Source organism: Antechinus flavipes, chromosome 2, assembly GCF_016432865.1.
Source record: "Antechinus flavipes isolate AdamAnt ecotype Samford, QLD, Australia chromosome 2, AdamAnt_v2, whole genome shotgun sequence".
Taxonomy (NCBI): domain Eukaryota; kingdom Metazoa; phylum Chordata; class Mammalia; order Dasyuromorphia; family Dasyuridae; genus Antechinus; species Antechinus flavipes.
The window spans coordinates 499,345,244-499,469,423 of NC_067399.1; the positions used below are offsets into that span (position 1 = coordinate 499,345,244).

Consider the following 124,180-nt stretch of genomic DNA (forward strand, 5'->3'; position numbering starts at 1 on the left):
ATCAGGGAGGATTAGAAATATGTAACAAGAAATTTCCAGTTCAAAAAAGTATATATAATAATAGAAGACATTATATTCATGAGTATTCATCTTTTCTTTGCTTCCTTGTAGGTTATTCTTTTGTTTTCTGCTTTGCACTTTTTACTTTATCCTTTTTTCCGCTTTCATACTCCCCACCTCCTCCATAGCCTAAACAAGGATATATTTATGAATACATATATGCATACACACACCTACATGTATATGTATATATACACATTCATATACCTACATATATACATACATAGATATGCATCTAAAATATCAATATGGTTGACACATAATGTAGATTTCTTGATTAAATCTTTAAGTTTCATTTTGAGATTAATGATTACTATTCCTATTTTTTCCTAAGTTCTACTTCCGACCCTTGTTACATATATATATTTGTATATATCTCATTTCCTATCCCTGCTAACTTTTCTACTTTAGTTTTACTCCTTAACTTGCCTTGCTATTACTTAATCTCCCCCTACCCAGGGATCCCTCCCTTGTGGTCACCCTCTAACTTTTTCCTCCCTCTTTATCCCATTCCCATTAATCTGCACATTTTATCCCACTCCCATTAATCTACACACCCTTTTTGTATTCTACCTTATCCTATGCCACCTTTCCTTCCCTTTATCCCATTCCCATTAGTCTACACACCCTTCTATACCCCATTTTATCCTATTCTCTCTCCTGCTTATTTCTTTATAGATTTTGGAAGGTGCTATACCCTTCAACAACATAGTATTTTCACCTTTTGTTGTTGTTATTTGCTTGTTTTTTCATTCTCATTTCCCCCCCTTTTGATCTGATTTTTCTTGTGCAGAATGACAAATGTGGAAATAGGTTTAGAAGAATTGCACATGTTTATCTTATATTGGATTACTTGTTGTCTAGGAGAGAAAGATAAGGGAAAGGAAGGAGAAAAATTTGGAACAGAAGGTTTTTGCAAGGATGAATATTGAAAACTATCTTTACATGTATTTTGAAAAAATAAAAAAAAACTATTATTATTTTTAAAAATCTTTACATCAAATCTTTCTGATAACGGTCCCATATACAAGACACTTAGGCAGTATTACACTGGCGTCAGCTCTAACCAGTTTCTGAGAGAAAATTGTTAAAATTTCAGTGTTAACCTTTGAAATAGACAAACTACAAATCAGAGCCAGATGCATTGTTATAGTGGTTGTCTGGAGTTAAGAAAGACATGGAGAAAGTGTTAATAATGGAGATTTAATTTTTAAAATGCATTGTACTTATTTTTTTTCTGGTTACCAACACATCCCCTGAATATCATATTGACACTGGGATATGGAAAGTGAGGGGAAGGGTCTCTCTCTCCTCCAAGAAATGACAGTCCTCCCCATGCCTCCTATTTTGGACTTCCACTAACCAGTTTTTCCATCTGGAACAACCTCGTTGTTCCCGGGGAGCCCTTTGTTGTCCTGAGTCATGATAGGGGGCAGGGAGGAAGCCGGCCACTAGTGGTTGAGCAGCTTTCTGTGTGTGCTCCTTCTGCTGCTGCCCCCGCCCCTACCTATTCTTGCCTTAGGTAACAACAGTCCTAGCTGCAATCTAGCAGCCAGAAGCCCAAGAGATTGCACGCTATAGTCTGCTCGTGTGGGTGCCTTTTAATTGGTGCAGTTCCAATTTTGGCCACACGAGAGCAGACGAATACGTAATGATTCTCTCATCTATTTGAATAGGAAGGAGGACAGTCCTTTAGACTCATGGATGACTCAAGATTTAAAACTACCTTATGTGGAGCGGATCATGGATTCAAATTTTAGGCAATCCATCTAGGGAAGGGGGTGGGATAAAGTGAAGGAGGGGAAAATTTGGAACACAAGGTTTTGTAAGGGTCAATGTTGAAAAATTATCCATGAATATGTATGGATATACATCCATGTATTTGAAACTAAAATAAATAGCTTTGAAAATAAAAAGCTTTAATTTAAAAAAAATGAAAAAGAAGATTAAGCAAATTTTAAAAAGTAATAAAATAATAAAAGATAAAAAACAAATTTTAGGTGATCACCTCAGAACAAAGGGAAACAACAGAACATCTTAGCAGAAGAAGGATAAGATAGAGAGTCTGGGAGAGGATTTTACATTCCCACATAGCCTGGTCTCCAGTCCTTTCCACCTACCCTTCAAATGTCCTTCTTTTATTCTTCCCATTTTTTACCTGGGGGTGGGGCTGAGGGGACAGATCAGGGGTGGGAGGGGAGCAGGGATCCTACCAGAACTTAAGTTCAGAGTCTCTTTCCTGCTCAGTCTCTTAAAAACAGCTGGCGTTTAATCCAGCATTATACACATGGAACCATGATTAATATGAGAAACTTAACAATAGTATTGTTTGGGACAAAAAGACCTACCCAAATTGACTACTCAGGGATCACTCATAGAAAGCAGATTTATTAGAACCCTGAGAAGCAGACCCCATCCTGGTCTGCGAGCCAAATTTCACAGCAGGCTAGGGCCAGAACCTTGAAAATGCTTTCAGCTTTTATACATTTCAGACAAAGAACCTCCAAAATCTCGCCCTCTATATGTGGTGATTGGTCACATAAGTCTACTGTTTCCCTAGGTGGTCAGTGGAATGTAGACAAGGTGATGTACAGCTTTTTCGGCCACACTGGACAATGGAATGTAGTCCAGGCCTTATCTGACCCGAGCCTATAGGCTTGATCTATTTTAGCTAACAGTCTCTGATCAATATGTGCTTAATCTGTAAGTTCTTCACCTTTCCCCACACAGTATCATTGTACTCTTTTGGAAACATAACAGATTCATTTCTAGCTTTTATTATCTATGTATTTTGGTTTCCTTTCAACCAATCCATTAATCAATGAGTATTTATTAAGCACCTACCATCAGTCAGGCACTGTGCTAGACACTGGGATATGGGGTGGGGATTATAAAGAATGAAACATTATCTTATTTTAAAGAATTTATATTCCAAAGGGGAGATGACATATATAAAATATATACAACATAGATATACCATATACATATATGTGTGTGTGTGTGTGTGTGTGTGTGTGTGTGTGTGTGTGTGTGTGTATTTCATAGTATAGCTAGATAGAGTACTGAGCCTAGAGTTAGGAAAACCGGAATTCAAATCTGACCTCAGACAATAGCTGTGTGACCCTGGACAAGTCATTTAATCCTGTTTGCCTCAGTTTATTTATCTGCAAAGGAAATATAAATCACTCTAGTATCTTTGCCAAAAAAAATCTCAAATAGGATTATGAAAAGTCAGACACAACTGAAAAACAACTGAATTGCAGAACATATGCCAAAGAAATCAAATACCACATATTTAGGAAAGAGCACTAGCAAATGGAAGGGGATCAAGAAAGGATTTATGCAGATTATGCTTGAGCTACATCTTTTAAAAAATAAATAAATAAATAAAAATAATATTAAAAATTTTTTTGTATAAAATAATATGCTAGCAAAACCAAGAATTGAAAGGTAATGGTTATCTCCAAAATGGAAAATACCTAAATTAGAACAGGAAATAAAGCTCTTAACCAAAATTAAGAAAATAAAAAAAATTTTAAAAAAATTAAAATTAAAACTATAAAACAACTACTGTATTCCCAGTCCCCAAATAAGTCCAGACAGATTTACAAGTGAATCCCATCAAACTTTTTTTTTAAATTTCCTTGTTTGTGATATTGCACAAGAAAAAAATTAGTCTAAAAGGAAAAAAAACCATAAAAAAGAAAGAAGCAATGAAACAAAAAATGAAAAATACTATATTTTGATCCATATTTAAAGTCTTCATAGTTCTATCTCTGGATGTGGGTAACATTTTCCATCCCAAATCTATTGGAATTGCCTTGAATCACAGCATTTTTGAGAAGAGCCAAGTCCATCACATTTGATCATCTCATAATCTTGTAACTGTGCATAATGTTCTCTTGGTTCTGCTCAGTTGAGCTGCATTTTAAAGGTAAGCTGAGTCAGAGGTAGGTAGGAAATATATTCCAGGTATGGGAGAGGGCTTTTTAAAAGTCATTTAGATAGGGGAAGGAATGTTATGAGGGAGGAACTGAAAGAAGGCCTGCACCAAGGCATGGGGCCCAGAGCTGGTTTATTCTAGGAAAGAGATAACACATCAGGGACTTGTGTGCCTTATAAGGGTCATAAACCCTGCATAATCAAAAGAACTTCATCTCTGGCAACACACACATGGGCTTTAGCCTTCTCAGTCACTGTGGATTTATTGTGCCCCCTGGGGTTGAGGCTTCCCTAAGCAGGAAAAGTCTTGGGGGTTTCTAGGGAGCCAACTAATTTTCCCTTCTGGTAGGCTATACCTCCCTTTGGACCTGACAAGCTCTGTACAACTTTCAGAAGCAGGATTGCTGCAGTGTTTCCATGCCTCCTAGCTCTTCTGCTTTGCCCCTGTCTCCTATGCTCGGGCCTTGTACTCCTGCATACAAATTACCTAGAGGTACAAACAAGCTTTGAGAAGGCCCTATAAATCCTGGAGGGGGAGGGACAAAGCTGGCAGCTGGATTAGATCCTCTCCCTGACCCTCCTCTCTCCTCTCTCAAAGGAAAGGGAGGAAATGGGAATCCCAAGCTGTCCAGCTTTTAATGCAGTTTCTAGTCTCCTAGCTCTGGGCTCTGCTTGCTCCAGATCTCTGGAAAACAAAGTTAAACAAGATCCAATTCAATTCAACAAAAGCATTATGAAGTATGCAGGCACTGTCGGTTAATAAATGTTTAAGTACCTACTATGTCCCAGGTTGTGTGCCCGGGGATACAAAAAAAGAAGCAAATCCCAATCCCTGCCCACAAGAAGCTCACAAGAAAACAAATACATATAGACAAACTATATACTGGAAAAATAGGACACCATTAAAAGAGAGGCACTAGAATTAAGGGAGGTTGGGAGAGCCTTTCTATAGAGGATGTAGAAGCACTGTGCTACATATATTAGCAACATAAAGACAAAATTTCAATAGATTCTTTTCTCCAGGAACTCTTCTCATTTTTTTTTTTTTTTTGGTGGAAACAACATGTACACAGATAAGGAAGTTCTAGGTATGTTAGTAATGTGAGACTAAAGTGTATATATTATATATAAAATTGGAGTTCCCCAAGGGGTAACCCAGTCCTCATATATGGAAATTAAGGTTCGAGGGGATTAGTTATTGGTCACATTGATATCTTCTATGTTTTCCTTTCCTGTACTGACATTGTAGCTGGACAGTGGAGAAAGTGCTCCTACTGTTTCCCGCATCCCCTTATCTTGAACCTAGGGTTCTAGGGTTGGTCTGGGGTTTAGAATGTACAATCATTTACATGCAACTTTTTTTTTTTTTTTTTTTTTTTAGCTGAGGCAATTGCAGTTAAGTGACTTGCCCAGGGTCACACAGTTAGGAAGTATTAAGTATCTGAGATCAAATTTGAACTCAGGTCCTCCTGACTTCAGGGCTGGTGCTCCATCCACTGCGCCACCTACATGCAACATATTAAAAATGAATTACAAGTGCCTTGTACTTTTACATCTCCCTTAACCCCCATTAGTACTAGGAAAACCTCTAGATTGAACTTTTCTCATTTAACATATTCACATTCACAATATTCATAATACTATCACCATTTGGGATCATTGGATTGAAAATTGAGAGCTCAAAATTTTTTTTAAAAAGAAAGAAAGAAAACTGAGAGTTCTCAGAAGTCTGAGTCCAAGATTTATATTTTACAGATGGGGAGACTGAGACCTGGAACCTCATTTTACAGAGGGGAAAATTGAGACCTAGAAAGTTTAAATGACTTGCTCAGGATCACAAATAGTAGCAGAAAGGAGTTTGGAGTCTAAGTCCTTTTAATTCAGAGCTAGTGTTTTTCCCATAATATAATACCGAGCCAGGATGATATGGTAGTCCTGAGAAGCCTGAGATTGGGGTGAGAATGGGGGTTTGGGCTTGAAACTGGGACTGTACTCTATGGGAAGCCAGTTAAACCATGAAACAAATAATCTCCTTCCATTTCTCAGAGAATGAAATGATTTAGGATGGGGCAGAGGATTCCCACATATGCTTGGATATTGTGATTGCACGTTTTGAAGTAAATATTTCTTTGTAAAAAATCCTGAGTTACATGTTAATAAGCTCTATTTAGGATAAATTGGAGATAATCAACAGAGAGAAAGCTCTAGAATTAAGGGGGATCCCAAAGGTTTCACGGAGGAGGTGAGGTTTTTAGTTGAGACATAAAGGAAATTGAAGAAGCTAGAAGGAGGTACTTGGAAGTCTCTTTTCTTTCTTTTTTTTCATAATTATAACTTTTTATTGACAGAACCCACGCCTGGGTAATTTTTTACAACATTATCCCTTGCACTCACTTCTGTTCCAACTTTTCCCCTCCCTCCCTTCACCCCCTCCCCCAGATGGCAAGCAGTCCTTTACATGTTAAATATATCACAGTATATCCTAGATACAATATATGTCTGCAGAACCAAACAGTTTTCTTGTTGCACAGGGAAAGTTGGATTCAGAAGGTAAAAATAATCCGGGAAGAAAAACAAAAATATAGACAGTTTACATTTAGAAGTCTCTTTTCAAGAAAAATGAATAGCTGCCATTTAATGGGGTTAAGGAGAACTACAGGAGGCTTAAAGCTTAGAGTCTAGTGAAGCAGAATGGAAAAAGGATGATGAGAGATTATTAAAAGTTTAGTAACCTATGAAATCTGCCAAGAACATTTGGAGGCATGATCTACAGTACTTTACCTTAAAGCTTAAGTACTTCAGTAATTGTGATATTCTTGAAGAGCCATACTCCCACCAAAGATGCAGATTACAAGACTTTCTTGACCCCAGGTTCAGGGCTTCATCCACTTTGTCATGTAGTTGAACAGTGGAAAAAAAAATACTTCCCTTCTTTCACTGAGTAAATATTGAACTATGGGAGTGAAATATGGCATGTGATTTCTGATGTTGGTGCTGCATTGGTTGGTTTTCTGAACCAATTTATTTGGGTTTTTAAACTTTGTTGGTAGCTATCTGTTACAAGGTGCACCTGGCCTGCTTATGAACAAGGAAAGTGGAATTTGGCCCACTCTCTCTAAGAATGTACTACCTACCTTTGTGGAAGATCAGGGAACAGCCATTTTGACAGCAGCAGCAACTCTGAGAGAGAGGAAGATCAAGGAGGATCAGTCTTCTATCTTCAGGAGAGCTAGTAGACTAGGATAATATCTATCTACCTATAAAAAATATCTTTAGTATAATAATAAGAGATTCAGAATGAAAACCAATTTCCATGGACACTCAAGGAGAAGGTAATACTTAGCTCATTTACACTAATTTAACTCCCTCCTACCAAATACTGGTTTCAGGAAAGGTAAGATCATAATCTTGTTTTAAGTGTGACAATGTAATATGAAGGGCCATTGTGGTCTCCCTCCAACTGTCTGCAAGGGTAGTTGAGCTAGATTTCACCTTTCCCTCAAGGTTCTCCAGTACTCTAAAGGAAAACTAGGATATCTAGGCTCTCGGCCAATGGCTCAAGTTCCTACAAATAGTGTTTCACCATTTGTAAGATGTGGGTCCCCTATTCCCCAGTTCAATCTATCTTCTGATATTCAGATTAAAGCATTAAAGGAATATTTACTTAGAAACTTCCCCAGATCACTATCTTGTGAAGCATAGACAACCATATCTATGACCTAAATAGCATATAGGTATGACCTAAATAGCATCTCTTATGAATATTAAATGGAAGTGATGAATAGATTTAAGGTATTAGTTTAGGTATATCATTATATAATATGCATAACTATGTTTTTCTTATTTTTTCAAATAGAATTTTATTCTTCCAAATACATGCAAAGATAGTTTTCAGCATTCACCTCTGGAAAACCCTGTGTTCCAAATTTTTTTAACTTGGAAGGTCAGCAGAAAAGGTATGTGGCAACAGGGTGGAAATCCAGCATGTAATCTTAGTACAAATTATGCTCATATAGCCCAGGACCCAGTGCCAGAAAAGCATAACCGTTAAATCAGCAGCAGCACTAGCAGTTTCTAGACCTCTCAGCCCAGAGACACAAAAGATGACATGGAAGGTCAGCAGAAAAGATTTGTCAGTGAAGGTGAAACCAGCAAACCAGGCGTAGGAATGGGCAATGGTGGCATTTGCAGGTTCTGGAGGCCTCATCTCACAGGATTTTCTTTTATTAACCTGAAAAAGGACTCTATTGCTTTTGCACACTAGATCTTACAGCTACACTTCTAACAGTTCCAGGGCAGAAAAGAGGGCTTGTGGTCAGATCCCCAGAAAGATCTCTGAAAACAACTGTACAAAACTCTTAAAGCTTGAGACATTACATCCTTCACTCTGGAAACAGAGTCCTAGTTTAACTAATTTAAAAGTCAAGTTATAGGTTAGGAAAATAAGCAGACAACAGAAAAAGTTTCTGAAAAAGTTACTATGATGAAAAGGAAGATCAAAACACACATTTAAAAGAAGATAACAAAGTCAAATCTCCTACCTCCAAGAAAAATAAGAATTGATCTTAGGCTATGGAAGAGCTCAAAAGGGATTTTGAAAATCAAATAAGAAGGGCAGCTAGGTGGCACAGTAGTTGGAGCACCGGCCCTTAAGTCAGGAGGACCTGAATTCAAATTTGACCTCAGACACTTAACACTTCCTAGCTGTGTGACTCTGGGCAAGTCACTTAATCCCAATTGTCTCAGCAAAAAAAAAAAAAAGAAGAAGAAGAAAGAAAGAAAGAAAAAAGGAAAAAAAAGAAAATCAAGTAAGAGAAATAGAGGAAAAATTAGGAAAAGAATTGAGTGGTGCAAAAGGAAATAGAAAAAAGCTAGAAAGGAGAATAATGCCTTAAAAAGCAAGATTGGGCAAATAAGAAAGGATGTACAAAAACTCACTGAAGAAAATAATTCTTTAAAAATGAGAGGAAAGTAAGGAATTGCAGGAAAAAAACATCATTTCTGTTTTACTGACTATACTAAATCCTTTGTGTGAATCACAACAAAATATGACAAGGTCTCAAAAAGATAGGAGTATCAAATCATCTTACTTATCTCCTGAGGAACCTATATTTGGGTCAAGAAGCAACAGTTAGGACTAACGATGAAACAACTATTTGGTTTAATTAAAAAAGTAGGAAAATAAAGCTGAATATTGTCACCTTATTTATTTAACTTACATGCAAATTATATCATGAAAAGTGCCAGGGTGGGTGAATTAAAAGCTGGAATTAAGATTGCAAGGAGAAATATCAACTATCTCAGATATGCAGGTGATAGTAAAAGAGAAAAGAAAGTGAAGAGATATTAAGATTTGATGAGGATGAAAGAGGAGAGTACAAAATCTGGTTTGAAGCTTAACATTAAAAAAAAGAGAGAGAGAGAGAGAGAGAAACTCTTAACAAATGGTCCCATTGCTTCCTGGAAAATGAAGGGAAAGGAAATGGAAGTCATGTTAGATTTCATATTCTTGGGCTCAGAGATTTACCGCATTGCAGACAGTGACTGCAGCCTTAAAATTAAAAGATGCTTTCTCCTTGGAAGGAAAACAGTGGCACATCTGGATAGCACACTAAAAATCTGAGACATCACCGTGCGGACAAAGGTCCATATAATCAAAGCTACGGTTTTGTCAGTGACAGTATATGGTTGTAAAAGTTGGACTCTAAGGAAAGCTGATCACCACCGAAACAATGCTTTCAAATTGTGGTGCTGAAAAAGACTTCTGGGAGTTCCTTGAATAGCAAGAAGATCAAATTAGTCAATACTTAAAGAAATTAATTCAGACTATTCACTGGAAGGTCAAACAGTGAAGCCAAAACTTAAATGTCATCTGCGGTGAGCTTTGAGCCCAAGAATGTAAAATCTAATGCTGCTTCCATTTCTTCTTCTATTTGCCTGGAAGGAAAGGAACCATTTGCTAAGATCTTGGCTTTCTTTAATGTTAAGCTTCAAACCAGATTTTGTACTCTCCTCTTTCACTCTCATCAAGAGGCTTCTTAATCCTTCATTTTATGCAATCAGAGTAGCATCATTTGCATTGAGGTAATATGATCCCCATTTCCAGATGGAATAAACTGAGGTAGCACAGAAAAGTGAAGTGATCTATCCAGGGTCACACAGTGAAGAAGTAACCGAGGCTGTCTTTGGACTCAGATCTTTCTGCATTCTATCCACAGTAGTGTGTGTGTGTGTGTGTGTGTGTGTGTGTGTGAAGAATGACTTTGACAAATTACTAAAGCTTTTCCTCCATTTACATGCTAACATTTTTTTGAAGTCAGCACTTTAAAACCTTTCATAAAGACGTTAGCCAATTTGTGATATCCCTGAAGAGCACACTCTCTCCAAAGACATAGATCATAAGACCTCCTCCAGTGTGACTCTTGTACAATCACTCTTACAAATCCTTCACAGGAAACCAACCATCAACCTGGGAGACTTCTAGTTTCCTGATCATTATCATATGGGTACCAGTGCAACATATAGGATATCCATCTGTTGTTCCTCACTCTTGATCCATGACTCACTCATCTCCTCTTCAACTCATGCATCTGTTGGATGGTATATTTTGGTGAGCTTCTTGCACAGGTAAAAGTTGCAACCTTTTAATATCCACTATTCATCTTTTCATTGTCGTTTGGATGTGACACAGTTCTGTTGTGGTTTGAATGAGAATGGGATTTGGATCTCTGGATCATAGCTTTCTTCAGAGTTCAGCTGAAATTTTGCTTTCTGTAAAAAGCCCTTTTTATTTTTCCTTAATACTAGTACCTTCCCTCCAAGATTATTTCCAATTTATCTCATATATATCTTTTTTCTATGGTCTCCCCATTTGGAATGTGAGCTCCTTAAGTGCAGGACTGTTTTTGCTTTTCTTTTTATTCTCAGCACTTAGCCCTGTCTAATATATAAGTAACCATTTAATAAATACTTGTTGACTGGCTGACAGGTTTAAAATATAGGGATAACAAACTCTGGGCTAAGAATGGAGTGCACCTAACAGAAGTTGGCAAGAATATATGAGCTATCTTGCAGTCTAATCAAAAGGACTTTAAAATGTCTATCTGCTAAATTAGATGCCATACGAGACTTACATGAACTGATGCTGAGTGAAATGAGCAGAACCAGGAGATCATTATATACCTCAACAACGATACTGTTTGAGGATGTATTCTGATGGAAGTGGATCTCTTCAATAAAGAGAGCCTTAATTGATCAAAGATGGACAGAAGCAGCTACACCCAGAGAAAGAACACTGGGAAATGAATATAAACTGCTTGCATTTTTGTTTTTCTTCCCAGGTCATTTGTACCTTCTGAATTCAATTCTCCCTGTGCAACAAGAAAACTGTCCGGTTCTGCACAAATATATTGTATCCAGGATATACTGTAACCTATTCAACATGTAAAGGACTGCTTGCCATCTGGGGGAAGGGGTGGAGGGAGGGAGGGGAAAAATCGGAACAGAAATGAATGCAAGGGATAATGCTGTAAAAAATTACCCTGGCATGCGTTCTATCAATAAAAAGATATTAAAATTAGCAAAAAAAAAAGGAAAAAAAATTAGATGCCATAGATAATAACAACAGGGAAAGGAGAAAAATAGCCAGGATACCCATAGCTTTACAGGAGGCAAAATTCTAGAAAGGAGGCAATAGTAAAATATATGCATATAAATGCACAAAGTATAAGTAATAAGTAAGAGAAACCAGAGGTCCTAATACAAAAAGGTAAATTTCTTCAGCTATTCCTGAAGTTTAGTGGGATGAAAGACACGAGTGGAATATGGCTCTGTGTGGGTATATCTTTTTCAAAAGAAAGTGAATAAGGCATGAAATGGGATTTCAATTATCCAGAAAACTAAAAGAGTTTATCTTTTGGAAAGTGTGAACTAGATGATAATATAATCAGATGGATTTAGAACAGTTGAATGACTGGATTCTTAAGGTAGTCTTTTATTAGTGGTTCAATGTCACCTTGACAAAATGTTGCCAGTGGAGTGCCTCTGGGATTTGGTCGACCCTATGCTATTTAACATTTTTATTATGACTTGGATAAAGGCATAGATGGTAAGCTCATCAAACTTGCAGATGACATAAAGCTCCGAGGGATGACTAACATACTGGATGACAGAGTCGTGACCCAAAAAGATCTTGACAGGCTAGAGAATGGGGCTGAATCTAATTAAATGAAATTCAATAAGGGCAAAGGTAAAGTCTTATACAAGTTCAAATCAATCAACCTCAACAATACGAGTTAGAGGAGTACTGGTTAGACTGCAGTTTGTCAGAAAAAGATCTAGGGATTTTTATATTTTTAAATTTTTATTTATTTTATTTTTCATTTATGGAATAATACAAACATTTCTATATCATCATATAAGCACAATAATAAAAGATGATTGTACATGAAACTGCAAATCTATTGTATACAACCTGCCATTCCTTTTAAATATGTGGTTGGCTCAGAATAAATGTAAATAATAATTTCTGTTTTGGCCAGAAACCCTGAAGGGCCTCTCCTCCCAGATTTGTTGTTATTGTTTAGGTAAAAGAGGCCAGCTTTGGCCTTATTTCTTATCTAGCCTTAATCACTGATTCGGTGTTGCCTCAATAAAATCCAGATCTGTTAAAGACCTTAGCTTTAAAAGGCCAAAGTCTACGGCTGCATAGAGGCCATTTCTAGTCAATCTAATTTATATCTTGCCACTGGATCCAGATGGCTCTGAGATGAGAGTGAGTTTGGTGACTTTGCCCAGCCTCCCTCACTTAAATCCAATTTACTTGCATGTCACAGCATCACCTCCCTGATGTCATGGTTCTCTTTGAGAAAGAATAAACAACAACAAAAAAGCTATCATATAAATTTTTTTCTTCTCTCTTCCCACCCTAGAAATGGCTGCCATTACACACAAATGTGTCATGAATGTGTATATGTATATGTATACATATATACATGCACACACATGTGTGTGTGTGTGTGTGTGTAAAAATCCTTCTATACATACTTCTATTTATCAGTTCTTTCTCTGGATGCAGAAAGCATCTTCCTTCATATGTTCTTTGTGGTTAATTTGTGGTATTTATAATCGTCAAAATGACTTTTTTACTCAAAATGGTTCTTTTAAAAATGTTGCTTTACTATTTCACTCTTCATTATTTTGTGCAAGTCTATCCATGTTTTTTCTAAGATTCCTGAGCTCATCATTTCTTATAGTATGGTAGTATTTCCTCACAATCATACGCCACAACTTGTTCAGCCATTCTTTTTTTTTTTTTTTTTTTAATTTTATTTTATTTAATAATAACTTTGTATTGTATCCATGCCAGGGTAATTTTTTACAACATTATCCCTTGCACTCGCTTATGTTTCGTTTTTTTCCCTCCCTCCCTCCACCTCCCCCCCCAAGATGGCAAGCAGTCCTATATATGTTAAATATGTTGCAGTATATCCTAGATATAATACATATTTGCAGAACCAAACAGTTCTCCTGTTGCACAGGGAGAATTGGATTCAGAAGGTAAAAATAACTCGGGAAGAAAATCAAAAATGCAAATAGTTCACATTCGTTTCCCAGTGTTCCTTCTTTGGGTGTAGCTGTTTCTGTCCATCATTTATCCATTGAAACTCAGTTAGGTCTCTTTGTCATAGAAATCCACTTCCATCAGAATACATCCTCATACAATATCGTTGTCGAAGTGTATAATGATCTCCTGGTTATGCTCATCTCACTTAGCATCGTCCATGTAAGTCTCTCCAAGCCTCTCTGTATTCATCCTGTTGGTCATTTCTTACAGAACAATAATATTCCATAACATTCATATACCACAATTTACCCAGCCATTCTCCAATTGATGGGCATCCATTCAATTTCCAATTTCTAGCCACTACAAACAGGGCTGCTACCAACATTTTGGCACATACAGGTCCCTTTCCTTTTTTTAGTATCTCTTTGGGGTATAAGCCCAATAGAAACACTGCTGGATCAAAGGATATGCACAGTTTGATAACTTTTTGGGCATAATTCCAGATTGCTCTCCAGAATGGTTGGATTCGTTCACAACTCCACCAACAATGCATCAGTGTCCCCGTTTTCCCGCATCCCTAGCCATTCTTTAATTGATGGGCATGCCCATAATTTCTAGTCTTTGATACCATAAAGAAAGCTGTTATAAACCTTTTAGAACAAATAGGTTATTTTCCTTTTCCCCTAAATTTTCAAATTTAGTATTGTAGTGGTATTGATGGGTCAAATAGTATAAGTAATTTAAGAACTCTCTGGGCATAATTCCAGATTGTACTCCAAAATGATTATATCAGTTCACAATTCTACTAATAATGAACTAAAGTCCCAATTTTTCCACATCCTCTCCACATTTATCACTTTTCCCTTCAGTCATTTTAGCCAGCTTGATAAGTGTAAAATATCTCAAGATTATTTTAATTTGCATTTCTGTAGTCAATAATGATTTATAGCATTTCTCATATATGATTATAAGTTGTTTTTATTTCTTTATCTAAAAATTATCTGTTCATAACTTTTGAACATTTATCAATTAGGCAATGATTCATATTCTTATAGATTTTACAAAGTTCTTTATATGTTTGGGATATAAGATTTTGATCTGAGAAACTGTCTATAAAATTTCCCGTCCAATTTTCTGCTTTCTTTCTGATCTTGGCTACATTTATATTATTTGTACAAAACCTTTTAAAATTTAATGTAATTAAAATTATCCATTTTGTACCTGACTATTCTCTAAATCTTGCTTGTTCATAAATTGTTTACCAATCCGTAAGTCTAATAAGTTAGATATTCCATGTTCTTCAAATTTTCTTGTAATATCTCTCTATCTAGATCATATATCCATTTTGACCTTATCTTGGCAAATCGTGTAAGACATTGGTCCACACCCAATTTCTGCCACAGTGCTTTCTAGTTTTCCCAACAATTTTTACCAAGTATTAAATTTTTATTCCAAAAATCTTAAGTCCTTACTTTTGTCAAATACAAGATCATTTTACTTATTTACTACTGTAAATTGTATATATATTCTGTTTCACTTATGTACCTCTATATTTCTTAGCCAATACTAGATAGTTTTGATAATTACTTCCTCATAATGTAGTTTAAGATTTGGTACTCCTAAACCTCCTTTCTTCACTTTTTTTTTTCATCAGTTTCCTTGATATTTTTGATTTTTTATTCTTCCATATGGATTTTGTTATTTTTTTCCTAGCTCAGTAAAATAATTTTTTAGTAATTTAACTAGGATGGCATTGAATATATAAATTAGTTGAGGTAAAATTGTCATTTTTATTATGTTGGCTACATCTACCCATAAATAATTAATATTTCTCCAATTATTTAAATCTAATTTTGTGTATAAAAAGTATTTTTCCCCACTAAGATCAGATTTGAAACAAAGATACCCACTGTCAACAAATTATTATTTAATATTGTATTGGAAATTCTAGCAATAGCAATAAGAAGAAAAAGAAATAGAAGGAATCAAAATAGAAAATGAAGTAATAAAACTCTTTTTGCAGATGACACAATAATATAATTGCAAAATTTCAGGGATTAAACTAAAAAATTAGGTGAAACAATTTTAGCAAAGTAACAGAAAGAAAAAGTAAATTCACGCAAATCATCACATTTCAATATTTCACAAACAAAACCCTGCAAGAAAAAAAATAGTAAGAAATAACCAATATAATCAATAACTATAAAATAATTATAGAGAGTATAAAATACCTAGGAGTACAGTCACCCACAAAATGCAGAAACTATATAAAGAAAATTATTTAAAAAAAAACTTTTATATAAATAAAAAGCTTGCTGATAGTTTTAGGTAAATGCTTTATAGGAAGAATACATATTCTTCCTGTAAAGAATATATATCTACACTTTCAAATGTTTTTTAATAAAAATGAGTGTTTTATTTTATAAAAATATTTTTCTGCATCTATTGATTATAATCACATGATTAAAAAAACTTTTATTATTGATACAGTAAATTCTGCTAATAGCTTTCTTTATGTCAAACCATTTCTACATTCCTGGAATAAGTTTTACTTGGTGACAATATATAACTTTTGTAATATTTTGTTGTACTCTTTTAGCTGTTATTTTATTTAGGACTTTTACATTCATATTCATTAATAAAACTGGTCTATAATTTTCTTTGTTTTTACTCTTTTTGGTTTAAGTATCTATATCACATTTATTTTGTAAAAGAAGTTTGGCAGGATCCCTTCTTTGCCTATTATTCCAAATGATTTATTTAATATTGGAATTATTTGATCTTATAATTGTCTGACAGAATTCACTTGTAATTCTGTCTAGTCCTGGTGCTTTTTTCTTAGGAAACTCATTTATGGTCTGTTTAATTTCTTTTTCTAAAAAAGATCTAGATATTCTTTTCCCTCTTCTGCTAGCCTAAGTAATTTTTTTTTGGTAAATATTATTCCATTTCATTTAAATTGTTAAATTTATTTTCATATAATTGGGCAAAATGGCTCCTTATAATTGCTTTAATTTCATTTTTACTAGTTGCATGTTTACCTTCTGTTTCTTTTTTTTCCTACTAGTGATTTGTTTTTTTTAATCAAATTAAGCAATGCTTTATTAGTTTTATTGATTTTTTTCATAAAACCAACTCCAAGTTTTACTTATTTCAATAATTTCTTACACTGAATTTTATTTATCTTATCTTGAATTTTTAGGATTTCTAATTTAGTGTTTAATGGAGATTTTTATTTTTTTTTTTTGGTTTTTTAAAATTTCATATGTAATAATTGATTTGTTCTTTTTCCATTTTATTGGTATAAGCATTTAGAGATATAAATTTCCCTCTGATCACTGTTTTTGCTGTATTCCATAGGTTTTGATATGTTGTCTCATTGTGATTCTCTTTAATAAAATTGATTGTTTCCATGACTTGTTCCACTCATTCTTTAAGATTGGATTGTTTAATCTCAAATTAGTTTTTAATCTGTTTTCTTGGTCCCTTATTAATAGTTTTTATTGTAGTATAATCTGAAAAGGATACTTTTTTCTCTTTACATTTTCATTTTATTTTAATAGTATATTAATTTTCCTATATGTAAAAATAGTTTTCAATATTGATTTTTGTAAGATTTTGAGTTCCAAATTTGTTTTTTTTCCCTCCTTCCTTTACCTCCTGCTTCCTAAAACAATAAGCAATCTGATATAAGTAATATATCTATGGACATTTTAAACGTATTTCCTTATGAGTCATGTTAGGAAAGCAAAATCAGAACAAACAGGGAAAACTGCAAGAAAGAGAAAAAGACCAAAACACATTTTTTAAAAAAGGGTGAAAAGTACATGCTTCAATTCACATTCAGTGTCCATAGCTCTTCCTTTGGAGGTAAATAGCATTTTCCATCCAAAATCTATTGGAATTGTCTTGGATCAAGGTATTGTTGAAAAGAGCTAAGTCTGTTCTAGTTAATTATCACACAGTCTTGCTGTTACTATGTACAATAGTCTTTCCAGGCTTTTTTGAAATCAGCCTTTTCATCATTTCTTACAGAACAACATTATTCCAATACTTTCATAACTCCATAACTGATTCTGCCATAGCAGCCACTCAATTTCCAATTCCTTGCCACAACAAAATAGAGCTGCTACAAAAATGTTTTCCCTCATTTATGATCTCTTTTGATACAGACCCAGTAGTGAGACTGCTGAATTAAAGGGTATGCACAATTTTATAGCCCTTTTGGCTAAGTTCCAAATTGCTCTCCAGAATGCTGGATCAGTTCATAATTCCACCAACAATGCATCAGTGTCCCCGTTTTCCCACATCCCCTTCAAAATTCATCATTATCTTTTTCTGTCATCTTAACCAATCTGATAAGTGTGAAATGGCACCTTAATGTTGTTTTAATTTGCATGAAAAAGATATTTTTAATTTTTCTGCCTTTGACTATAAAATTTTTATGTTCGAATATGTGGTCAGTCTTTGTAAAGTTACCAAAAATTACTGAGAAAAAGATATATTCCTTTCTAATTTCATTCACTTCTTTCTAGATATCAATCATATCTAACATCCAAAATTCTATTCATTTCCTTGACTTTTTTCTTGTTTATTTTTTGGCTAGACTTATCTAGTTCTAAGAGGGAAAGATTAAAAGCTTCCACTATTATAGTCATATTATCTCTATTTAACTTTCCTTTTAAAAATTTAGATTCAGGGACAGCTAAGTGATGCAGTGGATAGAGCATCAGCCCTGAAGCCAGGAGGATCTGAGTTCAAATCTAGTCTCAGACACTTAACATTTTCTAGTTGTGTGACCTTGGGCAAGTCACTTAATCCTAATTGCCTCAGGCAAAAAAAAGAAATAGATAGATAGATAGATAGTAGTGCTTTCTTATGAAAATATAGTTGCCCTGTTTATCTCTTAATTAAATCTGTTTTAGCCATAACTTTGAGATCCCTTACTTTTTTTGCATTAGCTGAAGCACAATAAATTTTATTCCAACAATTCATTTTAATTGTATGTATCTCTTATTTTTAAATGTGTTTGTTTTGTTCTTTTTGTAAACAACATATTGTTGGATTCTGATAGCTTCCAAGAATAAAGCAGTACCAATCTTTTGGTCATTTGTCACTGTCAGTAGATCACATCTGATGTACTGTACTCAGTCTTGAGTTTCACAGGATAAAAAAGACATTAATAAGCAAGAAAGTGTCCAGAGAAGAGCAACTGGGATGACTAAGGGCCTTGAATCCATGTTACATAAGATATAGTTGAAATGAAATTGGAGTTGAGTTTGAAGAATAAAAGACTATGGACATGTTATAACTGTTTTAAGGAATGTCATGTGAAAAAATAATTGGATTTGTAATTCAAAGAGGTCAAAGAAAGAGAAAAAGGAACCATACATACAAAATATTTACTGCAACTTTTTGGGAAGGCAGGGGTATATGTGTCAACAGGAAAATGGCTGAACCAATTATAGTATATGAATGATGGAATATTATTGTTGTAAGAAATAATAAAAGGCATGCTTTCAGTCAAATCTGGGAAGTCTTGTATGAAAACTAATTCAGAGTGAAGGGAGCAGAGCCAGGAGAACAATTTATATAAGGACAACAGTTTTGTTTGTAAAGACAAACAGTGTTGGAAGCCTTAGGAACATTAATCAACACAAAGACTAACCAGAAGACATGTTGAAAAGCATGCTACCCATTCCTTATAGAGAAATTATGAAATAAGGGTGTATTTTAGACTTTTTAAAAAATATAGCCAATGCAGAAATGTTTTGCTTAAATATATATATATGTTTTCTTCCTTTCTCAGATGAATGCAGAGAGAGAATGAAAAGTAGAAGAGATAAAATGTAAATTTCCATTCGAAAAAAAATTATAATTTTTTAAAAGGAGGCTTAAGATTTGCCCAGTTTGGTCCCTAGAGGAGAACCCAGAGCAAGAATATAAACTGCCAAGGAGCAAAATTACTCTTGCTGTGGGGAAAAAAAATTTAACAAAGATGTCTAAAAGTGGCAAGTGGACTGAATGGACTGAAGTGGAATTGGGAGACAGGTACTTCTTTCAACTAGAGATGTTCAAATGGATATCTACCTATTGGACATGTTATAGAATATGTGTTGGAACAAATTACTGTTGAGGTTCCTTGGACCTCTAAAGTCTGAGATTCTCTGATTCTAAGGCTATGGCATGCCATGTGGTATTTCTATTTAAAGTTCCTTGTCTTCATTCTCTATTTTTTCTTTCTTTCTTTTTTTTTTACCAGTTTTTCATAATGAAATCTTTTCTTTTTCTTTCTTTCTTTCTTTCTTTCTTTCTTTCTTTCTTTCTTTCTTTCTTTCTTTCTTTCTTTCTTTCTTTCTGTGCCTAGGACAAGCCCTTTGCCTGTGCCCTACGAATTTGCCCTTTTTATTGGCTGAATCTCTCTCCTCCATCCCCACTCACTCTACCTAATCTCTGTTTACTGACTCCTTTCCAGCCCAAATCTCTCACTTCCTTAATAAAAAATTTTGGTCCTACCTTTTTCTCAAACTATCATACTATGCCATTCTTCCCTTTCATACTCAAACTTCTAAAAAAAAAAAAAACTTTCTTAACTAATTATCTTCACTTTTCTCATTCATTTCTCAATCTCTTTAACTTGGCCTCACTTTTTTTCTACCAGGAGAGGGATAGCATGCTTCATCATGAGTCCTCTGGAATTATGGTTGCTCATTATGTTGATCAGAGTTCCTAAAACTTTCAAAGTTGTTTGTCTCTACAATATTATTGTCATTGTAGGAACTGAAACACTCTTTAATTACTAAAATCAATGATCCTGGGGCAGTTAGGTGATGCAGTGGACAGAGCAGCAGCCCTGAAATCAGGAGGACGTGAGTTCAAATCTGATCTCAGACATTTAACAGTTCCTGGCTGTGTGACCCTGGGCAAGTTACTTAACCCCAGTTGGCTCAGCAAAAAACCAAACCAAACAAAAAAAAAAAACCGATCTTTTCTCAATCCTTATGTGTTTTCACATCTCTGTGACATTTGTTGACTATCCTCTGTTGACCATCCTTTTCTCCTAGTCAATTTCTCTCCAGTAAGCTTTTGTGACACTGTACTCTCTTGATTCTTCCCCTACTTGTCTGGACGTCTGTCTACTTTGATGGATTATCATTTTAGATTCTCCTGTAACCATAGAAGTTTTCTAAAACTTTAATCTGAGCAGTCTTCTCTCTATAGCTCTTCCCTCAATAACCTCAGCAGTTGCTATGCATTTGCTTATCATTTCCATGCAAATGAACTTCAGATATCTCTCTCTTTCTCTGAATTTAGATTATATATACATAGATATCAATAGGAATATACATATGTACACATATGCATACATACACACATATATACATATATAGCTTTACTCTCTTTATATTTTTATATCTATATCTATCTATCTATATCCAGCTTTTCTTTTCTATCTTGAACTCCAGTCCAGTGGATATTTCTAATTAGAAGTTCCATAGGCATTTCATATTTAACATGTCCAGAAGATTGTCTTTCCTTTTAAACCCATCCTTCTTAACCTTTGTTATAATCTTGCTAGCCACCTGAGTTTGCAACTTCGAAGTCAGGGATAATAATGTCACTCTCCTTTACCCACCATATCCAATGAACTCTTACTGATTCTACCTTCACAGCAGCTCTTTTATTTGTCCCCTTGTGTCTACTCACTACTACTGTAGCAGAAGTAGCATTACTTCAATGATCTTTCAAGCAGCTCCCCTTTACATTTCATCCTGCACATAGCTACCAAGATGATATTTTAAAAGCATACAGGTCTGACCATGTCACTCTCCTACTCAAAACACTCTAATATCTCCCTATTAACTCTAGGATAAAATGCTACTTTCTCCATTTGTCCCTTAAAGCCCTCACACAGTCTTCAAAGTTCCTTCCTGTCTTTCCAGGCTTGCATATTATATCTTTTCATATACTAGTAATGTTTTAGCCAAACTGGTATACTGGGCTATTCTCCATTCTCAACATTTCATCTTCTTCATATGACCCTTTACACGAGCTGTCCACCATTCCTAGAATATACTTCCTTAGTATTGATCCCCACCCTCCAACTTTATAAGTACTTGTTAAATAAGTGGCCTCCATCCATGACAAAAAGTCTGCTATGATGCTTGATGGCTTAGGAAAATGCAAGATTATAAACTGGTGGCAAGCCACATCATTACCAAATAACTGAGAAATTAGGCAGTCTACCTGTCTGCCCAACAACTCCCTAGAATGGCTAAGACCTTCTAAAGATGATAAATTGCAGCAACTTGTTGACAGGTAGGGAGTTTGTTGGATATTTTGGCAGTACAAAGACAATTATATGGGAGAGTTAAGACATTGGTTACCAAGGAATAGCTTCAATGATAATTGGCATCAAAATATGGTCTCTACAGCAAGGCTCTAACTCAAAATATGAATGAGCAGTTTAAATATAGTATTGGGGAAAGGGGAATGGGATAGCACAAACTTCATAATCTGGCTCCAGTTTATCTTTTGAGGCTTATTATTTACCATTCTATATCATGGTCCAATTAAATTGGTTGCCTTGTTCTTGTTCACCCATAACATCTCATCTCCACTTTCTGGGACTTTGTGCAATTTGTCCCCCTGGGGCCTTAACTGACACCTCTTATAACTCCTTCAAATCTTCCTTTATCAAATGCCTCTAAAAGAAGAATCTTTAAATTCCTTATCTCCTTAGCTACTGTTTCCTCCAATCCTGAAATTGCCTTTTTATTTACTTTGTATATATTTTGTATCTATTTTTGTCAAGTACATGTTTTTCCTGATAAAATATAAGTTCTTTGAGGGTAGGAACGTTTCATTACTGGTACTTGTATTTCTAGCACAGTGCCTGGCACATTAATAGGAACTTAATGTTTATTGATTTTTTCCTATACAAAGATATTACATAACATATACTGTTAGATTATATGGAATTGCCAAGAATAATTTCCAGGGATTGCAAATTTAATTGGCAGGTATACACTGCTGAGAGTAGAATAAGATCTTCCACCCCATATGCAAGTCTCCCAGGTTGTACTGCAGGTTGGAAACTTCTCCCACATAAGAGGCTCTCTAATGCCTTCAGGGATATTTAAAGTAAATGACATCATTTAGAGCTGAAGAAGAACCAGAGAGAAAGATGAAAATATTGAATGCTACATTTATACAAATCCTAGCAGGAAGGAGCTAGTGCCAGAGTGGAATGTCGAGTCACCTGTACACCTAGAGAGAAGCCTATGCTGAACAGGCTGTGAATCTACACAAGTGTTTCTCCCCCATCATTCCTCTCCCTTCTTCTCCCAAATGACCTTAAAGTGTTTGAATGTTGAAATAGGAAAGATCAATCAGACAAGGGATCATGGACCTGAGGATCTAAGGAAGGGCCCATACTGGGAAGCAGAGTCCCAGAAGTGGGATAGAGTGGAATTAACATGACCTTGCCCTTCACTAGTGAAGGGAATTGTTTGGACTTTGTAGTTCCAGGGCTTTGAAGGGTGGGAGTTGGAGGAGAGTGAGTGGAGAAAGTTGGTAACTTCTTGGGGCCAGCTAAGTGGTACAGTGGACAGTGCTGAACCTGGAGCCAAGAAGACTCATCTGAGTTCAATCTGGCCTCAGATATTTACTAACTGAGTGATCTTGGACAAGCCAATTAACCAATTTGCCTCAATTTTCTCGATTGTAAAATGCAGGTAATAGAACCTACCTTGCAGGGTTGTTGGGGGAATCAAATGAGAGCAAGTGTTAACTCTGTTTGCCTTAGTTTCCTTATCTGTCAAATGAGTTGGAGAAGCCACTCCAGTATCTTTGCCAAGAAAATCGCAGATGGGATGAAGAGTTGGACACAACGAACAACAAAGAGTGCTTTAGCAAGACCAAAAAGAAAAAGAAAAAAGGGTACTACATTAGGAAAAATAGGAAAATGGGGAAAGTTTATCTTGATTGTCCATAATTTCAGGGAGAGTCTCCCTTTGTTTTTATTGTTTAAATAAAAGACTCCTACCTAACTTTAACTCTTGTTAGCTCAAGTGCTTTAAGGACCCTTTGGTAGAGACAAATGAGTTGTTTACAGTGTTTCCCAACTGGGGAGCTCCTCCTTTAGGGTAATTTTTCCTGGCAGGATCTGTCTTTATCACTGTGCAAATTTCTTCAGTGAAATAAGTTTATCTTTCTCTGTTCCACATGTAACAGGGTCTCTTTCATACTTAGAAAGCTTCTGATGGTGTTTCTTTTCTTTTCTTTCTTTCTTTCTTTCTTTTTTTTTTTTTTTGGTTTGAACTTTGGCTTCTTAATTTTTTTTTAAATTATAGCTTTTTATTTATAAGATATATGCATGGGTAATTTTTCAGCATTGACCCTTGCATAACCTTCTGTTCCAACTTTTCCTCTCCTTCCCTCCACTCCCTCCCCTAGATGGCAGGTAGAACAATACAAGTTAAATATGTTAAAGTATATGTTAAATACTATATATATATATATATATATATATACACACACACACACACATACATACACACACACACACATATACATACAGTTATTTTGCTGCACAAAAAAAAATCGGACTTAGAAATAAGGTAAAAATAACCTGAGAAGGAAATCAAAAATGCAAGCAGACAAAAACAGAGGGAGTGGAAATGCTATGTTGTGGTTTATACTCATTTCCCATAGTTATTTCGCTGGGTATAGCTGATTCTCTTCATTATTGGACACATGGAACTGATTTGGTTCATCTCATTGTTGAAGAGAACAACGTCCATTAGAATTGTGGTTTGTTTATTTATTTATTCATTTTTTTTCTGTTTGTTTTTGCTGAAGCAATTGAGGTTAAATGACTTGTCCAAGGTTATAAAACTAGGAAGTGTTAATTGTCTGAGATCAGATTTGAATTCAGGTCCTCCTGACTTCAGGACTTTTCTAAGGGAAAAGGCTGGATAGCTCACTTCAAGGAGAGTCCTGAATAGTAATGGAAATGCCTTGATGCATTTGTAGACATGAAGGTCTGCAAATTGTATGGTGAACGATAGACACTGTGGCTGTGGAACTTTCAAAAGTCACTAATGAACAGTCCTTGGTAGGACACTTATCTTCTTCAGTTTTTCTTTCTTCATTTGACTCCTTTGTTAATGATGTCTGATGAGAGAAAACAATGCTGTAGGAGGAGAGACTTTTTCCTACTGGGGTTAACATGAGACTGTATAAAAAGAAGAGTAGGTCTTTTGCTTTGCCATTTGTTCTTTTCAGTTTTAGGTGAAACAGATTAGTCTGGAAGCTCTAACCTTGTGAGTTTTGAAAGGTCAGGAGAGCCTCTGAGATTCTGAGACTTAAATTCCATACCCAGTTTTACAGCCAAACCAGCATCTATGTCCCTAAGGAGTATAAAGTTGCAGGAATATAGGACTCAGACTATTTATAGTAGAGACAAAGGATCATCTGCATTTAGTGCTGAATTTAGATGTGAACATAGCAAGACCAAGGCCATATAGAAGCTGTGCTAAACTTAAGCCCACTCTCCCCAGAGATGAAGGTGGTATAAAGGTGAGTGCACCATCCAGGTGCTTGGAGGGTGGAGGCATTTTTTTTTTGTTGTTGTTGCTATATCTGTTTGTTTGTTTTTAAAAGCTAATTGGTGTTAAAGTGGTCGAATGGAATTGGGCCTGGCATCACTGATACCTCCCAGTAGGAGGAAACATAACTTGTGATGGCTCAAGTTGATAGCTTTAGAGAAGCTATTCCCCTCCACCACTCCTCATGGTATCTCTAGTACCCTAAAAGAGAGATGGAAGTACCCTGACCCTGGTATTGGCCAGGTATTGGGGAAGGGAGAAAGGAAAAGATATATTCTAGAATTTAGTACACATGTAATATTAGGCAGCTGGTGGTACAATTTGGTCTGGAGTCAAGAAGACCTGAATTCAAATCCAGCCTCAGATACTTACCAGTTGAGTGATCTTGGACAAGTCAATTAATTTGTTTGCCTTAGTTTCCTCAATTGTAAAATGTGGATAACAAAAGCACCTATCTTGCAGGGTTGTTGGGTGAATCAAATGAGACACTAATTGTAAAAAGCACAATGCCTGACACATGGTAGGCAGTATATGCATAGTACAGATAATGTGTATTTAATTTTAGCCTTCTTTTCCTCTTTGTATGATGTTCAAGCAGTTCCTCCTCAGCATGGTATAGCTTTTCTGGTTTTTTCTTTCTGGTTCATGGTATGGATTTTTCCAGAGCTGTGAATCTACATTCAATCTGTCTTCGTTTCTTTTCTTTCATTCTTTTTTTTTTTTTTTTTTTTTTTTTGCTGAGGCAATTGGGGCTAAGTGACTTGCCCAGGGTCACACAGCTAGGAAGTGTTAAGTGTCCAAGCCAGATTTGAACTCAGATCTTCCTGACTTCAAGGCTGGTACTCTATCCTCACCACCTAGTTGCCCCTGTCTTTGGTTCTTAATAAAATGTTTGCAGGTGCTATCTAAAGGTGGGAGGACAATGTTTAGGATTCCCACGGTATAATGGAAAATCCAAAATCTTCCAGACTCTTGGACACTCACAAGGTCTTCCTGTCAATGGGGAAGGGTGAAGGAGACCTAGATGAGGCCAAAGCCAAAACTAGTCCCTGTACTACCACTCTAAAGTAGTTCTTCCTGACGATGGGGATTGAATGTGGATCACAACACGGTATTTTCAACATTTCTTGTTGTTGTTTGCTTGCATCTTGTTTTCTTTCTCATTTTTTCCCTTTTTGATCTGATTTTTCTTGTGTAACATGATAATTGTGGAAATATGTATATAAGAACTGCATATGTTTAACATATATTGGATTACTTGCTATCCAGGAGAGGGGATAGGAAAGAAGGGAGGGAGAAAGGTTTTGCAAAGATGAATGTTAAAAATTATCTATGCATATGTTATGTTTTAAAAATAAACAACTTTAATAATGAGGAATGCTGGAGGGGATGTAGGAAAACTGGGACACTGATACATTGTTGGTGGAATTGTGAATATGTCCATTCTGGAGAGCAATTTGGAACTATGCTCAAAAAGCTATCAAACTTTGCATACCCTTTGATTCAACAGTGTTACTACTGGGCTTATATCCCAAAGAGATCTTAAAGAAGGGAAAGGGACCTCTATGTGCAAGAATGTTTATGGCTGCCCTCTTTGTAGTGGCCAGAAATTGGAAACTGAATGGATGCCCATCAATTGGAGAATGGCTGAATAAGTTGTGGTATAAAAATACTATATTATTGTTCTGTAAGAAATGGCCAGCAGGATGATGTCAGAAAGGCCTGAAGAGACTTACACGAACTGATGTTGAGTGAAATGAGCAGAACCAGGAGATCATTATATACTTCAACAACAATACTATATGATGATCAATTCTGATGGACCTGACCATAGTATACCATACCATTAGTAGATGGACCTGACCATCTTCAGCAATGAGATGAACCAAATCAGTTCCAATAGAGCAGTAATGAACTGAACCAGCTACACCCAGGGAAAGAACTCTGGGAGATGACTATGAACCACTACATAGAATTCCCAATCCCTCTATTTTTGTCTGAAGGGAACCCCCTTCTGGTAGTGCAGAGGTCCTTTGTAAAGAAATTTATGAATCCAAAAAGCTAGACTGGTAAACGAAATTTATTATTGGCATTGGGAAGTCCCTCTATTGGGAAATCCCTCTATTTTTGTCTGAAGGGAACCCCCTTCTGGTAGTGCAGAGGTCCTTTGTAAAGAAATTTATGAATCCAAAAAGCTAGACTGGTAAACGAAATTTATTATTGGCATTGGGAAGTCAGCCTCTGCTATGCATGAATAGAAAGATTGAATTCCTTGATGGCAAGGTCTTGATGGAGAAGTAAAGTTTCTAGTGTAGAAGTCCTGGCATAGAAGTAAAGTAGCAGAGAAATCCCTACAGAGAGGTATAAAGTCTTGTTAGGGAAATAGGTGAGAAAAATAAAGAGAGGATAACATTGAAAGAGAATGTCATTTCAGTTGGCAGAGGTTGCTGCTATGCCAGGGTGAGGTTCCTTGATATGTTAGGTCCTCCTCATCATGACCAAATCTCTTCAGCCTGTCCTAATATGATTCTTGTGGAACTTCTTTTCAGTTTCAAGAACTTATCATACTTAGACTAAAACTTCCATAACTGATCAATTAAAACTGAAGCCTATTGAACTGATCCTAAGTGAAATGAACAGGAAGGAAACAAGACAACTATATGATGATCAATTCTGATGGACGTGGCTCTCTTCAACAGTGAGATGATTCAAACCAGTTCCAATTGTTCAGTGATGAAGAGAGCCATATATACCCAGAGAGAGGACTGTGGGAGCTGACTGTGGACCACAACATAGCATACTCACTCTTTCTGTTGTTGTTTGATTGCATTTTGTTTTCTTTCCCAGTTGTTTTTTTTCCTTCTTGATCAATTTTTCTTGTGCAGCAAGGTAACTGTATAAATAAACAAATATATATATATGTAGGATTTAACATATATTTTGACTTATTTAACATGTATTGGACTACCTGCCATCTAGGGGAAGGGGTGGAGGAAGGAGGGAATAATTTGGAACAGAAGGCATTGCAAGAGTCAATGTTGAAAAATTACCCATGTATATGTTTTGTAAATAAAAAGCTTTAATTAAAAAAAAAAACTGAAACCTTTGATGGAAATTTAATATTGTTTTCACCTAGTTAATATACTAAATCATTTATTTTAATACTTTAAGTAACTTGATTTAGTCATGATTATGTTAAAAAAAAGTTTATTAAGTACATTTTTGGTACTTTTTGTCTTTATACCACAGTTATTTTCCAGACTGATTTGTATTTAAAGCAAAACAAGCCATACAAAACAGAGATTTGCAATTTATGTATCGTCCTCTTTTTTTTGTATTGTCCTACTATGCATGAGAAAATGCACATTTAATTTGGTATTAAGTTCAAAACAAAATACAATTTTTAAAAAAGAACAAAGCACAGAATACATTTATATTAATTGTAAAACACATTTGCTTTCTCATGCCAAAGTACTTTGAAAGATATTTGAACTAGAAGTTTTTGTTTTTGTTCTTAGTGACAATAATAAAGATGAAAGAAATTAACTTTATAACTATTTCTTTTAACATTTATATTTGTGCAAAGTTTAATACTCTATTTGCTTACAATTCTTCAAATTCAAACTCTGATCTAGAAAATTAAAGTAGTGACATTTCTGAAAAGAAGCTATGGCTAATAAGTTTACAAAATTATATTTTGAAATATTTTCCTCTTTTAAAAATACTTATCTGGAAAATGATGTAGACAAAATAACTGCTTATTAATCATTTGACACATTTACATCAGCACATATTATGTATTTTAAAATACATATATTTTTAAATACAACTAGAAAAGGAGCTCTTTTTGCCATGGATGAGGAGTCATTGAATCTTACTTCATCTGAACAAGAAGGATTAATGGATTTGTCTTGTGATGAGATATTGAAATAAACATTCAAATCTATAAGTCTTAGTGTCACTACATAGGAATAAAGTATTTTTAAAAAATAATCAAGTAATACATATTTTATTACTATTAATAGCATCTTATTTGTGTAAAGGGAGGTTTTTTCCAGGAGCTATTGTAAAAACAAAAATACTAATCTTGACTAAAGTAAAAAAAATTACTGTACTATAATTAATTATATTATATTTATATGTAATATAAAAACTATAATAATGCTATGTTTTGAGAAATCTTGGAAAAACACAAATCTATTTACTACATTAAAAATAGTATGATTGTGGCTATATCATTAAAATGGTATATAAACAGTATAATTTACAAATTATAAATATAAAATCTTGAAAGGAATGTAACATCAGTATATTTTACATTATTTTTTATTATAAAATAAAGATTTCACAGAATCATAGAATTTGCAAGTTGGAACTTCAGAAGCCATCTAATCCAAACTGAAAGAAATGTCCCCATAACATACCTGACAAGTAGTCATCCAGCTTTGGCTTAAAGACTGTCAAAGAAGAGAGCGCTCACTATCTCTTGAGGCAGGCCATTCCACTTTTGGATAGTTCTAATTGTTAGCAAGTTCTTCCTAGACATGAAGCCTAAAATTTCTTCTTAGCAATTCCTACTCATTACTTCTGGTTTGACACTCTGACCAAATACAATAAATTCTAATACTTTTTCCATCTTTCAAATTTATGGTTTTATGACCCTCTCATTGTTATCTTTGCAGCTCAAATTCTTTGATGCCTCAGGGAATAAAAACAAAATTTTGTGAGGTGAGGGGAGTGGGAAGTATGTCCATCTCTCCAGAAGTCTTTACATGGGACTATAAATGAGTTGAAGGGCTTTTTTGTTTGTTTTTGTCTCTTGTGGGTTAATAGTTGCCTATTAGATTATTTAATTTAGTATTTTTCCTTTTTAATATTTTTTTTCCTGTTATATTCTGAAGTAGGAAATCGACCTTAGTGTATTGAGGAAGTACTCCTAAGTTCTAGGAGTGTATGTGATTCTTAGTTTCCTGGGTGGAAGCCAATAGAGAAAAAAAATTCTTCAAAGAATATCTTGACTTCTTTGTGTCATGAGTCTCTGATTTAAGGGTTACATATAATAAATACACTAGATCAATGTGAAACAAAGTACTATGTGAGATCCATATGAGTGGGCTATTAAAGATGAGCTTGAGATAGAGATGATACTTGATATTGGTTTAAAAGAATGGGGAGGAATGCAACACCAAAGAAGATAAAAGGGTGGTTGAGAAATAAGGCTCAATAAAGCCTTCTGGGGTTGTAAAGTTTTCTGCATTCTAGATCTTCATTTTATTTTTTTACCTTCCCAAGCAGCCACTTTGGGAAATGTCCTCAAAGAACTTCTACCATGAGTTTGCAATATCACAAAACAAATGGTACTACAGCTACAATTAAAAAGTGCAAATTCATGGTGCTGAGTGAAGTGAGCAGAATTAGGACTACATTGTACAATGTACAGCAAAATTATGTGATCAACTATGATAGGCTCGGCTCTTTTCAGCATTACATAGATCCAAGACAATTCCAATAGACTTAGCATGGAAAATGCCATTTACATACAGAGAGAGAACTCTCAAATGTGGATAGAAGCATATTATTTTCACCTTTTTTTGTTTTGTTTTGTTTGTGTGCTTTTTCTTTCTTCTAATGAATTTTTCCTTTTGTTCTGATTTTTCTTTCACAAAATGACTAATATGGAAATACGTCTAAAATGATTATATACATATAACCTATATCAGATTGTTTACTCTCTTAGAGAGGGGGAGGTGAAGGAGAGAAGGAAAAAAATTTGGAAATCAAAATCTTACAAAAATGAATGTTGAAAACTATCTTTATATGCAATTGAAATAACAAAATTTACATTTTTAAAAAAGTATAAGTTTACTCGCTTTCATTTGAAGTGGTCAAAAGAGGGAAGAATACCCACCCACACAGAAATACATTTCACTGAATAAGGAGAGTAGAGAAAAGAGAGAAGGAAAAGGAGAGTTAGAGAGGGGAGGGATTAATGAGGGATTCATTTTAAATAAAAACAAACTCTAATATGGATTTCCAAAGCCATAGTCAATGAAAGAATCAGGCAAAAAAAATGTGACCTCTTTTTCTTATCAAAAAAAAAACAAAAAACCCATAATCTTCCAGGTAACATTCAGGCAGAAGCAGATAGACCCTACTTCCAATCCTGGGGCCAAATCCTAGGCAAATGAGGACAATGTGCAATAGTTAATTTTTTCAGACCAGATCTGTGATTCCATCTGTATAAACAACTCCTGGCTCTGTATAATCTCAGAGAGGGGTCACTTCCTTAAGGTCTCAGTATAGGTTAGAACTTGAACCAAGGTCTTATCTCTAAGTTCAGTTTTCTAACAATTGGGGCATAGTTGCCTCTCATTTAACCTTGTAAGACTAAGATCTTTTAGGGTCAGCCTGTTTGATTTAGTGTGTTTGCATGCCTAGTACAATGCCTGGGACATATTTCATAAATAAATGTTTGTTGACTGATTGAATATATGGAAAATATTTAAAAGAGGAGATAATTTGGGAACTATGAAAATGCTATATATAAAAGGTGAGAGACATTAATACAATTATTATCATTTTTAGTATAGCTTATCCCTCCATCCTCAGATGGATACGGGGGAAGGGGAGGCTATGGGTAAACCTACAAAATCAATAACATTTCTATATAAAAACAACAAAATTCAAAAAGGTTAAGTAATATAAAGGGAAATTCCATTAAAATAACTAAAATTTGCATAAAATAATTGGGAATCAACCTATCAAAGCACATTTAATCACAACTTAATTACAAAATGTCCCTTAAATAAATAAAAAGCAACTTAATTGGGAGGAATATTCAGTACTCATGGTTGGGTCAATTTAACAAAAAATGGCAATATCACCAAAGTTATTTGATAGTTCTAATGAAATATCAAACTTCCAAAGTGATATCTTACAGAACTTGAAATAAAAATTTATTCAGAGAAATAGAAAACCTAGAATATCAAGGGAAATCATGAAAAAGGTAGGCACAAAAAAGGAACATTTCCAAACTTCAAATTATCACAAAGCAACAAACATCAAAACGATTTGGTATTGGTTAAAAAATAGAAAAGATCAATGGAACATTATAGGCAAGGGAGAATCAGAAGTGATAAAAGTTCAATAATCCAGTATTTGATAAACCCCAAAACATAAATTACTCAGGAAAGAATTCCTTATTTGATAAGAACTAATGGTAAAGCTAGAAAGCAGCCTGGCAGAAATCAGGTTTAAACTATCATCATATTATGTAACACAGAAAATTCGAAATGTACATATGTGATTTAATTATTAAAGATAGTACCATTTTTTAAAAAAAATAGAAGAGAAGCAAATTAATCTTATTCTTAATGGGATTCCAGTTCTGTCTCCTAAACCCTATCCTGTCATTCTTTGTCAGGGGGAAAAGCCCCTCCCCCTTTGTGACTAGGTTGGAATGGTCATAGAGGAGGCTCAGCACCTCCTAGTAGAAAAATAAAGGCTTGCTTCTCATTCCTGCTTCCCCATAAATACCTGGACCAAATTTGCTTCATCAAGATTGTTGGGAAAAAATAATCTAGGAGTTATGAAAAATGCAGCTTCACAGATGTGTAGGGTTAGTATAACTATTGTTATTAGTAGTATTCATCCAAGTGGGCATTTTGATGTCTCTGTTGGGGAATAAACTAAGATATGAAAATTTCCGTAAAATTGAAGCTCACATGCCAAAATATATTATGTTAACAATGATGCTCAGAAATTTTTCTCAACTAGATGGCATTCTTTTCTGTCTTCTTAAACAGAGCAAAGGAAATGAAATTTTTACTTTTTCTTGGTGACCTAGGATCATCATTATGATCCTAAGTGTATTATGCTATGACAGCATACTCTATGATATAGTGATGTACTCAGAGTCTATTGAGGTTATATACAGGGTTGTTTGATCCTGCCCTAAATAGCCCCAGATTGTTGTACCTTTCAAGTTTTTGTGTTGTCTTGTAGTTTTCTTTATCCTACATCACTGTAAGGACAGTTAACAACTGTTAATTTGTTGCTGATATCAATGTGTTAATCTCTAGCATACCCTTTCTTCTCCCCTTTCTAATTTTCTGCTTCTAATTGGCTATTGGTGGGTATTGTTGTTCAGTCAATTATATCCAATTCTTTGTGACCCTGTGGACCACACCAAATACTGTCCATAGGATTGATTTTCTTGGCAAAGATATTGAGGGGGTTTGCCATTTCCTTCTCTAGTGGATTAAGACAAACAGTAAAGTGAGTTGCCCAGGATTACCATTTCATACTAGTTGATACCAATTCAAATCTGAAGCTGGATTTGAATTCAAATCTTCTTGACTTCTAGTCAAGCACTCTATCTACACAGCCATTAGCTGCCTCATGCTATTGGCATAGGAATAAGAAAATCAAGGTTGTTAAAATTGTATAATTTGAGAGTAAATAGACTAAAGGGGGCAGTGTATTATTATGTATAAAGTACATAGATCTTAACACTTGTCAATGGTTTTGGTGCTCTCTGGCTTGTCAACTTCCTTCTTGAAGGATTTAACTGTTTAATAGATAGTTGAGTTTGCCAAGTGATTTCTGATTTCTATATGGCTGAAGTGTTGAAGTTGTTTGATTATCTGTTATAATTCTAGTTGCCATATCACAGGAAAGACATAAGAGAATTAGCCTAAGAGAGCCAAGAAGAGCAACTAAAGTGAGCAGAGGGTAGTGGAGAGGATACTGAGGAGTTTTTTTTTTTTTTTTAAGTGATTATTGAGTCAGGGGAAAAGCTGAAGGAGGGACAATATGGAAGACTTTAAAATTATGATGGCAATGAGAGAAATACAGATTGTTCATCAAGTTCAGAAATTATAGAATTTTACACCAACTCCATTTTGAAAATAAGTGAAGTCAAATACAGAAGATAAACAAAAAGTAGGTTTACACAGTGAGGATAAAGAGGACAGTTCCCTGCCCTAAAAGGCAGTAATAGGCTGAAAGTTGGTTCAAAAAAAATAAGAAAAATTATTAATGGAAATAATAATAGATCCATCAAAGCTTATGAAGAGATGGGTGACAATATGGAATGATAAAGAATATAAGTTTAGTTTTAAAGCTAGAACTAGATAATAACTGAGTGTGGGAATTTGGGCGTCAGTTTCTACCTCCAAAAGATGAATGGGATTAGACTACTATAAATTTGCCCTCAGAGAATCTGGGTTCAAATCCTGACTACTTATTATCAGTGTGAAGTTGGGCAAGTTAACTTCTGGGATATTTATGAAGTGAAGAAGGTTGAATTATATGGTTTCTAGTTCTTTCCAATATTTTATGTCTATGGAGCAAGGATGTAAGGGAAAAAGAGTCTAGCCTTGGCTGTCCCACGTTGAAATTAGAATAAAAAAGACTTTCCCATAAGCTAGCCTTTAGTGATCCCTGTCACCCATCAGAGAAAAGTGCTAATCTGGAGGAACTATACAGATGACACAGGAAGGCAATTCCAATGCTCATTATATGTTTACATGTACACATCATTCAGCTATTTGCTCTGAGTTCAAACGGAAATATGGTCGGGGGAAAGGAAACACCTAAATAAAAAATCCTGCTTTCCCACAAGACCTATTATATGGGCCTACTGAAGGGGATAGGAAACACTATTCTCCAATCAGACAAATACTTCCCTGGTCTGGGAACTAAATGGACTAATCCAACCCTTAGTAAGAGGATTGCCTCAATTGGAAAGTGAAGTAAAAAGCAAGGGATGGAACATCCCAGTGAAGTAGTGATGTTGAGAAGGAGTCAGTGATACCTTGTTCTCTCACTTCTGTTCACCTTCACTTTTTTTTTTTAACCTTCTAGCCAACTAAGATCCAAACTCATTTTACTTGATATATTACCCCCTAGAAATTTTGTCATATTGCATCAAGATGATAGTTTTCAGGGGCAGAGAAGTTGAAAAATGAAAATGAATTGTAATTAAGATTTGTTAAGTAGAATACCCCTGTTCTAGGCAGAACTGGATAAAACACAGATTTTCCCTTCTCATGTTCCTTTCAGACACACCCCACTTCTACCCCCATTTTCTAGAAAGTATCACCTATATAAGATCTGGGATTTAAGGAGTGGAGCTATTGGACTCAAACATGATCTTTCCCTTTACATTGGGAATTTCAGAATAAATAGCAGTGGTTTCTGGGGGCAACAGTGCAGCATCAGAGGGGATTGTGAGCCAGTTCTGTTGGGCATACAAATGACTGAAACTTCCTATAGGAACAAACTGATGAACCCAAACCTGACTCGATGTAATAATAATAATAGATCAATGCCCTCTTTATAAATATATAGTATTTAATGATTTGGAAGGCTCTTCCACATTATCATCTAATTACTCCACAACTACTATGTGATATATATCGTATGGGAAAATAATTGCTTTAGGCAAATATGGGAACTTCAATGAGGTAAACTGACTTACACTATTAGTAAACTAGAACCTAGGTCTAATTTCTAAGTCCAAGTTTTCAAAGGAAGAATGAAAATATCCATAGCTAGTTTTGAAATGTTTTCAATCCTTTCAAATGTTCCATCAGGTTTAGAGTTGTTGCTAAATGTACTTAGTATAGAAATTGAAGGGATTCCATCAATTGGGATAAAGTTGAATAAGTTGTGTTATATGATTATGGTGGAATACTACTGTGCTATAAGGCATGAGAAAGTTGGTTTTAGAAAAACATGGAAAAACTTGCATGAAATAACAGAGTGAAATGAGAAAAACCAGGAAAACATATTCTAACAGCAATATTGCTTAAGGAGTTAACTATGACTGTCTAACCAATCTAACTAATATGATCAATCGAATTGACTACAAAGGACTTATGAGAGAAAATGCCATCTACCTCTAGAAAAAGCACTGATATGTGGAAATATATATTAAATGGTTCCACATATATATCCTTATTGATTGATGGTCTTTTCTAATGTGAGTGTGTGGGAGTAGGAGACAGAACTCAGAACTCAAAATGTAGTAGTCACACCCCCAAAAAGGAAATAAGAAATTTAAAAAGATGCTAATTGAGACTACATTGTGGGATGGAGGCAAGATATAACATATCAGAATGCTTCCACACACACACAAATCTCTCCTCCCCCGCCCCGGACAAAAAACAAAAACATAAGAACAACCAGTGCACACATCAGACTGAATTCTGATCAGGAAAGCCAAATAAAAAGCACTATGAATCATTTTTTCAGTCCAGGGAAGCTCTGGTAGATAAAAAGGCATATGGACACTAGAGATGAGCCTTGGGTCAGAAGCCTGTGTAGTAGGGAATCTTCCAGAGCTGCTTAGGGAGCACTGAAAGTTTTCAGAGTTTGGTCAGAGCAGAAGGATGCGAGGGGCTAGAAGGTTAGGCCAGATATCCCACTCCAAAAGTGTGCAGAGTGTAGTACTAATAAAGACTGAAATCAAGAAGTAGTATGGAAAAATGAGCAAAAATACCAACTATAAAGAAATAAGTTGATAGGGAAGCTCCAAATCCAAACCCAAAAGAATACCCCAAAATTTACAAGCAGAGCCTCAAAGATAAATGCAACTTGGGACACACTAATTCCTAAATCAAGTATTAGAAAGCTAGATATCTATATCTATATAAGAGAGAACTTAAATGATTTTTAAAAACCAAACGAGAGCAGAGAATTAACAATTTGGAAAAGGGACAAAATTTTACTGGAAAAAATAATTCCTTAAAAAATAGAATTGGCCAAATTGGAGTTAACAATGCCATGAAACATCAAGACACAATAAAACAAAATCAAAAGATTGAAAAAAAATGGAAGAAAATGTGAAGTTTCTCATAGTAAAACATATCAAGGAAAGAGAATTTATGAATCAATGGACTTTCTGAAAACTATGAACCTTAAAAAAAATCCTAGACATTATATTTTGAGAAATAAAAATACCCAATTATCTGAGAATCAAAGGGCAAAGCAGAATTGAAAGAATTCACCAAAAGAAACTCCCAAATGAGATTGCATGTGACTTATTGAGTCAACAAGCATTAATTAATCATTTATCAAATCCATATTTTGTGTCAGGCATTTTTTGCTAAACATTAAAAGTATGTAAAGAAATGGGAAAAAAATTCTCTTCCCTCAAGGAGTTCATATCTAAAAAAGAACCAATATGTAAATTACTAGGTACAGATAAGAAATATACAGAAAATAGAAAGTAATGACAAAGGATAAAGCTCCAAGAATAGGTGAGGAGAATGAGAAAAGATTTTATAGAAAGTGGAAATTAAAATGGATCTTAAAGCCAGAGTAGCTAAGAGGAGAATGTGAAAAGGAAGAGCAATCCAACAATGGAATACAGTCAGTACAAAGGCATGGAGATTAGAGATGGAATGTCCAATGTGAGATACTGCAATATAGGCTAGTATGACTGGATTGTGGTAGAGTACATAGAGGGAAATAAAATTTAAGAAGATGAAACATAGGAAGAGTCCAGGTTTTGAAGAGCTTTAAATGTCAACATATATTTTATATTTGATCTTTTTAAGATGGAGTCGAAGTTTAAATAGGGAGGGTGAGAGTGACACGGTTTATGCTTTAGGAAAAATAACTTGAGCAACTGAATGGAATATGGATTGAAGGTAGAAAAAGACACAATGCATAAAGAATTCTTGCAATAATAGTCTAGGCAAGAAGTAATGAGGATCTGAACTAAGATACTATTTAAATGTAGAGAAAGGAAGGGATATAAAAAATGTTGTGAAGATAGTTAATGTTGATACACACATGCATTTAGGAAGTGTCTGGCGACTGCTGCACAATTCTTGAGTGGTAGTTGATTATGATATCAGGCCCAAAGTATTGGAGAACTCTGATTCCTCAGGTGTGTACTCTCTTTCTTTCCTCATCTCTTTGTCTTCTCTATCTTTGTCTCTCCATGGCTCTATTTGATTCTTGGTTTCACTAATTTTAGCTGTTAGTGGTTTTCTGCCACAACATGAGGCAGCTAGGTGGTGCAGGGGATAAGAGTACCAGGCATTAGGAAGATGAGTTCAAATCCAGTCTTACTAGCTGTGTGACTCTGGACAAGTCACTTACTGTCTCAGTTTCCTAATCTGTAAAATGAGTTAGAGAAGAAAATGGCAAAACATTCTAGTATCTCTGCCAAGAAAACTGCAAATTAGGTCACAAAGAGTCAGATAAAAAACAATTAACATGCCCATTATTTTCCTTCTTTAAAAGCAGTGGATAAATGATCCTTAAGTCAGGAAGAGCTGAGCTTTTAAATTTAATATCAAATATTAGCTGTGAAATGCTGGGCAAGTCATTTAACCTCAGTTTCTTCATCTATAAAATGGATATAATAATAGCATTTACCTCCTAGGGTTGTTATGAGGATAAAATGAGATACCTGCATAGTTATATTATTATTTAAGATTCTGGATGAGCTGTGATCAGTCAGTCCCTAAGGACTATATCCCAGTAAGCTGGGGTAAATGTGTCCAATTCCTGGCCAGATAGGAGCTAATGGGAGGGACAACAACTTATTATCTTTCCTTATTGGTGTCCTATAGTCTAAACTTTTATTTGTCTTTGAGTGCAGAATGCTAACGAAGATGAGAAGACAGTGAAGTCTTCTTTGGGAAAGCATATAGTTTTATGATTTTATATCATCTGTTGCTAAGCTCTGCCCTTGAGGGGAAAAAAAAAGGAATCAAGTGTAAAGAGTACTCTACAAGGAGACAGAGGAACAGGTCTCTGAGATAGCGACTAGTATAGCAAAAACAACGCTTTAACTTCAAATCTGTTTACTTCTCATCACAGATTCTCCACCACAGTCTGTTTACTTCTCATCACAGATTCATAGAATATCATAATTGGAAGAGGCATCTGAAGGGTTATCTAGTCAACCCATACCTAAACAGAAATTGTTCTCTTCAATATTCCTGACAGGTCCTTCACTGGAAGAACCTTCAGGCATGGAAATCTGCCATTTTAGGGACAGCCCATTATACTTTTGAATAGATTTAAATGTTAAGAAAAATGTTTGCTCTTTTTAGTCTCTGCATTTATCCATAGCAATTCCCCTTTCTATAATGTAGTACTATTCCCTCACTTCTTTTTTTTCCCCTTCCAAAGGTAACCTCCCCAAGAAAATCCTCTTGAATTAAGTCCTCTTGAATTATCTATCTCCCATACCATTCCTTTATCCCTAAGCACTTAAGTCTTTCATTTGGAATCTTTTTTTTTTAATTGACAATTTGCTTCTGCAGTCCCTGGTACTCATTCCTAAACTGATTTAGGATACATAAGTAAGTGTTCAATAAATGTTCATGAACTGACACTGAATATATAGTTGTATCTCTTTGGCAAAGAGGCTGAAATGGATACTTAAAGCTCCAGAAGTAGCTCTTCCTCTTTTGTAGAGAATGGACCCTGTCTCACTCAGGGCCTCTAGCCCCCAATAACTGATGAACACACAACAACCTAGGGGGAGACATGGTATAATGGAAAAACTATCAGACTTAAAAATCAGGTGACCTGAGGCTGATTTGCCTTGCTGCTTAGCTACCTGTGTGACCTCAGGCAAGTCCCTTAAACTCCTTTGGCTTCATCTTCTCCATCAGTAAAATGAGAGGGTAGGACTAGCAACTAGTTACTACTTGAACTCTAAGGTAGCTTTTAGATACAATGATCTTCTGCTGTATCAGGAGGAATAAAAAGCCTCCTTTATTATTCTGTATCTGCCTGCTACCCTGGCTTGGTTCTGGACAGAGTTTCTTAGAATTAGTCATCAGTTCTTTTTAATTATAGGAATTCTCTCCTGACCCTTCCTCCATTTTTTCCTCCCATCAATTGGTTAAATACTTTTAACTTTAAAATTACTGTGATATTTTAATGCTTTTAATACTTCAGAGTTAAACATACTATTCTGCTTCCAACTTGTTATAATTGACAGAATAACTATAATCAATCAGTATCACTAATTTTTCATGGCTCTGAGATATCTCTAGTGAAAAATTTTTTTCTTTTCAAACTCTTTGAAAACCGTGTTCTCCTTTGGACATATCTTCAGTATGTCATTTGGATTAGATGATCTCTAAGGTTCCTTTCAAGTCTGAACTTCTACAATTTTATCTTTCCAACATCTAAAATGATTTGGGGATGAAATAGAAGTGCTAAGAAATACACTCAAGTATTTGAAGTGTGATTATAAAGTAAGGAAATTAAATTTTAAACAATTATCCCAGACCTTAAGCTCAAATGTTTAAAGTCAAGTCTTTGAACAAGGCTGGCTTCTTGTGTACTTAGTACAGTAGCAGGAGATTCCTCCTGACCCTGTTGCTCTGAAAACCTGTTGACTTACAAAGGATAATGGGGAATCATAGTAGAGCAGGAAGGGACCTTAGAGGTCATTTTTCTCCAAACCCCACATTTACAAATGAAGAGACTGAGTGTCATAGAAATTAAGTGATTTCCTCAGGGTCCAATGTCAGAGACAGGATTTGAAACAGGTCTTCCTTATTCCAAATATAATATTCAATCTACTACACTATGCTTGCCCATGGTACCCTACAATGACCTACAATGACCACAAATCAATACTATGTTCTTGAGAACTCATTCTAAAAGCAAAAAATTTTTGGATTATCCTTTACAGGGAATTACCTGAATCATTGGTTCATTTTACCTTTCTGGCTAAGTCAAGTATAATTAATTATGAATGGGCTATAAGAAATTGACATAACTATAAATATTCAATTCAACAAATATTACTAAGTGCTTATTCATATGTATGTGTCAGGCACTAATTCAAGATGATATTGATACCAAAACAAACAAACAAACAAAAAAAAAGCCTTACTATCCTCTCAAAAAAAATGCTAATCAGGAATTTCTGCATTTAATGCCTTTAATATTGACTATGGCATTTACTATCTTAGAAAAAGATATCACCAGAAGTTACAAATATATATTCAAGGGAATGCTTTGTCCTAATGCTTTGTCCTTCAACATTTTACCCTTGGATGAATAATGCAATTATAATAACTCATCTACAAGATGCTGACATTGCCTGAAATAACTTCAGAATGGCTTTTGGGTCTATATTATATTCTTTTGAATGTCTTGAGGGGGCAAATCTTTTTCTTCAGAGAGTGAATGTGATTTAGGTAAAATGCCATCAGTCATTCCCAGAAAAGTCTGATAAAAAGATGGACAATCAGATAGGTCTGTATCATTGGTATCAAAAGTGGACATGTGATTCTAAAGTTATGAAACTACCTTTATTGCATGTCTCTGAAGTGTATTCCCTAAAAATATTTTTTCAATGGCAGCCTCAAGGGCATAAATGTAAGATCTCTAAATATAAGATCTCTACGGAGATTACTTTAGAGAAGGACAATTATCTTTTGGATATATAGTGTCATTTTAAAAATAACTTTTCTTATTGTATTATCAGGCAGCTAAGTGGCACAGTGGATAGAATGCTGAGCCTGGAGTCAGGAAGACTCATCTTCCTGAATTCAAATCTGGTCTTAGACATTTTACTAGCTGTGTGACCCTGGAAAAGTCATTTAATCCTGTTGGCTTTAGTTTCCTCATCTGTAAAATGAGCTGGAGAAGGAAATGGCAAATCACTCCAGAATCTTTGCCAAGAAAACCCTAAATAGGGTCACAAAGAATTGGACATGACTGAAAAACCGGCAAAATTGTGCTGTCACTTCAAATTAATTAAACCAGGGATATCTTCATCCCTCCCATCCCATTCAACAAATTTGGCACCTACTAGTTCCGAGCAGCATATTTAGTGCCATAGCAGATGTAAAAATATATAAACCCATGTTCTTCATGGAATTTACAAACTAGTAGGAGACAGTGCATGTAAATAATTATAATGGAAAATTTAATGTATAAAAGAAGTAATACTAGCTCATGTTTTACAATGCTTTAAGGTTTACAAAAGCATGATCTCAGGACAATCCTAAATAGCAAATTCTATAAGCCTTATATATCCTTATCTTACATATGGGAAAACTGAGGCTCAAAGTGGTTAAATGAATTGCTTAGGATCACTGAACTACTTTCCAGGGTTGTTGTAAGGGGAAAAAAATTAAAACCTTAAATATAAATGTTTCTATTATTAGTAGCCATGGCTGACCCTTGAGGGACTCTTTCCTTTATGCCCCTCTGAGCCTTAAAAATAAAAATGAAATACCAACTATGCAAGATATGAGAAAAGTTTTGTCTTTTCTGAACTGGAAAATCAGGGAAAGTTTCAGGGAAACCTCAGCATTTGAGTGGAGTGTGAAAAGATGGATAAAAATTTCAGTAGGTGAATAGAAGTGGGGATGCCTTCTAAGAAAAAAAGTGATATGAAAATGTGTCATTTTGTAGATATGGCGAGTAATAGTTTAATGAGAGTACAGAATATGAGATGGGGATTAGCTGTATAATTTAGGCTGCAAAATTAGGGTGGTAGAAAACTTCAAGTGTCAGGCTTAGTGCCTGGCATGTAGGTCTTTGATAAATGATTGTGTATTGATTCTGACAAGAAGTAGTAGTAATTCATTAAAGAATGTTGTGCTGAGCAAAATGTTCATCAAATCTGTGCATATAAGGATGATTTTTCTGGAAGTGGAATTTTTTAAAATAGTATTTTATTTTTTCCAAATACATGCAAAAAGTTTTCAACATTCACTTTTGTAAAACCTTGTGTTTCAAATTTTTCTCCTCTTCCCCCTTCCCTCCCCTAGACAGCAAGCAATTCTATATAGATTAAACATGTTCAGTTCTTCTAAACATGTTTCCATATTCATCATGCTGCACAAGAAAAAAATTTTTAAAAAGCAAGAGAAAGAAAAACAAGCAAACAAAAAACAAAAAGTTGAAAACACTATGCTTTGAAGCATGTTCAGTCTCCATAGTTTTCTTTCTGTATTCGGATGGCTCTTTCCATCACAACTCTATCAGAATTGCCCTGAATCTTATTGTTGCGAGAGTCAAGTCCATCACAGTTGATCATCACATAATCTTGTTGTTGCTGTGTACAATGTTCTCTTGGTTTTGCTCACTCTGGAAGTGGTATTGAAGGAAAGGTTAGAAAGGGAAAGAGAATGATAGAAGAGATACTTGGTGAGGAAGTTATCATTGTAGACCAGGTGAGTAGTAGTAATAAAGATCTGAATGACAGTGCTGGCTATGGGAATAAAAAGAAGGGGACACAATGAAAGAGATATTTCAAAGGAGTTTAGATAGGAGTTAATTGATAACTTTATTACATATGGGGAGGAGAGAGAAGAAAAAAGCAAAGATAATACCCCAAGGCTTTGTACCTGGGTGACTGGACAGAATGGGAGTACCATTGACAGAAAAAGGAAATCAGAAGAACAAGTTTTGAGAGGAAGGTTCTGGACATGTAAGAATTAAACAGGACATCCAAGTAGAGATGTCCATTGTGTTGTTGGAGACTTTTATAACTGGAAATCAGAAGAGATAGAAAGGCTGAAGATAAAAGAATAGGTGATAAGATGCTTGGACATTGTACTTAAAATTGAGCAAAGACACATGATTCTTAGGAAGACATTTCTGAGAACCAGGAGAGAGTTTGTCTGGGGAGACATCTCAAGGAAGATTTTTGCTAGGGCTGTTGGAAAAGCAGATTTGGAGTTCAGAAAAGAGTAAGAAGCTGGAGATACATGTTTATGAATCATCTGCATAGAGATGAAAGTGGTAGGAATAAATTAGGCTGTTCAAAGAACATATATTAGAATATAGAAACAACACATACTTTTAAGTAATCAGGAAGATATAAAGGAGCCAGGGATAGAAACTTATCATAAGACTCCATAAGAGAACCAGGTGAGAATTATCTACTAGAAGGGTGTGGTCAACAGTGTCATAAGCAGCAGAGGTCAAGGAGTTTCAGGATTGAAAAAAAGGTTAATTGCATCCAGGGATTGGGAAGGCTTCCAACTCATGAACTTGGAGGGAGCTGTTTCAATACATTGACAAGAATGGAAACCTTATGGTATGATGTTCACATTAGGAACTCATTTGGCACATTTCCCTATTGAATGGTGATCATCAAATTAGGTTATACTGGGTTCTCTCTTTCATGAAACACCTACAGCATTTACTGTGACAAGGAGTTAATTCATAATAGAGTTCTAGAATTAGAAGTGACCTCAGAGTTCTCAAGGATTATTAGTGGAAAGAGAAAAGAACTTGGTGTGGAGTGTGGAAAACCTGGATTCAAATCCTGGCTCAGCCACATGTGGCCTTAGCCAAGTTTCTCAACCCCTCTTTGTCTTGATTTTTCCTTCTGTAAAATGAAGATGTTGGATTAGATGATCTCTAATGACCCTTCCATGATCCTAAATAATCCTAAAATGAGGGAGAAAAGTATTTGGCAGTATTCTAATGCAGTTTATGTCCTCTTGCTCCAAATCTGAACAACTCACCCCCAACCAGGCTCTAAACATCAGTCCGTGGCTCAGCTGGGAATCTGTCCTGATACCCTTCCCTGCCTCCCTTTCTCCTTCATTTTCTTTCCCTTTCCCTTATTTCCTAGAGTCTTCCATCTGTTTCCTTCTCTTCCTGCCTTTTTTCACTTTTTCCTACTCCTACTTCTACCACTTTCTTTTGCCTTCCCCAACTTCTTCCTTTTCTTCCCTTCCCCCCTTTCCATCCCTTCTCCCTCCTTTTTTGTAACTCCTTTACTTTCCTCCCTCATCCCCCCTTTCCCACCTCTCCTCTCCCATTTCCCTTTTTTCTTTTCCTAATAAGCCTCTTTTCCCTACTTGTCTTATCCATTTCCTCCTTCTACTTTTTTTCCTCAGTTCCTCTCTTCCTTTCCCTTGTTTCTCCATTTCCTTTTCCCTTCTCCACCTTCCCTCTCCCTTTCTCTCTTCTCCCTCTTTCTCTCCGCCCTCTTCCCCCTCCCATTCCTCCTTCCCCTCCCATCTCCTTCTCCTCCCTCTCATCTCCTCCCCCCTTCGTTTCCACGGCGACAGGCCCAGCTCCGTGCAGGAAGTGGGCGGGGGAGGGGGCGGGGCGTCTCTGTGACGCCAGGGGCGGTAGTTAAATGGCGAAGCTGGAGGGGCTCCAGGTGGGGTTTGAACTGGCCAATGGGCGAGCTGCCGACCGGGTGTCGGAAAAGGAGGCGGAAGAAGGGAGGAGTCGCTGGGGGAGGTGCACTGCATCCTCCCCGGCGTCTCCATGGCACTACCCTGGCCTCCGATTTCAACGACTTCATAAGAAGGCGTTTCTGGGCACAGCCGTGCCGTTCCTGGTGAGAGGAGAGGGCTGGGGGCGGGGGGGGAACCCAGCCCGGCCGGCCCCCGAAGTCTCCCCCGCGCCGCGTTCGAAGGTCTGCCCGGGGCCAGCCCCGCCCTGTGGATCCCCCCCCTCCCCTCTGTCTCGAGGGACGTCACACTTCAGAACCCCAGCCGAGGGGGAGGAGGGGTTATCATCCTGGGGGATTACAACTCCTCGCGCGCCCATCCGGGTATTAACTCCATCCGATGATCTCTCCAAGAATAGTCCCGGATGGCGCCGGCTCAGCCTACTCGTGCTTTCTGGATCTCCTGACCCGCCAGGCGATCGGGGATGCCCGCTCCCTGAGGTCCCGCTCCCCGCGGGCACGGCTGGGGCGGGCCCCCACCCGTACCTACTCCCGCTTCTCCGGCCTCCGGCGGTCCTTGAGCCGGGCCTCTCCCGGGTGAGGGCTGTGGGGGGTGGGGCGGCCCCGACGGGCTGACCCCGTGAATGAAGGGAGACGGTTTCTTCCCCCACACTCCAAGGGACACTCCTCGCTGTCCCCGGTGGCTCTTTTCTGTTTCTGCCTCCCCTGGACCTCCTCGGCGCTTGCAGTTGCGGCGTTAACCCTTGGCAGGGGAATGCTCACACCGAGTTCTGAGGAAGACAACTCACGCTGCCCCGTATCCCGCCTGGGCACCCCCAGTTACTGGGTGAAGGGCAAAGTGGGCCCTTTAGAGTTCTGCCACCGAGCGCCCCTCCCCAGGTTCCCTTTTTTCCCTTCCCGACTATCAGATGAGTGGCCCCTGACAGTCTGTGGAGGAGCCCAGGCTTGTCCCATTCTACTTAGATTTTGTCATCTCACCTCTGTTAAATGGGACTGAAGCCTGTATACAACCCTGGTTTTTTAAGTTAGGAGCCATGTGATGAGATTTAGTGATGACCGATGTGATATTCTCTCATTCAAAGGAAGCTAAGCCTCAGTGGGCTTTCAGTTTCCTCTTTTTGACACGGGCATTTTTGTCTTGTGAAATTTTCAACCCCAGCTTTTAAAAATACACAAATCCAAATCTAAACCACCTTGCCAGACTTAATAGTTCTAAATACTTATTAGCTATGATAGATTAGCCCAAGAGTTTAGGCCTCAGTATATTTGTGATAGGATGATCCCAGGAAAAGACAGAAAAAGGAGAGACAAAGGAACTTTGAAGAGCAAAGTCTTCTTATTTGCTTTGATTTGACAAATTAGGGAAAAAGTAATGTTATTTGTGGGGAAACCTAAGTATTCTAATACTGGTTGATGTACTTAAATTGGATGTCCCTCAGTTTATATTGATAAAAATTTGTTGGTCAGAACAAAATAGGTAGCTCAGTGGATAGACCATGGGCCCTGGAATCTGGAGGATCTGATCCTAAATTGGACTCCAGATACTTGACACTGTGTGATCTTGGGCAGATCATTTAACCCTGATTGCCTAAAACTTTCCTCACACCAAATTGTTGATTCCATTGTCTAGGGCCTAATACAATACCTTTAATGTAGAGAGTGCTTAATGTTTGTTAATCTGTCAGGAACATGTTAGATTTGATGCTATGTAAAAGTAGTGATGACTTCTTTTAAAGATGGCCAAAAGTAATTTTTCAGTTTCTTCCTACCCCAGAATTCTTTCAGGTGAAAAATTAAATATATTGTAAAACCCCTTTTGAATTTTTTTTAAATTTCATGAAAAGATGGCAGAATTACTTGTCCAGCCTCTCCCCCTAAAATCTCATGACAGTTTTTTGCTTTAAGTACTTAAGACATAAAATAGAAATTAAGATTATTTCTCCATACTTCCTAGATCTTCTATCAAACTTCTAAATTGAATACACTCAGTTTACATTTTTACAAGGTTAACCTGGGTGGCCTATTTTCTTTATGAATAAAATTTAGAATAAATTGCTCTTTGCCATATTCATCTTTCATATGCTACTCTTAAGTTTGTACTACACTACTTCCTGTTCCACTGCTCAGTGTTGATTTTATTTGAGGTGTGATAACTGTACACAGTAAGATCATAATAAAAGTAATGATGTATCAGTTCAAAAAGTCTCCCACAAATTAGGATATATTTGTTATATAATAATGGTAATTTGTTGCTTGTATAAAAGTTAATTTTCCAAATTGAGAAATGTTACCCAATCAATGTTATATAATTGTGAGAAAGCAAAAAATGGAAGATATTTATAATTTAATTCTTATGTCCATGAGCAGGTTTCCACCTTGCGGGAAAAGCGGCATAACGACTGTCACACAGAAAAAGGTCTTACGAACACCTTGTGGAGCTCCCAGCGTAACAGTTACGGTATGTGAAAAGGGGACAATGGGACAAGGGCTTCAACTTTCTGGCAGCTTTTGCTTTAGTGCAGCTTGCAAGCCTTTGATCCTTGATGAAGTATACGTTAGTGTCATATTCCTGTATCTGTTTTAGCTTGGCCTTGCTTTGCATATGGTGATTTTGTTTGTTGCCTAGAATGATATTGTACTTAGGAGCTAGTTCAGATTGCTTTTGGTCAGCTTTGCAAAAATATTCTCAAAGTTAAAACTCAATATTTTCATTTATCTGCAGAATTCATGCAGACCTCATCTTTAACTAGTGCCAGAAATCTGATTAACTTAAAAACAGAAAATTTATAATCTTAGGAATTATAGTACTAGTATTATGGGACATACTGTCCATTTCTAGAAGTTTTTATTTGCCTGTTAGCTTGCTGCTTTTGGACCTTGGCCCAGATTTTTAGCCCGAGGGGCTCTAAACCACTTCGAATCAGCATGAATATTTTAAAGTAGCCAGAGGAAAACAGTGATATTTGCAGATATCTCTCTCTGCTGAACCAGCACTTACTTTGTCTACAGTGGGACTCATCTGAAGTGAACTTAATCATCAGCCGCATGGGAATTCAAATCTTGGTTCATGACATTTGAATGGTGGTCTACACAGTTGTATGTGCATGTTGATGGTGGTTTGCTCTGTGCCCAGTGGCTAAGCTTTCAGCAGATCCTCAAAGCAGTGAGCTCACTTTTTCATGCCCAGTTTACTTATCCGCAGATCTACCTTTTATTGTGTTGCCCTCCCCTGCCCGCCAGAAGAGAATGATGAAGAACCGCTCTTCAACTCCCCCCTTACATGTTCACGTGGATGAGAACACTCCTGTCCACGTCCACATAAAAAAGATCCCGAAACCAACACCTGCCAAGAGCCAGGTAGGAGCATGCCAATTGGGGCGTGGTGAATGAAGGCTTCGGACCAGGGCCAGCACCAGGGCCTAGACATATCACCCAGGTCTCTTGTTTAGTTTTGACTTAATCTTTATTCCAAATGGCCAGGAAAAGAAAGTTATCTTCATCCAGAACTCAGCAGCATCGTCATGGAAGGTTGTTTCTCAGCAAAGCACCGTGATAAGTGTTTTGGTGGAGTTGCTGCCTGTATGATTATTTTATGATCTATTTGTGTGTGTGTTCACTTTTCACAGAAGTCGCACAAACGTGGCATGAGAGGGGACACGGTGAATGTCCGGAGGAGTGTTCGAGTGAAAACTAAAGTCCCTTGGATGCCCCCTGGCAAAGCATCTGTCCGGCACTTAGGCTGCAAATGGGAGGTATTAGCATTCCATTTTCCTTTAGGTTTCATTATGCTCCCAAATTAATTTTTGAACAAACTTGGCATAAATTTAACTTGAAAAACTTTTGAGTTTATGTATCCCAATGATCTCTCCTTTGTACTGGATTTAAGCAGGCCTTACAGAGTTTATTTTCCCATCAAAAATTCTATATAGCTGTTCTACTTTATAAAATATCATGAGAATTGATTTTATTTAAGCAAATGAGAACTTAATAGACACTTATTCCAAAGATGCTTCAATTCTCAGACTCTATTTTCTGAACTCTTAATTTGGCAGTGACCTTCAGAAGCAGATTGCAAACAAGGCTAAAAACTTTAATTCATCTCACTATTTTGTAGCTGCAACTAGTTTTTGATTTTTAAAAAAATCATATTTGATTCATTTGACAGCCCTAATTCCAAATGATTTTTGACTTTATAAAAAAAAATCAGACTCCTTAAAGTGTAAAGATTGCTCCCACTGAGGGCTGAAGAATTTCCAGAATTTTTTGAGTAATGCTTATTCATTAAAATAAATTTCTTCCCAATGTGACTACATTAAAGTCTGATTAGTAAAAGCTCAATCTCATTACTTTGTAATCATGTGTACTATATTTTAATTTCTCTGATATAGGAAGCCAGTTTTTCTCTAGTAGCATGGTTTTATTCTGTGTGTGTGAGAGAGAGAGAGAGAGAGAGAGAGAGAGAATAAAGAATTCTGGATAATAAAATGAAGCAGTGAATTGAGAATTGAGTATATGTAAAATACCATGCCTAAATTTAATGACTTTTAAGAGACATGCAAACATTAAAATGAATCTCCCTTTTTGTGCATATTCAGGATCCATATCAACAAGCCTATCAGACTAGCTGCTTTTTTAGTCTCTTATACATACAGTATTGTGAGCAGTGGATGACTGACCAGTCAGGGGACTGGGGTATGAGTCCCCAGCTCTGCTAGCTATAATCAGCTGTGTAACCTTGGGAAAGTAATTTAGTCCCTTTGGGCCTCACTTCCCTCATTTGTAAAATAAAGTAGTATTAATTGATTCTCTAAGGGGTCTTAACATTTCTCAAGTTTTGTGTGCTTGCTTAATGGGTTTTTCAATTTTGACCACCTGGTCTAGTTAATACTACTTTATATATCTTTGAAGAATGTATCTCACAGTGTGTATCTATATCCCTATGAGACTTTGGGCCAAATTTATTCTCTCCATTTTATAAAGCAGAAAATAAAGAACCAAAGAGGGGGAAGAGATTGCTTTTAGATGCTTTCTGTATTGTTTAGAGAATGGGGGGCAGGGTGGAGATGTAAATAGAATCCCAGATGGCTCACAATATGTATTCTATAATTGATTACCCTTTATCCTACCTCCAATGTGCTATGCCACTTTTTGACTTAGAGATTTTGTAAATTCTTGCCTATTGCTAATGTTATCTTTATCACCTTTGTGTCAGAATCCACCTCATTGTCTAGATATAACTCCACCATCTTCAGAAAAACTAGTTTCAGTGATGCGATTAAGTGACCTTTCCACAGAGGATGAAGACTCTGGTCACTGCAAGACGAATCATTATGACAAGAAGATGGACAGTTTATTAAATTCAGTTGGATGTCTTAAATCGGAGGTATGCCTATAGTGAACTAGAAAGGGTGGTAAGGATTTGGCAGCCAGATGAATTTGGAGTGGCTTTTGCAGCAGGTTTTTTCCCCTTGGTGCCCACAAAACATTTGGTTCTAGGAATAGAATATTATCTTCTATACTAGCAGAAATTAGGTAATCTAATCTGGATAGGTTGATTTGGAACATTCAGACTAGGAGAATAGGTGAGAGAGCTATGGTTTCTACCACAAACATAAAGCTAAGAAAGCCCATTGAAGAAAATAGACCCTTTCCTCCTCCACCTCCCAATTCTTAGCAGAACTCTCTTGTTGTATGACAAACTGGGGTGATTACCTGTGGTTCTGTGTAATTTTTTGGGGGGGAGGTAGTTGGGTTTCTGTGCTGTGGAAGCAGCCAGGTCACTAGACTACCAGGGAAACATTGGAGGAAAGGAATATCTTCGTCAGCTGGTGATAATAAATACTTCTGAATGCACTGATATACATATAAGCATGTAACTCCCTTAGTGTCCCCACCCCTACTCTACCCCACCCCACCCCAGCTGGCTGCCTGGCAACAGTCCCACTCCCTGTCTCCATACACACCCCTCAGGTTGCATTTTGCCCTTTTGTGACATCTCCTCCCCCTCCACCTCTTCTTGAAAGCTGCCCTTGTTGTTCATTTTAATCAGATTTTACCTGTGTAAAAATGTTAAGGGGGCCACTCCACACAATATGATTTGATTTGCCTTGGGCTCTGTATCCCCCCAGACACAGCCTTACTCCTTGGCATCTCCAGTCTAGAGAAAGTCCTTGCTAATCTCTCCTTATCACTGCCTTCTTTATCAACCCCCTATGCTCACCTACCTCTGAGTAGGGGGTCCCACGGATGAAAAATCTTTGTGCTTCTTTGGCCATTTGGACTATACTTGTGATCCCTTCTTTAGGTAAAGATGCAGAAAGGGGAGCGCCAGATGGCGAAACGGTTCCTAGAGGAGCGGAAGGAAGAACTGGAGGAGGTGGCCCACGAGCTGGCAGAGACTGAGCATGAGAACACCATGCTTCGACAAAATATTGAGCGTATCAAGGAGGAAAAGGATTTTACAGTGTAAAGCAGTTTTTCTTCCCTTCTTATCCTGCCCTAATACTCAACTCCCTGCTATATTGAGGTATCTGTAGGATTTTATTTTTTGTTATCAGAAATGTCTTACCTGAAGGTGTTGTTTATTATAGCACATTTTCCACTGAGTGGCCTTTCAATTTTGTACTTTTTCCAAGGATTAAGCCCTTTAAGAATATGTACTTTGAGTACCCACCCTTTCTCCCTTTTCCTATACTCCCTTCACCCTAATCCCACTGTACTTTTCTGGAAGTTCAAGTGACCAGGCAAGAGAAAATAGTCATAAAGGCAAAGAAGGATGGCATGAAATTTCCTTTTCCTGACCCTTCTTCTCTCTACCAATTTACTCTTCACCTACTTATCCCCCACCCTAGCCAAGAAAACCACATGGCTTTCTGAGACCTCAATTTTTCCCATCTTCTAAGGTTTGTCTAATGATCCCTGACTCTTGAGGTTAGAAAGCACTTTAGTAATTGGGGAAGCCCTTAAATTTTGTAGAAAAGAGAGAAGGCCCTTCGTGTTGAAGTAGGCTTGATGGGTGAGGACTCAAAAAACCAAACTCTATTTACAGGCTACAAAAAAGGCATTTGCAACAGGAAAAAGAATGTCTCATGTCTAAGCTCGTGGAAGCAGAAATGGATGGAGCAGCCGCTGCCAAGCAAGTAATGGCATTGAAGGACACAATCGGGAAACTGAAATCGGTGAGTGGTACAGGAGTGGCTAGTACTTCACGGTTCTGAAGGTGACTTTGATGCTTTGATATCAGTTGGTATCAGTTGGTACCTTAGAATTCCTTTCAACTAGCTAGAGAATCCTAGAGCTCTTAAGTTTTGCCAATTCATCCTATGGGAGAGTGTACCAACATACATGTTTTTCCCTACTCCCTCCTATTCTCAATTATCTGGAAGATTTGGTTTCTTACTGGTGAGTCCAAAGAAAACCAGTAACAGATCACCAAGAATCACAGGATATCAAGCTGTGTTGTAGATGTCCAAGGAATGAAAGGCTACAAATGGTTATACTTTTCTCTCTGTCCATTCAAATCCTGCTTTTGTATTTCAAGGCCCAGTTTAAGTCCCATCTGCTTTGTGAGCCCTCCCTTGAGCACTCCAACCCAAACTCATCTTTTAATTCCTGTATAACACTTATTGCCTGAATACTTATTTAGCCATTATCACATACTATACTGTCTTGCCTTGTTAATTAGTTTTTGATTAATTGTAACATTCCCCATCTAAAATGTATGTTCCTTAAAACTAGGGGAATTCTTATCTTTTCATTTCTTTGAATCACCTATAACATTGAGCACTAGGTATCTATCTATCTATCTATCTATCTATATATAATGGACATTCAATAACAAATTCCTGTTGGTTATTTTGATTGATTTCTAGGAGAAGCACATGACTTGCACTGACATCAATACACTGACCCGGCAAAAGGAACTTCTCCTCCAGAAGTTGAGTACTTTTGAAGAGACCAATCGTACTCTGAGAGATTTGCTGAAGGAACAACATTCTAAAGAGGTAATGCTGGGCTATCCTCACCAAGCCACTGTCTTTGTTACCTTCCTTTGTTTTTGTGGGAAACCCAGCCCCCTATGTATAACTTACTTCTAACAGAGGATACATTCTTTTCTACCTTTTTACTTTCATAACTTCTATTCATATTTAGAGATTTTAAGACAGGAAATTATAGAATTTCAGAATTTAAAGAAATCTTAAGTATTACCTAATCTAACTTCCTAAAAGATTCAGCAAAGGGGGGAGCATATTGCATTTTGAAGGCCCCCTTGTTTCCATTGTTGGACCAGCTGTAATTGTTTTGTTTTTTAAAAAGCAAAGCCAATAATTACTTGCTGCTGGGAGGGGAAGTTGGGGGAAGAAAGGGGAAAACATTTGGAATGCAAGATTTTGTAAGAGTGAAAGTTGAAAATTGTCTATGCATATGTTTTGAAAATAAAAAGCCTTAATTTAAAAAATATCAAATTCAATATCTAATAGAGGCTGACTATAATATATTTGAGTATATTATAGAGGAAAGAGCACTTGAAAGGATTAGATATGACCTCTGAGGTTTCTACAACTCTATCCCTGTCAGTAACTTTTTTCTTGCTCTCTACCTTAATTACTGTTTGTTTATTTGCTGCTATATTAATTTGCTACTCATTGTAAAAATGAGAGGATTAGACTAGATCCAAGGTTCACATTTGCTTAATATTCTGTGATTCTATGATTTTTGTCTTTTCTGACTGAATGAGAAAAGGGGGAAAGACTCACTGAGTTGAGTAGTTAAAACATTTAATTATTTCAAATATATTCCTAGGGAAAAGAGTTGAGTTAAGTTTTAAAAAGTTAAGTTTTTTCCCCCTTTCAAGCCATATTAAAGTTTTATTTGATAACTTTTTGGGTGGTTTTTTTTTTTTTTAATCAAAAGTAATTTCCTAGTGTTATTCCCTTTCTTCCTTTCAAATGAATTTTTATTATAACAGAAAAAACAGTTAAGCAAAACCAACTGATACATGGTGACTGTGTTTTACAGTATCTGAAGTATTCTTCCCCTGTATTTTTATATCTCTTCTTCTTTCTGAAAGGAAAGAAGTGTGTTTCATCATTTTTCCTGCCAGGATCAAAATTGGTCATGGCATTTAATTTGAGTTTAGCTTCTTTGGGGATTTTTATTTGCATTATTGTTTATTGTATTCATTGTGTTCTTCTATATCTGCTTTTATCATGCACTAGTTTGTGTAAACTTTCCTATATTCAAATTCATCCTCTATCTATTTAGTGTGTATTTTAAGTTCTTGCTTTGTCGACTAAAGCATATCAAAGGGAATCATTGTATTCTTCCATACTTTTGGCCTCAAATCAAAGAACAGAATAGTAGTGAAGAAAAAAATTTGTATTTTTGATATCTGGCTCTTTGACCTTGATGTCATTCTTTGGCTTTACTTGAAAAAGAGGAAGTCACTGTGTTGAATTATGTCATCCAGAGCATTAGAAGCTTTAGTAAAAAACAAAAACAAAACTACCCTTCCCTTTCGTTTTCTAGCAATGCCATCTTCCATGGGGGAGAAATACATGGGGACAGGAATATAATATGAGGCTTTTTTCTTTAAGATCAATATCACTCAGGGAATAGAGGCTGTGGGGCCAGGTGGTGGGTGGGTGGGGGGGGAGGTTGGTTTTATGATATCCTTGATAGTTTGATTGTCTCTGAAGGATTCAGAAAAGCTGATGGAGCAACAAGGAAACCTATTAAAACGACTAGCCGAAGCCGACTCAGAAAAAGCGGTAATGTGAAGTCACCTTCTTGATCTTGTTCAAATGGTAAAAGGGTTTTCTTGGGGGAATTCAGGGCATTGAGTTCCATGCAGATAGAATCCTGGGCAGGGGACAATCCCTCAGTATTAGAAAATGTAGATTTTTCTTAGTTTTTCTGGATCAGTATGTATCGGTAACGGATTTATTTAGGGCAATGTTAGAAGGGTTAATTTTGACATAATGTTGCCATGGATCCCATTTTTGGGGAGCTCAAAAACACAATGCCTCTTTCCTAGAATCAGCCATATTTTATTCAGAATATTTCTTCATAATCTCCAGAAAGAAGGCACATGCCTCATTACTTTTAACTGTATGGATTGTGTTTTGGACTATGTGGCATGGGTCAGCCTAACTCTGCTGGGCCGCAATGACTAAGTGATGAATTACAAACTTTGCACGTGAGGGTACTCTCCCTTATGGCCAGAAGAAAGTGCAGAGCCTAACCTGACCTGGAACTTACATGTTATCCCTTCCCCAAGGAAACTGAGATGTGTGTTGTTTTTCAGCGCCTGCTGCTATTGCTACAAGATAAAGACAAGGAAGTAGAAGAGCTGCTACAAGAAATTCAGTGTGAGAAGGTAGTTTCTTTCTCTTGTCTATTTTTTTTCCTGTGATAGAGTTTGAAATAGAAAATGGTTCTAAGGTAGTCCTCCAGATTCTGTTATTGCTTATCTCCCCTTGAGCTATTCTCTCTAGATTCCCAATCCTTCCATTGTGTTTACCAGTGAATATTCTTAATGCCTTTCCCATATTAAAGTTCTCTCAGGATTTCCTTTAGCTCTAGTCCTGAAGCAAACTATATTTAAAATACAGAGAGGATCCCTCAGATACCCTCTCTCATTCTCTTGTAGTCAGTATGTTTTGGCAGCGTCATAAAATTTGAGTATTCCTCTTGAGTAGGACCCAGGCATGCAGCTTGCGGCTATCTCAGGTATAGGGTACCTGTGTGCCTAACAAGGGAAAGGAACTCTTCTGACATGATCCCTCTGCAGGCTCAAGCTAAGACAGCATCTGAACTCTCCAAGACTATGGAATCCATGCGGGGACATTTGCAGACACAGCTGCGGTCCAAAGAAGCAGAAAATAGTCGTCTTGTTATCCAGATCAAGGTACTAGCCCTTCAGAGTTCTGGATTTCATGAAATTAATTATATTCTTTATGATACCATATCTAGGCTTCTCTAGTAGGAATGGATAAAGAGACTAACTTCTAAGGGATGTACAGTTGGTGTACATGGCTGTGAATCTTACATTGCATTATGGCTATGACTATATAGTGCATTATGGCTTGTGATTATATGTTGTATCTTTTACATATCCAGGGAGTGGGGTGTTTATAAGGTACAGTAAATACAAAGCATACTTGTTCTGGTGCCAGAAAACCTGGGTTCAAATCTTAATTTGACCATAAATCATGTGGCCATGAGCTCTTATCTTCCTCGGGCCTCAATTTTGACATCTGCAAAATAAGTGGATTGCTTCTGTTGACTTTCAGTGTCCTTTATAACTTTAAAGTTCTTGTTATCCTGAGATCTAGAGCATTCTAACTAGAAATCTAAAGCAACTACTAAATGGACAATTGTAATTGTATCCCTAGCAACTTTGCCTGACCATTCTCTTGATGTTTTATTTTTACCTTTCAGACTAGTTGTCATTTATGTACTTTTGACTTAATGTCTTTTCTTGCTTCTAAAATAAGTTTGAGATTAAAAAGTTTAAGTAGTTGAAAATATATACACTAGGCAGTTTCAAATAAACATTTCAGTAATCTATAGGGTATTTTAGTGTGTTCATTCTACCAATGCAATTTGCAGCTCTTTTACCAGTTAGATGGTCTTTGAAAATTGTTATAGCAGAAATAAAATCACTGCTAACTTGGCAGTAGGCCTTTCTAAACTTGTGTATCCTGGTTCTGTACCGTAAGGAAGACCTGGTACTAAGCCAATACTTAAATTCTTCCCAGCATGGCATGGTTTAGAGTTTCCACATTGCTGACAAAGTTTTTGAGAACCCAAGTCCCTACTACATTATGATGAAGAATTTGAATAGGACTTTAGTGAATAGGAACCAAATTAAAATGAAAACAAAGCAGAATCCCAGTAAAAGAAGCAAGAAAATAGTTGATATCAAGGTTCTAAGGTAAAATCATTGCAGCAATTCAATATTGAATATAGTCCTGAACATCCTTGTATAAAAGGCTGAATGAGCAACATATGATAATTCTTATCTAATAAAAGGAAATAGATAAATTTTCCCTGACAGGGAATTTTGAGAGGAATTTATCACACCTTTAGGGTCATTGGGTAATACAATAGATCTTATGAAGATGCATGATAGCAGTTTCCTTCAGAGTTACCCTTTTCTGGATCCCCATTGGTCTAGTTGTCACAGAGCATTTCATAACATTCTGGGGCTCTGAAGGAAACTTAGTGTGAAACCTCTTTAGGGAGTGATAAGGTATTGTTCCTGCAACAATGACATTGAGCTGCCTTAGCGCTCAGTAAATCATTCTTCATTCCTATTCCCAGAATTTGGAGCGCAGTGGTTCTCAGCATAAGGCTGAAATGGAGGCCATCATGGAGCAGCTGAAGGACCTCAAGCAGAAAGGAGACCGGGACAAAGAAGCCTTGAAGAAAGCCATTCGAGCACAACAAGAGAGGGCAGAGCGGAGTGAAGAGTATGCTGAACAACTGCATGTCCAGCTTGCGGACAAGGTAACAGTTAAGGGAGGGATGGCTGAAGATAATTCACATTCATATCAGTGGCATTTTTCACAGAATGCCTTTACAAAGGTATTTCCCTTTGAGAAGGGAGGTGATAGTGTCCTTTTTGCAGGTGAGCAAATTCCACCTCTGAGAATCTAAGTGATGTATACTTAATGTCACTCAGTAACTAGTCAGGCTCTGCAATAGTATATCAACAGGTCTCTTTATTTTGAGACCAGAGCTTTAGCTATTGTCCTGCCTAGCTTCTCATGCAGCCCTGACCTGTGGGAGGGCAGCTTGCTCCCTGTTGGCCGCCTAAGTAGGGCAGTCTGTTGTATTAGATTGATAGATCCAGGCACATTGGACTTAGGGTAGATAAAAATTGCCTGCCAAGAAGGTAATTAAGAATAGTTTATAAAACAGGAAAACTGTAGGAAATAGTGAAAGTATAATAATCAAAACTGAGAAAGATGCCTTATAAAGATTAAAAAGAACACGAGGCTTCTGAAACAATGTTTCCAAACAGGCTATCAATTTAACCACTTTTAGGTTCTTGTCCCATCTTAGTTTACTGTCTGTAATGTAATGACTCTAAGACTGTGAAAGAAAGGGCTTCTAAAGCAAAACTATAATTTTAATAAATACTAGAAACCTTGACATCTCAGCTTTCCTATTTGTAATTCCTGCCCCTTTCCAACTTGATAATGATAAAAGTGATCATCAACTTTTGAGCATTTTGTGAGAGAGTTGAATAAATGGTTCAGGGTGCTGTGTAAGAAGGGTTTATAAGCAAGCTAATTATTACTGTAGTCATTTGAAATTTGGAACTCATTGTAGGGAGACTCATCACCAGAACGTTGGTTATAGTACATGACCAACTTGGGGTGGGGAGAGGGGGAAATAGCTATCCATGAAACATAAAATATAAATACATGACCAACTTGGAGTGGGGGAGAGGGGGAAATATGGCTATCCGTGAAACATAAAATATAAAATAATCCTTTGGCTGTGTACAGTTCCTTCTCACCTTTGCAATTTGGTTGACCAGAACTACAGATGTTTCAGAGTTGATTATCTATACAATATTGCTATAACTATGTAAATTGTTCTCCTAATTCTCAAGTTTTAGGCAATTTTAGATTTTAGGATCTAACACCATGCCGAGCCTAGCCTCATAGATTGAAAAGGCTCTGCATGGAAGATCTCTTTTGCTCTTGGACCTGTGCCAAGGCCAGGATCTCTTATACTTGGAGTTGATGAGTCTTGTTTTGTCTCTTTCCTGGTGTTCCCAGGATCTGTATGTTGCTGAAGCCCTCTCCACCCTGGAATCCTGGAGGAGCCGCTACAACCAGGTGGTGAAAGACAAGGGAGATCTAGAGCTGGAGATCATTGTGTTAAATGAGTAAGGTCTTGGGATTGGGCAGAGGCCTTGGTGGGGGGGAGAAAGGGAGCGTTGGGGGGTGCTGAACATGGGAAAATTTTTAGATATGGTTCAACCTTAATTCTTCTTTTCACTGTTATGTATAGGTAGACAACAGTTAAGAGATCATGAATGGTGGTCTGGGGAGGAGTGGGATTTTGTATGGCCTCATGAATTTTAATATTGGTTGGTTTGACTGGATTCCTTAGAATGGCTCTTTTATTAAGATTCCATTAAGTGTCCTGTTTCATTAGATCCTATAAGGCTCAGCTGAGAAAAACTGAGCTTTTTGGTATTTCTTGTTATTTGATTCTGACAATATTATCTAGCCAAGTAGATGGCGGTAGGAACAATAAACAATAGTCCACTTGGGCCTGAAAAACTGAGGCATGGGCTATATAATAAAATATCAGTTGGAACACAGTGCACAGTAAAAAATTTCCAGGGTTTTTCTGCAGCTGCCAAAATGTTCTTTAATGGATTTTTACCTGAGATAGGAGTGTGCATCAAGCATCTCTAGGTCTTATCTAGGCAGGATCTCAAGTTTCTAGTTCTGGATGGGCAATAATATGAGATTGTGCCTATAGCCAGTTAGTTCTCTGACTTTTGGATGCAGAATGTTGATGCAAAGAGACATATGAAAAGATGGCATGTACAATAATTTTGAAGGGTATATAGGCTATTTTAGTCATATAGTCTGCATAACGTGTATGTTGTTTTGCTTATATTGAGAGCAATATTTAATTTTTAAGTTGATTCATTTAACTTTTTCTTTGTACTTCCAATTCCTAGCATAATTCTGACAACTTGGTAGCTCTTTAATAATTGCTTTGTTTATTTGATTAAAAATAAACATATTTACAAACATTAAGAACAACTCATGATGTAACCTCTCACTGTCCTTATACTCATCTGATTGCATATATAGTTTTATTGTTTCATATAGATTCAGTATGGAGCTTTGTATTTTTAATTGTCATGGCAGTTGTAGTTGTCTATTGAATCAGTTATGTCACAATCTGTTCAGTTATTCCTTATCCATCCAGCATTAATTCCAGTTTGTTTCTCTTCTAACCATCATAGCCATTTATTCAGCAAGTATTTATTTATTTATTTGTTTGTTTAAAAATTTAATTTTATTTAATAATAACTTTGTATTGACAGAATCCATGCCAGGATAATTTTTACACAGCATTATCCCTTGCAATCACTTATGTTTCGTTTTTTCCCCTCCCTCCCTCCTCCCCCCCCCCAAGATGGCAAGTAGTCCTATATATGTTAAATATGTTGCAGTATATCCTAGATACAATACATATTTGCAGAACCGAACAGTTCTCCCGCTGCACAGGGAGAATTGGATTCAGAAGGTAAAAATAACTCGGGAAGAAAATCAAAAATCAAATAGTTCACATTCATTTCCCAGTATTCCTTCTTTGGGTGTAGCTGTTTCTGTCCATCATTTATCCAATGAAACTCAGTTAAGTCTCTTTGTCAGAGAAATCCACTTCCATCAGAATACATCCTCATACAATATCATTGTCGAAGTGTATAATGATCTCCTGGTTCTGCTCATCTCACTTAGCATCAGTCCATGTAGGTCTCTCCAAGCCTCTCTGTATTCATCCTTCAGCAAGTATTTATTAAGAATCTAATTAGGCCGGGCTTTCTAAGTATTAGGTGCTGGCAATACAAAGATAAAAATAAAATCATACTAGCACTTGAGGAGTTCATGTTCTATCAGAAGAAATAAACTGAATAGGACATGAATTAGAGTAATTCCTTGGACATTAGAAAAACTAGCAGTTGAGCGGGAAAGGTGCAAGAAGGATTAGTGTGAACTCTCTTTAAGGAAGTAACATTTGAGTTGAACATTTGAAGGGGGGGGGGGTTAATTTCCAGAAAAAGAGAGCTGATGGAGTGAATCCCATGCATGGAGACAGCATGTTCAAAAATTTAGAGATGCACAATAGGTTATGTTTAGGGAATACCAAGTAGACCAGTTTGCATGGAATATAGAGTTTGTGAAAGAAAGGAAATTATAATGTGCAATAAACTGGTAGCTGTAGACTGGAGGAATCTGCCCTGGAATGAAAAGAACTAAGTAACAATGTGTGTTTTATTCTGAAGGCAAAAGGGAAACTTCAATAGTTTCTTGAGTTAGGGTCATTATAGTCAGAGACTTGTACATCAGGAATATTGATATAGCAGATGTATAAAGGCTAAATAGCAGGGAGACTCTATCTATTATAATCAATATTATTTAGGTGAGAGCTAAATAAAGGCCTGAGCCAAAATTGTGTGGATGAAGAGAAAGGGATAAATTCAAGAGATTTAAACCAACAAAATTTAACAAATGATAAAGAGTTGAGGTTGATTCTGAGGTTGACTCCATGGTTATAAACCTGGGTGACTAAAAGGATGGATGTATACTCTGGCCAAAATCTGAGACAATTGGGAGAAGGGGATATTGTTTAGGGGAGGAAAATAATGAATTCTCTTTTGGACATGTTAAATTATAGGTGCTTATGGGACAATTAGTTGGAGATACCCAGTGGGCAGTTGATGATGAGAGACTGGAAATCAGGAGAGAAACTGGGGCTGGATTATATAAATCTATAAGTCATCTATGTGGAAAGTGATAGTTGAAAACAAGGGAACTAGTGACATCATCTGTGTGGAAGTTATAGTTGAATACAAGGGAAATGATGACATCAACATGTATAGAGAAGAAATGAGGGCCTAGTACAGAACCCAGAGGACAACTGTGTAAAAGGAGCAAAAAAAGGATGCTATGATCCATTAAAGAAGACTGGGAAGGAACAATTAGAAATATAGGGAGAGAGCCAGGAAAGGTCATGAAAACTCTGTAAAGACAATGTTTAGGAAGAGAAGTGTGAATCAAATCAAATGCTATGAGGGAAGTTAAGGATATAAACTGAGAAAAAAGCATTGGATTTGACAGTTTATAATAGATCATTGGTAACTTTGGAGAGAGCAGTTTAATTGAGTGATGAAGTTAGAAGCCAATAATCTACTTAATACTAGAACCACCATAAGACGTCTATAGCCTTTCCATTCCTTTCCCATCCCCCTACTGCCTTTACAACTAGCAATACATTAGAACTTTGACCATTAGTTAGACCACCACACATCTGCCTTGCCATGATTTTGAGTAACCATAGAGTAATAAATAGCTTGTTATCACACCTTTTGCAATAGTTATGGGCCTATTGATTTGGTTATTCCCTGAATAAAAGCTAAAGAGTTAAAGGAGTGAGACAGTGGGTGAATTAACCATGGCAAGGCAGATGTGTGGTGGTCTAACTAATGGTCAAAGTTCTAATGTATTGCTAGTTGTAAAGGCAGTAGGGGGATGGGAAAGGAATGGAAAGGCTATAGACGTCTTATGGTGGTTCTAGTATTAAGTAGATTATTTAGAATAAGTTAAATATTACCCCTTTGTTTGGGGGTAAGGCCCAGGTTCTGGAGAGTCTTTGGTTCTTGACTGATAGCTGTTGACAGTTTTTTACAAATAGATATTTATGTCCTTTTAAATATGTGGTATAGTCTTAGAATCAAATAGTATGACCAGTTTCATTGTCTTGTGACAATTTTGTTACATTTCTTTCTAGAAAGATTGTTCAATTTGTAATGCCACTATCAATGCAATAATAGCTAAAAGAAAAATTTTAAATATAGGTCTTGTTTATAGGACCTATACAGTATCAAAAAAAAGTATTGGGTGTTTATCTGGTGAGGAATATAAATGACCTATCCAAAGAGAATGTTGACTTTAGTGAAGGAAAAAAAGACCTGGAGAAATGAAGGTAATTTTTTTTATACAGGGCCAAGAATTTTAAACATCCTATGTATCATAGTAACCATATATACATTGATATTGGATATGTCCTAATGATGTGGAGGGAGATGACCAGGATCTTAAAAGTTATGCAAATGAAGTTAAAACTACTAAGCTGAGTTGGAAAAGTTTTCAGTTTTGTCCCAGCAGTGATTGTGTCTGCTATTCAAGGAACTCATTGTAGGGAGACTCATCACCAGAACGTTGGTTAGTGCATGACCAACTTGGGGTGGGGAGAGGGGGAAAATGGCTATCCATGAAACATAAAATATAAAATAATCCTTTGGCTGTACAATTCCTTCTCACCTTTGCAGTTTAGTTGACCAGAACTACAGATGTTTCAGAGTTGATTATCTATACAATATTGCTATAACTATGTAAATTGTTCTCCTAATTCTGCTCACCTCACTCTATATCAGTTCAAAAAAGTTTTCCTAGGTTTTTTTGAAACCATCTCCATTACTTCTTAAAGCACAATTTCAGTCATTTTCCAATTGATAGATATCTTCTCAGTTCTAATCCTTTGCTACCAAAAACATTTGCTATAAATATTTTTGAATATATGAGTTTTTTTCCTCCTTATTATATTTCTTTGAGATAGAGATCTAATAGTGGTATTACTGAGTCTCAATAGATATGGCTTAATCATTTTTTTTTGGGGGGGGGCAGTAATTCCAAATTGTTTTTCAAGAATGGTTGGACTAGTTCACAGCTATTGCAAAACATCAAGTATTTTTCTTTTCTGTAATGTTAACCAGTCTGATGGGTGTTAAGTGATTACATCAGAGTTATTTAAATGTGCATTTATTATTTAGAGTTTTTCATATGACTATATTGACAGTTTGGATTTCTTCCTCTGAAAACTGCTTATTAATATCCTTTGACCATTTATCATTAAGAAATGACTGTTGATCCTGTAAATTTGACTTAGGTTCCTCTGTACTTTAAAAAATAGACTTTTATCAGAGAAACTTGCTGTAAATTTTCCCCCAATTTTCCGCTTTTCTTCTAATTTTTGCTGCTACAATTGATTTTGTGTAAAAATCTTTTTAACTGTAGTAATCAAAATTAGCTATTTTAGCTCTGCAAACTTGTTTAATCATGAACCTTTGCCTATCCATAGATCTAATGGGTAGTTTTTTTCTATGTTCCAATAATTTGCTTAGGATATCACCTGTTATGAATCAGCTACCCTTTTTGATATAACATGCTAGTCTGTTTCTAGTTTTTGCTTGACTCATTTTCAGTTTTCCTACTAGTTTTTGTCAAAGAATAAATTTTTGATTCAATAGCTTATATCTTGAGATTTACCAAATACTAGATTATTAGGCTTTTATTTGCTCCTGTTTATGTTGTGGTGTTACTTAGTGTGTTTCTGATTAGTGTCACTGATTAACCTCTCTCTTACCCTAATACCAAATGATTACAGATTTGTAGTATTTTAATCAATCGATAGTTTGAGGTATGATGTTGCTAGTCTCCTTTACTTCCTAGTAGTTGTTTTTTTATTGATTCCTTTGATATTCTTGACCTTTCTTCAGATGAATTTTTCAGTTTTTTTCGAGTTCTATAAAGTAATTCTTTAGCAATTTAATTGTATGGCGCTGAATTAATTTAAGTAGTATCGCTAATCTTATTTTATTGACAAAGCCTACCCATGAGTAATTAATATTTTTCCAATTATTTAAATCTCTTTTTGTGGGAAGTATTTTGTTATATATTCATAAAGTTCCTGTGTATGTCTTGGCAAGACAAACTCCCAAGCATATTATATTGTTTATAATTATTTTAAATAGAATTTCTCTTTTTATCTTTTCCTGTGGGATTTGTTGGGTAGCTATAGGAATGCTAATTTGTGTGGATTTATTTATATCTTTTAATTTTAGTGTTTCAATTAGTTTTTTAGTTGCCTCTCCAAGGTTTTTTCTAGGTGAACCATCAACTCACCTGCAAAAAGTCAGTTTTCCTCATCACTTATTTATTCCTTCAATTTCTTTTGCTATAGCTAGAATTTCTAGTATAATATTTAATGGTGGTAGACATTTTTATTTCACTTGCTCTAATTGTAAATATTGTAAAATCTTTTAGCTTATGCCCATTAAAAATAATGCTTGCATTATTTTTGTTTTGATAATTAGTATTTAACATTTTAATGAAAGCTCCATCTATTTCTGGCTTTTAGTATTTTAAACTGAAATGTGTGTGTTTTACCAAAAACTTTTTCTGTACCTATTGAATAATCACATAATTTTTGGGGTTATTTGTTAATATGGACACTTAAGCTTAGTTTTCCTAATATTGAACCAGTTCTGTTTTCCTGATATGATATAAATTCTACTTGGTTTATAGTATATGATCTTTGTAACATATTCCTGTAATCTTCTTGATAGTGTTTTATTTAAAATTTTTATATCAATATTCATTAGGGGAACATTAGTCTTTATTTTTCTTTCTCTGTTTTGATTCTCCCTGGTTTAGGTATCAAGACTATATTTGTGTGAGAGAAGGAATTTGGGTAGGACTCTTTTACCTATTTTGAAGGGCAAAACAACATAGTTATGTAGTATTGACATTTGTTTTTTAAATGTTAGAATTTGTCTACAAATCTAATTGTGGAGACGGGTTTTTCCCCCTTAGGGATTTAATTTATGACTTGTTCAGTTTCTTTTTCTAAAATAAGAGAATTTAACTATTTTATTTTCTGTTCTATTAATCTGAGAAATTTATATTTTTGTAAATATTCATTTCACTCTGAACAGTACTTTTAATGGTTGTTGAGTCCAGGATAAGGACTAGTTTTGAATCTTATCTATCTGATTTTGGACAAATCAATTACCCTCTCCAAACCTATTTCCAATATAGTATTTAAGAGAATTGTATGGATCCAGTGAGAATAATAATATATGAAACACTTTGCAAACCCTAACACATTTTTATATACTAGTTAAAACTTCTCTCTATTTTGAAAGTGTATATTTCTAACATCTTCCCTGTAATGCATGCTATGTTTGTGAATGGCAGAATTATCTCGAAAAGTCCATCTGTATCCAGTAAATAAGGAAAAAATAAACAGGATACACCTAGTACATTACCAGTGCTGATTTGCATGTGAGAACTGACATATCTTCAGGGATATGATGTGTATGATCAGAAAAAAACAATTATATGACAATAGTGAGGAACAGCTAGAAAATAGTCCAGGTATCTACAAAATTGTAGAAGAATGAGAAGACCTCATGTATATACTAACTGACATTTTTGTGGAGGATTTCTTCTTCTTTCATGAATAAGAAATGTATGAGAATGATAAAGGCATAGATTTTTCAAAATTGATGAAAATGCCTATATCCTTTGATTTCAAAATCTTACTGGTAGGCAAGACAAAATCAAATCCCATATATATCAAAGTGTTCATAGCAATAGTTTTTGTAGTAGTTTTGTAGAACTGGAAATGAGAGCATATGTCCATTTTGGAAGAATCAAAACCTAAACAAATTGTGATATGTAAATATAATGGAATATTACTGTGATTGATATACTGAGTGCTTGTAAGAAGCATTGGAAGACTTACTTTGCAGTGATGCAGAGTTGATGGTAAGCTGAACCAGATAACAATATCCATGCTAACTATAACATTGTAAATGTAAAAAACAGAACTTTCCAAACTGGACAATGTTATTTTCATGACTGGATTTAATCCTTGAGAAGAGTTGAAAATATATCTGTCTTCCTTGTAAAAATGAAGGACTATGGACAATAGTACCCTTCAATCTATCATTGCATTTGGTATTGTGTGGGTCAGTTTTGCTAGAGAACTTTTTTTCTCTTTTTACATTTTTTTTTCCTTACAACAAAGGTTGGCTCATAATTTTGGGAGATGAGGGTGAAAAGGAAAGGATATATATATTCAGAAAGTTTTGTGATTAAAAAGTCATCAATGAAATATAAGAATTTTTAACAGGCATAGATAGATTTAGATAGGGAGAGATCATAGATCCATTGACTTATATTGAAGTGTAAGAATATAGTTGATTTATGTGGGTTTGTCCCCACTTGCTCCTTTCTCTGAGCTCCCTTTTTCTCTTGAATGATAATGATAATAGGAGATCATCCTAAATCTTTTAATTTCACATGGTATATTGTTTTTTGTTCATGGCAATCTGCCATTGAACATCTCCCTTCTTCCAGAGAAGATGCTGCATCCTTAGTCGATCTCTTTCCTTCTTTCATTCCCCCCTGATATGACCAGAGGGAGAAGTAGAATATATGCCTTGATTTTCATTGCCACTTCTGGACTATTTGTCTAGACTACTAAGTAACCTCTTCTCCTTTGAGGTCCATTTTACAATGATTTGTCCAGATACTTGTCAGTTATTTATGAAGGCTCCATGTCATTCTCTCCTTTATCAAGGGTGCACCTTATATCCTCCTCATGCAATTTTTACCCTTAGACTGAAAGATTTTGGGGTAGACTTATTATTTTCATTATCCTTTCATCCCTTGGCCTATCATTTCCACAAGTGCCTCAATTCCCATGAACTACATTTTTACTTTATCTCAGCCATTCATATCTTAGATATTACTATTACTGTGATAAAGCTTCATGATTTTAAATATAGCAAGGGAGTCTCTGATTATTATTTCCTATCTCATTTCATTCTCCCTTTGCTACTTCAACAATCCAAACCTAATTTTTGTTCTTACTCTTCTCTTTAGTAGGTATCAAGACCTACTTTTCCTTTTCATCCATCTTTCTGCTCAGGGGTTACTTCAAATTCTGGCCTACTTAATATTATCCATACTGAACATTCTTTTCCCTGTATAGATTTGCCCAGGCTGATGTACTTGACTTTGGAATACACTTCTTACTTTCTTTTCCATTCTACTGTTAGTTTCCTACCAGAAGGCCTTGCTTTTCCTCTCCACCTCTCCTCTAGCAGTTAGTACTTTTATTTTTGATTTATTAGCATTTATATTTTATTTCCTCAGTAGAACTGTAAGTTTCTTAAGGGCAAGCCCAGTTTCATTTTTATCTTAATGAGAATCTCCACCACTGAACACAGTGTTGGATAATAATAGGTATTTATTGAATTGATGTGTAATTTTTTCTTTTTTTCTTTCCCTTTGGATTTTCAAGTTAGAATCACCTTATCTCAAAATAGGGCTATATGATCATCTCTTACCAAAATTTTCTCCTTTTTTTTTTTTTTTTGTGCCTTATAATAAATATTAAACATTACCAATATTGGGATAAATGGATTATGAGTGGATATAGTGAGTTTTTTTTTTAATAGGAATGCTTATATTTCTTCATTGAAGATAATATTGGTTCCTGGTTTTGAATAAAAATTCTTTATCAATTTAAGAATAAGCCTCTTTACTTTTACTCCATTTAGGATTTTGTGATGGTGTTTGATATTTTAATATCAGTTAAATGTATTGTATTCCTTTTTAGCCTCAAGCCAGTAGATGCTGTTTTTATTTTATTTTTTCTGTCAATGTGAATTGACTTTTTTCTTATATTGCTTTTTATGTTTCTCGCATCAATCTTTCATGGATGTTGGTGAATAATTTAATTCATCATCATATATTATTTAATCTGAGGGGGCATAATTTCTGATGATTTTGTTTAGAATAAGCACTTAGGAATTAGATGGTTTTTTAAGTCCAAAGTTTACTGTGTTATAAATCTCTAAAGGACTCTTTCTGGAATCTTTTAGGATTTGGAAGGCTCCTGTAATTGAATTTGAGCAGAATTTGACTAGGTGACAGATAAAACCTAAATTAGAGTGATATAGATCAGAAAATGTTTGGTTTTGGTTAGTTTGGATTGTATTAGTGGTAGATCTCAAAAGAGAATCTACTGCCTTTTCCTTTTAGTTATTCAGTTTCTAATCTGGTTGATTACAAAATCCAGTGTGTGGTATATAGCAATCTATAACCTCCATTTCATCAACATTTTTAGTGGGGAGAAGTTATGTGTATGTATTGGGGAAATGATTGCCTAACATGCTCTCTTCCCTAATACCACTCTCAACACTTGATTTGACCAGGCTCCAGGTTTCAGGAGTTTCTCTTTTCATGCCCTCCCTACCCTGGCTACCTCCTCCCCATATATCCATCATGAATCATCAATTGAGAAAAATGAGTTACTTCTTCATAGTTAAACTGAGGAAACTACCATTCTAGGATTGTTAGCCTTTGGCATGTTCATTGCCAGGACTTCTGGATCATAAGGAACCACTTCATTCCAAAAACTTTGGGTACTTTGAAATCTGATGTTTGCTGTTTTCTCCTCTTTTCTTTTTCTTATATATCAGCCGAGTGACGGATCTGGTATCACAGCAGCATGCCTTGGAGGAGAAGATGCGAGAAGACCGGGATAATCTGGTGGAAAGATTACACCGACAGACAGCAGAATATTCTGCATTCAAACTTGAGAATGAGAGGCTAAAGGTCAGCTGCTAAGCATCCATGAACTAAAGCTCATGCTCTTAAGGAAAATCTGCTGTTTTGTGTGGCCAGCGGATGGGAAAAGAGTTGTTTTTTGAGTCAATTTTAAGTATTGCCATTCCTCTTTGGCAACTAGATTGAAGTTAGGGATCTTTGCCCAAGGATTTTGTGTATGTTTTGAGGAGTTTGAAATGGAACAATAGGATTTAATTCTGTGTCCCAATTTCAAGACCTAGAGGTCTTTTAATGACCTTTTGATAACATGTTCATGAATACTATCCCAAAAGACAGATTAATGACTCAATAAGATTGTTCTCCTACCCTTTACCTGATAGATACAAGTTATATAGTGGGCCTGGGACAAAACTACATAGTTCTATTCTGGGTAGGAGGAAAAGAACAAGCAAGAGTCCTTGAACCTTGTCTTCTATTCCACTGGGACTTCGGAGAAGTCATTTCTATTTTCAGAGCTTATTTTTCCCCATTTTTATAATTTGGAGAAATGGTAGAGAATAGTTTACCTCTTAGCAGCTGAGATAAAACCTTTTAGAGTCAGGAATAGTTTATTTCTCAAAAATACTAATTCATATTTCCTTTAATTTTTAGAGGAAGGGAACTGTACAGGCTAACTTTTTGAGAGAGAGGGAAGGGCGGGTAGTTTGGTGGCATGGTGAATAGAATACTGCCCCTGAAGTCAGTTAGTTCGACCTGAGTTCATATCCAGCCTCAGAGTCTTGATATTTACTAGCTGTGTAGCCCTGGGAAAGTCACTTAACCCCCTATTGCCTTGATGGGAAAAAAAGAGAGAGGGAGAAAACAAGGCTGGTAAAGTTGGAAGACTGTGCTATTTTTATCTTTATTGCTTTTCTGAGAAAATAGCTTTTTTCCTTGCTTGACAGAGAGATATCTTTCACCACATTTTTTTACATTAGTTCAGAGTTAATGTCACAGTGTTTTGCTTAGAGGCAAGCTCTCCATATTGCTTAATATCCCCCTATAGGCTAGTATCACCCCTGTGGAAGACAGGCTAAGTCAAGCCCAAATTGAGGTCCAACAGCTGAAGGTGTCAGTCAAGAACTATGAAGGGATGATCGACAACTACAAGAGTCAGGTACTTTTCTAATTTGAGCTTTTTCTCAGCAGATGGGGATCACCTCCCCATTTTGTTCATGCCTAATTTCCCATCTGTTTGTTTTCCCCATTCTGGAACCCCCTTTATTCTCAACAATTGAGTTATGAGAAATTGTTGTTTCTCACCAAATCTGGATCCCCTTTGCCCTTAGGTGATGAAGACCCGGATGGAAGCTGATGAGGTAGCCACTCAACTGGAACGCTGCGACAAAGAAAACAAGATCCTCAAAGATGAAATGAACAAAGAAATTGAATCGGTAATTGTTCATGTCTATTGAGACTTTCCCCCATCCCCTTTTGAATTAAACAGGCAGGTAACTGTGCCACCTTCCATATTTTGAGCTAGGAAGAAGAAAAAAGTGGTCTTCTGAAAAACTAGCACCTTTTTTGTTGTCCTCTCCTTTTCTTTTCCTTGCTGTCTACCTCTGCCCTTCTTTCATTTAAGAAAAATAATTGAAGCTAAAAGCATTTAAAATATTTTTATGGGAACAAATAATGGTTGAACTCTCCCAGATACCTGCTTGATTAAGTGGTAGTATGGTTCCAATTGCTACTAGGATTCTAGTAGCAACAATTCCGTACGCCCCAAAAAACCTGCAGCAACACGCAAAAAGTTGTTCAGTCATTTCAGTTATGTCTAACTCTTCATGACCTCATTTGGGGTTTTGGAGCAAATATACTAGAGTGGTATGCCATTTCCTTCTCCAGGTCATTTTACAGATGAGGAAACTGAGCCAAACAGGATTAAGTTATTTGCCCAGGATCAGATTTGAGGCCAGAATTAAACTCTGTTCTTCCTTACTCTAGGCCTGGCACTTTATCTGTTTTGACATTTAGTTTTCTGAACACCCTAGATTTTACCTAATTTACTTGATGACAGAGAAAGGTGCCTTTACAAGTAAATCTGGATTTGGGATTGGTCTATTAATAGGAGAAAAATACTCTGTTAGACAACCAGAGATCCAGGTAATGCTTCATAACTTGAAGATGGGATGGGTCATTCAGAAATGAAAAGGAACTAGTAGGCTGGTATTTAAATCAGACCTCTACCCTAAAGGATAGTTGAGTATTTTACAGTGAGTAATCCTAGGGTGTTTACCCTAAGAGATTTATTGGCAAACTTGATCAATACATAGTTTAACCTTGCTATCAGAGTACTTCAAGAGTTAAAAAAATGTGGGTTATCTTTACCAAAAAAATGTCATTCTTTCCCTCTTTTAAGGCTCGTAAGCAGTTCCAGGCACAGCTGACTGACCTTCAACAACTGCCTGAGATCCTCAAAATTACTGAGGCTAAGCTGGCTGAATGTCAGGATCAGCTACAAGGCTATGAGAGGAAAAATGTGGACCTCACAGCTATCATAGCAGATCTGCGCACCCGGGTAAGGGACTGGCAGAAAGGGTCTCACGACCTGACCCGAACAGCCAGCCGGATACCAAGATGAGACGCATGCCCCCAAAGGAAGATCACTTCCTTTTTCTTTGGCTGCCACTTTTCGAAACGAATTAATTCTCATCAACACTGTGAAATAAAAGTCTGGTGTGCCAAATGTTCTTGTGTTTGCAAATAGTGATTCTAGTGATAGGAGGCGTCACTTTTGAGCTGCTTCTATCAATTCTGATGGCTTGATTTTCTCTTTTTTCTACAGCCTTCATATTGGTCTGAGATTTAGCTTAACTCTTGCACTTTTGAGTTCTTTCATTGTTCTCAAATAGTTATGTAATCCCCAGGGCCTGAGCATCAGACATTGTGGCACTGAATGCTTGTCTGGCTTTTCTTCATACTTCAACTGCTCTCCCTTTCATTCTTTTGTTTGTAGTTACAGTATCTGACATTCTTTTCTGATGCAGTCATGCCTGATGTTTCCTATCTTGCACACTGATAACTTATTTATTTTACTTTGGGACAAACATTATTTGAAATCTTGGGCAGGTTCTATAACTTATTTTCCTTATCTTGAAAATGAGAGGGTTGGATTAAGGAGATCTGTAAAATCCCTTATATCTCTTGTATTCAAGGTAAAGATTTCAGACAGTTACCCATAGGCTAATTCGCATTTATTTGGTCATTAACATCCTTTGTATATCATGACAACCTGGTTGTACCTTTGGCTTTTAGGCTATTGGAGAAGCCTTGGCTCCTCCTGGTCAAGAAGGCATAATTGTTTTCCTAGGAGCAGATATTTCTTCTTTGGGGAAGATGGTGGGGAAGCCTTCATTCTTATTAGATCTAAACTTCAAGTCCTGCATGGGTAGGGAAGGTATGACTTTGCAATGGATGCCGAAGGTAACAATCTCACCAAGGAATACCATCTCCAGATGTACCATTCATATGGATGCCAGATTACTGGGAGAAGGGAGAACCAGGACTATGTATCACCTTCTATGTAAAATGGTCTCTTTTCCTGTCATTTTAGATTGAACACCAGGGGGAGAAGCTGGAGGTGGTGAGAGAGAGACATCAATATTCTCAGGAGGAAAACAAACAGCTAAGCCTGAAAGTGGAAGAACTAGAGAGGTTAGAGTCACAGTGTCCTATTTCTGTCCTCATCATTTTTCTAGGACCTGAACTCTTCAGTTTCCACTTTATGCTTACCCACTAAACAGTTTGGGTGACTGACCCTGGAATGACGGTGGTGGGCTAACTTCAGAGGGAAGAACAAACAGAAATCCTTTAGGAAAAGTTGCTTCCATTTCACCTGCAACCATCTGTACAGTCAAAGTACAACTTCTCTGCAGATCTCTCAGCCTTGGAACACCCAAGAACCAAGATACAGCCACCTCCAGTAGACTGAGAACTTAACCCAGTCCCTGGAGAAAGGCCTATTTCTTTTAGGCAGGGGGCCTGCTTTAAAAATGGGACAATTAGTACCTATTGGTGGTGGGTAGTTTCTCCTCATTCTTTTTTCTGATCTTTGTCTTCCCATCTTATGACTTATCTAACCAATGAAGTGTTGAGTCTTTCCTTGTTGAATGGCTCTCTTTAAGCTCCCTGAACTCATGACTCCCATCAGTAGAAGGTAGTTTTCACTGTGACTGCCAGATCAAACAGAAGGAACAGAGCCCCCTATGCCTCACTATTGATAGAAAAGGGCAAGACACACCCATCTGATTTATGAGAGTGGTAAAGTTCTGCTAAGGTTTTTGACATCTCTGAGATGCTAGCAATCTCTCTCCATCCCATTATGATTTCATGATGTGTTTCCTTACCTTGCCTCTCCCCATTCCTAATTTATTTCATATGCCATTTTCTCTGGTGGCATGATGAAAATGTTTAGATTTGAGTGCCACTCTGGTGTGGCAGACAGGTCTCACAATGTCCGATGGGGATGAGTGACGGGAGAAGTGGATGAGGGAAGAATTAACTCAGTGCTTTTATGCAGGAAACTTGAGTGCACTAGTGCCCAGAACATTGAGTTCCTCCAGGTGATTGCAAAGAGAGAGGAGGCAATCCATCAATCCCAGCTTCGGTTGGAAGAGAAAACCCGGGAATGTGGTTCTCTAGCACGACAGCTGGAAAATGCCATTGAAGATGCCAAAAGACAGGTCAGTGGTGCCAGCCCAATCCTGGCATGGCTCCCTCCTAGAGCCCTTTTGTTGTGACACAGTGCAGAGGAGGCTTGGCAGAGGTTTGCCTTCCCTTCTTTATTACTTTTCCTTCATACCTCTGCCTTGTTAGTAGTACTATACTCTTGGGAAAATGGAGTCCCCAGATATGAGGTAAGGTATTAAGGGTATTCTGTCAAGGGAAAAAGACATCACACAGTCTATTTTTGAGAAGGTGGTGGCTGCTATGTTTTGGGAAAGCAACACACACAGCTTTGGACCCTTTCTGCAGGTGGAACAAACAAAGGAGCGTGCAGTCTCCAAGGAACGAACAGCTCAGAACAAAATCTTGGATCTGGAAACACAGCTGAGTCGGACCAAAACAGAGCTAAACCAGCTAAGACGGAGCCGAGATGATGTGAGTTGAGGGTGGGTGGAGGTGAGAGTATAAACAAAACAGAAAGCAGTCTGAATTTGTGCTAGATGGTGGCTAGAATTCCTCAACCATTCCTAAGGCCAAAGGACAGAAAGTACTAGATAATATTGTCCTGGCAGGTAAGGTTTTCCCTGAGATGTTCAGAAACCTATAAAATTTTCAGTTTCCAAAAAAAATATTATTTCAAGGAAAAGTCATTATTGTAAGTATATGTGAATCATCTATGGTTTTACACAGTCCCAACAGGTTTAATATTTGTTACAACATAGGACAAGTTTTTCAGTGCTGGACAAGTAAATTGTAAGTTCCTTAGGGTGAATTTGTGGGATTTACAGGTTAACAGAATTTTAAATGTAGTCTGGACTATGCCAGTCTCTTACTTGTGAATAGCCAGAGATGAAAACAGTAGATTAGGCATGATGTGTCAGGAATCAAGTAGTTGTTTAATTTCAGAGTAAGAAAGTAATATGCAGACTTTTAAAGTTCCTCTTAATAAGAGAGCTCCCTGTGCTTGTAATGAAAGCACAATTTATATACATAAATTACAAGTGGCAAGGAAGGGAGAAGATGGATTACAACACAATCATTTCCAGGACTTGGGTCATTTCTCACAACAAATCTTGAAGTATGCAAGGGCAATTACAGGTATTTTCAAGTCCAGTGGAAACAATTCTTAAGTGATTGTTTTAAATCTTGGGGGTTATTACTTGGATGGGACAGAGGACCAGAGTTCTGTTGACAGGAACAGTTTCTGCAGATTTTGATTTGTTTCACAATGTACACAGTCATGGAAATGTAGTGATTGTGAGAGCATTTTCAAGAATTAATAACTTCAAGATGCATTGTGAGTTTCTCTCAAGCCAGAATCTGTTGGCAAAATGGCAGCTTTGAAAAAATCTAAATTATTGGGTATATTCATTACATATATTGTAACAGTATGAAAATTGAAATTCCCTTCAATATAAATCATTCCCTTCCATACAAATCACCACTAAAGTGCTGTCTTTCTCTAACTTTATCAGAGGGTTATAATTTCTTGACTAGAAAAATCTCTAAAATTTCAATAGATTAGAGGCAATGAATGTTTATCTTATTTTTGCATTATAAACTCAAGTCTATAAACTTGATCTGAAAACCATATGTCTAGAATAGTCATTTTTAAGAAATTATAACAAGTGTCATTGCTGTAGACTCTCTTTCTGTGTGTCTATTTCTCTTTCACACACCCTCTCCCCCACGTACATGCATATGTGGGCTTCACTTAGTCTTAAAAATTACCTCTGTGCATAATAGCTCAGCAATCAACCTTGTAAACCTACTTTTAAAAAAATTCTAATATTCCAATGAGATCTCACCTGCCATTTGGTTCCTCTGCACATGTAGGCCTAACCTAGGATGAACTTGTTGAAATTCCAGTTGCAATTAGTTATGTGCTGTAGCTTTGTACTGGAAATGTTTCATTGTTAACAGCTTATCTCATCCTTTCTTGGGCCCTAAATTCTGTCTATTTTCCTCTTAGGCTGATCGCAGATACCAAAGCCGCCTTCAGGACCTAAAAGATCGTCTTGAGCAATCAGAGAGTACCAACCGCAGCATGCAGAATTATGTCCAGTTCCTCAAATCATCCTATGCCAATGTGTTTGGGGACAATGCCTTAACTACGTATTTAACAAGCTCTCCCATACGTTCTCGATCACCTCCCATATGAAGTTATATTGACCCTTCCAAGGAGCCTGACTGTAGGGAAGAGGTGTATCTGGAGGTCCTTTGGACTATGTGTCTTTAGGTGAGACAGGTGTAGCTATCTTGTCCAGGCCTCTTGATCTGGGGAAAGTCCATGCCAAATCATCTTTAAGACAGAGTTGGATAATGGATATTTTTATAGCTTCCCTTTTTTCCCCCTTATCTTAACTAGGGTAACAATGTAGATGTTTTTATAATATATCTCTTTGATATACATCTTTCTTTCAGATTCAAGCCCATTGTTTGGTCTCCCACTTCCTTCTTAACAGATATATTTATTCTTTTGAGGCACCTCATCTCCAACTCCTCCTAATCTTTATAAGAAACTATTTGATGTGGTTTTCTCTTTTTTCTCTCTTAGGGAAAAAAGAAGCTCTTAATTTAGGCTGATCCCTCTTCCCAAAGTGTGAGCATTTCTCACTTTTAAAAAATAACTTCTAACCTAACTGCAATGCCTGTTGACAAACTTTCCTTCAAAGCTTCAAAAATTCCTCTGAATAGTTCAGAGAAAATCTAAAGCCTCACTTCTTTGCCTCCCCCCCCTCACTCTCACCCCAAATGCACTTCAGGATAAGATGATGTAAGAATTTTGTTTTGATGTTTCTTAACTGCTTGGCTTGTAAAGCATTGTTTTTGTATTTGTGTTTTTCAAGATTCTTTTATAATTTTTATCAGGCTCTATTGGATGATCCCGTCCCTCTACCCCTTCCCCAAACAAAACATTATTTTATGGTGCTCTGGGCAGCAAATTATTATTAAAAGATTTTCAAATAACTTTGCTTCTGGGGTGTTAGGCTTTTCTTTAAATTGCAAAATTTGGTCTTATTTTTTTTTTCTCTTGTGCTCTTTATTTGCTTATGAGCAACACAATTTATTTCCATAGAGGAATTGAAGAATCAAAAATAAAAAAATGGTTTAGAAAAAGCAGAGTTCTTTTATAAGGCAGCTCTATTATAACCTTTAAAATAGAGGGCAGATAAATTTTAATCCCTTTGTTCTAATCAAGGTACTTCATGAGCAATAAAAGTAGACTGTTCCTCCTATCCTTTGTCTTTATAAGAGTTAATCGGATGACATTTTTAAAGTGTATTGAATTGCTAGGAGTTCTTGTATAAATGAGGATTCCTTTAATGAAATACCATATCATGACATTACAAGACAGACCGGAAATCAGAACCTGAATGTAACCAGGGAACATGCAAAAAAATAAAAATTTTTAATAAAAATTCTAAAATATCCCTAATTTAAGGACATCGATTAGCGTCTTTAACTTATTCATATCGGTGGCAAGTGACATACCTGGAGAACTCCCTAATAAATTTGCCCTTTTAATTGTAACGGGCACTTTAAAATAGCCCGGTTCTTTTTAGCTACCGAGGCCTTTGGGGCGTGACCCATCATTCCGTGGTGGGTGGGGTTTCGGCCTGGTTCGTCATATGGGCGTGATCGACCTAGAGATTGACTTGGAAGAGGTTCCGGGGTTCGGGAGCCGGCACCGGAAGCGGAAATAGGAGGCGGTTCGGTGGGCGACGGCGGCGGATTCGAGAGCTCGACTTGTCACAAGTGGTTCTTCTGTGAGCTGCTAGTCGGAGTGGGCGTGGGGCCTGCGGCCGGGGTGGGGGTGTGATGCCGTCAGAGGGCCGCTGTTGGGAGACTCTGCAGGCTCTGAGGAGTTCCGACAAAGGGCGCTTGTCCTACCACCGTGACTGGCTTCTGAGGGGCGAGGTGAGCTAGCCGTCCACCTCCCACCTCCACCCTGTTAGGTCCCCGCGTCCGATCGAGGGCCCCGAAGGGGAATGGGGTGCGAGCATGGGCTTTGGAGCATCATTTCTGCTTCTTTCCGTAGTAGGTTACTGCCTCCTTTGTTCTCATTCTCCTTTTTTCGCGAATTTTACCCACTCACTTCTTTTTTCTCCCGACTGGAAATGGAAAGCCCTAACCTTTTTCTTGACGTCCCAGTCCTGATACCCTCCTACAGAAAACAATTTCTACCAGTCCATTCCTTCTCCCTCTAAAAGAGACTTTTTCCTTCTCAAGTTTTCTGTGCCACATTTCCTTTGTATTTTCTTCACTCTCCCTTTTTAGTAGTTTCATGTATCCTTTTTCCCATTGTAAGGGCCTTCAGAGCAGCGCGCGCTGCTCGATGTAATGTGTCTGGTGAGCGCTTAAAATTTTCTTAAAAGTCTCCAAAGGATGAGACGGCATTTAATTTGGGCTTTGATAGATGATCAAGAAGATTTCAAGTGGAAAAGCAGAAATAGGAAGCAAGGGGCAGAATGGGGATGAGGGACAAGAGATGTTTCCTAGCACTCTAGAATTTTAGAATTATCCTTGACCCTTTCTTCCACATATAGATTCTATTTAACATCTTTCACATCATCCCTTTCTTAGTTCCTATTTTAATTTAAGGTATCTTAAAACTGTATTGGGGCACCTAGGACCTTACTTGGAGTTCTTCCCTACCTATCCTAAGGCCTACTCTTATAAGCCAGTCAGATAAATATATCTAGCTCACATAAAATTTGATCATGCTGCATCTCCTCACCCCATCCCAGACATATTTTTACAAAGCTCTCCATTTTTCAGCACATAAAATCAGTTGATAAAGAAGTCTTTAGAGAAAATAAGATAGATTAAAGACAGATATGGTGGGGGAGTAGTTGATCTTAAAAAGAAGGAATGCTTCCTCTGAAAATAGAAATGGAGAACAGTAAAAACAAATTCTGAGGTAGAGAGGAAAGAAAGTTTTGAGCAAGTTTGAGTTTCTTCTTGGTAATGTAGAAGACATGGTTAGAATTGAGGATCTGAGCTTTGATGGAATGGTAGAAGAGTTTAGAATAGGTTGCAGGCTTTTCCATAAATTTTCAATAACTCCCCCCTCCCTCACCACCCCCCCCCGGGCAAAATGCTGAGTACTAATGTGTGTCCAGCTAAATTTTAATAGCAATTGAATATGTGTGGTCTGGCAATTCTTAAAAAAAAAAAAAAAGTGATTTAGTCCTTAAATAATGGAATTTGAGAGGGTAAATAATGCATTTTCTTCTGATGAAATTATTATATGAATGTATTCAAAGAATATTCTTAATAGATTTGGACTTTTTAAAAAGTTCTTTTCTTCATCTCTGATTTGGAATAGGATTCAAGGAAAAATTTAAGTGAAATTTTTTGCTAATTTGGGCTTCTCAGAGAAGACTTAATTTATCTTCTGTAAAATGCATGGAAAATTGTGTGAACAAAATTAGTTCTCTGTGACATTGAGCCTTTGATATGGAAAATGAATGCATAACTATATTGTTTTCTTCCTAGGAGATTTTGGAAGAATGTATGTCCCTTCCAGAATTGTCTACTTACTCTGGATGGGTAGTAGACCACATCTTGCCTCACTCTCACCAGAATCAACTTCTCTCTGAGAATTCAACACTATCTTCTGCTCCTGACCAAGTATTATCTACTCCCAAATCTCCTGCCAGACATGCAGAGATATCCTCACCAGTTTCCCCTAGAGCACCAAGTGGAACTCAGGTAACAATTTAGCTTAAACTAAAAGGATTGGTTACACCAAAGTCACATTGTTTTAGTTCTCCAGTAATATGGGAGGATGATCCTCTTAGTAGTTTAGTTGGGAGAAAATAGTAATTTCAGTATATGGGTATGTAAAAATAAGGGCTTTTTAATTTCAAGGTCACATAGTAAATTAAAATTAATATTTTTAGGCAGAATTCTTGAGAATCTTTAAATTACTAGTGCCGATATGTGGACATTTCAGGGCAGAAATACACATTTCAATGTTGTCTTGTCTGTTTTACAAAAGTGTGCTATGTAAGAGAGCCTTTAAATTATCTAGTTGCTATGTTGGAATAAATGTGGAATCAGGGTTGCTCATATTCAAAGACAAATGGCAGTGGTCTAGGTATGTCGTTGTTGTTCTACCCAAGCTTCAAATATATCACATTACTTCCTAAATACTCTGATTTCTATACCTTATGTGTATAATTTAAGCTGAATGATTTGTGAACTATTCTAAGGTTCATTATGGATTTTATTGTTTTAAATATTGTATCTTCTGAACAAGAGGCACCCAGATATTCAGCTTGCTTCATTTATTTAATTTTTTGTTTGTTTGGTGAAGAGAAGCTACTTTTCATTTCTTTTTTGTTTAAAGATAATAGGGGATAGAAAAGAGGATGCAGACAATGAGGTCATTATTTAGATTGAATTTTGACAGTCTCTTATTAGTATTTGGGAAAGTATTATGGAAACAGATCTCAAATAGATGCTTAATAGGGTAAACTAACTAGAAGAACCTTCAGGTGGCCTGACATATTGGTGGAGAACTCCTGTTCCAGAAGACATAAGATTCTTTACTGTGATCTGTAGGAAGTGAACTTAAGGAATTTGTCATCCCAAGAGGTAGTCTAAACTGAAATATAGATTTCCAGTCCAGAATAATTTGATTAAATTTAAAGGAATACTTTTCAAGTTAATGTTGTGAAGGACAGAACATTATTAAAATTATTTGTTTTTTAATCGTTTGTGTCACAGAGTCAGGATGAATACCATCAGGCAAAATTTGTGGTACTTCGTCCCTCCCGGGGAATGGAAGTGGAGGGATGCATTCGAATGTATGAGGAGGTACATAGGATGAAAGGAACTGTAAGTATATCAAAGAGCAGTGGATGCTGACTCTGGCTAAACTTAACTTTAGCTAAAATGTTGAGCTGGAGAAGTGTATGTCTCCCATAAATTTAAAAACATAAAATTCAATCTTATTTTTGCATATGATTTGAGTATTTCCAGCTTATTAAGGACTTGTGCTTTGGGCTGAGTTCTAGGGAAATAGCTTTAAAGTCTAAAAGGGATTTTTTAAAAAATTTTTATTTAATAATAACTTTGTATTGACAGAATCCATGCCAGGGTAATTTTTTACAACATTATCCCTTGCACTCGCTTATGTTTCGATTTTTTTCCCCTCCCTTCTTCCACCCCCCCCCCCTCCCCAAGATGGCAAGCAGTCCTATATATGTTAAATATGTTGCAGTATATCCTAGATACAATACATATTTGCAGAACCGAACAGTTCTCCTGTTGCACAAGGAGAATTGGATTCAGAAGGTAAAAATAACTCGGGAAGAAAATCAAAAATGCAGATAGTTCACATTCGTTTCCCAGTGTTCCTTCTTTGGGTGTAGCTGTTTCTGTCCATCATTTATCCATTGAATCTCAGTTAGGTCTCTTTGTCATAGAAATCATCTTCCATCAGAATACATCCTCATACAGTATCGTTGTCGAAGTGTATAATGATCTCCTGGTTCTGCTCATCTCACTTAGCATCAGTCCATGTAGGTCTCTCCAAGCCTCTCTGTATTCATCCTGCTGGTCATTCCTTACAGAGCAATAATATTCCATAACATTCATATACCACAATTTACCCAGCCATTCTCCAATTGATGGGCATCCATTCATTTTCCAGTTTCTAGCCACTACAAACAGGGCTACTACAAACATTTTGGCACATATAGGTCCCTTTCCTTTTTTTAGTATCTCTTTGGGGCATAAGCCCAATAGAAACACTGCTGGATCAAAGGGTATGTCCATTTTGATAACTTTTTGGGCATAATTCCAGATTGCTCTCCCGAATGGTTGGGTTCGTTCACAACTCCACCAACAATGCATCAGTGTCCCCGTTTTCCTGCATCCCCTCCAACATTCATCATTATTAAAAGGGATTTTAGTAATTATTTAGATCCCCTTTTATTTTATAGAAGAGGAAACTGAAGTCCAAGGTCACATAATAAATGGCAGAACTGGGATTAAAATCTAGACTTTTTGACTGTAAAGTAGCATCTTTCTGATTGCATCAATTTAAAGTAAAGGACATTTTAAAAAAAATGAAATAAAGGACAAAAATGTGTCCCCTGGATTAGGAGTGTGAGAAGTGTTTTTATTTGTCAAACATTAAAAGAGAAAAATAACAAAAACCACCTTGTGATTCCTGTATTATAAAAAATGGTAAAAATGAGACCAGTTTTTGTCATTGTGAAATATTAATGAATACTTACTACATTGAATAGACTAGGAATACTATTCTCTCCTGGTTCACTTTTTGCCTTCTCAGACTCCTTTGCTAAATCATTATTTATTACCACACCTCCTTCTGGAGGATATCCTCCAGAATAATATATTCCCCAAAGCATTATTGTCCTAGGTCCCCTCTTTCCTCCCTACAGTCTCTCATTAGTGTCTCAAACCTCCCATGCAGTTTCTGCTTATATTTATATAGAATGTTTCTAGTTTTTATATCCAATCTCAATTTCTTAAGCTTCAGTTACATATTACCACTTGCCTATTAAACATTTCTGGCTGGGTACACTAGAGAATCTTAGACTGATCATGTCTTAACATAGAACTTGTTGCCTTTCCCTTTAAACCTACCTCTCTTCGAAACTGAGTTATTTCTATCAAAGGCACTACCATTTTTCTAGTCTCCTAGATTCACAACTTCTGACTCTGCACTGCATTTATACTCCATATTTCAATCCATATCCTTATGTCAGGTGCCAAATCTTGAGCTTTTTCTATATCAGTGACATTTTTGTTATATAGTCCTTTATCTTAACATCAAATATGGCCTTGTCATACTCTTACTCAGTAAACTCCAGTGAGACTCTTTTGCTTCTATTACAGGATTTAACCTCTTGTGTCATAGACTCTTTTGGCAATCTAGTCGACCTCTTCTCAGTTTAAATGCATAAAATAATATAAGAAGTTTTTTTTTTATTGTTACCAAAATAATTTTCAAATTTATCATAAATTTTAGCATTAATTTTTTAAAAATTAGTTCTGAATTCTTTCCTTCCCCCATTGTGAAAAATCAATTATAAGTGTAAAATCATATAAAACATTTCCATATTAGCCATATTGAAAAAATCAAGAAAAATAAAGTGAAAATGATTTAGTCTGCACTTAGTTCTTTCCCTGGAGGTGCATTTTTCATTTAAACCTTTTAGAATTATCTTAAATCATTGTGCTGCTAAGAATAGCTTAAGTCATTCACAGTTGATAATTGTACAATATTGCTGTTACTGCGTACATAGGTCTCCTGGTTCTGCTTACTTCACTTTGCATCAGTTCATGTAAATCATTCCAAGTTTTTCTGAAAGTAATCCTATTCAGCATTTAAAAAAAAATTAAATTTATTTTTATTTAAACAAAACAGAAAACATTGTCATGTGCCCAACAGAACATCAGAGGGGATTCAAAATATACAACTGCAAATTACCAGTTTAAGAAAGTTACATATATTAGTAGAAGAAATAATATTCATGATTGACCCATCTTTTCTTTATTTCCTTGTAAATTATTCTTTTGTGCTCTGCTGTGCACCTTTTTCACTTTATTTTTTCCTTCCCTTTTTTCTTCTCCCCCCTCCTCCCCAAGCAGGCTATAATTAAGAAAGGATATATTTATGTGTACATATGAAGATACACACACACACACATACACACACACACATATATATATATATATATATATATATATATATATATATATATATATATGTATATATATATATACCTTCCCCAATATACACATATCTTTCTTATCCCTGCTAACTCTTTGCTTTAATTCTGCTTCTAACTTGCTATTATTACTTAACCTCCTGCAACCCATGGATTCCCTCTCTACCTACATATTTCTTTATAGAATTTGGAGGGTGCTATATCCTTTATGCTATATATATTTTTGACATTTCTTATAACAGTAGTATTCCATCACAGTTATATATCCCAACTTATTCTACTATTCCCCAGTGAATAGGCATCCCCTCATTACCAATCTCTGCCATCACAAAAATTGCTGCTATTAATCTTTTTGTATATGAGTCCTCTATTCCTCTGCCTTTAAAAAAAAAATCTCTTTGGAAAATAGCCTTAGTAGTAGTATTGTATCAAATGGTATACATAGTTCCAAAATTCTCTCCAGAGTGATTACATCAGTTCACAACCCTAGCAACAATGCATTAGTGTCCCACTTTTTCCAATCCTCTACAGTATTTCTCATTTTCCTTTTCTGTCATATTAGCCATTCTGATAGGTATGGCTTGGTACCTCAAAGTTGTTTCAATTTACATGTTTTAAATCAGTAATGATTTAGAATAATTTATCATATGGTCATATATAGCATTTCTGAAAACTGCCCTTTCAAATCCTATAACTTTATCAATTGAGAAATGACTTCCATTCTTACAAATTTAACGGATTTCACTATTCTGTATTATGATTTGAGAAATGAAGATTTTGTACAAACCTTTTTTAATTTAATATAATCAAAATTACTGATTTTACATTCTGTAATGTTCTCTTTGATTCGCATTTGATCATAAATTCTTCTATCTATAGATCTGTCAGGTAAAATGTTCCATGTTCCTCTGTATTTGTAATGTTACCCTTTATGTCTAAAGCATACACTTATTTGTATCTTTTTTTGGGTATATAATATTAGTCTAGACCTAGTTTCTGTCAAATTGCTTTTTAGTTTTCTTAGACATTTCTGTCAGACAATTCTTGTTCCAAAAGCCTTGGATGTTTGGGTATATCAAACTCTTAAACAAAGCTTCTTAAACTGTAGGTCATGAACCTTATATAGGGTCACATAATTGAACATGGGGTTGTAAAAAATTTGGCAGTTAGTAACACGTATCAGATAATTCTGCCAGGATTTAATTGTGTAAAAATAGACAAAACACATTCATCTTAGTGGCATGCAAATTTTCTTTCATCTTTAATAAATGGTAAAATTATATGTATACCAAGGAATTGTTTTAAAATAAAATTTTTTACGATTTATTGTCAGTAAATGTTTGATTTGTATACCTATTTTATCTTTCTCTACATACTTAGAGTCACATAAAAGTTTCTCAGGTTAAAAGGGATTGTGAGTAGAAAATTTTTAAGGATCCCTGTTCCAGATTTTACTATTGTCAGAAAATTTTTAAGGATCCCTGTTCCAGATTACTATTGTCATTTACTACTGTATATTGTGTTTCTTAATCTATTCTCCTGGTCAGCCTACTCTATTTCTTAGCTAATAATGGATTGTTTTGATAATTACCACTTTGGTAATTACCATTTAATATCTGGTACTGCTAAAATGATCACCTTTCACAATATTTTTCATTGATTTCCTTGATATTGTGGTTTTTTTTTTATTTTTATTTTCCCAGTTACATGTAAAACTTTTTTTTCTTGGTTATATATGTACATTCATTTTAAAATATATTTCCATATGGATTATGTTGTTAGGAAAGAAACATCAGAAAAGGAAACCAGAAAAAAAAAAAGGGAACATAGCATATGTTGATTTATATTCGGTCTCTATAGTTCTCTTTTTTGGATGCAGATAGGATTTTCTATCCAAAATCCAGTGAGATTGCTTTGGATTGCTGAATTGCTAAGGATAGAATTTATCATAGTTGATCATCACATAGTATTTTTGCTGTGTACAATGTTTTTCTAGTTCTATCTGTTTTGCTCAACATCTTTCCAGGCCTCTCTGAAGTTAGCCTGTTCATTTTTTATAGAAAAATAATATTCCATCACTTTTATATACTATAACTTATTCAGCCATTTGCCAATTGATAAATATCTCCTCATTTTCCTATTCTTTGTCACCATAAAAAGAACTGCTACAAACGTTTTTGCATATGTGGGTCCTTTTCCCTCTTTTATGATCTCTTTGGTATATAGACTCTTTAATGAGATTGCTAGATCAAAGAGTGTACACAGTTTGGTAATTCTTTGGGCATAATTCCAAATTGCTCTTCAGAATGGTTAGATCATTTTACCACTCAACCAACAATGCCTAAGTATCCCAGATTTCCCACTTCCCCTCCGACATTTATCATATTTTCCTGTCATTTTCACCAATTTAATAGGAGTAAGATAATACCTCATAGTTGTTTTAATGGGCATATCTCTAATCAATAGTGATTTGGAACATATTTTTCATGTGATTAATAGATGGTTTCAGTTTCTTTATCTGAAAATTCTGTTCATATCCTTTGATCATTTATCCTTTGGGGGATGACTTGTATTCTCCTAAATTTGACTCGTTCTTTATGTATTTTAGAAATATGAGGTCTTTATCAGGAATACTGGCTGTAAAAATTTTTTTTCCCAGCTTTCTGCTTCCCTTCTAATCTTGATTGCATTGGTTTTATTTGTGTAAAAACTTTTAAATTTAATGTAATCAGTATTATCCATTTTGCATTTTATAATGTTCTCTAGGTTTTCTTTGGCCATAAATTCCTCCTCTCTCCAAAGATCTGATAGGGAAATTATCCCTGGCTGTCCCAAGACTACTCTTTATGCCTAAATCATATACCCATTTTGAACTTATTTTGGTAAGAAGTGTGAGATGTATGCCAAGTTTCTGACATAATGTTTTCCCAGAAATTTTTGTCAAATAGTGAATTCTTATCCCAGAAGCTGGGGTCTTTGGATTTATCAAACAGTAAGTTATTATTCATTGATTATGATGTTATATGCATCTAATTATGTTTCACTGATCCATCACTTTATTTCATAGCCAGTACCATATGGTTTTGATGACTGTTGCTTTATAATAGAATTTTAGGTCTAGTACTGCTAGGCCACTATCCTTTGTACTTTTTTTTTTTTTTTTTGCATTAATTCCCTTGACATTCTTTACCTTTTTCCTAATGAATTTTGTTATTTTTTCCTAGCTTTATAAAATAATTTTTGGTAGTTTGATATGTATGGCACTGAATACATACATAATTTAGGTAGACTTGTAATTTTTATTATATTGGCTTGACCTATTCACAAATGATAACTATTTCTCCAGTTGTTTAGGTCAAACTTTATTAGTGGGAAAAGTGTTTTATAATTGTGTTCTTATAGTTCATGGATTTGTTTTAACAGGAAGACTTCCCAGTGTTTTATATTTTTTATAAAGATTTTAAATAGAATATATCTTTCTTCTGGACCATGTTGGTAATATGTAAAAATACTGATGATTTTTTTTATTTTTTATATCTTGCAGCTAGTTTTAAAGTTGATTTTCTAAGCATATTATAAATATTGTCTGCAAAGAAAGTTTTATTTCCCTATTGCCTGTTCTAATTAATTTCTTTTTCTTGTCTTATTGCTATAACTGGCATTTCTTGAATAGTGTTGAATGATAGTGGTGATGATGGGCATCATTACATCACTCCTGATTTTACTGGAGAGACTTTTTTCTTTTTCCTATTATAGATAATGCTTGCTAATAGTATGGCATTAAAAGTCCATTAAAAGGTCCTTTTCTTTCTAATATTTTTAATAGGAATAAGTGTTGTATTTTGTCATGTTTTTTTACTATCTGTTGAGGTAATTATGTGATTTTTGTTGTTTTTGTTGTTGATATCACCAATTTTTCTGATAGTTTTTCTAATATTGAATCATCACTCCTGTACTCATATGAATCCCACCTGACCATATTGTATGCCTGTGTGATATATTTTCTAAATTTTTGCATCAATATTTATTAGGGAAATTGGTCTATAGTTTTCTTTCTCTATTTTTGCTTTTCTTGGTTTTAGGTGTCAACAAATTTGTGTCATAAAAGGAATTTGGTTTAGGATGCTTTCTTTGCCTATTTTTCCAAATAATTTATACAGTATTGGAATTAGTAGTTCCTTTAATGTTTGATGGAATTTCATTTGTGAATTTATCTATTTCTGTGGTTTTTTCCTTAAGGAGCTCAATGGTGGCTTCATAAGATTACTTAAATATTTTTTTCCTCCTCTGTTAATCCCAGAAAATTTTTTGAAAATATTCATCCATTTCATTTCTATTTTTAGATTTGTTTTCATGTTTTAGTTTAATCATTGGTGATGAATTTACCCTTTTCATTTTTGATGGCTAATTTAGGATTGTTTTTAAAAAATTCATCACTAGTTTGTTTTTTTAAGTTTTTTCCCTCATAAAGCCAGCTCTTAATTTTATTAGTTAAGGGTTTGTTATTGTTTTTTGTTTTGTTTTTACTTTCAGTTATATTCATCTCTTGATTTTCAGGATTTCCAATTTGGTGTTTAATTGGTGATTTTTAACTTGTTCTTTTTTGAGGGTTTTTTTTTTTTTTTTTTTTTTTGGTTGCATGCAGAATTCATTGATCATCTCTTTCTTTTATTGATGAAAGCATTTAGAGATAAATGTTCCCCTAAGTACTACTTTAACTTCCATAAATTTTGATATATTAACTGATTGTTGTCATTCTTTTTAATTAAATTATTTATTGTTTTTATGATTTGTTCTTTGACCCACTTGTTTTTTAGGATTAGATTGTTTAGTTTCTAAATAATTGTTCATCTACATTTCTATAGCTATTGAATATGATTTTATTGTATTATAGTCTAGAAAAGATGTATTTAATATTTCTGCTTTTATGCCTTTGGTTGTGAGGTTTAGGCTTAATACATGGTCAGTTTTTGTGACCATGGATAGCTGAGAAAAAGGTATACTCCTCTCTATTCTTAATTAGTTTCTTTCAGAAATTTATAATATCTAACTTTTCTAAAATTCTATTCATCTCCTTAATTTTTGTTGTTTATTTTATGGTTAGATTAATCTAGTTCTGAGAGGAGAAATTTAAGGGCCCCTACTAATATGATTTTATTGCTTCTTTCCCCCTGTAACTCATTTAATTTTCCTTTAAGAATTTGGATGCTATGCCATTTGTTGCAAATATGTTTGGCAATATTACTTCATTTTCTATGATATTACTTAGCTTATCTCTTTTAATTGGGTGTATTTTTGCTCTGTCTGAAATCGTTTACAACTCAACCAATAATGTATTAGTGTCCCAGTTTTCCCACATCCCCTCTGGCATTTATCATTATCTTTTCCTGTCATCTTAGCCCATCTGAAAGGTTGTAGTGGTACCTCAGTGTTGTCTTGATTTGCATTTCTCTCAATAGTGATTTAGAGCATTTTTTCATGACTAGAAATGGTTTTTAATTTCCTCACTTGAAAATATGAAATTACTAAATGCCTTAGTATGATAGTTTTTAGGATTCAGCAAGGAATATATAAACAATTAAACCTTATGTTAATCCCCTGTTATTTCTTTTTGTGTTTACCTTTTTATGCTACTTTCAAGTCTTTATTTGAAAGTCAGATTTTATATTCATTTCTAGTCTTTTTATCAGAATTGTTTGTAACTCTTATTTCATTAAATGTATATTTTTTCATCTGAAGGATTATACTCAGTTTTATTGGGTAAATTATTCTTGGTTGTACTCTTAGTTCCTTTGCCTTCTGGAATATGGATTCCAAATTTATGGCTATATTTCTGGAAGTTTTCATTTTGAGTTCTCTATCAGGAGGTAATTGGTGAATTCTTTCCATTTCAATTTTAACTTCTGTTTCTAGGATGTCAGGACAGTTTTCCTTCATAACATTTTTAAAATAGTATTTTATTTTTTCCAATTACATATAAAGACAGTTTTTAATATTCATTTTTTAGAAATTTTGAGTTCCAGATTTTTCCTTCTCTCCCCTTTCTTTTCCCTAAAGAGATAAGAATTTTTAATTAAGTTGTGTATGTGCAATCATGTAAAACATATTTCCATATTAGGCATGTTGTGAAAAAAGAAGCTTCTAAAGGAAAAAAAGTACAAATAAGATAAAGTGAAAATAGTATGCTTCAATCTGCATTCAGTCTTCATTTGTTCTTTCTCTGTATGTGGATAGTATTTTCCATCATGCTTCATAAATTTTTGAAATGTTATGCCTAACAACTCTGAGGTACCACTTCACATCTTTCAGATTGGCTAAGAAAAGATAATGATGAATGCTGGAAGGGATGTGGGAAAACTGGGACATTAATTAATTTTTGGTTTGGTTGTGAACTGATCCAACCATTCTGGAGAGCAATTTGGAACTGTGGCCAAAGAACTATCAAACTGTGTATACCCGTGATCCAGCAGTGTTTCTCTCTACTGGGTCTGTATCCCAAGGAAATCATAAAAGAGGGAAAAGTTCATGCAAGAATGTTTATGGCAGCCCTTTTTGTAGTGGTAAGAACCTGGAAATTGAGTGGATGCCCATCAATTGGAGAATGGCTGAATAAGTTATAATTTATGAATGTAATGGCATATTATTGTTCTATAAGAAATGATGCCAATTTCAGAAAGGCCTGGAAAGATTTAAATGAACCGATGCTTCAATGAGCAGAACCAAGCAAACATTGTATACAGTAACATCAAGATTGTGTGATGATCGATGGTGATGGACTTGTTGTTGTTTGGTTTTTTTTTTTTTTAATAACTTTTTATTGACATAACCCATGCCAGGGTAATTTTTTACAGCATTATCCCTTGCACTCACTTCTGTTCTGATTTTTCCCCTCCCTCTCTCCACCCACTCCCCCAGATGGCAAGCAGTCCTTTACATGTTAAATAGGTTACAGTATATCCTAGATACAATATATGTGTGCAGAACCGAATTCTTTGCACAGGGAGAATTGGATTCAGAAGGTATAAATAACCCGGGAAGAAAAACAAAAATGCAAGCAGTTTACATTCATTTCCCAGTGTTCTTTCTTTGGGTGTAGCTGCTTCTGTCCATCCTGGATCAATTGTAACTGAATTAGCTCTCTTTATCAAAGAGATCTACTTCCATCAGAATACATCCTCAAAGAGTATCGTTGTTCAGGTATATAATGATCTCCTGGTTCTGCTCATTTCACTTAGCATCAGTTCATGTAAGTCTTGCCAGTCCTCTCTGTATTCATCCTGCTGGTCGTTCCTTACAGAACAATAATATTCCATAACATTCATATTTTTCTTCTCTCTCATTTTCCCTTTCCTTCTCCCCCTCACCTAGACAGCAAGTAATCCAATATATTAAACATGTACAGTTCTTCTATATATATTTCCACAATAATGCTGCACAAGAAAAATCAGTATAAAAAGGGAAAAAAATAAGAAAACAAAATGCAAGCAAATAACCACCAAAAAAAAAGTGAAAAACACTATGTTGTGTTCCAACTTAGTCCCTACAGTCCGCTGAATGCACGTGGCTTTCTTCATCAAAAGATCATTGCAACTGGCATGAATCACCTCATTATTGAAAAAAGAGCCTTGTCCATCAGAATTGATCATCATATAATCTTCTTTCCATGTACAATGGTCTCCTGGTTCTGCTCACTTCACTCAGAATCAGTTCATGTAAGTCTCTCCAACCCTCTCTAAAATCATTCTGCTGATCGTTTCTTACAAAACAATATTCCATAACATTCATATACCATAACTTATTCAGCCATTCTCCAATTGATGGGCATCCACTCAGTTTCCAGTTTCTTGCCACTACAAAAAGGGCTGCCACAAACATTTTTGCACATGTGGGTCCCTTTCTCTCCTTTTTGATCTCTTGGTGAGGATACAAGCCCAGTAGAAACATTGCTGGGTTAAAGGGTATGCACAAGTTGATAACCCTTTGGCATAGTTTGAAATTATTCTCTAGAATGGTTGGATCCATTCACAATTCCACCAACAATGTATCAGTATCCCAGTTTTTCCACATCCCCTTCAACATTCATCATTATCTTTTCCTGTCATCTTAGCCAATCTGAAAGGTGTGTAGTGGCATCTCAGAGTTGTCTTAATTTGCATTTTTAAATTATTTTTGGTGCCTCTTTTAACCAAACTATTGGCTCTCTGTTCATAATTTTCTGGCATCATATTTCTTTTCCCAAATTTTCTTCCCCCTCTTATTTTGTTTTTAAAATCCTTTTTGATCTGTTCCAGGAATTATTGCTTGGTTTGTGTCCAATTCACAGTTTTTTTCTTTGAAACTTTTCTTGTATCTGTGTAACATTGTTTTTTTTTTTTTTTAACTTTTTAGTAACAAAATGGTTTTTTTTTAATAGCTTTTTATTTACAAGATATATGCATGGGTAATTTTTCAGCATTGACAATTGCCAAACCTTTTGTTCCAATTTTTCTCCTCCTTCCCCCCATCTCCTCCCCCTGATGGCAGGTTGACCATTACATGTTAAGTATGTTAAAGTATAAATTAAATACAATATAAACATATATATCTAACAGTTATTTTGCTGTACAGAAAGAATCGGAGTTTGAAATAGTGTACAGTTAGCCTGTGAAGGAAATCAAAAATGCAGGCAGATAAAAATAGAGGAATTGGGAATTCTACGTAGTGGTTCATAGTCATCTCCCAGAGTTCTTTCGCTGGGTATAGCTGGTTCAGTTCATTATTGCTCTATTGGAACTGATTTGGTTCATCTCATTGTTGAATAGGGCCACGTCCATCAGAATTGATCATCATATAGTATTGTTGTTGAAGTATCTGATGATCTTCTGGTCCTTCTCATTTCACTCAACATTACTTTATGTAAGTCTCTCCAGGCCTTTCTGAAATCATCCTGCTGATCATTTCTTACAGAACAATACTATTCCATAATTTTCATATACCACAATTTATTCAGCCATTCTCCAGTTGATGGGCATCCACTCAATTTCCAGCTTCTGATCACTACAAAGAGACCTGCCACAAACATTCTTGCACATAGAGGTCCCTTTCCCTTCTTTAAAATCTCTTTGGGATATTAGCCCAATAGTAACACTGCTGGATCAAAGGGTAATGCACAGTTTGATAACTTTTTGAGCATAATTCCAAATTGCTCTCCAGAATGGCTGAATGTATTCACAATTCCACCAACAATGTATCAGTGTCCCAGTTTTCCCACATCCCCTCCAACATTCCGCATTACCTTTCCCTGTCATTCTAGCCAATCTGACAGGTGTGTAGTGGTAGTTGTCTTAATTTGCATTTATCTAATTAATAATGACTTGGAGCATCTTTTCATATAGCTAGAAATCGTTTCAATTTCTTCATCTGAGAATTGTCTGTCTATATCCTTTGACCGTTGTTTTCTTCTTCATCTCTGTCTTGATCTTCCCTGTCAGCACAGTAGCTTTTTGTGGTTAGGTTCTTTTTTTGTTGTTGTTCATTTTCCCAGCCTATTTCTTGACTTTTAACTTTGTTAAAATTGGGATTTCTTACCAGAGTAAAGGAGGCACTCTCCCAAGTTTCAGGGTTTTTGTGCTGTTTTCATAAGTAGTACTTAGAATCTACAAGTTTTCAGTGTTTCAAAATAGTAGGATCTAGAGAGTGGTTGGTCACTGCTTTCCTGGCCTGTGTCCTGGTATTTGTCCAGGAAGGGACTTTGTTTCCCTGCTGCCGTAAGTACAAGTGCTCCTTTTTGAGCTGTGACTAGGGTCTCTGCTCACCTGTGATTACAAGTGCTAGTGTTCCTTTTTATCTCAGAACTGAGACCAGGACCTCTTTCTCTTGTGAGTCACCACAAGCACTCTTCTCTGCCCTGCAGTTTTGACTAGGTCCCCTTCATTCCTGAATTTGCAAGCACTAATGCCCCTCTTCACCTTGGAACTGCAGCCCAGAAACTGCAAAGCCTCCTACTGCTATTGCTGAGTTGTGCACTGTGCTCTGGATCAATTACCACTCTGCTGTCTCAGATCTTTTCTGCTAATCTTCTAATTTTTTTTTTTTTTATTAACTTTTTATTGATAGAACCCATGCTAGGGTAATTTTTTACAACATTATCCCTTGCATTCACTTCTGTTCCGATTTTTCTCCTCCCTCCCTCCACCCCCTCCCCAAGATGGCAAGCAGTCCTTTACATGTTGAATAGGTTACAATATATCCTAGATACAATATATGTGTGCAGAACCGAACAGTTTTCTTGTTGCACAGGGAGAATTGGATTCAGAAGGTCTAAATAACCCGGGAAGAAAAACAAAATGCAAGCAGTTTATATTCATTTCCCAGTGTTCTTTCTTTGGGTGTAGCTGCTTCTGTCCATCTTTGATCAATTGTAACTGAATTAGCTCTCTTTATCGAAGAGATCCACTTCCATCAGAATACATCCTCAAACAGTATCATTATTGAGGTGTATAATGATCCCTTGTTCTGTTCATTTCACTTAGCATCAGTTCATGTAAGTCTCGCCAGTCCTCTCTGTATTCATCCTATTGGTCATTCCTTACAGAACAATAATCTAATCCGCTAATTTCTATTGGTCTGGAAAAAATCTTATTCCACCTTTTTGTTAGATCTGCTACTCCAGATTCCAATTTGAGGTATTATTTTAAAGTTTTTTGAAGAGGAATATTGGGAGAATTCCATCAATTTGCTGCCTGTATGCTTTCATCTTGACTTTGCTTACTTATCAAAAAAATTTTTTTACCTAGATTAAAAATACTTGTTCCACATAGGATAGTTTATCTCTCAGACTTGTGGAGGAGAAAGAAATTTGTGACCAAAGATGAACTAGAGACCATTACCGATCACAAAATAGAAAATTTTGATTATATCAAATTAAAAAGCCTTTGTACAAACAGAACGAATGCAAACAAGATTAGTAGGGAAGCAACAAACTGCGAAAACATCTTTACAATTAAAGGTTCTGATAAAGGCCTCATTTCCAAAATATATAGAGAACTGACTCAAATTTATAAGAAATCAAGCCATTCTCCAATTGATAAATGGTCAAAGGATATGAACAGACAATTTTCAGAGGATGAAATTGAAACTATTACCACTCACATGAAAGAGTGTTCCAAATCACTATTGATCAGAGAAATGCAAATTAAGACAACTCTGAGATATCACTACACACCTGTCAGATTGGCTAAGATGACAGGAAAAAATAATGATGAATGTTGGAGGGGATGCGGGAAAATGGGGACACTGATGCATTGTTGGTGGAGTTGTGAACGAATCCAGCCATTCTGGAGAGCAATCTGGAATTATGCCCAAAAAGTTATCAAACTGTGCATACCCTTTGATCCAGCAGTGTTTCTATTGGGCTTATACCCCAAAGAGATACTAAAAAAGGGAAAGGGACTTGTATGTGCCAAAATGTTTGTAGCAGCCCTGTTTGTAGTGGCTAGAAACTGGAAAATGAATGGATGCCCATCAATTGGAGAATGGCTGGGTAAATTGTGGTATATGAATGTTATGGAATATTATTGCTCTGTAAGGAATGACCAGCAGGATGAATACAGAGAGGCTTGGAGAGACCTACATGGACTGATGCTAAGTGAGATGAGCAGAACCAGGAGATCATTATACACTTCGACAACGATATTGTATGAGGATGTATTCTGATGGAAGTGGATTTCTCTGACAAAGAGACTTAACTGAGTTTCATTGGATAAATGATGGACAGAAACAGCTACACCCAAAGAAGGAATACTGGGAAATTAATGTGAACTATTTGCATTTTTGATTTTCTTCCCGAGTTACCTTCTGAATACAATTCTCCCTGTGCAGCGGGAGAACTGTTCGGTTCTGCAAATATGTATTGTATCTAGGATATACTGCAACATATTTAACATATATAGGACTGCTTGCCATCTTGGGGGCGGGGGGAGGGAGGGGAAAAAACGAAACATAAGTGATTGCAAGGGATAATGTTGTGTAAAAATTATCCTGGCATGGATTCTGTCAATACAAAGTTATTATTAAATAAAATTAAATTAAAAAAAAAAAAGAATACTTGTTCCAGTATGACATATAAATTCCTTTATACTTTTTAAAGTCATTTATAACCTGGTGCGAGTATTGTGAGATCTGAACCACACTGATTCCATCTTTTTATTCAGTTTTAGATCTAGGTCAGTTCCTTTTCTATTCATTTATAGATCTAGTCCAATTTCTGACTGGTGAGAAAACTTTTATTCAATTAATGGGAATTTTGAGAAAACTTTATTGTATTGTTAACTTAGCCTTTTGTGTCTGGGAAGCTGAATCCCCCTCCATCTTTTGCTTAGAGATCCTTATAACTAAGGACTTTAGGTTATGTTGACCAGAAACTCAGTCAGATCTGAAAATTGAGTCAATATTTTCCCTCACTTATCCCTCTCAAGCAACTCATATATCTTATCTGGAAACTGGCTTTTGTTTCTTTGTTCCTTTGTTCCTTTAACTGAATATGGATTTGGGGGATGAAGGACACCTTATTTTTTTTTTTTTCTTGATTTCAGGGAATTGTTGTCTTTACTGTCGCTTCTCCCAACTCACAAAATTTACTCATCCTAAATTGAAACTATTACCACTCATATGAAAGAGTGTTCCAAATCACTAGTGATCAGAGAAATGCAAATTAAGACAACTCTGAGATACTACTACACACCTGTCAGATTGGCTAAGATGACAGGAAAAAATAATGATGAATGTTGGAGGGGATGCGGGAAAACTGGGACACTGATGCATTGTTGGTGGAGTTGTGAACGAATCCAACCATTCTGGAGAGCAATCTGGAATTATGCCCAAAAAGTTATCAAATTGTGCATACCCTTTGACTCAGCAGTGTTTCTATTGGGCTTATATCCCAAAGAAATACTAAAGAAGGGAAAGGGACCTGTATGTCCCAAAATGTTTGTAGCAGCCCTATTTGTAGTGTCTAGAACCTGGAAAATGAATGGATGCCCATCAATTGGAGAATGGCTGGGTAAATTGTGGTATATGAATGTTATGGAATATTATTGTTCTGTAAGAAATGACCAGCAGGATGAATACAGAGAGGACTGGCGAGACTTACATGAACTGATGCTAAGTGAAATGAGCAGAACCAGGAGATCATTATACACTTCGACAACAATATTGTATGAGGACATATTTTGATGGAAGTGGATTTCTTTGACAAAGAGACCTGAGTTTCAATTGATAAATGACGGACAGAAGCAGCTACACCCAAAGAAAGAACACTGGGAAACAAATGTGAACTATCTACATTTTTGTTTTTCTTCCCGGGTTATTTATACCTTCTGAATCCAATTCTCCCTGTGCAACAAGAGAACTGTTCGGTTCTGCAAATATATATTGTATCTAGGATATACTGCAACATACCCAACATATATAGGACTGCTTGCCATCTAGGGGAGGGGGTGGAGGGAGGGAGGGGAAAAATCGGAACAGAAATGAGTGCAAGGGATAATGTTGTAAAAAAAATTACCCTGGCATGGATTCTGTCAATATAAAGCAATTATTAAATAAAAATTAAAAAAAAAAATTTGCTCATCCTCTCTCAACTTTGAAAGCCCCTAATCTTTTTTCCAATTAGAAATCAGGTTACCTAATTTTGTAACCTGGTTTTTACCCTGTTAACTTTTTTTTCATTAATTGATCTTATTTAATTACCTTTTTAATGCATAAAAATCTGTCTTCCTCCTGTTCAGTATCTCCAATTAGGAGTCTAGTACCAAAGTTGAGTCTTGGTCCTGAATTGTCATGCCTTTGCAATACCTAGCTTAATAAATCATTCTGCTTGGTGATCATAATTTTATCTTTCAAATGCTCGTTATACATCCCAGGCACCTATAGGATCTGCAGTGTCTCTAGTAGTGGTCTGTTCTGAGATATTATAGAGGGTTCTGTAGCTCCAGACTTCAAAGATTCACAGGGAGCTTGTACTTAGGACTTAAGAGTTCAATTCAGGACCTAAGGGAATTCAGGCAAAACCATTAAGGGAAGAACTTTCAGGAGGTTCTGTCTCTGGCATAAAGCCCTATTTTAGCTATTAAAACTGGAGGGAGCAATATAAATATCACTACTACTGTCAAAAATTCTATTAGATCTAGATATTCTCCCAAAATAAGAAGGAAATGAATATAACATCTGTAAACAATGACTCAGAGGGGGAAAATGGACTTTCCATAAGGAGTACATGAATATTTAGATGAAATGAAGCAAGAAATTAAATGAAATGATAGTTCAAGAGCAAGTTCAAAGCAATTTAGAGGAGAATAAATAGCTTAGGTCACAAAGAGGCAGATTTTTCTCAAGTAATAGAGTTCCTGGAAACTAGAATACACCTAATCCAAATTATTGCCTTGCTGGAACAGCAAAAAATAATAGACTAAAATCAAAAGATTGAAAAAAATAGAAGAAAATAAAAGATAATCAGAAATAAAAAAAATAACTGATCCAGAATTTAAATCTAGGAGAGATAATTTAAGAATTGAAAACCATGACATAAAAGCCTAGACACTATAGTTCAGGAAATCCTAGGTGAAAAATGTCTAAGGCAATATTTATGACTTGGAAGGGGCTATATGATGATGTTGGGCTAACTTTTATAAAGGGGAAGAAGAACTAGGTGTCCTTTAAGAACGCTAAGTATCAGGAGGATCAAGAAAAACTAAAAAGGATTTGTAGTTGGATTTAGTTATGAGCATTTGAAGGAGAGAGAGAGAAGGATAAAAGGAGAAAGTTATTTCTTAGTAATATAGGAAGAAATGGAACCTGTTATTTTTTCATAATTATGATGTGATAAGAGTATGCCAGATAAAGGATAACATGTTGGTAGCAGACATCAGATATATCTCATTTTGAAATAGACAAAAAAAGATTGTGTGCGTGCGTATGCATACACACACAGAGTTTGATGTAGAAATAAAAATCAGTAGGAAAACAAGCATTAGGGGCATATGGGAGAAAGGTGGGGAGGGTAAGAGGGAAGATAATAATAGAGTGGGAATAGCCTTGAACAAAACAGACTTTCTGATCTTAAAGAAAGAATCAAATGGGGAAAAAAATAAAAGCAAAAAAGAAGCATCTAAGGGGGATGTGTATTAGTTGGAAAACACCTAAATAAATTGTGGTATATGAAGGCAATCGAACTTTATTTTACCATAAACAATTACAAAAAAACAATTTAGGGATTCTGGGTAATATGTGAACCAAAGTAATAAGAGTAGGACTACCAGAATAGTTTATTCAATACTAACAACATTATGAAGATAAGCAGCTTTAAAAAACTTAGCAGTTCAGATCAATGATCATATCCCCAGCAGATGGATGAAGGATGGATGTTATATCCCTCTGTCAGAAAGGTAACAGATATAAGATGCAAAGATGCATGCATCCATTTTGTATGGGTTCCTTCCATATGTTTCTTTCAAAAGCTTGACTGTTATTACTTGTTTATGACGGTTTTGTTTTTCTTTCAGTTTTTAATTTGGAGTGAGTAGATAAGGGGAGATTGTTAGTAATGACGTCAAAAATAAGAGAACCATTGGAATAGTTTTAAAATGAACAGAAAGAAGTTCAGAAGGAAGCATAGACAAGCAGAACAGTTTTGAAAATAATATGTGGAATGATATATTTTTTTTCAGAATCAAGCAGTTTAAAATGGAGATTCACAGTTTCATATAGAAACTTCTTATTTGATTCTATCATGTTTATGAGAATGCTATATTTTATATATATATATATATATCCCTTTGTGTTAGAGGTGCAAATAAATAATGGTTTTTTAAAAAGTCTTTTGGGATAGTTAGATGGAGCGCTACAGTAGATTGAACCACTATCCTTGGAGTCAAGGGTATCAGAATTCACCTGTTCAAACTCTCTTTTTACAAACTGAGAAACTGAGTCCTAGAGAAATTAGTCAGTTTGTCTAAGATAACACAGGAGCAGAACCAGGATTCAAGTCCAGGTCTTTTGTGTTTGCTTCTAATATAAATTTTTTCAATCTTTCTTTCAGAAAGGATTAAGGCAATGGCAAGAGGAGCATGAAAGGAAGGTACGGGTCCTCTCTGAAATGGCATCAGAGCAACTGAAGCGGTTTGATGAGCGAAAGTCGTTGAAACAGCACAAGGAATATCAGGACCTTCGTGAGGTGATAGAGAAAAGGTAGGAACATCCAGAGGCTAACCAATATCAGGTAATATTAGGAAGGTTAGATATAAGATGGATAGCAGCTATTCCAGAATAAAAGATGTGATATGAGAGCCACCTGCCAGTGGCTTCTTGGAGGTCTGAGATCTGTAGAATGGATCTCTTCATGTGAGAGGGTGATGACGATGATACAAGGAGACTGAGAAACATTTGTGTTCTCTGATCTCTCTCTTCTTCCCTCTTGCTTCCAATTTATTTCATTCCCAATCTACAAGGACCATCTTTGTTAGTAAGGCTGCTTTGCAACTCCTTCAAGTGTTATGATTCACAGCTGTGGAGGGACTTGCAGAATTGACCTGCCCCTTAACTTAGGCATGGTCCGTAATTAAAAGATTCCAAGAACATTATTTCTTATGAAAGATTCTGTCTGAATGTGGATAAAATCACAGTATTTTCACCTTTTTTGGTGATGTTTGTTTGCTTGTTTTTTTTGTGGTTTTTTTCCTGTTTTGATCTGATTTTCTTGTGCAGCATAACAAATATGGAAATATGTTTAGGAGAATTGCAGGTGTTTAACCAATAGTGAATTGCTTCCTGTCTAAAGGAGCGAGGAGGGAAGAGGAAAGGGAGAAAAATGTGGAACAAGGTTTTACAAAGCTGAATGGTGAAAACTATCTTTACATGTATTTGGTGAAAAAAAAAGTTAAAAAAAAAAAAAAGTTGATCTGAAATTAATTGACCTTTAATACATTTATAAAAATAATTTTTAAATTTGTTATTGATGCCTTTTATATTATAGTCCTCTCTCAATAAAACCTCTTCCCCACCACTGATTCTCCGCTCCCTTGTGGAGTAGTGGGGAGTGTGAAGGTAGGGAGCAATGTTTTTGTTTCCCACTTTTTTGGGAGATAGGAAGTATCCTGCCCTGTTCATTCCCTACTGATGGCAGTCAGTCAGTTGTCTTTCAATGTATATTCTTAGAAAATTATCTAGGATACTGAAAAGTTAGATGACTTGTCTGTGATCAGATAACCTATATATCTCAATTGTAGAACTTGAACCCAAGTTGTCTTGACTTTTAAAGACTGTCTTTCTTTTCACTATGGTACTATTTCTCAAATCCTACAATTACAATATGTAAAAAACAAAAGGTACAAAAACAATAAATTGAGTGACTGCATATGATGACATCTGCAGCATTTCATATCTGTTGTTGTATATTTCTCTCCTGAGAGAGGAAAAATGAATATTGTATTGTCATTTGTTTTTTGGAACCAAGTTTGGTCATTACTATGAATCTCAATTTGGATACTTTTTAGTGTTGTTTGTATTATTGTACCAATTGTGTGTGTTGTGTGGAGAATAATTTTTGAGTAGGAATTCCTAATTTTTTTTTCCCTTCTGAATCTCATTTCAGTTTCAAAGAAGCACAAGGTCAGCAGGAAAAGTTAAAAGAGGAACATCGTCATAGAGCCAAGGTCAGAGGCTGGAAAATGAATATGGAAAAGTGTGACTGAGAAGCTCTTGAGTACCTTTTAAAACCTCTTTCTAGTTGGGTGTGGAATACTAGAATTTGATTTATAGTATCTTAAATTCTGAAAAATCCTTAAGTCATCTAGGTCTTTCCTTTTTTCTTTTCTTTTCATTTCTTTCTTTCTTTGATTTTTTTTTTTTATTTATTTATTGCTCAGGCAATTGGGGTTAAGTGACTTGGGTCACAAAGCTAGGAAATATTAAGTGTCTGAGGATGGATTTGAACTTAGGTCCTCCTGACTCTAGGGCTGGGACTCTATCTGCTGTGCCATCTAGCTGCCCATACTCTTTCAAATAATTCAGGAATTCTGTTTCAGTATCTCTGTCATCTGAAAGCTTCTCTATTTGAACATCTCTGATAATAAAGATCACTCTTTATGTCACACTACAACCTGTTCCATTTTTCTTATCATTGTTTCCAAGTGATTATGGAGAATTTCTTTGCTTGGAATTTTCCCTACTTACAAAGTGGTTAGATTCTATAGAACTTAAGATACGAAGGTAAAGGGCTTAGAAGTCACTGGGGGAAAGTTCCAAAGACTAGGTTTTCACCTGATGTTCCTCTTTATAGATTCTCAACCTGAAGCTACGTGAAGCTGAACAACAGCGGTTGAGGCAGATAGAACAAGAGCGGCTTAGAAAGGAGGAAGGTCAGGATCGTTTGCGACGTCTCTATGCCCTTCAAGAGGAGGTGTTGCAGCTCAACCAACAGCTGGATCCTAATTATCAGCACAAAGACCTGTTGAGAATAGACCTGTCTAGTTATGGAAGCAAAGGAAACCATTTATGTGGGCTTATCTCAGGTATCATTCGGACCACCAGTGAGGTAAGAGATTTATCCAGCAATTTTCTTCCTTTTCCTGAGCAGTCTTTTCACAGATATTTTCTTATGGTTAAATAAATAGTTACATTATTTTGGCTTTACTACTACATACTAAGACAAATCCTTGACAACTTGTGGCCTCAGTTTCCCTTTCCACTTGGAGAGAAGGTTTTTTAAAAAGAATTTACTCAGTGATTGGGTCAGTGCCTACCATTACTGTGGTTTGAGGATGTCTTTGTGTTTATTTTTCCTACCATTATGTGTGAATCTTATTGTGGTATAGAAGAGAAAGAAAGAGGTGGATTGGGAGTCAGGAAGACCTGAGTTCATTAAATCCAGCCTTATACTTGGACTCTGTCACTCTGGGCAAGTTATAGCTTCTCATGCTATGCTATGCTTGACATTACTCTCTTGTAAGTATGGGAAATGAGTGTGGACCACAACATACCATTTCCACTCCTGTTATTGTCCGCTTGCATTTTTGTTTTCCTTCTCAGGTTATTTTTACCTTATTTCTAAATCTGATTTTTTTCTTGTGCAGCAAGATAACGATATAAACAGGTGTGTGTGTGTGTGTGTGTATGTATTGTATTTAACATATACTTTAATATATTTAATGTGTATTGGACTACTACTGCCTGCTATCGAGGGGGTGGGGGGAAGGAGGGGAAAAGTTGGAATAGAAGGTTTTGCAAGGATCAATGCTGGAAAATTACCTATGCATATATATGTCTTATAAATAAAAATCTATAATAAAAATTATAATTAAAAAAAGAAGAAACGACTCTCTTTTAAGTTGTAGAGCAAGGGTCAGTCTACATTGGTCAAAGGCGTTTTCCATCAGGAGTTCTCTATACTAAAGGAATAATAAGTTTAGACCAAAAAAAAATCCTTTTATGCAATTTCATGTAAGCCTTATTTAATAAAAATAAAATTTCCTTGAAAACCACATGAAATCAAGCTTCTGAACAGAGCCTGGGGAATGAAACTACTCTCTAGTTCAAGATAAATTGGAAGGACTTCAAGAAAAGTCAGTCTTACTGGGATAAAAGAGATGTTCAGCCCAGCTCAGATGTTATCTGTAAAAGCCAGTGAGAGGGTCTTAATCACAGCAGATTAGCAATTAAGATGCTTGATCCTGGCTCAGTAGCAGAGCAGACCAGTGGGGCAATCTCCAGGAACCAGCTTAGGAAACCAGGCTATTGTCTGGAGAAAGCAATTAGGGTTCTGAGCAAGGCAACAAACACAAGGGGCCTCTAACCTCAAAACCAAGGCTCAGACCTTCACAAAAATCTTCGAACAGTGCCCAAGAGCTGCCCAGGAGCAGAAATAGAAAAATTAGTCACAAAATAGGAAAAAAGAAAAAAAATGAGCAAGAAACAAAAAAGAACCTTAATTGTAGAAATTTACTGTGGTGACAGGGAAGACCAAAATGTCTACTCAGAATGAGGACAAAAGTGCCCACATAGGAAATCTCAAAAGGGTGATATGAATTGGTCTTAAGCCCAAAGAGGCGTCTTAGAAACACTCATAAAAGATTTTAAAAGGCAAATAAGAGAGGTAGAAGAAAAATAGGGAAAAGAAAAAAGATGTATTCAAGAGAGAAAAGAGACAGCTTAGAAATGAAAAGATAAAAATTGAAGAAAACAATTCCCTAAAAAATACAATTGGGCAAATATAAAAATTCATTGAAAATTCAATTCCTTAAAAAACACAATTGGCCATTTGCAAAACAAATTCACTGAAGAAAACACTACCTTTAAAAATAGAATTAATCAAATGGAAAAAAGAGATAGAAAAGTTAACTGAAGAAAATTATACATTAAAAACTTGGATCTTCTTAACTTTGTGACCTTGGGCAAATTGCTTAAACCCCAATTACCTCAGCAAAAAAACAAACAAAATTTAGGACCAGACAAATGGTAACTAATGACTCTTTAGGGACATCAAGAATCAATCAAACAAACTTTAAAAAAATGGAAAAATGGAAGAAAATATAAAAAACTTCATTAAAAAAATAGAAAATAGATCCAGAAGAGATAATTTAAAACTTATTGATCTACCTGAAAGCCATGATGAAAAAAATAGTGTGGATAGCATTCTTCAAGAAATCATCAAGAAAAACTGCCATGATATACCTAGAACCATAGGGCAAAATATTCACTGAAAGAATCCATCGATCACCTCTGGAAAGAAATCCCACAAGGAAAACTCAAGAAATATTGTTGCAGAAACTCCAGAAGAAAAAAATGCTACAAGCTTCCAGAAGAAAACCAATTCAGGTATCAAGGAACCACAGTCAGGATTATCTAGGATCTGGCAGCTTCCAAAATAATGGATTAGAGAGTCTAGAATACTATATTCTGGAAGGCAAATCTAGGATTACAACCAAGATTCAATTCTCCAGCAAAACTGAGCATCATCAGGGGAAGAGCTGGATTTTCAGTGAAATAAGGAACTTAAAATAATTTCTTTGAAAAAACCAGAATTGGTTTTTCAGATGGAAAATTTGATCTTCAAATACAGGACTCCAGAAAAGCATAGAAAGATAAACAGGAAAGAAAAAAATTATTTAAAGGTTAAATTGTTTACATCTCTAGATGAGAAAATGATACTTGTAATTCTTGAGAAAAGTATGTTTCAGTAGGGCAGTTAGAGCATACAAGGACAGAGGGTGTGGGTATAAATTGATTCTGATGTGATATTAATTAAAAAGACATGAAAGGGTGGGAAAAGAATTCTACTGGGAGGTTAGGAAAGGAGAAAAAATGGGATAAATTAGATCAAAGAAAAGGCACCAAAAAATTACAATAGAAGTAAAGAAGGAAGGCAATTGAGCATTGATTGAAGTGTAAATCTTATCAGTTTTACTCAAAAAGGAATAACATTGACTCAGTTGGGTATAGAAATTTATCTTTCCCTATAAGGAAGAAAGGGGAAAGAAAAGGGAGGATTTGAGAAGGGAAGAGTAGAAAAACCCTAGGAAAAAGGAATAAAGAGTAGAGAAGGGGAGGGGTGATAAAAGGAAGGGCAATAAAGATTGAGAATAGGGTGAGTCACAAACAAAACCCTATTGTTACTAAATAGGGACAGGATAGAAAGAGAACAAAAATCTATAATACAGGGGAGAAAAGAGGATGCAGGTGAAAGATTGTAATCATAAGTGGGAATGGGAATGTGATGAATTCTTCCCAGAATGGATTAAAAATGGAATCCTACAATATGTTGTTTTCAAGAAACACATTTGAAACAAAAAGGTACATACAGAATAAAGGTAAAGGACTGGAACAGAATTCATTATGCTTCAGCTGAAGCCAAAAAAAAAAAAAAAAAAAAAAAAAGCAGGGGTAGCAATTCTGATCTCAGATAAAACAAAAGCAAAAATAGATCCAATTAAAAGAGATAAGGAAGGAAATTACATTTTCTTAAAGGACACTGTAGATAATGAAATAGTATCAATACTAAATGTATATGCACCAAGTGGCAGGGCATTCATATTCTTAGAGAAGTTAAGCCAGTTTCAGGAAGAAATAGACAGTAAAACTATATTGGTAAAGGACCTCAACCTTCCTCTCCCAGAATCAAATAAATCTTACTACAGAATAAACAAGAAAGAAACTAGGAGGTTTATAGAATCTTAGAAAACCTAGATATGGTAGACTTGGAGAAAATTAAATAGCAATAGAAAAGAATAAACCTTTTTTTAGCAGTACATGGCACCTATACAAAAATTGATCATGTATTATATATAAAAACTTCACAATCAAATGCAGAAGGGCCAAAATAGTAAATGCTTCCTTTTCAGATCATAATGCAATAAAAATTACATTCAATACAAGGCCAGGGAAAGACAGACTAAAAACTAATTAGAAATTGAATAACCTAATTTTAAGGAATAAGTGGGTCAAACAACAAGTCATAGAAATAACCAATAATTTCATCTAAGAGAATGACAATAATGAGCAACATACCAAAACCTATGGGATGCAGCCAAAGCAGTTCTTAGGGAAAACTTTGTATCTCTAAATAGTCACATGAATAAAATAGAGAAAGAAGAGATCAGTGAATTGGGCATGGAACTAAAAAAGCTAGAAAAATAGCATTAAAAATTAATTCCAATTCCAAATTAGAAATTCTGAAAATCAATTTTTTGATTTTCAAAGGATAGATTAATAAAATTAAAAGTAAGAAAATGTTGAACTGATTAATAAAATTAAGAATTGTTTTTGTGAAAAAAACAAAATAGATAAACCTTTGGTTAATTTGATTACAAAAAGGAAAGAAAAAAACCAGCATCAAAAATGAAAAGGATAAATTTATCACCAATGAAGAAATTAAAGCAATTAAATTAAAGGAACTATTTGTATGCCAACAAATATAACAATTTAATTGACATGTATGAATATTTACAAAAATACAAATTTTCTGATTAAAAAATAGGGGATAAATTACTTAAATAGTCCTATTTTAGAAAAAGGAATTGAACAAGCTATCAATGAACTCCCTATGAAAAAAGTATTGAGAACTAGATGAATTTACAAGTGAATTCAGCCAAACATTTAAAGAACAATTAATTCCCATACTATGTAAACTATTTAGAAAAATAGGCAAAGGAGTCCTGTCAAATTCCTTCTATAACACAAATATGATGCTTATGCCTAAATAAAAGAGAGCCAAAATAGAAAAAGGAAATATACATGTCCCTAATGAATATCGATGCAAAAATTTTAAATAAAACATTTAACAAAGAGATTACAACAATTTATCAGCAAGATAATACACTATGCCAAGTGAGATTTATACCAGGAATGCAGGACTGAGATAAAACTATCACTCTTTGCAGATGTTATGATGGTATACTTAGAAAATTCTAGAGAATCATCCAAAAATTTACTTGAAACAATTATTGGCTTTAGCAAAGTGGCAGGATATAAAATAAATACACACAAATCATTACTAATGAAGCCCAGCAGCAAGAGATAGTAAGAGAAATTTCATTTAAAATAATAATAAACAAAATAAAATATTTGAGTATCTACCTGCCAAGACAAACCCAGGAACTATATGAACACAATTACAAAACACTTGAGCAGTTGGAAAAATATCAGTTACTCAAGGTTAGACTGAGCAAATATAATAAAAATGGCAGTTCTATCTAAATACATCTGTTCAGTGTCATACTAAACTGCCAAAAAATTATTTTGTAGAGGTAGGAAAAAAACTAACATAATTCATCTGGAAGAACAAAAAAGTTAAAGAATACAAAGGACAGTGGCTGCTACTAGTACTGGACCAAAAAATTCTTATATAAAGCTGCGGTCATCAAAATCCTCTGATACTGGCTAAGAAATAGAGTAGTATAGATCAGTGGAATTAGGTTAGATACACATGACACAATAATCAATGACCATAGTAGTTTGGTACTTAATAAATCCAAAACTCTAGGATAAGAACTCACTTTCACAAAATGGCTGGGAAAACAAAAATACTATGTCACTTGACTTAAACCTATATCTTGCACCCCATACCAAAATAAGGTGATTTAGGCATAAAGAATGATTCTAAAAGCAAATTAGGAGACCAAGGTTTAGTTTACCTAAGTGATCTTTGGAGAAGGGAGGAATTTATGGCGAAAGAAGAAATAGATAATTATGAAAGTATGAAATGAAAAATGGATAATTTTGATTACATTAAATTTAAAAAGTACAAACAAACCAATGCAGAAAAGATGAGAAGGGAAGCAGAGAGCTGGGGGAAAATTTTTACAGCCATTGTTTCTGATAAAGGCTTCATTTCTAAAATATATAAAGAACTGAGTCAAACTTCTAAGAATATAAGTCAATATAAATGTTCAAAAGATATGAACAGTTTTCAGGTGAAGAAATTAAAATCATTTGTAGTATATTAAAAATGATTGTTTTGTTTTCTAAAATAGAACTATAAGTAATCTAATTATATGAAAAATGCTCTGTATTAATTAGAGAAATGCAAATCAAAAGAACTCTGAGGTACTACCTTACACCTCTCAGATTGGCTATTACGACAAGAAAAGGTAATGTTAAGTGTTAGAGGGGTTGTGGGAAAACTGGGACACTAATGCATTGTTGGTGGGGTTATAAAATGATCCAACCATTCTGAAGAGCAATTTGGAACTGTGTCCAAAGGACTATAAAATTATGTGTATCCCCTTTGATCCAGCAGTACTGCATTTCAAAGAAATCATAAAAGAGGGAAAGGGATCTACGTGTGTAGAACTGTAGTAGCTTTTTTTGTGGTGGCAAAGAATTGGAAAATGTATGGATGCTCATCAGTTGGGGAATGGCATAAGATATAGTATATGAAAGTAATGATATATTATTGTTACATAAAAATTGATGAACAGCCCGATTTAGAAAGGTCTGGAAAGATTTACACAAACTGAGCAAAATAAGCAGAACCAAGAATACATTGTACAGAATAAGAGCATAAATTGTGCGAAGATAACTATGAAAGACTTGATTCTTCTCATCAGTTCAGTGATCCAAGACAATCCCAATAAACTTGGAATGGAAAATGCCATCTGCATCCAGAGCGAGAACTATTGAGACTTAATTTAAATGATCACATGCTATGTTCACTTTCGTTTCTTTTTCTTTTGTTTTTTCTTTTTCATGTGGTTTTTTATTTTATTCTGATTTTTTTCCTCTCTACATGATTCATAAGGAAAGTATGTAGAAATATGACTCTTCATTTATAACTCAAAAAAGTTTTACAAGTAACTGGGGAAAATATAGAAAAGCAATTTGGGCAGGCAAAAATAATCTTTATTATCAATTTTAGCTTTGTAGGATTTGAGACTTAAGTTTAATTGCTTAATACTTGGTGTCAAGAGAATTCTTTTCTCTTGAAAAGTAACATGGCTAAAAGTAACTAGTTCCTTGATAGAATTCCTAAATGTACCAAAAAGCAGATTACAATAGTAGTGCCAGAATCAAATAGAAATGGATCCCTCCAAGCTATATTACTAATTTAGAAAACTATAAATTAACATTAATTTTAATGTTGATCAAATTAATTAATTAATATGTTTAATTACATTTAAACACCAGAATGTTTCTCTCTATGGGCCACAAACCTGATGTGAAAGGATTATAATTATAATTCCTGTTGTCCGAAGGAGATGACCCCTGGAGAAGGATTTTTACAATAGCTTCCACCACAGTTGTTTCTTATTGTGCAGAAGACTTCTAATAAAAGAAAGACTAAAACATTTTTACACACATATACACACAAATTTGGGGGGAGAGAATAGGGTAGAGCTAGGTAGAGTAGTGGACAGAGTACCAGCTTGGAATCAGACCTGAGCTCAAATCCAGCCTCAGACACTTAATTACTTGGGCAAGTCATTTAGGCCTTGGTTGCCTTTAAAAAAAAAAAAAAAGTCATACATGGTTTAAATTTTGAATGAGATGATCCAAACTCTTAGTGATGTTTTGGTGTTGATTTATATCCTTTCATTCTCTAACTCCTTTCTGTCACTAAGTTTTGCTTTACTTTGGGTTTGCAGAGAGGTTTTCCTACCCCAGAGGATGAAGCCATGGCAGAACGCGCCTTACAGGAGATGCGGCAGGTGCTCACCAGCTTGCAACAGGAGATTTCCAAAGCTATTGAAGAAAAGAGGAGACGAGACGAAGAAGAGGCCAAGCAGAAGCAGAGGGAATTACAGCAGCAGCCAAAAGCAGAGAAGGAAACCCCGGTTCCTACCCATTCCCCAGGAGGAAAACAGAGAGAAGGTAATAGAAATTCATCATATAGCTGTTCAAATGGCTAATAGTATCTTATTAGATAAATTTTTAATATTTCTTTAGAGGGACAGCTTACAAGCTGAATTAAGATAGATGAAAACAGTTCTTTCAGGTTTGGAGTGATTTTACTGATTGTGTTTGAATATAATCAATCATGGCTATTGGTTGTAACTATTACATTTTGTTCTAATTAATGCAGATCCTAAGTTTGGACTCTGACTTTTTTCATAAGGTTCTTGGGATCTTCTGCAGTTTTCTTAGGATGGATTTCTGAAAATTCATGATCTATTTATCGAGTATTTATAGTATATACATAGCATTATATAAGAGTCACGGCTCTTTTCCTCAGGCCTCCAGGTGAAAGCAGTAGACAGTACAATGCAGTGGTACCAACAGCTGCAGGATGCTGCCAGTCAATGTGTTTTGGCCTTTGATGGGTTAACCAACAGCAAAGATCATCAGGTAAGGGTGGAGAGGGCCATATTAAGGAATCTCAGTACTAAAAGTGTTTTCCATAGAATTTGCTCTAACGACCGGTTCTTGTCTCTATCATAAGTGAATGTAGCCAACAGATTGTCTTTCCTTATTAGAGCTTTCCTTATCCTGAATGTGATTTCTTAGTTTCTTACAGATCATTCTTTCATTCTCCTTTCTATCTATTAATGAGCAGACTAAAAAGATTAAGATGGACCTGCAGAAAGCTGCCACCATTCCTGTCAGTCAGATCTCTACTATAGCAGGTTAGTGTGACCAAGGTCCTGCTTCTTCACTTTATTTTATTTGTTTGTTTGTTTGTTTATTATGCATATTACTTTATGAATCATGTTGGGAGAGAAAAATCAGAACAAAAGGGAAAACAGGAGAGGGAAAAAAGAAACAGAAAAAAAAAAGTGAATATAGCATGTATTGATTCAGTCACTTTAGTTCTTTTTCTGGGTGCAGGTGACATTTTCTGTCCAAATTCTAATAGGATTGCTTTGGATGACTAAAGCACTGAGAAAGAACTAAGCCTTTTATAGTTGATTATCTATAGTTGGATTTACCTGTCATTTGGCAGCTGGTAATGATAGGTCCCATTCTCTACAAAGTAAGAAATTTGGGAGGTTTAAACCATATAGTAATTTGTGTAAGTAAGTAAGGAATATAGTTGCTGTTATTGCGTACAATGTATTCCTGGTTCTGCTTGTTTCACTCAGCCTCAGTTTGTATAAATCTTTCCAGGCCTTTCTAAAATTAGCTTGTTCATGTTTTTATAGAACAGTAATATTCCATTACCTTTCATATACCACAACTTATTCAGCCATTTCCTAATTGATGAGCATCTACTCATTTTCCAATTCTTTGGTACCACAAAAAGAGCTGCTACAAACATTTGCATATATGAGTCCTTTTCCCTCCTCTATGATTTCCTTGGGATACAGTAATGGCATTGCTGAGTTAAAGGGTATGTCCTTTTGGCATAGTTCCAAATTGTTCTCCAGAATGACTGGATCAATTCACAATGATGTTTCAGTATCTCAGTTTTCCCACATCCCATCTAATTATTATTAACTTTTTTTGTCATCTTAACCAATCTGAGAGGTATGAGGTAATACCTCAGAGTTGTTTTAATTTGCATTTCTCTAATCAATAATGATTTAGAACATTTTTCATATAATTATAGATTACTTAAATAGTCCCATTTTAGGAAAAAAAAATTGAACAAGCCATTGATGAACTCCCTCAGAAAAAATCTCCTGGGACAAATGGATTTTGCCAATCTTCCTCTTCACTTTAGAGTTTATTGAGAATATGTTCAGGAAAATAATGAGATAAATATATAAATTTATCTCTTTGAAGAATGGTATTTAGAAAAATGGAATAAAGAACAGCAATTTGGAAGAGACCTTCTTTCAAATGAAGTTAGTGTTGTGGATCTAAAAGCATTATTAATCTGAAGAGATCTTTGGGTAAGTTACTTCCTCTACACAAGCCTCAGTTTTTTTCATTTATTAACTTGTGTTAACTTGTGTTCAATCAAGCTTGTCATCACCCAGTATCTTTTGGCTCTGGTTCTTATTGTATGCTATCTTGTTTCATGTGCAAGATAATTCTTGTCCCCAAGGCACTTATATAATCATGAGAGAGACAGCACATATATGGCAGGTTTTTGCTGCAAGGAAAGACCTATAGTCATCATTAGGGTATAGAGATAAAGTTAAGTAGTAGTACAATTTACTTAATATCATTTTCATTAATAAAATCATATCAATGAAGTGGTTTTAACAATTTCAAGACTCTTGATGGAAAGTGTGACGACCGCGCTAGCACCCAGGATATCTTAGAATCAGCTGGAGTCAGGATAAGTAAAAGTCCTCAGTCTTTATTCTTGGTCTTTAGGAGTAGAAGTGAACAGGATGGAAGCAGAATCTCCACAACCGCCTTCTTCCTTGTCTACCATCAAAGTGTCTCTGGCTAGATTTACTCTACCCCCTAGTCCCACCTACAATCCTCTGTATACACCAATCATCGAGCCAGCACAGGATAGTGGGAAGGGCCATTTTCCAAGCAAATGCCCATAGAGTATTGTCCAGTCGGTAGTTAGCCTCAAGTGCTCGGCTGTCCTGACCTCAGTGCATCAACTCAAGAGTTTCAGCCCTCTACAGGAAAGAACTTTCTTTTCTTGATCTTCAGTAGTTATGGTTGTGGGAGGAGGTGACTTGAAGAGGCATTTGACAGCTCACATCTCCACAAGGGTTTCTCCTATGGATGACTGCTATAGGGACTAGACTAGTAATCAAGAAGTGAGAAGAAGATACGTAATATTTGTTCCCAAGGCCTCTTGGATTTACCTCATTTGGCAGCTGGTAGTGATAGGTCCCATTTTCTACAAAATAAGAAAAGTTGGGAGGTTTAAACCATATAGTAATTTGTATAAGTAAGTAAGTTTAAACCAGATAGTAATAGCAAGATATGACATAGGAATAAGTGATTATGCAAATTACCATGTAAATATTGCACCATTGTTGTGTATATTGCTAATGTTTTTATGTCTGAATATAAAGTTTGTACAGCTACACTTCCAGATTATGGAATGCAATCTAATTTTTCATTCTTTGATGTCATGCTCATTGCTCTAAAACAGTGGTTCTCAAACTTTTGTTTTCAGTGTCTTTATCCTATTAAAAATTATTGAGGATCTCTTCAAAGCGTTTTTGTTTATCTGGGTTATATTTATAGACATTTACCATATTGGAAATAAAAACTATTTTTGAATTTGTAGACCCTCTAAAAGAGTTTCAGAGATCCCCAGGATTCTCTAGACCATATTTTGAGAACCACTGTGTCTAAAATATGTGGCATTTTAAAAATTAATATGAATTAAAATGAAAAGTTTTAGAGAACATTTTTGAAACTTTTATAATATTTCCTGAAGTATTTGTAAGTATTCTGGGTAGATAGGAGCAGGAGTTAAGGAAAGGAATTTATCATTGTGTCATATATAAATCTTTTGCAGCACTTGATGGGATGTACTGCTCAATTTGAATGATATCATGGGGTTTTATTGTGTATATATTGACTCTTCACTTAAGTTGTAAACTCTTTGATGACAGAAAGTATGACCAGTGTTAACTTTTGTATCCACCATTATCCTAATACCTTACTGGAAAGAAAAGTATTAAATAAATAATTGATAGTTTGTTTGCATCAGGGTTTTCAGGCTTAAACTTTGAGCTCCACTGTGCAAGGCCTATTTCTCCTTATTGCTCTGTGTTCTTACTATTGTTTAATTATGATGTTACCAGAGGAATCACTAGGTATGTGTCCAAATACTTGTGAATTATCTGTAGTTTTCTTTGTCCTATGTCTTGTCTATCACAGGCTCCCAGCTAAAGGAAATATTTGATAAGATCAACAGTCTGCTCTTGGGAAAGGCTGTTCACTGTGGAGGTCGGGCTGTGTCAGTGACGAACCATCAACAAGGACTGGACTTTGTCCATTACAAGCTGGCAGAGAAATTTGTGGTGAGAGAAACTTTTTTGGAAAGACTGTATAACTTAGTGGAAGCAGCACAGGATTTGGTGAGGAAAGAACTGGGATTCAAATCCCACTTCTGATTATCTGTGAGATTTAGGGCAAAACACTTAATTCCTTTGAGCCTCAGTTTCTTTATCTTTAAAATATATTTTTGGTATGTAACAGATGGTTAATGTCTTTCATCTTTTCATTCATTAACATCTGCAATACCAACTTCATAGGAAGAATCTTTGTGAAGATCAAATAAGATAATGTATAGAAAGCATTTTGTTGTAAATGTTCTACATGAGTGTCAGATATTGTTGGTAAAGAGTTGTCTAGGGGCACTCACTGATTTGCCCCAGGTTTACATAGCTAGTATATGTCAGACTTGAACCTTTTGAATTGTTGAGCAATTGCTGATTGGTATTGGCATAGGAGGTTTCCTCACTTGGGAGTTCTTTCCTATAGTGATAAAATCACAGTATCAGAGTTGCTTTTTTATTATTGGAGATTGAAAAAAGAGCAGAAGACTCTCTTTAAAACTAATACTACCTTTTTATTGGCAGAAACAAGGAGAAGAAGAAGTGGCTTCTCACCATGAAGCAGCATTCCCCATTGCTGTTGTAGCATCAGGAATCTGGGAACTCCATCCCAGAGTTGGGGACCTCATCCTTGCTCATCTTCACAAAAAGTGCCCTTACTCTGTGCCTTTCTACCCAGCCTTCAAGGAGGGAATGGCCTTGGAAGAATATCAGAAGTGAGAATCTTTTTACTTCAGTTTTTTAAACTGCAGTTAAAAAAAAATACTTATATTTATCAAGCACCTTCCTTTGCCCTAGTCAGTCTCCCATATGTCACTTAGCTACAATTAACTTTTGAATTTATGCCCACCCCAATAGAATTAAAGCATTGTTTTACAAAGTATAATATGATAACTTTAAACATTTATCTACCTTTTGTACTTTCTGCTATATAATTGACATGAATGATTATCCTTACTATATAAATTGGGAAAAATTGAAATTGAGAAGAGAACTTTCATTTAGTGAAAAAGATCTTTCATATGTTGAATGCAACTTCTCATCTGTTTCCTATAAACTAGCTTCATTTGCTATTTACATGCCCTTTATAAGGTATTTCACATTTTACTTAATTTTATAACATATTTTCTCCTTTGGATGGTATATACTTAGTATTTATTTATATGCATTGTGTACATCAATATATTATATCATAATTACAACGAAATGTAGCTTTTTGAAGATGGAGACTCTTGTTTTTGTGTTTTTTCTGCCCAATGGCTATACAGTGCCTCCCGTATAGTTGGTGCTTGTTAGATATGTGTGGTATCGAATTGAAATGATAGAACATAAAAATGCAGAGTCTCCCATTGCCTGATTCAATTCTCTGTCAGAGATTAATTGTGTCTATTGCTACAAATAGAAGTCTTTATCTAGATTTGTCAGGGGAGGGGAGAAATAGATTTTTGTATAAGAGGTAAATGAGATTGCTAAACTAGCAGCTTAGATTCCTCATTCTCATTTTACTCTTATCATCTTGAATGTTTTGTTTTGTTTTATTTTCTTTCTTTACAGGCTCCTTGGCTACCTAGTAAAGGATTCCAAAGTCGAACAACAGGATAATTTCCTGAAACGCATGTCTGGGATGATTCGTCTCTATGCTGCCATCATTCAACTCCGTTGGCCTTATGGAAATAGGCAAGGGGTAGGCAGGAGGGACTTCCCAACTATAATAAGATATTGGACCAGATTCTGTAACAGTGGACATTTTGTTCAGAAAATGCTCAGTCTATGAGAACCTACAGGAAATACTCCTTTTCTTTTCTTTTCTTTTTTTTTTTTTTTGGCCTGAGCAGTTTCTTTTTGTTTTTCATATTATATATGTATAATTATATTAAATATACTTCTACGTTAGTCATATAGTGAATGAAGAATCAGGACAAAGGGGAAAAAACAAACAACAACAAAAAAAAACTTGAAAATAATATGCTTTCAGTTCTTTTTCTGAGTATCTACTCATTTTCCAATTCTTTGTTACCATAAAAAGCTGCTACAAACATTTGCATATGTGGGTGCTTTTCCTTCCTTTGTGATTTCCTTGGGATACAGATCTAGTAATGGCACTGCTGGATCAAGAGTATATAGTTTTATAACCCTTTGGATATAGTTCCAAATTGATTGGATCATTTCACAACTCCACCAACAGAGCATTAGTGTCCCAGTTTTCCCACATCCCTTCTAGCATTTATCATTATTTTATCTTAACATGTTAGCCAATCTAAAAGGTGTGAGGTAGTACCTCAGAGTTGTTTTAATTTGCATTTTTCTAATCAATAATGATGCAGACTAATTTTCATATGACTAAAGATGACTTTAAGTTCTTCATCTGAAAATTGTCTGTTTATATCCTTTGACCATTTATCAGTTGGGGAATGACTTATATTCTATCATTTCTTTTCTTCAAGAGAAAAATCTCACTGAATGAGTTGATGGGTCAAATTAGAAAGTTGTGCATTATTGTTTAGAGAGAACAGATTAAGTGATACTCTAAAAATAAAGATGAGGACAAGGAAATGTGTTTTTCAGTAAATAATCAGACCATGGACTAACTGCCATGAAAACTCAAGTTTTCAAAGTGGGATTTGCTGTGGATCTATTTTCACTTGGGTTCAAAATGGAGGGGAAAAAATATAAGCAATTATTAATAATTTAAAATTTAGTATCACCATTGAAGAAGTAAAGTAGAGTCTCTGAAATTGAGTGAAATATCTCTGGGATCCCAGGAAGGAAAAGTTGGGATACTCGGTGGATTAGTCCATTTCATGAAAAAAGATTCATTCTATCTGTCATTCCTGTCCTATGGCAAAGATGGAAATAAATAGCTTGATATTCAGGTTTCCTCCATCCTTTAAAAATTCTATGACGAAGGGGATAGTGATTCCCTGGCTTGATTGTTACATGATTGAATTCTTCTTCTAGGCTCACCCTCATGGTTTAAATCATGGCTGGCGATGGTTGGCACAGATCTTGAATATGGAGCCTCTCTCAGATGTGACTGCCACGCTTCTGTTTGACTTCTTAGAGGTACAGGAAAACATTCTTTTTTAAATGAAGCCAGTGCGCTTTTAATTTCTTGGCCAAGAAGAGATTGTATTGAAGGGTAACAGAACTGGAAAAACATGTGTTTGGGAGATAAGACAGGAATCAAGCTCTTGAAGTTTATTCAGAGCCACAAAAGTAACTTAGAGGACTCCTGAGCTAGTTGTTTTTTCTTTTATTCCAGTATAAATAGGACTGGTCCTACTCCTCCTAGGATCAGTGACTCTCTTATCTCTTAAATCATCTACCTGGCAAATTCAGTTATCTGGAACTGAAAAATAGACCATTAAAAAAAAAAAAAAGGCCAATGAACAGCTGAAATAAGTATTACAGAACCTCTGCTTTCTTATAAGGTAACCCTTCAGGCTTTCATTTATCCTATTAATTTTATACATGCTTCTAATCACCTTGTTATGCATTTTCCTAATCCTTAGTAAAATCGAAGCAATAAATTTGAAAAGGGATTACTTGGAATTAGTGTATTAGCAACAGCAAATAATTATTGCTAATAAACTAAAAAAAAGCACAAAATAAAACACCCACAAAATACAGAGTGGTCTAGGATTTGGGAATAAGAGCAGACCTATATACTTTAGTTGACCTGAGTAAGTTCTTTTATTACAACATAATTACAGCTTTCGATCCCTTCTAACTCACATCAGTAATAGATATTCATAATATTAACTTTGGTTCTTGTAGAAAAAGTTAACTTATGTTTAATGTACCTAGATTAAGAAGAAAGGGAAGTTTTATCCTTCTACAAGCTATCAGAAATGAGTGAGATGAAATTTTGACTTTTAAAGGTATAAGCTAGAAAAAATTAGGTGTAATATCTTTGGTCTCAGTGGTAGATTCTTCTACCAGAATATGAGACACATATTTTAATTGGCTGCCATTGTTGGCTGGATCAGCGGCATGATTGGCATGGCATGCCTTATGGGAGAAGTAGCAAATAAAAGCTTGGTTGGGCCTTCTAGATCTTTCTGCATCAGTGGAAGTTTCTGTTTCCTGTCTGACATTGATTGCCTATCCCTTCCAGGTATGTGGGAATGCACTCATGAGACAGTACCAAGTTCAGTTCTGGAAGATGATGCTACTCATAAAAGAAGAATATTTCCCCAGGTACCAAAGTTGATTAATAGACAACATGGGTTATTGAAGAGAGTTGTGAATTAAACTTCAAAAAAATTTAGTTTCTACTACTAATATTGAGAACTATCATTATATAAAGAAAAGCACTTCTTCCCCTCTCTACTGATATTTGATACATTTGAAAGCTGATAAAAATATCTGCAAAGTGCGTTTGGCTCTTTCAAGATAATACTAGTTAAGGACTATTTATGATTAGTATATATGGTATTTCTCACCTGCCTTACATGCACACACAGATAAAATTAGCTGAGATGATTCTTGCATATGTTAAGCCAATTAAACATGGATATCCACCTAATAAATTATGATAGCATTCATTGATCACCTACCTAATCTAGTCAGTCAGTGGCCCACAGCTTCCCCTATGTCTGTAAGCTAGTGACATTTCAAATTGGAAGGGACATGATACCTGGAGAGCTCCTAGCATATCACTGCCAATTAAAAAGATCAGAAATCCTTGAACTACAAGATACTGAATCTTCACTTCAATCTGGATTGTAAGGATCATCTGAAAATTAGGACTGTTTATTCTAGAAAATGTTCAATAGGATGAGTAGATATTATAATTATCTTTGAAGTATTTGAAGAGCTTTTTTGTGAAAAAGAGGTAGACTTGTCATGTCTGCCTTTAGAGAACAGAACCCAGGATTGATGCATGGAAGTTGCAGAGTCAAATTGAACTTAATGCTAAAAAAATCTTAATAGAACTGCCAAAAACATGGAATGGGTTTACTCTGGAGGTAATGCGCTTCTCCTACTTAGCCACTTGTCTGGTACATTTAAATGGAAGATTCCTTTTGGATATGGACTAAGACCATTGGTCTAGTGTTGCCATTCCAACTATGAAATTCTGTGACAAGATTATATATTTAATTATGCTCTGAAAGATATCTATCTTTCGTGTCCGTTCTCCACTGAAAAGTAACCCAGATGTCCCTGTCTTGCTTTAATGTTTCTCCTGTGCATCTGAACTTTTTCCTCTTTTTAGAATTGAAGCCATCACCAGTTCAGGACAAATGGGGTCTTTCATACGTCTCAAACAATTCCTGGAGGTAAATTAAATATCTGAGAAATTCTTGGATCTTTATGCCATTATTGTCATAGCTTTATTCCTTTTCTTCATTCTTTTGTTTATCTTTGCTTTTCTGAACTCTTCTTGCCCCTGGTCTGTTTTTTCCTTCTTTGGTTTCAGTTCAGTAATTGAGTTCTCATCAATTTTCACTAATCACTGCCTAGTGTTCCAGTTAGTTGTGACATTCTTCTGTGGATAAGTTGTTTCAAAAATCAAAGACTCACCCTTTTAATTTGTTGTTTTGGTTCATCCTTTATCTTAAGGGATTTTCATATTACCACAACATCCCTTTCTTTGTCTCAGAGCTCATAAACTAGGAAGTGTGGTAATCTCTTCAGAGAAACTAAGCCTTCTACCAGAATATTTCCAAAGGCCTAGAAATAGCAAAAGGTTAATTTTCAAAAATAATTTGGTGGCATAGTATTGTTAACACCAGCATAACTGGTAGATTCTTTATTGAGTCAAATTCCATTAGTAATGGCAAAAGGTAAATTAAGGCTTATAAAAAGCAAAACTTTTCTTTTAGAATTGTCTCACTTCCCCCCCCCCCTCCTCCCCATTTTTGCAGTTGTGTATTCAGACTTTTGAGGTTTTTGTTGTTGTTGAATTGAATACTTGCCATTTAACATAAAATATCTTCTGACTCATTTTGGGAACACTTCTGCAGACACTCATTCTTTTTTTTTTTTTTCCTCTGTCTTTTCCTTATCCAGAAATGTCTACAACACAGGGAGATTCCCATCCCAAAGGGCTCTCTGCCCTCTTCTTTCTGGCGTTCCTGATGGTGACTTGGGTGCTGGTTCCTTTCTTGGAAGGAAAGAAATAAAGCAACAGAAGACAGCAGAGTTTTAGGGGAAGTTGTCTCAGGGAGGTTATTTTCACAGTTTTAATGTCTTCTCAAACTTGATCATGAATTCATCAAGGATCTTCACTTTGTTGACATAGTAACCAAGAAGAGGATGAGCTTTGATAACCATGGAATAGTAAAAGGAATTTAACAGTTTTATTCTTAATGAAAGATATAGGAAAAAAAGATATTTAGTTAATAATTATGATAATAAGTTCACATTCATAAATCATTTTATGACTGCAATGTGCTTTTGAATGATCTTGCTCCTTACAACAGTACTTTCTGGTAGGTAGTGTAAATGCTATTGTCCCTATTTGGCAGATAAAGAAACAGGCTCAGAAAGTTTGTGACTTGCCTCATAGTCACACAGCTACAGAACTTATCTCAACTTTCCTTCCTTTTTTATATCTTTCTAGCAATTTGGGCATTAGGTTTAGAGTAGAGTCAGTTCCTCATATTCAGCTGAATTCCTTGAAAAGGAACAAAGTTTAGAGAGTACTTTTTGGAATTCTCATTGAATGGTAATAAATATGGTTCAGATCCCTTTGTAAAATTGCAATCATAAGTCTGGTTTCTATTATATTCATTTTTCACAACTTTGGATTAAATGTGCTTGATAGATTGTGTTAAATTCAAAAAGACATGCTCACTTCAACAACACATATATTAAATCTAAAAATGCAACCAATTCAGCTGGAATCAGTGATCTTAAAGAGATGCCATTTTAAGTTGGGAGTTTTTGCAAGGTATTGATTTCTTTAGGCTTTGCTTTGTTTTTACTTGTCCACCTCACAGCCAATTCCTTGATTTTTGCAATTTATCTAGGATTTGTTGAAGTTCATGCCATCTGTATTAATTGTGGAGGGGAGTTTTCATGAGCCACGGATTAAATGCAAAAAAAAATTATGTTATAAGTCTGGAGAATAATAAGAATACATTTGCTATATCCATCAACTTGGGTTGTTGGGAAATTCTGGATTTGTTGTTAGGAAAAGAACCATTCCCCTTTTACAACTTGGAAGGGATAACTATATATCTATTCCTTGGTGTCTAATTAGAATGTGTGTAATATAAAGCCTAGTAGTTTTTTAATACTCATGTGGTATGAAGTGATTCATTCTGTGAATGGTTGACTATATACTTCTAAAAAAGAAATAATAAAAGTTTTATTTCTAATATGTGGCAAGTTGGTCCTTGATTGGGTCAGTTTGAGAACAATGTGGTTAATTCTTTATGACCTTAGCTATATCTTTGGGGTCATGGTGTGATGTCTGTAAAGTAAATATAGTTAAGGTGACCAGGATTCTTTGATCTTGGAAAAATAGCTTTTTTTTAGTCTGTCTGCTATATAATTAGGTGTCAATAACTGAATTCTTTCTGTCAAACAAGAATGTGATAGAACTCTAGTTGGTTTTTAATAAATATTTTATTTGATAAGTGCAAAATCCTTTACTAATCTTTAGAATTGTCCAGTGAACATGGTTTATGTCAGTTGATGTAGAACTAAAGACTATATAATTAAATTTCCTTATTTTATAGATGAAACAGGTGCAGAGAGATTTGTCCAAGATTACACATTACTATCATGAGATTTGAACTCAAGTTCTTTGTCTCTAGATCTAGTGAGACACACTCTTCACAGTATTATACTTCCTCTTTTACAAATAAAAAATGGATAGTGGAGATAGTATGATTTTTGTAGTTCACATAGAAAGAATTCAACTAGATGGATGCAGCTGCTGAAGGAATGAGCATGTTTCTTTAAAGCAGTAGTGATCTGATTCAGTTTTTATTCATGTTCTCCCCTGCACTCTAATTTTTCTCCAGGTTTGACCTTATTTCAGGATGTGAGCCCATTTCCCTTTTCTTTTTTTAATTAGTGCCTTATATAACCACAAAATGAATATAATGAATATGAATTAGAAATAGGGCAAAAGTCCTTGATATATCCCTTATCTATTAAAAGACAATTTCAAATATAGCTAGGATCCTCCCCTTTGAAGAATATTTCCAAAAGTTGGACCAGATAAAGAAACTCAGATGGTTTTGGGAAAGGTGATGGAACTAACTAAAAGCAGCCTAAGGAGTGGTTGTGTGAAGAAGATGTGTCAGTAATGAATTAACAGCCATCGCTTTATAAAGTAGGTGTAGGCTAAGTCACTGATAAGATCTTTAAAAAATGAGAACAAATCCTAGATATTTATAAATACCACATTAAATCTGGGTATTTTCTTTTTCTCTTTTACATATTCTTCTAAATGCTTCCTAAAGGAACCTGCCAGAAAAAAGGGGCCACTCTGTATATAATTTGATATCCTTTTCAGACCACTTTGTTAACTTAAAATATGTCCCCTTCTATTAAATCCCAACTTGTTGATGGCATGGAAGTGACCTCTAGTTCTGGAATGCATTCTTCCTCTTGCAAGTTCAAACTGAATTTAAAAAGCTCAGTGATAAAGATTATATATTTATTATATAAGTACCAATTTAGCTAAATTTGGAGAAGGTCATCACCAGGCTGGCTGCAGGGTGACCAAATATTTTTGCCACTACTATTTAAGACTGTTTACTGTTTCTTTAGAGGGGTTCTAGAGTGTTGGTAGAAGGACACAGGTGATAACACAGTTTCTCTACATTCTGAAGTATAATATGTCTCCCATTGTAATATAATAAATTTATGTTCTGGTTTACATTTTCCCTCTTGTGAGTTTTATCAGTGTAAATTAATTAATTGGGATCTGATTACTCAATGAATTAGTTATATCTAGTCTCCAATACTGAAAGTTTGAAAATAGGAACCCTAGCCCTAGGCCAGCAACTTGAAGGCCTTTTTTGAACCACTACTGTCAGTAACTACCATTGGCAGACATTACTGTATTGTGTGGGGTTTTTGCCTGTTGTAAGTGTACATGATACAGAATTGACTATAATGTGCTTCATAAAGTTTCACTGCTAAGTATGAAAATTGTATTTCCAGAAGGCATTCCTCTTAAATATGGAACCACAAACTGCTCTATGTTGCACAGAAATCCATAGGCTAAATTTCTTTAAGTCAAGTTATGGTTATCATACGGTTAAGAAAATAGTTTATCATTTGAGAGGGTGGTAAGTAACTCCTACCGTGTTTCCCCGATAATAAGACACTGTCTTATTATTTTTTTGGACAGAAAAACACCAGAGGGCTTATTTTAATGAACATTGACAGCAATTTTAATAAACAGGTAAATGTGAACAAAAAAAGTACCCTTATTCAATAATGTTTTAACCCTATCATGCACCGTGAGTGCTCCCTCTATCCTCCATGATGCCCCCTGAGTTCTTCTTTTATCCTCCATCATGCCCCCTCACTCCCACTTACATACCGGGTTTTTATATTGTCCTGCCTCAGCTCTCCTCTGCAGCACTGCTCTCAATGGCGCCAGCAAGCAAATCACTGGGGAAGAACAGGATGACGCACTCACTGCTGCAGCTCTGATTGGATGCAGCTCAGAGTGGGGCGTGTGTTTCACCTGGAGGGGGAGGGGTGCATACAGAGGGTACCGTAATGTAGCGTGTAGCGCAGGGGATCACCTTCACTAGAGTAGCCATCTCAATAGGGCTTATTTTCAGGGGGAGGGCTTATTTTAGAGGAATCTTACACAGTAAGGGGAAGGCTTATTTTCGGGATAGGTCTTATTAACAGGGA

At 35.6% G+C, this 124,180-nt stretch overlaps 2 protein-coding genes across 8 annotated transcripts; both read left to right on the top strand.

The window, feature by feature from the left end:
• The first annotated feature begins 32,688 nt into the window (after positions 1-32,688).
• Positions 32,689-77,208, top strand: ODF2 (outer dense fiber of sperm tails 2). 7 transcript variants are annotated; one of them, XM_051980111.1, is made up of 21 exons: positions 45,312-45,490; positions 47,711-47,801; positions 48,584-48,700; positions 48,970-49,095; positions 50,556-50,726; positions 51,648-51,808; positions 52,392-52,521; positions 53,215-53,346; positions 55,042-55,113; positions 55,650-55,721; positions 56,136-56,252; positions 57,671-57,856; positions 59,140-59,249; positions 69,447-69,582; positions 70,580-70,690; positions 70,863-70,967; positions 71,933-72,091; positions 73,127-73,227; positions 74,093-74,255; positions 74,548-74,673; positions 76,211-77,208. In XM_051980111.1, exons 1-21 carry the CDS (start codon positions 45,327-45,329, stop codon positions 76,397-76,399), a joined length of 2,739 nt encoding a protein of 912 aa, XP_051836071.1. In that variant the 5' UTR covers positions 45,312-45,326; the 3' UTR covers positions 76,400-77,208. The 7 variants fall into 7 exon arrangements, with proteins under 7 accessions (XP_051836068.1, XP_051836070.1, XP_051836071.1 ...); XM_051980113.1 differs by lacking the exon at positions 48,584-48,700; XM_051980112.1 differs by lacking the exons at positions 45,312-45,490; positions 48,584-48,700 and adding an exon at positions 45,636-45,919.
• Positions 77,209-77,937: 729 nt separating this feature from the next.
• GLE1 (GLE1 RNA export mediator) lies at positions 77,938-121,671 on the top strand. Its single transcript, XM_051980114.1, has 16 exons — positions 77,938-78,159; positions 79,741-79,956; positions 80,977-81,087; positions 100,030-100,178; positions 101,581-101,641; positions 102,268-102,522; positions 110,066-110,291; positions 110,653-110,765; positions 110,974-111,043; positions 114,165-114,307; positions 114,869-115,059; positions 115,898-116,027; positions 117,302-117,406; positions 118,461-118,543; positions 119,562-119,625; positions 120,359-121,671. The coding sequence occupies exons 1-16, from the start codon at positions 78,061-78,063 to the stop codon at positions 120,425-120,427; spliced, it is 2,085 nt and encodes a 694-aa protein (XP_051836074.1). The 5' UTR covers positions 77,938-78,060; the 3' UTR covers positions 120,428-121,671.
• The last annotated feature ends 2,509 nt before the right edge of the window (positions 121,672-124,180 follow it).

What these genes read in the sequence shown, in the direction of transcription:
- ODF2 (XM_051980111.1), top strand. Translation starts at nt 45,327, where the DNA reads ATGGGCGAGCTGCCGACCGGGTGTCGGAAAAGGAGGCGGAAGAAGGGA. An exon ending in GAGGAAAAGGATTTTACAGT is followed by an intron (nt 51,809 to 52,391) that starts GTAAAGCAGTTT and finishes CTCTATTTACAG; the next exon opens with GCTACAAAAAAGGCATTTGC. An exon ending in TTGAGAATGAGAGGCTAAAG is followed by an intron (nt 69,583 to 70,579) that starts GTCAGCTGCTAA and finishes ATCCCCCTATAG; the next exon opens with GCTAGTATCACCCCTGTGGA.
- GLE1 (XM_051980114.1), top strand. Translation starts at nt 78,061, where the DNA reads ATGCCGTCAGAGGGCCGCTGTTGGGAGACTCTGCAGGCTCTGAGGAGT. An exon ending in GAGCACCAAGTGGAACTCAG is followed by an intron (nt 79,957 to 80,976) that starts GTAACAATTTAG and finishes TTTGTGTCACAG; the next exon opens with AGTCAGGATGAATACCATCA. An exon ending in CCAACAGCAAAGATCATCAG is followed by an intron (nt 110,766 to 110,973) that starts GTAAGGGTGGAG and finishes ATTAATGAGCAG; the next exon opens with ACTAAAAAGATTAAGATGGA.